This window comes from Lytechinus variegatus, chromosome 16 (genome assembly GCF_018143015.1).
Source record: "Lytechinus variegatus isolate NC3 chromosome 16, Lvar_3.0, whole genome shotgun sequence".
In the NCBI taxonomy this organism is placed as follows: Eukaryota; Metazoa; Echinodermata; class Echinoidea; order Temnopleuroida; family Toxopneustidae; genus Lytechinus; species Lytechinus variegatus.
The window spans coordinates 9654366-9798544 of record NC_054755.1 but is presented as its reverse complement, the minus strand read 5'-3'; the positions used below and the strand labels follow the sequence as shown (position 1 = coordinate 9798544).

General features: G+C 37.0%; 4 protein-coding genes, 2 long non-coding RNA genes and 2 other non-coding genes across 11 annotated transcripts in view; 6 read left to right on the top strand and 2 right to left on the bottom strand.

Moving 5' to 3' along the window:
• Window positions 1-8211: 8211 nt before the first annotated feature.
• TRNAE-CUC lies at window positions 8212-8283 on the bottom strand. Its single transcript has one exon. It is a non-coding gene; the product is annotated as a tRNA-Glu (tRNA).
• An 18099-nt stretch (window positions 8284-26382) lies between these two features.
• LOC121430228 (cullin-3-like) lies at window positions 26383-50869 on the top strand. The gene is made up of 20 exons (XM_041627505.1): window positions 26383-27053; window positions 29369-29566; window positions 31169-31282; window positions 32948-33108; window positions 34155-34269; window positions 34478-34609; window positions 35458-35505; window positions 36650-36698; window positions 37499-37644; window positions 38287-38463; window positions 38903-39073; window positions 39684-39791; window positions 40882-41006; window positions 42391-42484; window positions 43514-43733; window positions 44405-44473; window positions 44849-44921; window positions 46351-46420; window positions 47680-47786; window positions 49462-50869. The coding sequence occupies exons 1-20, from the start codon at window positions 26988-26990 to the stop codon at window positions 49484-49486; spliced, it is 2268 nt and encodes a 755-aa protein (XP_041483439.1). The 5' UTR covers window positions 26383-26987; the 3' UTR covers window positions 49487-50869.
• An 8675-nt stretch (window positions 50870-59544) lies between these two features.
• TRNAE-CUC lies at window positions 59545-59616 on the top strand. Its single transcript has one exon. It is a non-coding gene; the product is annotated as a tRNA-Glu (tRNA).
• Window positions 59617-60829: 1213 nt separating this feature from the next.
• Window positions 60830-77953, top strand: LOC121429675 (actin, clone 302-like). Its single transcript, XM_041626838.1, has 5 exons — window positions 60830-61558; window positions 74784-75010; window positions 75591-75806; window positions 76376-76619; window positions 77443-77953. The coding sequence occupies exons 1-5, from the start codon at window positions 61417-61419 to the stop codon at window positions 77898-77900; spliced, it is 1287 nt and encodes a 428-aa protein (XP_041482772.1). The 5' UTR covers window positions 60830-61416; the 3' UTR covers window positions 77901-77953.
• On the top strand, window positions 61990-64447 carry LOC121429676. The gene is made up of 3 exons (XR_005971954.1): window positions 61990-62266; window positions 63539-63716; window positions 64358-64447. It is a non-coding gene; the product is annotated as an uncharacterized LOC121429676 (long non-coding RNA).
• Window positions 64445-68093, top strand: LOC121429677. Its single transcript, XR_005971955.1, has 3 exons — window positions 64445-64515; window positions 65772-65897; window positions 67439-68093. It is a non-coding gene; the product is annotated as an uncharacterized LOC121429677 (long non-coding RNA).
• Window positions 77954-81163: 3210 nt separating the features above from the next.
• LOC121430322 lies at window positions 81164-91524 on the top strand. The gene is made up of 7 exons (XM_041627600.1): window positions 81164-81662; window positions 86193-86450; window positions 87377-87682; window positions 88145-88291; window positions 88899-89023; window positions 89678-89783; window positions 90905-91524. The coding sequence occupies exons 1-7, from the start codon at window positions 81632-81634 to the stop codon at window positions 91000-91002; spliced, it is 1071 nt and encodes a 356-aa protein (XP_041483534.1). The 5' UTR covers window positions 81164-81631; the 3' UTR covers window positions 91003-91524.
• A 16120-nt stretch (window positions 91525-107644) lies between these two features.
• Window positions 107645-144179, bottom strand: part of LOC121429767 (diacylglycerol kinase delta-like) — a 76830-nt gene continuing 40295 nt past the window's right edge. For 2 of the 4 annotated variants that reach the window (XM_041626974.1, XM_041626976.1), the window contains 23 exons: window positions 143623-143732; window positions 142531-142656; window positions 141872-142134; window positions 141410-141518; window positions 134792-134931; window positions 133707-133922; window positions 133212-133311; window positions 131124-131354; window positions 130621-130783; window positions 129850-129960; window positions 128341-128532; window positions 127301-127450; window positions 124465-124521; window positions 123380-123500; window positions 122848-122958; window positions 122053-122257; window positions 121351-121464; window positions 121012-121146; window positions 119196-119323; window positions 118197-118404; window positions 116344-116590; window positions 115089-115231; window positions 107645-114559 (listed from right to left, as the gene is read on the bottom strand). In XM_041626974.1, the coding sequence (XP_041482908.1) occupies window positions 114437-114559; window positions 115089-115231; window positions 116344-116590; window positions 118197-118404; window positions 119196-119323; window positions 121012-121146; window positions 121351-121464; window positions 122053-122257; window positions 122848-122958; window positions 123380-123500; window positions 124465-124521; window positions 127301-127450; window positions 128341-128532; window positions 129850-129960; window positions 130621-130783; window positions 131124-131354; window positions 133212-133311; window positions 133707-133922; window positions 134792-134931; window positions 141410-141518; window positions 141872-142134; window positions 142531-142656; window positions 143623-143732 (3503 nt within the window). In that variant the 3' untranslated portion in view covers window positions 107645-114436. The remainder of the gene's footprint in view (window positions 114560-115088; window positions 115232-116343; window positions 116591-118196; window positions 118405-119195; window positions 119324-121011; window positions 121147-121350; window positions 121465-122052; window positions 122258-122847; window positions 122959-123379; window positions 123501-124464; window positions 124522-127300; window positions 127451-128340; window positions 128533-129849; window positions 129961-130620; window positions 130784-131123; window positions 131355-133211; window positions 133312-133706; window positions 133923-134791; window positions 134932-141409; window positions 141519-141871; window positions 142135-142530; window positions 142657-143622; window positions 143733-144179) is intronic. The other 2 variants (XM_041626975.1, XM_041626977.1) reach the window with 2 other exon arrangements.

The following is a 144179-nucleotide window of genomic DNA, read 5'->3' as shown; positions in this document are numbered from 1 at the left end:
AATGAAAGTGTCACCTAAAAGTTACTTTTCATGCTTAATGTTATTCACTTAACATTTCAGCTACTTTGCTATGTAAGCTGAATATTGGGGCTAAACGTTGGGCTAAACTCACGAATATTTGATCCCTAAGCAGACTCTCAAAATTGGATAAATGTTTCCCTATTTGGCAAAAAAAATCCATGACTCACAACATGCAACTCCGGAAGGCGTATCTTTCAATGATCTATAGGAAAGATCTGTTTTCATCATTCATTAAAGGCATGAGGAGCTTGCGCTGATCTCTAACACGCAATCCAGCTCACGTCTGACGATTAAACAGACATTTTTAATCTCGCATGGGCGGACTGTCAGGTAGCAGAACGGTTGAAGTTGCGGTGGTTTGAAATTTAAACCATTTCGTGGAATTATCATCGAAGCAATCTATGATGATAAGCGTGTTTTTTGGGTTGGGGTTGGGATATTGGGATTATATTCGTAGTCCACAACCTATAAAGGTGCATTGACGTGTACATGATGTACATGTACACGCCCGATCATAATGAGGGCTACATCGGGTACGGCCAACCCCAACCCTTAACATACCCCCCCCCCCATTCTGCTTATTTCAATTTTCATTTTCAATTGTAAACTGTTATATTCAAAACGTTTTATATTGCATTGTAAAACTCTGTTCGTTGTGCCGTGCGGCAGTAATCTAAACTAAATGGGAGAGTTACGAATTAGTGCAGAGGCTCGAGGTTCGAACCCCGTTGGTGAGTGTTCATGAAATCATGAGAGGACTTGTCAGACAAGGCCTGTGTGATCAAGTCTGCTGTGCAAACCCTTCACTTAAGTTAAGGGTCTGAATGTGCAGCCTATTCATGCCTTGTGTACTGAAGGCCATCTCTAATTGAAACAGCAAGTTTTTTATGTGCTAGTCTTTGCATGGAGACACACTTGCTGATCAAACTTTAAATCAGGGTCTGTGCCTGCAGACTATGTGTTATCCGACAGCTACCTTAGTAACAGTACTTCTCAGCCAATCAAAATCGGGGAAAGTTCTCAGATCTGACAACTTCTCGGAGGAAAGTGTTGATGAAACGCTCCGTTGGTCACGTCTTTCGAGTGGTGAAGTCAAGGTCGGTCCAAGGCTTATATGTTTTTTTTAATAAGAACTCCATTACGCACACATAGCATACACACGCACATACATTGATCTTCAAAGTGGGGACGCCTGTTTGCGGTCTCATACATTTAAAAAATATGAATTTAATCCACTACTATCTGGGCTCATTTTCGGAAATTCGGTGCGCTTCCTACCGCCCTGCACAATAAATACAGCTTGAGTTGAATCAGGCGAGTGGAAAATTTTTACAAATCACGAGTTTGGAATATGAAACGGTTTGAAATGAGATTAATGTTTGATTTACTTGGTTATCTGAACCGGGGACGTTCCCCGGTTGAATGGTAAAATGTCCCGAGAAGTAGGTTATTGCAAACTCACACACACCCGCGCCCACGCGAAAACCCTCACCCCGCACACACTCGCTGCAACATAACCGATCCCCATAATTTAACATGATTAGAATGAAAATATAGTGATTTTTAACATCCTTTTATTTGTTCATTAGTTAGTCTAAAAGTAAAAAAATATATCTTTTGACTTTCGCTTTACCCATTACCAACTCACTTTATCTTCCATACTTTATTATGTTTTTCTTTTTATTTTAATGTAAATCTTTTGGTTTGAATTTCCATTCTTGCAACAAACTGTGACTCGATCAAGCTTGCTTAATGTCAAAGAATGGGCATGGATAAATCTTCAAACACTGAAATATTGTATAGGCCTATTTCACGAAATGAATTACTTAATGAATACTCTTTGTGACAGCATCAGTTATATATAAATCGTTATTATGTGCATTTAAATCTTTATGTGAACATAATCGAAAAACTACAGAATGTCATGGCTTCCTTATTCTACATCCTATATTTAAGAAAACAAAATCGACGTTACTCTTGTGAATTTTCTGTCATTATTTTATGAAAATCAACTAGATGTGGGCGCGAATTCAGTCTTTAAGAAATAGAATTTATATATCTCGACAAGCATTCCACCATCTTCATCTAAATGTAGTCTCGCCAATTTCCCATATCTCGAATCCACTTTCTCAAAATAACTTCATTCTCAAACCCAAAGTGCATAACTTGTAATCCTTTGAAAAACACTTATTTTTAGATATTTACGGAGGTTAAGTCTTATAACCTCCAATGGATTCTTTTTTTTTTCGTATCAATGAAATTCCTTTAAAGCTCACTGATTTCCTTTTTTTCGTAAAAAGATCAATGCGATACCTTTAGACATGCTAGAAGTAAGGTGACGGAAATTAGAAGTAAGAATCTTGATGCGTCTTTAAAGGAGGTGGTATCTTGGAAGAGCCAATCAGAAGCAATCAGAAACGATGTATAACACGGGATATTCTCTATAGGCGTGGGGCGCTTAGTAGAATATTGGCATAGTGTCGATCTTGGTCTTAATTTTGACAAGACTCTAAAGTCTCCATTTTACTTGAAAGTTGAAAGTTGATCTATTCTGTAATAACGGCATGTTGAAATTAACCAAATGTTTTACCCTTCTGCTATATATACCTAACTCTTGGCCATATTTTAGCCTTCAAGTTATCTTTTATTCATTTTGATAAAGTGTACAACTTATCAAAATGTTATAGCAGTCAACACAAATCGTTCGCTTCATTTAAAATTTTGCATTTATAACTTTTATGTTAAGAGGCCAAATAATCATAATTTTCCAGGAATCATATTTTGCTGGATGCAATGCCCGGATTGGATGAAATTAAACCAGGTAAAAATTTTGAATTGCAGCCAAAGACAATTTAGGTTATGACTTCCGACGAGTATCCGTGCTGTAAGAACGATATAATGCGTATGAAGGTCAAATTAAATGCGAAGAAAAATACTAATTTAGTTTTAAGAAAAAAGTACATGTCTAAGATATAGATATACACAGTAAAAAAAAAACACGTTGTTTAAGCCTGTCACTCTAACAACAGGTTGTTTAAACTTTTTTGTAATTGTTTAAGCTTTTTAAACAACTTGTTTAAAAGTTTAAACAGTAGTTGCAAGATTGACAGGCTTAAACAACGTGCTTGAAATTTTGCCCTTCCCTGCAAACAGCGTTTTTACAGTGTAGATACTTATAATCTGATACTAGAAATATATAACAAAAAGGACATAGCCCCCCCCCCCCATCCAGAGACTTGTGTTGAATGGCATTTCACTTTTTAAAAAGAGGGGGCTGACAATTATTTTGCTTTTCTATCAATATCCGGCCGCCCCTTCATCACCATGCTTCTACTTCAAAGGGGATAGTATTCTTTTCTTTGAATCCGACAACCGCCCCCCCCCAAAAAAAAAAAAATATATATATATATATATATAATTCTCTCTAGAGAGAGGGAGAGAGAGAATAATAATAAGAGTATTAATATTTCAAAAAGAGGGAAGGAAATTTCCTAGAGAGATGGGTAGGCTGCAGAAGCATGATGGCAAGTCTAAGGCTCTTGAATCAAAGGGGACAGCACGGACCAAAAATACCCAAATAGTTTTAACATATTAATATGTCATTATCAGGGGCCGCGGAACGGTTTTCAAAGTGGGGGGCTGACCATGCTAAAAATCACAATCATATGGTCATTTTAACGTTTTTGTACACGGTTTTGGAAAAAGAAAGTGGGAGCTGAAGCCCCCCCCCCCCCCCCCCCGTTCCGCGGCCCCTGAATATTCAAGAATCGATGTTTATTTTTCAAGTGTACCCGATGATTCAATACAAATCCTCGCAAAGTAAAAATGTAAGAAACAAACATACGCCTATAGATGTACAATGAACTTAATCATGTTAATGAAGGCCCAATCCCCAGTAGATCACCATCGGACGCCGGTGATGATGAGTGGCCGGATCTCCCCGCGGCAGCTCCAGCTGTGACAAGGTGTCTGGAGAGCCCAGATTAGGCGAAGACTAGACAATGTTGTTCTTAGGGGGGTATAATGGCATCGCTTTCATAAACCAACGAGAGGGATAAGAGACCGTCATAATTCTAGACATAGGCGGCGGAAGCGGGGGTGGGGAGGACGGGGGGTCGTGTCCCCCCTTAATTTGAGGTGGGGGATGATCTTCCCCCCTAAATTTTTTGTTGATAACCTTTTTTTTTTTGCTTGTCAAGAATGTTGGTGGTCCCTCACTGAAATTTTGTTTGATAACCTTTTTTCTTTTTTTTTTGCTTGTCAAAAAATTTGGTGGTCCCCCTAATTGTTTCGGCTTCCGCCGCCAGTGATTCTAGATATAGCTTAAACTTGGAAAAAGTTGAGGCAGATGTGTTTTTACGCTTCATTTTCTCTCATCCCTGCACTGGGCCTACCCACAATACCCCAGTTTATTTTGATGAGGCTGAGTGGAAGAGGGCGTGTGACTGTGTGTATGTGTGTGTGTCCATTGTATCGCTATATTAATCGTTATTTATATGTTTTGTGTTGTCTATATCCATTTATTTTTTTCTTCTTTTCATTGCTTTTCGTTTATGTTCTTTCTGTATTTGTTTTATTCACTCCATTTCGTTTATTTATGTATTTCTTGGGGGTGTATGTGAATGGCCTTAAACAACCTTCTTATATATCTTTTTAACAGCACAGTGATAAATCTCACTAGCGATTTCTCTTCCCAAATATCTTCCATAAGGTCCTAATAAAAAAAATTACTTCAAGATGGGGGATCACATACAGCAGGTTTTTTTCAAAATAGCTTCAATCTTCAAAGGGATCACTTTGAACGAAAACCATTATCATTGTTAAAACAGCAAACTTCCTAACCACATAAATTGCTTTTCGTGCCTCCGATTACAGTACACTCGGTAGTTTTGGGTCATCCCGCGTTCGTTCTGGTTCTAATGATACCTACAGAATCGTTTGGGGGAATCTTCAGAATCTTTAAAAATATACACATGGTAATGACAATGGTTTGATAAGATCTGGGAGTGAAATCTTTAGTTTATTCTAAAATGATTATTTCATGAATGCCCTCTCATCTGAGTCAAGGTTCGGATATACCACACAACAGAGATGATTAATGACTCACCCATGATTCTTAAGCAGGGCGTCATGAACATTAAATTAATCCTGATATACTTAGTACCTGGGGGAAAGTGCGTCGTCGTGTAAACCATAGCCTGGGGGTGAAGATACCTTAATCATAACAGTATGTCTCTTCCATATATTAATCATACACTGGTTTAATTAAGATGCATCACCAAGAAGGCTCATATTCATTATGTGCGGGCGAGCCAGGATCCTATGAACATGGTTTTATTCGGGCGTTTCTGTAAATTGGAGCGCATGCAGATAACGTTCTGAAGTTTTAAGTGCCGACTCTGAAGAACATCGGTCAAATTGACTAGACTAGTAGTCAGCTGGGTGCACCTGACATGTCTAGTCACATTTTCGACATATATTCTAGTCAGAAATAACTCTGTTCTAGTAAAATACGACTAGAAATAGTCAAATAATATGACCAGAATAACAGTTGCATCCAGCTGACCCTATAAAGTATAAACTAGTCATTTTGACTGATTTGTCTTTATGTCATGTTCTTATCCTCATTTCACTGGTCAGACGTGCATTCATAACCACAATTTATTGATGTATGGAAATGTTTATCATTATACCTGAATACAGATGCCAACAGCGGCGAATCCAAGGTTTATAAATGCAGATTCGAGTGAGATACTTGAACTATTCTCTTAATCAAGAGGTTAGCACAGGCCTGTATGAGATTTTTGCACGCTGGCTATGCTCTTTGGCAAAATTAAGTTGACCATTGAAAAAATACTTTCTCTGAGGGGCCTACGGCTTACCAGCTTTGCTTCTCTGTGGACTTCTCTACACTGTTAAAAAACATGATTTTACAGAAAAATAAAAGAAGATTCTGCGGAAAGCAATCACAGAATCATTCTGCAAATTCCTAAAACATGCAGGAATTTTTCTGCAATTTAACAGAACAGGTCTGTTTAAAAATGGGACAAGGGTGTTTTATTAAAGGAAATTTGTAAGGTTCCATACACCAAATACCAATTTCCTGTAAGATTACGCAATCTGGTAAGATTACAGGTGTTCTCGAGACTCTGCTGCAGGAACTTCTTTTATTTTAAGGATAAATTTTCTAACAGTGTATAAGCATAATCCCCCTTTTTTAGATTACAATACTGATATACTTATTCCATGTTAATTGTTTTTGTATTACATGTTTTGTTCTTTATGTTTACTTTGCTCAAGTTACATTCATTTTGTATTCATTTTTTGGAAATGAGAAAACTAAACTGAACTTTAATACCAAGTGAATCAAACTACGTGCCCACGTTGCTAGCCCACGAGCTTCATGCTTATCCCAAGCCGGATCTTCTAAAGTTCACCCCCTATCAAAACGGATATCGGATACTGAACTTTCCGATCTCGGGCCAATTTTCCCCCTCACATTCATATTTTACTCATTTTAAAGATGCGAATATGATTTGCAGAGTTCAACTTCAAGTTGCTATGGATAAAGAAATCCGGCAAAGGTTAATACACGGACGTACGTGACTGGACTTGGTTGTTTTCTCAATTTGAAAAAAAAAAAATATTTTTCGCAGATGTTCAATATAATGTTTTGTTGTTTATCAATTAAAGAAAAATGAGAGAAAGCATTAAAGGGGGACGAACAAATAGAAATGAATTTGAAACCATTTAAACGAGCTAGACACTAGCTTCATAAAGATGTTAGGAAAACAAAACAGATTGTGCTTTTTCCTTTTTATCTTAATAACTCATTTGCACCAAGAAATGCCTATTTGCACCAAGAAATGCCTATTTGCACCCACAAAATATGACATCGTACATCTTATAATGTGCATCAATTCTTGCTATTAAATGGTGCAAATTTGTCTACTACTAAGGAAGGAATACAACTCTGCACCAAAGGTGTTGCACATTGTCTTCTTCGTGTGCTGAGTTAAAGAATGAAACCTTTGGAACAATATAGCTTGTGTGAAAACAGAAAAATCAAGGAAACAGATCAACGAGAGTTTGAGAAAAATTGGGCAAATAATGAGAAAGTTATGAGCATTTGAATATTGTGATCACTAATGCTAGGGAGATCCTCAAATTGGCAATGCGACAAAGATGTGTGATGTCACCTGTGAACAACTCTCCCCATTACTTTAGAATATATTTCATTTAAATTGCCTCTTTTATCACATCTATCAGTCATGTCAGGAGAACATGTATTCTTTCTATAGGAGGGTATGTAATACAGATTTTTAAAGAATACACCGTGGATGAAGAGTTTGTATCAGCATAAGAAAAAGCAAAAAGATACATTTTGAGGGTATTTGAGGTTTGAGGGAGGTTTGAGGTATAGTCTATCAAAGGGAAAGTTGTCCACATGTGACATCACACATCCTTGTCGCATTGCCAATAGGAGGATCTCCATAGCATTAGTGATTGCAATATTCAAATGCTCATAACTATCTCATTATTTGTCCAATTTTTCTCAAACTTTCTTTGTTCTTATTCTTTGATTTTTCTGTTTCGACACAAGCCTACTTATTCCAAAAGTTCCATAACCCCTTTAAGGAGATTGTCTTTCAAATGACAGAATGAGCAAGATATGCACCATTTTCGCTCAGGGCGCAATATTGCACCTACAAAGTTGCAACCCATGCAGAATATGCACCTTTAACTTTTTAATGAATCATTGTCAGACTGTAGTGGTATTTATCTTAGAAATGTCAGCATTTCGGAAGAATTTATTTCCAGAATAATTCCCAACAACTTCGATATAATACATCTCTCATTCCTTTTCATGTCATATGTTTATGACGTCATATACCGATCTTCTCACGTGCTACCATGTCATTGCAATCCAAACCTTCATAAATACCGATTTGATAACATTGCAAAAAAAATGTTATTAACCTGAACTGCTGACAGAGAAACGACGGTTGATGTTTTTGAAAAAGTGTATTTCCCGACAAGATGTTAAAAGAGAAGCTATTCATACTTGTGAGTCTATATCAGACAGCCAGGACTGCTTTTAATCAAGTATGGTTTATAATCAGTGAAGGTGAAAAATTACGAGTGAATCTGAAGAAAACTGCAAAAAAATTAAAGAGGAAAAATGTTGCATTCCCACACCGGGAATCGAACCCGGGCCACGGCGGTGAGAGCGCCGGATCCTAACCACTAGACCATATGGGATTTCACGCTCATGGTCGTTGGTATGACTTATTTGAACAATGAGATGCGCTAGAGGGACAGGGCCTGACAAATTAACTATCTGTGGTTGGAAAAATAGCGAAAAGAGAAACATCGAAGAAAGAAAAAAATAGGAGGGAAAGGAAGAGAAAAATAATAGAAGAGGATCCACATTTGATGATTTAATACAACATACAAATTTAAAAAAAATGTATAAGTCATAGATATTATCCCCCACATAATTTAATTAAGAAAAAAATATGGGTCCTTTTGATTAATATTGACACCTCCCCTGTTTGCAACCCTCCTCCTCTCTCGTCTCTTTCTTTTCAATTTTCTTTTATTCTTCCATTTCTCGCTCTTCCCCTCCCACACGCCCTTGCCTCTCTCTTCTTCTCTTCTTTCTTTCTTTCTTTCTTTATTTCTTTCTTTCTTCTTTCTTTCTTTCTTTCTTTCTCTCTCTCTCTATTTCTCCTACTTTCTCCTTTTATTCCTCTCCAAATTCTTTGTTCGATCGTTTGAATTTAAATCTAAATCTTGGACCCGTTTCAGATCAACTCAAATTGCCCATCATCCCATTGATTGAATCCCTCCTGCTGCCCCCCCCCCCCCCCGTATTCCGTCTGGATTTAATCCCCGCCAAGACAAACTTCACAAACCAGTCTAATCCAAGAGGGTTACGATCCGATGATACAACGCAGTGGATTTAGCAGACGACATCGAGAATTGACAGACAATTCGATACTTCATGGAATAGAGGCGAAAAAAAGAGAAACACATAAACAGACAAAAACCTACATGGCGTATATTGGGGCATCTCTGGTGTGTTGTTTCCATTGGCAGGGTGCATGAGTGCAAAATGTCTGAAATATCACAATACAAAATGCTGCTGTTCATTATGTAGTGCTTCATAAGGAGGATTAAGTATAAACGGTGGGGCGGTGCTATGGGAGAAGGAATATAGGTATCACCCCGAAGAATTTTCAAGTGGTGAAAAAAACGAGTGAGGAAGAAATGAAAGGAATGGAGAAGAAAAAGTCATTATCTAGACATAACCACAGTCGTACACAGGGGGAAGGGGGCTCAGGCCCCCCGACCCCCCCCCTAAATCGTAAAAAAAGGCTTTATTGCAATTCTTCCTAACTTCACTGTAAAATATGTGTCCATTTAAAAAAAAACCTCGAGTCGTGACCAGCTAGATCGGTTCGCTCCCTTGCATACAATATAAGTTTATCATATCTATTTGAATATTACCGTATGGTCAAAACCGGGGGGGGGGGGGCAAAATGCTATGTAATTTCATTTCTAGTACACCTTTAATGCCTATATTACATCGTTGATGATTTTGATAACCGGATCCAATAAACAACTGGGATTCTTAAATGAGATGACCCTAATGAAAACTTTAGCTTTACCAATTTATTCAACCCTGTCACAAATTCTCGTCCTTGACCATTGCGTCATTGACGTCCTGGATTTACTTTAAGAAGCAATTAATAAAAACTATAAAAATACCCCTTTTCGGACAGATTCTATATATTTTCATCATCCCACGCAAGTACAGTCATTCACCTTCTTCATTATTTCTACAGTCACACCAACAATGTTTTTTTTTCATAATTTTTGTTTCTATTGTAGGTTTGTACATGATTGTGTACTAGTCCCCGCCCCCCCCCCCCCCCGCTCCCCGGACATAGGCCTAATTATTTGTCGGAAGAACTGTTTGTGGCTGAAGAGGGCAATCTAGCCCGCAAGTGGAAAATACCGGTGAATAGACCAAGATAAAAATAAATAAACAAAACCGACTCCAAACCGACCCATTGGCCCGAATTCTGCACTCCGGTTTGATAAAGTTATAAAGTTGTCGATTAATAATTATGGATATAGCTATATTTGTGTAAAAAACAGTATAATGATTTAATTCGGCATAATATTTGGAATTCAATCCATACCTTACTGATTGGGAATGATAATCAAAATAGTTTTCTGCATCATGAAAATTTGGAAAAGAACAAAATTAGTATAAGAAAAGTATTATTTTATTATTGTTTTTTGGCTTCTCATAATTTTAGCACTGACTTACAAACCATGGTCTAAGTTAAACCGGACTTAAACCGGACAGAACACGGACCATCATTCATTGAAAATAATGAAACAATACCCCATTTATTTTTAAACTTGAATAATAATTTGCTGAAAGATGTTTTTACCCCCCCCCCCCCCTCCCGTTCCATATATCTTTATCTCCATTATGTTGAACCTTTTCGATTTTTTGTTCAGCAGGACCGTTTTTTCTTCTTTACGTTCAACTTGTAAATGCTCCATTAATAATATGTACATGTATATTTTTATGTAACCCCTGCCAGTAGGCCTACTCGTAATTACATGTAGCATCACTTCTCATAACCGCTTCCTTACACACACTCAACTTATCATTTCTCTTATTTTGGAATCATTATTGTTCATTGAAATTATTACGGTTAATCGAAATTAGTATTGCAAATTAGAATCATTATTATTGTAAACTTGAATTATCACTGGATATTTGAATTATTATGGTTAACATGGTTAAATTGAATTAAGATTATTATTGTAATTGAGATTTTATGTCTTTGTGCAATTTATATGTTTTTATTTGTAAATTCAACGGCAATTCAGCCTTCGTGGCTGCTAAATTGAATAAATACATCTTGAATCTTGTCATTAATTTGTTCGGTCTGGAGTCAGTTACGCCGGTGTGCCTGTGCCGGGCATAAGCCTATATGACATCAATCCCCTCCCCTGCACTTTCTCAGCTTTTATGGAAAGCTGCTTGGTTATCAAAATATCAAGTCGTGTACGTTGCTTGATGATGCTTGCACGAGGTTTATTCCTTATATCAACCCTTGTACAAATAGGAAAATGTGATGACTGAGTGATTAAGCCTGTACCTTTCCTCATCACGTGATCGTGGGACGTTTTACTACATGCGTGGCGTAACAAGGGCGAGAGAGAGAGGCGGAGGATAGAGGACTCGTTTGCTGAAAAAATTGCAATCAAACGTAAATCCAAAATCAAATGCACCTATTTAGGACTTGTATTTGTCAAATTTCAAATATCTTTAAAGAATAGAAGAGACAAATAAATAATTTGACTAACAATTTGAGATTTTTTTTCATTAACAAAATTCAACTCGATTAACATAAATATTGAAGCCAAAGGCAGAGAGATATTTAGTGTGAACAAAAATAATACATAATCTTAGCAGTATAGGGAAAATGGGATATGGGCTAAAGAAAAGTTACCTTTGCTATTAAGAAATTGAGGGAGAGATAATAGAATGGGACAATATGAAACGTATCCATATTTCATGATTTTCGATCATATCTTACTTATTAAAACAAATGCCATAATGAGCCAAACATTTTGAGGATGCCAGAGCGAAAGTTCTACAGAGATGCGAGCGAGCTAAGCAAGCGACCAAAAGTTTTGACATTTAAAAAAAAATCTTAATTTTTCGATATGTTTTGACCCAAGTTTTGACACTTCACTCTTTCATTTATTTTCATCTGCCGATCACTTTATGATCAATGAAAGGGGGTCATTTGGGTCAGCTTAAGTCTACTTTTTACACTGAGTCACTTTTAATGCCCTTGGGTTAAGCTCCTGTCAGAAAGCAGAATTATCCAGGAGATTCCATTTTTAGAATCACCGTAAAAACACTCACTCGTTGTTCTAAAGTTTGAAAAAAATTAGGCTTATTTACAACAAACGGAAAATCGAACCCTCATTGCGACTAATATGCGCATCTATCTATCTAACTAACTATCTTTCTATATCTATCTAACTATCTATCTGTCTGCCTGTCTATTTATCTAATGTCTATCTGTTCCAATATCTATCTATCTATTTGTCTATTCATCTAATGTCTATCTGTTTCAATGTGTCTATATGTATCTATCTGTCTGTCTATCTATCTATCTATCTATCTATCTGTCTGTCTGTCTATCTATCTAATGTCTATATGTTTCAATGTGTCTACTGTATATCTATCTACCTATCTATTTGTCTATTTATCTAATGTCTATCTGTTTCAATATGTCTATCTGTATATCTATCTATCGATCTATTTATCTATCTATTCGTCTGCCTATATAGATATCCATCCGTGTAGCCTTTTCATGTACTATGTCCCTTATTTGTTCTCTCATCTCCACATTAATTCGTCTCTCTCCATGTACATACCGCGTCACAACGATTAAATTAGAACTGTCCCAAATCATTTAGCATTTTGCAAATCATTGATATTTCCTGTATTTAAGCACATTTCCGTCATTTATATAAGCCAAATCTCACACTCACAATTTGTACTTACTAAAGACAACTTTCATACGTGTATAATGGTTGCTCTGCAAGCTGATTTCTTCTTTGTTACATATGATTCGTTTGTATGTGCCTTTGCTTTCAATTTAATTTTTTTTTCGATGCACAATAAATTTTGGCCATCTTTACCATGCAACATTGTTTTGATTTGTAATTATTGTTTGAATATTGAATATTGGTCAAGAGATAAAATTCGGTGTGTTTATTTCATCGTGAAGTATTTCACAACGAAACTAATGAGGCATGAACGGTTTTAGAGTAAATTCCAAGGATTTAAAATGCATCCAGATCGGCTGTGACAGTGACCAGCAGAATTTTGAATTCATTTCAAATCTTAAGAATTAACTTTTAAATCTCAAAAGATTTATTAAACTTTTAGATTTGTATTTAAATCAACAAGGTTTAAATCTACATCTGATATTCGGCTGGTCACTATTCGCAGCCAATCTGGATGTATTTTAAATGCTTGGAATTTAGAGTGTAATATAAAATAAAAGTGTGTGTAGAAAAGGAATTATGTTGAAAAGGGATAGACGATGGTAGGGAATGAAAGGAAGATGCAACGAAATAGGGAGAGTCGAAGGCAAACGGACAAAGTAATAGAAAAAAACTCTGATACAAATTAATTTAATACAACCAGGTTTACTTTGTGAAATAATTAGGTATTGTTTAAATGCCAACAAAGGTTAAAATTCTAATAGTTATTGCTTTAAGTTTAAACATAGTTGTTTACATTTGTGAAAACTTTGTTTTACTATCAAAGATCAGCTATTATGGTATACCTGCAGTGAAAATGATATACGTCTTGTGTACAAGAAATAACCATCTGTCTCATGATGTATCAAACGAAGTGCCATTTCTATATTAAGCAAGATATACACCTTGTTTTACGGACAAGTCCACCCCAACTAAAAGTGGATTTGAATAAATAAATCCAACCAGCACAACACTGAAAATTTCATCAAAATCGGATGTAAAATAAGAAAGTTGTGAAATTTTTAAATTTCGCTTAATTTCACCAAATACGTATATTCACATCCTGGTCACTATGCACATGAGGGAACTGATGACATCACTCACTCACTATTTCTTTTGTATTTTATTATATGAGATATTCTAATTTTCTCCTCATTGTCCTGTGAAACAAGACAATAATTAGGTGAAATAATTAGGTATTGTTTAAATGCCAACAAAGGTTTAAATTCTAATAGTTATTGCTTTAAGTTTAAACATAGTTGTTTACATTTGTGAAAAATTTGTTTTACTATCAAAGATCAGCTATTATGGTATACCTGCAGTGAAAATGATATACGTCTTGTGTAGAAGAAATAACCATCTGTCTCACGATGTATCAAACGAAGTGCCATTTCTATATTAAGCAAGAATACATCTTGTTTTACGGACAAGTCCACCCCAACTAAAAGTGGATTTGAATAAATAAATCCAACCAGCACAACACTGAAAATTTCATCAAAATCGGATGTAAAATAAGAAAGTTGTGAAATTTTTAAATTTCGCTTAATTTCATCAAGTAGTTAAATTCATATCCTGGTCACTATGCACATGAGGGAACTGATGACATCACTCACTCACTATTTCTTTTGTATTTTATTATATGAGATATTCTAATTTTCTCCTCATTGTCCTGTGAAACAAGACAATAATTAGGTGAAATAATTAGGTATTGTTTAAATGCCAACAAAGGTTTAAATTCTAATAGTTATTGCTTTAAGTTTAAACATAGTTGTTTACATTTGTGAAAAATCTGTTTTACTATCAAAGATCAGCTATTATGGTATACCTGCAGTGAAAATGATATACGTCTTGTGTACAAGAAATAACCATCTGTCTCATGATGTATCAAACGAAGTGCCATTTCTATATTAAGCAAGATATACACCTTGTTTAACGGACAAGTCCACCCCAACTAAAAGTGGATTTGAATAAAAGAGTAAATCCAATAAGCACAACACTGAAAATTTCATCAAAATCGGATGTAAAATAAGAAAGTTATGAAATTTTTAAGTTTCGCTTAATTTCACCAAATACGTATATTCACATCCTGGTCACTATGCACATGAGGGAACTGATGACATCACTCACTCACTATTTCTTTTGTATTTTATTATATGAAATATTCTAATTTTCTCCTCATTGTCCTGTGAAACAAAGTTTTATTTCGCCCTGAACATGTGGAATTACCATAGTTTAACATTTTATGTTTCAGTCAAGTTGGTCTTTATCGTCAAATCTGTAAAAATTGAAATATTGTATAACTCAAACAATATAACTATTTTGTGTATTAAATAAGCGAAAATATAAAATGTCATAACTTTCTTATTTTACATTCGATTTTGATGAAATTTTCGGCATTATGCTTGTTAGATTTTTCTCTATTGATTCAAATCAACATTTTGTCTGAGGTGGACTTGACCTTTAAGTTTGTTGCGTATCGTATTCGAGGAAAGGTGGTTATACAATTTAAGGGTAAGATACAGAGAATAAACCGCATTTTGTTTTCGATTTTCGTTCATACTCAAGACATTTATTGGTCAAGAATTAGCCACACTGAGAACTCGCCAATGGCCTCATTAACTCGATATTTGATTATATTGACAGGTGCTATACGAGTCAGATAACATAGTTAAGAGGTTACACTTCGTAATTCCGAAGCTTCGTAATTCCGAAGGTTCTTTATTCCGAAGGTTCGTAATTCCGAAACACGTAAATTGCCTATACCTCGATGTTCGTTAATCCGAAAACGAAAAAGGGTTCGTTAATCCGAACATTTGTGGCGTAATTCCGACGATTCGTTATTCCGAAGGTTCGATAATCCGAAAACGAAATAAGGTTCGTTGTTCCGAAGGTTCGTTAATCCGAAAACGAAATAAGGTTCGTTGTTCCGAAGGTTCGTTAATCCGAAAACGAAAAAAGGTTCGTTATTCCGAAGGTTCGTTGATCCGAAAACGAAATAAGGTTCGTTTTTCCGAAGGTTCGTTAATCCGAAAACGAAATAAGGTTCGTTTTTCCGAAGGTTCGTTAATCCGAAAACGAAATAAGGTTCGTTAATCCGAAAACAAAATAAGGTTCGTTAATCCGAAAACAAAATAAGGTTCGTTAATCCGAAAAATGAAAACCGGGAAAGCAGAGGCAGAGGCAAGGGAGGGGGCGGGGACACTGTTGCCGTTCAATTATCATATGAGGATGGGAAGGCAAGGGCGGCCGAACGAACGAAATGGGCACTTTGGTGATATTTTCACCTTAAGATTATCATCTGCTTGAAGTCATTGTGTGTTTGATAGTGATTAAGAAGAGAAAAACTTTTTTGAAGTGACTTCTTATTATGGCAAAATGTATATTTAGGCTTTATTTTTCGGGAGAGAGTATAATGAGCGAGCGGCTTGGTAAAACAAATTCAAAGGTGAAGTTGTATAACGTTTTTTGTGGTCAATTATTCTTAAAATGGCATTATTGCGAGGTGTTGAAAGCGTGAATCACAAGCTAAACCTTAGGTTATTTCAATAAAAAATGAAAATTAGTTTTTAAAAATCCGAGCAGATTTCTGCTGTCATTAAAAAAGATGTGCATCTAACTAAAATTTTAACACGAGCGCAAAACGCGAGCTTAAACATACTGACCAGAAAAGGAACCTGTTAAAGAAAGCATTTAGTGACCTCTTTAGGATGAATATTTCACCAATCGAATGAGAGTGCGAAGCGCAAGCTGAAATTTTTCAATATTCCAGCCTGAAAACTTAACTTAACTTGTATACTTTAAAAAGAGTATTTTATTTCGAAAAAATTATGAAAAACGGCATATTTATTTTTGAAAAAGGAACTTTCCCATTTTGGAAAATATTAATTCCCCTGTTTTTTATTCCATTTTTGATGCCCCCTGCCTCCCTCCCGGTGGATCCAACTTTCGTCAAATAGAGGGGGGGGGCAATTTTTTTAAGCCATATTTTCCTTGATCGGCAGTTTAAAGTTGATTTTTGTTTGTTTCTTTGAAAGGGTAGTCCTAACAGTCAATAATTAGCTTTATCCTTATAAAATAAATATGTAATAACATGATAAACCCTTTTTAAATAATGCGAGCGCGAGCTATATATTTTTGTTAATATGATGGGCAATATGTTTGTGATCTTCAAAGCGAGATGCCTATGTAACTAAAATTAGACAATAACTGCTAGCAAGAAGCGCGAAGAGAATTTTTAAATATATAAGCTCTGACCTGATCTAAAGGGGACATTTTAAGAACTTTTTGCAGTTAGCCATGAAGACGATGCGTGTTTTAGCCAATGGCGGCGGAACGTATTTTTTTTTTTTTTGGGGGGGAAAGCAAAAAAAAGGGGCCAATAGGGGCAATTTGGTGCAAACGGATATTTTCACCATTAGATTATCATCTGTGTAAAGAGGTTGTGTGTTTTGTAGTAACTAAATTGAGCACAATTTTTTAAGTGATCACTAAAGTTATATATTTACGTTTCATTTCTGCGAGCGTAGAGAGCAAGCGGTTTGGGGGAAAAAAGTCAAATCTGAAGATGTAAAATTCACCTTTTTGGTCAATACTGTTAAAAGGGCATCCTTGTGAGATGTTGCGAGCGAATCACGTGCTCAAACTTTTGGAAATTTCATGTGGGCCTAGAATGATAATATTGATATAGATATCATTTACCCAGGGAAGCCACTTCAGTTCTGAAAACTATTCTCCCAGCTATTATTATTTTTTTTTACAAGAATGCTTAGAATGTCCAGTTTTCAGGTTGGAAAATCGGAAAAATTTGGCTCACGTTTCTCGCTCGCATCAAGTATTGTTTATTGAGGAACTCATTCTATTCCTGGTTACAAAAAAGAAGTATGAAATGTCCAGTTTTCAGGTTGGAATATCACAAATTTTAAGCTTGCGGTTCGCGCTCTCATTATTTAGTTCGTGAGATATATATTACTTTCTGAAGCCTGTTGCATAAAACTTTTTACCTGAGAAAACTCTGGTAAAAACTGAAAACTAAGGTTAGTCTGATTTCCGCCAATGACTTTAGTACAGGGCAAAAACTCCTGTAAAAACAACCTGAGTTTTCTCAGGTAAAAAGTTTCATGCAACGGGCCCCAGGTCAGTATATAAACAAATTACAGCTCGCCCTCGCATTAATTCTTTAGAAAGATACACATCTTTCTCACGATTACAAAAAATGCTCCGAATGCTCACTTCACGTCTTGTTACATGAAATGTCTACTAGTTTCAGCTTGCGATTCGCGCTTTCAACATTTCACAAGGATCATTATTAGTATTATTTTTATTTTTATTACCAGCAGAAGCTGTTATTTAAAATGACATCCCCTCCAAAACAAATCCTATTATCTAGAGGTTGCTCGCACGTTTCCAACACACTTGATCCCCTGCATCTTTAATTAAACCATTTGCTTATAGGCAGCAATTGCTCAGATAAAATCGAAATTAGCCTATGCTTGATCAGGGCGCCATTCTTAATGAAATACATGCTTTGGCCCCAACACACGCATGTATCATCGATCGTTATTACTATCATTGCATAATATCGTGTAATCTTGTAATGACAACATCGTTTTTGTTACCAAAATGAATTATTCTAATTTTCGGAAATACGAACCTTATTTAATTTTCGGATTAACGAACCTTATTTCGTTTTCGGATTACCGAACCTTATTTCGTTTTCGGATTAACGAACCTTATTTCGTTTTCGGATTAACGAACCTTCGGAATTACGAACCTTATTTTGTTTTCGGATTAACAAACCTTCGGAATTACGAACCTTATTTTGTTTTCGGATTAACGAACCTTCGGAATTACGAACCTTATTTTGTTTTCGGATTAACGAACCTTCGGAATTACGAACCTTATTTCGTTTTCGGATTGACGAACCTTCGGAATTACGAACCTTCGGAATTACGAACCTTCGGAAATACGAACCTTCGGAATAACCGAACCTTCGGAATTACGAAGCTTCGGAATTACGAATGTATGCGAGTTAAGACGCCCCCTTTTTATTTTATGATATAAATAGTATCAAATCATTCTCCCTAGGATCTGGCACCTGCTTGACCTTTGTAGTTTTAGTTCATGCCCTATCACAGTAAAAAATAAATATAGCACATTGTTTAAGCCTGTCATTCTAACAAAAACTTGCGTGTACTTTTTGTAATTGTTTAAACTTGTTAAACAACTTGTTTAAAAGTTTGAACAACTTGTTTAAAAGTTTAAACAATAGGTGTTAGGGGAAGAGCTTAAACAACGTGCTAAAAATTTAAAGTTTTTACAGTGAAGGGGGTAGACAAGGGTGGATTCAGGAACTTTAGAAACGGGGGGCATTTCATACAGGAAAACTTTGACAAGGCCCCCCCCCCAAAAAAAAAGGACCTTCAATAACGAAACGAGGTCATTTTGTTCCAGGAAAAATTGAACAAGCAAAAAATGGGAAGTACTCACTTGCGTATATGCATGAGATAATCCCCTAAAATAATATATTTGTGGGTCTCGAGGCGGGGGAGGGGTGTCAGTGGATGTACCCCTACCTGGATCCGCCATTGGGGTGGGGTTCTATCAGGCATGTTAGGAGAGCAGCATGCATCCCAACCGCTGCCGTATATGCATGTATAATGATTGACCTACGACATTCAAGGGCCCTTTGCCATAATCATTGTTGCAAAAAGGGATTCCCGATGTAAAGATTTTGAATCAACGGTAATCGACTTTCTCAGTCAAAATTAGTTGCAAAGTAATTTACAAGAAGATGTAGGAAGATATTCAAAGAGAATTCTAGGATGATAAAACAAGACATTATTCATTTTTTCTGGCGAGAGGGTGTATGTGGAAGAGCCGTGGTGTAGCGGTTCTGACTCTCGCCTTGTAATCAGAGGGTCATGTGTTCGAATCCCATCGTGGCCTAGCGTCCTTTGGCAAGGCGTTAATCCACACTTTGCCACTCTCGACCCAGGTGTTAAATGGGTAACCGGTAGGATGTGAAAGCCTATATATGAAGTATGCCTAGCAATTGAGTCTTGGAACTCTTGTTGGAATGCTCCCCAGGGAGTGGAGAAGGTGCATACATTGTATGCGGGCATGCAAGGATCCGATGACCGGGGTAATAATATGTCTGTAAAGCGCTTAGAGACGTCGTTCCGATGTATTAAGCGCTATATAAATGCGGAATATTATTATTATTATTATTATCTACCTAGAGGGTCATGCAGAATCACTGGACCGGGTGCAACTTTTAGGGGTGCCAAACACATTAAGGGCAAAAGTTGGAAATTCCTTTCTGAAGTAGTTACTGGAGAGGGTACGTTTACAATGTTAACCCCCTTCATTGTTTTGCGTGTGTGTGGGGGTATTTACATTGAAAAGGTAAAAGAATATAACCCCCAAAATCAATATCCAATGACAAGTGCCTATACTCAGAGCTTCCCTTTGATACGCTAACATATTGAAGTTTGGCTATGATATTTTGGGAGTGTGTATAAAAAGGGTGATGCGCATGCAGTACTATAGTTTGGGGTATGAAGGCAAAATGGCCCTATTAATACGGAGTGTATTTTCTCGATTGAATAATAGGGTTTTACAGTGTAGCAAGACATGATCCACTTAATACAAAAAACAAAAAACTTTTTTCTCCTTTCATAGTTTCCCGTTCTTTTTATTATTTTTTAAATAAAATTTGAGGGGGCGTCATACCCATGCCCCCATCTTCCACCGCCCAACATGCAGGGAGTCACTTGGCAAGGGGAACATAACATCACTCGCCGACTGCTCCCAAAACATATTTCCTCCGGCATATCTAGAATCTGTTATGTATGACGGGCTAGCTCTCCACCAAAAACCACATTCTAAATCTAATAATCCTACAGAGTATAACCATATCATATACGCCAGACAAACATTTTGTAGGCTGATTTCGTGTATAATATCCGTCCATTTGGCAAAGGGAGGGGGCATTTCTCACCCCCCCCCCCCAAAAGAAAATATATATATATATATATTTAATAATATTCATAATAATAATATTAATAATGACAATAATAATAATTATCACTCAAAACGTTAAGATAAGTGTGAGTTTTGTTATTTCGCCACAACACATTAATTTTTATTGTCAAAACTGGAAGATGTTTTATCTTTTCAAATCAGTTTTCTTCATCACAATATTTACAAAACTATAAGAATAAAATTGCTCGTTTTCAAATTGAGCGATGAACCTATGAATAAGTAGTATTTCGCTGATTGGTCATTTTTTACTCCTTCGCAAATTAAATTGCCGTATGAATACGTTATCAATTTGTCTTATTACTTGTCATGTATAACTTTGCCCCGCAGTAAAATTAGTATTTCAATTTAAAGAGATGCAGAGGTGTAAATATCACACTTCAGATTGGTCCCTCCCCAAATAAATGACGATTACCCCCCCCCCCCGGCCCCCAAATGGGCGGAAATACCAGGGGGACAGGGGGAAGTGCCCCCTACCAAAAATAGTAGGGGGCACAATATCAAATGTCCCCGTACTATTTTTGGTCTTTTATATGATGGATAAAAATACATCACTTCACAAACGAAATAATACAAGTATTTTGGACTAAATGACCTTGGGTGAAAACCTTTTTTTTTCTTTTTTCGTTTTTTTTTGCTTGTCACATTTTCCAGGCCTGTTCCCCCTACCTTTAGGGACAGATTTCCGCCCATGCCCCCCCCCCATTTACAAATAAGACATGTGGTGGTATCAAAGGAAATTAATTAATAAAAAACTAGAAAGAAGGACCACAGTCCGGGACCACAGTAAAAGACAATATCATATACACCTTGAGATCAATTGTTGATTAAGCATCGTTTCACTATGGAGCTATTGTCAGATTGTGTCACGAATGCAGTAACTTTCGAAGCCAGGAAGATGAAAGTCAATTTAATTGTGAATTGGGGGAACAGAGAAGGGGTATACCGAGGGAGGGGGGGGGGGGTAATAGAAGCGTGAATCATCTCCATAGTGCCAGAATGTCTTTCCAAATAGTTCATCTTACTATCCGCTTCCTGAAAGGGTCGAATCACTTCCTGAAAAAAAGGGGGGATGAATGGCGAAGATGGGGACAAAACCGTGGGGAGGAAGGTAAGTTTGAGGAGGGGGAAGAAAGAGGATTATTTTACTCGACATAGGGTACGTTTGAGGAGGGGTAAGTCAGCAAGAGGAGGTTTCACTCGATATAGAGTACAATTAATTCCAAGGATTTAAATAAATCGTGATAAGGTCAAATCGGGTCACATCGCTGACGAGGGTTGCAGTTAGCAGCCGAAAATTTCGAGGTAACTCTTCGTTATTTTCTGTTTTTTGCGTTGTGAATCAAAGTTCAACAAAATCGTGATAGGCTGTGAATATAGTAACCAGTCGAACTTTGAATTTATTTCAAATCTTAAGGATTATTTCTTATATCTCAAAAGATTTTAATTCAAATCTTTTAGATTTATATTCAAATCAACAAGGTGTAAATCTATGTCTAATATTCGGCTGGTCACTATTCACACCCTATCTGGATTTATGTTAAATCCTTGGAATTTAGAGTGTACGTTGTAGGAGGGGTAATACGAGGGGAGGGTGAAGAAAGTATGACACAGCAAAAACTGTGGTGTACATATAGAGGACCACACCAGTTATTTTACACCGGTGTCAAATTGGTGGTGTTAGTTTTACACCTATATGTGTTATTACAACACCTTTGGTTGTTACATTTACACTCTTTGGTGTCATGTTCAATCTTTAGGGTGTAATTTTAACACCTCAGGGTGTGGTCCTCTATTAACACCAATTGGTGTCAATGTTTTAACACCACAGATTTTACAGTATATTTTCGAAGCGATCAAAAAACATACTGTTTAAAATGTGTACCCTGTGTGATTTAGAAATTCAAGTTTTATGCATTGAATTCACATTAAAATGCATGGGGGAGGGGGATTCTCCAATCGGTTGAATTTTTCTGTATTCCTCCTTTCTATAAAATATAGATAGGGGAGAAAACGAGAGAGGGTAGGCCTAATGATCGCTGAACTACTCACTAATCATTCATGGCCCTACGGGGAAGCGGGTTTTGTGTAATTTTCCATAGGCAGCACCCCTTGGAATTCTGGTAGATGTAGCAAAATTTAGAAAAGTACCGGAAATGACCTACATTTTGTAGTGAATCCCCCCCCTTTTTTTTTGCTTGTCTAGTTTCTCGGGACCAAATTGACCGTAAATTTGCATTGATACCTATTTTTTTTTACTGTTCAAATTTACATCATCACCCCCCCCCCCCGCAAAAAAAAGTATCATTTCTAGAGCCCTGCGATCATTCATTATAATTCCAAATATACAAAAAGAAATAAAAGATTAAGTAAAGCATAAGGAGGGATAAAGGGTGTTAAGAATAATCTATATTGTTCCAATAATAATATTGTAGGCCCTACATGGGATTTACCGATTTGAATTTTACATGTTCTAATGAGATTTTCATTGCCATAACACCGTAATTGGAATTTGATACAGCCCGAATTTTGTTGCCATGGGATATCTGATAGGAGGGTTAATTTTATTACATTTCCGACACTTTAAAATGTTTTAAAAGACAACTTGGTCATTTCCTGGTTTGTTGTTTATTATTTTCATGAAGAGTCAATCTACGTCGAGACAACTTGATAATTTTGTGGATTTCGACCCCCCCCCCCCCCTCCATAAAAAATTCAAAACATGCAGGCCTACAATAAGAACAAACATGTGTAATTGAGAATATATTTAAAACAAAATGGTAGACTAACGAGGAAAAAAAACACCTCGTCATTTTTATCAGGGCACTTTAAAATTTCCTGCGCGAAAAGTATGCGCCACCTTTTTGCATTTTACTAAACTAGAGGTGGCGCTGGTCAAGATTTTAGGTTTTAAGAGTTGATTTCTTTAACTTGGAATTCAAAAAGAGTAAGAATTAGATCTATTGACGAAGAACACGCATCTGATTTATGCATAACAAGTACTTCTTATAATCGCGTCGATTCCTTGGGGATCAAAGATTTCAGTTTCGTGCTTCGCGTTCGTATCAATTTGTTCTCTGTAATACACAATTTGTTCTTTATTTAAAAAAAATTATTAAAACGTGAATACATGTCCCGTTTTCATACTTTTTAGCAAAAGTTTTCAAGCTAGCGCTTCGCGCTAGCATCATTAATTTAGCAAGATATTGCTTTCATTTGATTCATTTATTTATTCACGGTAAAAGCCCTATTCACCTGCTACCCTGTTTTACAAAGGGGCAGTACAAACGAACAAAAACATAAATCTTACATTTTGACAATAAAGACATACATGATGCAAAGATTGATAAATTAGAGTTGTACCAAGAACAACAAATTAAAATAGAATAAACTTGAGTTGTGCACATGTAAATTCAAGACATAGAATTATAACTTTCGATTAAGTTTCAAAATTACTACGTAGTAAAAAAAGAAACCCATAAAACAAGACACTACAACAAAAATTACTTTATAGTGTAGCGTCGGTTATGTCTGTCATTATGAAAAATAATTTGAAAATTTAATTTATTTGAAATGCATATAATTATTTAAAGTAAATAATGTCAAATTAATTATAGGTTACATTGAATATAGACATATCATGCAATGTAATAATCTAGGAAAATAAAAGAGGAACATAGAAAATGAATTTCAAGATATATATATATATTCATGTAGGAGATAAAAATGGCAATTAAATAGCTGTTGAATAAGGAAGTAAGAAAAAAGGAGAATAAATGACTGAGCAATAATTTCATCCTTTTCTTACAAAAAGTAAATAAAAATGTCCCGCTTTCGGTGTAAACCGAAAATAAATAGATAAATAGATAAATAAATGAATAAATAAATAAATAAATAAATCGATCAATCAAGCATCAGTCATCAATCAATCAACTCGGGTGTCGTATTTGTAATAATTGTTTATTTCTTCTTCTTCTTCGTCTTTGATTCGAAATTCCAATTTTGCGATAGATTTTTGACAATTAAAATTCTATATCACATTTTTCCCTTTCTATTTCCTTTTCTCTTTTTTTTCTTCGTCGTGAAAAATTTGTTGAGGGGGGAGGGGGGCAAGATCCCCCCATTTGTTCTCTTATCTACCCCACTCACATGACCCATGAAGCAAGGCACGTAGGTTTATCCTTATTCTTGTTTCAAAGGGGCACTCGTTATAATGGGTCCTTCTCCAATGTTCTCATGCAGGTGAAAGGGGCACATACAAGAAGGAAGTTGCACTTGCTCACACATAAAACGGGTCCTTCAAGGGGCACACAGCACGTTCGCGAGAGGCACCTACTAATGGAGGGGGGGTACGGGGGGGGGGGGTTGACAGCCAACGAGTGCAATGTACAAGAAGGCACTTAAAACGGGTTCTTCTCAGGTGAAACGGGGCACAGAACACGTTCGTGAGCTGCATTCCCGGCGGTAATCAAAGCTAGATTCAAGCTACACATAATTCGGGTCCTTCTCAGGTAAAAGGGACACACAAATCGTTTAAGAGAGGGCATTTTGCTAAATAAAATTGGGACTTGTGTGAGAAAGGGCATGATGGTGTCGGGTCCTCCTCAGTGAAAGGGATACATGCAGTAAACCTTCGTGGGCATTAATTCTTCTTGCGTAAAAAGGGCTCTTTTTCAGGGCTTCAAAAAGTGCATGGGGGCCATGTGCCCCCCCCCCCCCGATTGCCGCCCCCGTGCTTGTCAGCTAAAATGTGTAGACATGTTCCTAATTCTTGAATTTTGGTGTGCAAATTTATGGAAAAGTGAATAGCCGCTGCATCAGAGTGACACTTGCAAATTAGATTTTAAAAATCAATATCCATGCAGAGTTTAACATGATTGCTTGGAAAAAAGTTTCTTGGCGTGACTATATGTAGGTGATATGTTACTGCCTTTTTTTCAAATCTGACTCATGTATAATCAGTTTCGTCTTTTTACATTAAGTCTGAGTGTTTGAAATGATTATCTCTTTTAATTTTTTTATTTTACTCATAATCAATGATTTATGTAAATATATATGTATATAATCACATTCACTGTTTATCATATATAAAGCACAAAAAATCAAAATAATCAACCAAAAATATTGTATCATGTATTAGAATCTAATTAGCTGAACCTAAGTTAAAGTTCTCTATAGAGTTATAATCATCTATAAGTATAGCAATTTACAATTTTCAGTGCTTTTTTATTATAACAATGAAATATATTGAATGTAGGCTACAGAGAAGTACCATTCGAAGTTTTATAGTAAACAATTTACCTAAATAGGTGATAAATTCGCTTATTCATTTGTCGTCATATCGTTAACTGATATACTTTTTATTTGTTAGATTATTTGTTGGTATTCTAATTGGAACTGCCATTTGCCTGAATAATTTATCTCCGTTTTCCCCCCTTTCCATTAATTCTTCAATCTTTTGTTTTGTCATAATTCAGCAAAACATATTTTGCAGAGTAGGCCCAATGGATGGTCATGACCTATGACGTCACAACCGTGGAATACTAGAGGCGAATTGCACTTCACTGTAAATAATATCCATTCGCTTATCGTTGGTTATCTGAATCAAATCCGAATCTGGAGATAGAATATAACACAATCAAAAGAAAGCAATGAAATTTGGCTGAAAATATGAAAATTTATCTGCTATTACCTCTCGAAAAGAAATTTGGGGCAAAGAATTTTGGTGGAAGAAAGTAGTTCTCCAACTGTGTACAAATCGGGTCAAGTGTTGAGGCTTCGTTCATGTGTTGAATGCCATAAATATTATCAGAAAAGTGCGTATTTTTGCACTTTTGACGTACTGTGAGTACCTTTTTGGAGGATATCCTGAGCCTTCGACTACACTTTATCAGTGACCCATCATGAAATTTCGAATAGATGTCCAGAGATTCGATGAAACTTCAGAATAAACTACCCAGCTGAGTCACTGTTCCAAAATAGAATTCGCGAATCCACATAAAACGAAGGTGCAGCAGTAGCGGAGTCCATGTAGAACAAGTCTTCGAGCTCGCCTACATCCGTAAACACAGTGAATGCAATGCAGTGAATCACCCGTGTTATGGTTGCACCAGATTCGACAAACTCAAATTACTACAAATTATTTCATATACTCGGATGCCTCAATTGAATTGGCATGTTCCAATATGACTCCACTGAATAATTTTTTATAGGCTCTGGAAATTCTACAGAAAACAGCCCTCAAAGTCAAACTGCTGTTGCAAGTAGACTTGACTTGATACTTGTGTTTTTTTTCCTGTCATTTTTTTAATTATCCAGAAGTCGCCAACATGAGTAACTCGATGAAAGCACCACCACCGAAGAAAGACTCTCGAATGAGGATTCGTGCCTTTCCAGTATGTTCTGCAATTTAGATATCTAAGTTACACAGATTGTTTATCGTAGAATGTTTATTATTTTTATTAAGTCAAGAACTAATACTTTACCGTACTCCGTAAGTGTTCTTGGGATTGCAAAAACATAATTTGTGATTGAGGGGGGCCGGGGGGGGGGGGGACCAAGACTCAACAACATACAACAATTACAGGGAATTTAGGCCTTTGAACGTTCGGACTTAGCATGGAATGTTTTTATGAAAAAAAAAGGCCTAGGATCTCTCGAGTCAAATTCTAGACGATGATTGACTAAACAGACAAAGCGGTCGTGCCCAGGTGATATTTTGCTAGTTTAGTTTTTATTGTCAAATTCTATATTGTTTGTCCATTTTCTAGAGATGCTATTGTTGTCATCAATCCATTATTCTAACTTTGATATTAATGAAAAAAATAGCAAAGAAATGTCGAACCTAGATCTACGTCATGTGTAAACTACATGAACTCTTCTGACTTGAGTGTAAACCCTGGCCTGAGCAATTTACAGCATTTTGTTTAGTGTCTTTTTACCAAGGTTTTTCTCTCAATATTTTTTTATTGAGGTCTTAGTGCAGACACCAAATTGTGTCTTATTGTCTTATGAGCAAAAGATTCTCTTCATCGATATTAGTAATTAAACTGTACCTTATGATGATATTGCCATAATTTCATAATTATTCCTGATACTCTTTTTTTGGGGGGGACCCAGATATTAAAAAAAAAGATAATAGTTTTTCCGAGACATGAAGATTTACCTTGCGTTTGGACATTAAATTGAAAGTTATGAGAGAATTGATGCATAAACTTCCACAGTTAATTCTGCTACTCTGTGTTGAAGAAAATCCAGATCTATATGAAAAAATAGACAGTTTTTCGGATAGATTTAACTTTTGTTTTGACATCCTTCCCTCCACCTTCGCTTCTCCTACATGTACATGTGTTCATGATGTTATTTGATAGATACATGTAAGTACAGTGTCGCCAATTGTTAAAAAAAACATCAGGGCTCCGTAACACAAAGGTTTCCGATGGATTGCAAATATGAAAGAACCGCACTGATTGGTCCCTGATCAGTATCTTAAAACAAATGCGCATCTAACATTGATATTGATTGGTCAGTTCATTTAGCGATTGATGTGTTTTTACAATGTTAACCTCCCAACCTGACCCAAGACCTATTGCATAACCATTTGTATATGTATGACATTAATGTTGCCATTCAATGAAATCTTTGCATTTGATTGGCTCATAGCAAATTTGTCATTGAAAAAAAAGGCATGATATTCTCCCGTCTAGAATTGAAATTTTCAATTTTTTATTTTTTTTTCAGATTTTTTTTTTTTTTATTTTTTTTCTTACGTGAAATCCTTTGCTCAAGAACATTCTCATGCTTTTTTTTTTGTTACTGAATTTTAAGTCAAGTGATAAAGCTAAGTATCATGCAGACTCGCCTTAAAAAATCACTTTCGATTTCACTATGCAAGAGCTTGTAACCCCGACTTGGACTTCAGCTGGGACTTGGCCACCCTTGGCTACATGTACTTTTCAGATTTGTTTAGAGGGAAATATTCTGAAATGAGTAATGCGATGATGCTTCATGATTTACTCCTAGGATGGCAAAGCTATAAAGTACAACAAAGCTTTAGAGAGTTCTGTTTTCATCAAATGAGAAAATTCTACAGTATCCAATGAATTACATGTACAAGTACACACAAATATAAATCGACACATGTAGATAAAAACAGGATCCAGGTTATGAATATTGAGTTCGTCAAGCCCCCTGCCCCACTTTATTTTCCTTCCAAATGTACCTTTATACCTTTATACCGCATCTACTGGAAAAATACAGTTGTTCCTGCAGTCAAGTTTCCAGGTCTATCTTGTAGTACAGGTAAAACTCAAAATATCAAAATTTCCACTTCACTACATGTAATGTACTACACACTTGTTGCAATGCTTTTTGAAGTGTATTCTACCTGTAGTTTTACTAAGTATATTACATGCACATCTTTAGTTTTTAACTAATATTTTTTTCAAATATTCATGTCGACCAACTAAGGTGTACATATTTGGAAGATATCCTGGGTACATGTACAAATTGTAAATGTAGGCCTACATTGTACAAGTACATGTTGGATTTGGGTAATTGAAATTAAACGTTGATGTCATCGCATGTACACGTAGCCCACATACATGTACAAGTACTCTGTTGGCTGATAGGGATACGTCAAATGGGTGTATAGTAGACGTCGTGTAAAGTACAAATGAATAACGCATTTACTTCTTCCCTTTGTTTTCAGACAAACATGGATGAAAAGTATGTGTCCAGCATCTGGAACCTGCTCAAGAATGCCATCCAGGAAATACAGAGAAAAAACAACAGTGGCCTGAGCTTCGAGGAGCTCTACCGAAATGCGTACACAATGGTGCTCCATAAGCACGGCGAAAGGCTATACACGGGACTGAGGGATGTCGTCACAGAACATTTGGTAGAAAAGGTGAGTATGTACCTCCAGAAAGGACAGGTGTGGGACGGACAAGGCAGGCAGTATCACTAACTTCAGATGACGTCTGTTCAAAAGACTGACATGTCACTTATTACAGGCTCATGTGCTATTGGCCTTGGAGAACCCTCTTGTGTTTTGATAACTTTATTGAAGGCCTGTGTGGCTGCTGTCAATCATGTGGGCCTCTGGAAGGGCAAATTCTTTTAGAAGCTTACATGTTCAGCAGTTACAATATGAAACAGTATCACACACAAACTAATATGAGTCATTAAATGCACATTAGGTGAAAAGCTTTCCAATATGTACTTTACATTTCCTTAAATCGAAATATATTTTGGATAGTTGTTTTATTTATTTTTTTTATCTATTCATGTTTTCTTTATAAAAAGCATGGTAGTCCCATTCAAGCCAGAGGCCTGCTTTACAAGGGAGCCCTGCCATCATATTGAAATTTAAATTACATGTGCATACATGTACATGTAGTTAGTTATTTTTGTCAATATTTTTTTTTTATAATTTTTTTAAATTCTCAATCTTAATTCAAAATGTAATATTTTTTAGTATTTCTACTTGTCTAAGGCTAAGGTCACAACTAAAAAATTTAGCCTGCTCAGCGACCGGGTTTTTAGCTAATATCGCCTGTGCATGACTGGTTTTTGGGGCATCGCTCTGTCGCCGCTCATGATTTAGCGCGGAGTTAAAGTTCTGGCAGTGCCTGCTTACTTTTCACTCACCGCCCGAAATACGCTCGGTGGCCGTCCGGCCCCCAACGTAATCGAGCGGTTGCCGTCGAATGATTTAGGTCGAAAATAGTAGCTGTTGAAACAACAGCTATTGAGCGGTCATCGGCTGGCCACTGGCCGGTCAGAGATGGTCGATGGTCTCGCGGCGAATTTAAGTTTGGACGGGTGATTACCTAAAAATAGGCCGATGGCTGGTGGGGGTCCGCCCAGGATTGGTGGGTTGTCAGATGATCACTGCTCGGACGCCAAACAGATAAGTTTCCCGATTTGACCCAGATTTGCCCTTGGGTAATGGGTAGTTGTCCGGGCACTGCTCGGCCACCGCTTAGTATTTTCACAGCCCACTTGACTTCTACAAACATCGTTCGGTGATGCCTAAATTCCAGTGGCGCCTGAGCAGGCTACGAATCGATCGGTTGCTGCTCTGAGTTGTGACTTAAGCCTAAGCAGAGGAAGTGATGAACTTTGGAAGGGAAAAGGGTTGTATGAACTCCTTGTCGTCTGGGGCCCTTTCCAGAAATCAAAATCCCAAATGCTCACTTCCAATTGGTTGAAAAGCAATAGGTCTTTGATACGACTTGCGTTGGTTTAAAATCTTCAACTCTTTGCAAGTCACCCCTGGTATATCAGGTAGGCCTACCATTTCACAAAGCTCGTCAGGAATGACAAATTCTCATTCTCTTACAGTTACAGAAGTAACTGCCAGAGACGAGTGCTTTCGCTGAAATTGCCAGACCTGACAATGTAGTTACTGCTGACAATTTTCATGAAAAGCCGTAATTGTACTCCTGTCAATTCTGAAGTATAGCCTGGTAAACGCCCCTACATTAATTTTTTTTTCTTATTTTAGGTCCGTGTGGAAGTTTTAAAAGCACTCAACAACAACTTTCTGCAGACATTGAATGGAGCATGGAACGACCATCAGACGGCTATGATCATGATCCGAGACATTCTCATGTATATGGTGTGTATAGATGTATGAATTTTACTAAGTAGGTCTAGGTACAAGAATATAAAAAAATATCCAAAGTATTCTAGGCTTCTGTATTGCAACATGCTTTATGCTACAGTGTACATGCACAGTACACTTCAGCCTTTTTTTTATTTTCTTCATTTAAAAGAATAAAACAAAGAACCCCAATATTCGAGTTGTTGTTTTAGAGTGCCAGAAAGTGGGTTGAATATAAAATTTACTTATTCTAGAGAGAGATCTTATGAATAGGTGAACTTGAGCAAGGGTTTTTGTCTCACCTGCGAAGCAAAGTGAGACTATAGGCGCCGCTTTTCCGACGGCGGCGGCGTCAACATCAAATCTTAACCTGAGGTTAAGTTTTTGAAATGACATCATAACTTAGAAAGTATATGGACCTAGTTAATAAAACTGGGCCATAAGGTTAATCAAGTATTACTGAACATCCTATTAGAGTTTCATGTCACATGACCAAGGTCAAAGGTCATTTAGGGTCAATGAACTTAGACCATGTTGGAGGAATCAACATCGAAATCTTAACCTGAGGTTAAGTTTTTGAAATGTCATCATAACTTAGAAAATATATGGACCTAGTTCATGAAACTTGGACATAAGGTTAATCAAGTATCACTGAACATCCTGCATGAGTTTCACGTCACATGACCAAGGTCAAAGGTCATTTAGGGTCAATGAACTTTGGCCGAATTGGGGATATCTGTTGAATTCCCATCATAACTTTGAAAGTTTATGGATCTGATTCATGAAACTTGGACATAATAGTAATCAAGCATCACTGAAAATTTTGTGCAAATTTCAGGTCTCATGATTAAGGTCAAAGGTGTCAATGAACTTTGGCCGAATCAGGGGTATCAGTTGAATTACCATCATAACTTTGAAAGTTTATTGGTCTAGTTCATTAAACTTGGACATTAGAGTAATCAAGTATCACTGAACATCCTGTGCGCATTTCAGGTCACATGACCAAGGTCAAAGGTGTCAATGAACTTTGGCCGAATTGGGTGTATCTGTTGAATTGCCATCATAACTTTGAAAGTTTATGGATCTGATTCATGAAACTTGTACATAAGAGTAATCAAGTATCACTGAACATCCTGTTCGAGTTTCAGGTCACATGATCAAGGTCAAAGGTCATGTAAGGTCAATGAACTTGACCATGGCCATGTTGGGGTTTTTTGTTGAATAACCATCATATCTCTGTAAGTTTATTGGTCTAGTTCATTAAAAAGGGAAATAAGAGTAACCATGTATCACTGAACATCTTGTGCGAGTTAGAGTAGTATTCAAAGTGAGCACTGCTGCTATATTGAACTGCGTGATGCAGGTGAGACGGCCAGAGGCATTCCACTTGTTATTCTTTAAACCAGGAGGATTAACAAAATACTATAAATTTTGTTTTATTTTATAACCTATCATTGTCAGGCAAGAATTTTTTTTTTTTCAGGGGCTACTTTTTACCAGAAGTTGCCTAAATTTGCTACATTCAATAAGCATTAACACTGAAGTGAGTGGGGATTTTCTGGGGCACTTTGTGATTTACATGGCTCTGTTTAGCATTTTAGGGACGAAATCACCCACAGAACCTATGTTTCAGTGATCATCATCCATTCATGCATTGTCCGTGTTGCTTTCTACCTCCAGGACAGGGTATATGTTCAGCAGAACAATGTTGACAATGTCTACAACCTGGGCTTGAAGATCTTCAGAGACCAAGTAGTAAGGTACGGGAATATTAGGGATCATCTCCGACAGACACTTCTTGATCTGGTCATGAGGGAGAGGAAAGGAGAGGTTATAGACAGGTACGTGCTGACGCCCTGGAATTTGAGTACATTCCTTTAAGATGTTATTTGAAACAAATTAATGGAATGATTGCATTGGCTCCCTATAAAAAATCAGATTATCTGTAAGATTTTGTTGCTTGCTTTTCATAGCTTTCATGGATCAGCACCACAATACAGTCTTTCCTTAATTAATACAGACCAATTAGGTCTTTGGGCTCTTCCACTTCTAGCTACCTTTTTTATTCCAAAATTTTCAAAAACTTGGAGGGAATGATCATTTGCTTGTGCATGCCCCACTTTGTGGAATAGCTTTCCTGAAGACATCATAAAATGTACCTCTGTCAAGACTTTTAAACATCTTCTCAAAACTCTTTAATTTAACTCTTGGCTCTTGGTGCGTCTTGAGCACTCTACGAAGTGGATTAGGCGCTTTATGAATCACATTATTATTTTTTTTTTTTTCCACATCAAGCATGTCACTGTTTGTCACCCATTTTATTTGCTTTTTTTTTTAAATATAGCAAATTCCTGAAACTTGATATTTATTTGATTTAGAAGTAATGCTTATTTAGATATCCATCCTGCAATTTTTGTCTCGCCCACCAGAGGTGAAGGCGAGACTTAGGGATCCAAATGTTGTCCGTAGTCTGTCTGTCCGTCACAAACCTAATGACACAACTCCACAACCGTAAGTCACTTTTCAACCAAACTTGGATGGTAAATGGACTTGGGGGACCTGCATGTTATGCTGCAGTCGGAGGTCTCATGGTAGGGTCAAAGGTCATTTTCAGGTCTAAAGTTTATGTGCAAGGCTCGTATGACAAGTGTTATTCCATCCCAGTCATTTCACAATGAAGTTTCGATATAATTCTGTTGTGTGCCCTCGCAAATCACGATATTTCTGGTTATTTTCATAAGTGGGCAAGACACAAAATCGCTTTTGCCTTGTTGTGTAATTGTGGTTCCTCATTTACACATTTGTGTTTTTAATGCATTACATTGAGAAATATCCAGTATGCTATTTCTAAATTTTTGCTTATATTTTTCCTTCTTCAAATACTCAGGTTAGCAGTGAAGAATGCATGTCAGATGTTGATGGTATTAGGGATTGACTCAAGGTCTGTTTACATGGAAGACTTTGAAAGGCCGTTTCTTGACCAGTCTGCAGACTTCTACAGGGTAAGCTCAAACTGTATTAGAACTTCACATATATTTGATATTTTCCAACAAACAGATCCACTCATTACTTTTCGTTTTGAATGCTGTCCCACTACATTACTCCTCTATTCCTTTGTATCAAGTCTATGGGTTAGGTTCCTTTTCTATTAAGGTTGGACAGACGATGTCAGATTGTAGATTACCAATCACTTCCTTTGTATGTTTACAGATGGAGAGTCAGAACTTCTTAGCCGAGAACAGTGCATCGGTGTACATTAGGAAAGTGGAGGCCCGCATCAACGAGGAAGCAGAGAGGGCGGTGCATTATCTAGACAAATCTACAGAAGACCCTATAGTCAAGGTGAGAAAATGGTTGTATATTTCTTTTTTGCGATAGTTCTTGTTCTCAGCAATTCTTTGAGAGCATTGTGCAGAATAGCTTAAAGTAGCTTTGTCACATTTTAGTTGCCAAGGAAACATTGAAGCAACCCTGCAGAATCCTTCATTCTTGTCAAATTGCTGTTCAGTATAGGGCCACTTAAAGGGGAAGTTCACCCTGACAAAAACTTTATTGTAAAAATAGCAGAAAAAATAATAAAAAATATTGCCGAAGGTTTGAGAAAAATTCATCAAATAATTAAAAAGTTATTAGAATTTCAATTATTTGATTTGTGGCGTCATATGCGAGCAGCATTCCTACATAGCGAATGGTAAAAAATCAATGAAATGTCATTTTCTCAGAAAATTGAAAATGGTGTTTACTGTACCTTTTGTATATCAATAGACAAATCATTTCACACCCGATCATGAAAAGAAAACAAAATTAAGTCATCAGGAACCATGCAAAATTTGAAATTCATGCATTTTATATTACATAACACATGGGGCAGCTGCTCGTTTATGACGTCACAAATCCAAAACTTTGAACTCTAATAACTTTCTTACTCTTTAACGGATTTTCCTCAAACCTTCACCAATATTTTTTACTATTTTTTCTGCTATTTTTGCAACAAAGTTTTCTTCAGGGTGAACTTCCCCTTTAACATTTATCCCACTCAGGTTCCACTTTCAGACTTGTTATAACAAACACGTTTACTATCAGCCGGTCAGATGTGATGATTGCAGTAGCTTTAAGCTGTGTGATACAGCAAATATGTTATAGCAAGTTTTGATATTCACACATATTGATTTTTTCCCCTCTGTTTTCAGGTTCTAGAAGAGGAATTAATTTGCAAACACATGAGGACAATTGTAGAGGTGAGTTTTGATCTACATATATTTCACACATTTTGTAAAATACTGAATGACGGGTGACTTTGCCGAAGTCACTTCTCTTGGGACAACAGAAATGTGTTCGACTTCAACAAAATTTGGCTTAAAAGATGTAAATAATCTAATTGTTTTTTCTGGTCTGAAATAATGCTTTAACCCTATCTAGGCCGGGGTAATTTTGGAGTTCATATGGCCGGGGGGGCCTGGGAGGCCTCCCCCTAAGATCTCGGCCGTCGACCGCGCGATTGCTCCGAAAATTGGCACGCAGGTTGCCTGGGACATAATCTACAAGATTGTATAGTAATTTATTTCATGCGAATCGCTATTAAGTGATTATGCTAATTTATGCGTAATTAGTATGCGAAATCATACTTTTTCCTCTAACTCCCTAAATAAAGCTCCAAATGTACTAATTTTTGGTGTAGAAACTCTTTGTGGTGTTCTTAGCAAGTGTAACTGAAAAAAAATTGCGATATCAAATAATTTTCTTATGTATTTTATTGTTTTTTGACCTTTTGTTTTTCATTGTTTTTTTCAATGAAATTTGTTGGGGACTCTTCTGTGATCATAAAAAGCATAAAATAAATACATTTAGACCAGCAAAACTAAAAATAATCATACATTTATGAATTTTGGTTGAAAACACAATTTGCATTGACTTTGTACACAAAATCACGTTTTTGAGCAATTTTCGGTCTGACATGCACGTACATAATGTTGCGTAATTTCGGAACCACGTACCCGGGTGACGCAAAGTTGGTCTCAAAAGTTGCGCAAGACTTGAAAGTAAATAGTCAGTGAGCGACGCAGTCAAAAAAAATCGCACGGCGAAAATATTGCGCGATTCGTTGAGGGGGGCCTCCGAGCCCCCCGGCCTAGATAGGGTTAAGTAATGAGAATATTTGACAAATGGAAGGTTGACTTCGTATACAGAAACACTGTACTGTATATCCGTATTTGAAAATATATTCATATAATCTACACGCTTACATTTTTGGGGCATTGTCAATCAAATATATCCTGTTGGAATATAAATGAATGTAAGACATTGGGTTCTTGTACATTTCTACAACCCACATCACAAGTATTTATGTTAAATATATGCATTCAAATGTTCTTTTGTTTTCAGATGGAAAACTCAGGTGTAGTTCACATGTTGAAGAACAACAAAAAAGAAGGTAATATACATGATATATGAACTATCCTAGTCATGTGGTAACTAACAGAAATTCATTTTAGCAATAGGTGTAATTAACAGGGGAGCAGTTCATGAAGCAAATAGTCACATTTCACCAATTATTATAAGCTACTCCACATCCTTCTGAATTGTTTTGTGAAACACTCCATATACATGTACATGTATTTGGTTATCTTAAGTATGGTATTGTTGTTTGAGAGCATATTAAAGGCTGCTGAACTTAGTTCCATCACCTAGCTTGATTCTGAAAGACAGTATCAATTACGTTATTGAAAGCTCAATCCCAATAATGACTTCTGGCTGTACTTCCTATGAAAATTCTTGATGATGAAGTGAGATCTGGGAGAACTTTGAATTCTTTTGTCAAAACCAATATCTCACTAATACTTGCTGATAAGCCAAATTTCTGTGTTTTGCAGACAAATATTTTAAATCTTGCATCATTAATCTAAACAATGAGATCTAGGAGAAATTTGAATTCTTTGGTAAGAACTGGGTACCATTGCATGAAAGTTGTCAGCACTGAGTTGTCTTTCTCCGACAGTTACCATAGTAATAGTCAGAGGCCAGTACCTCTCAGCCAATCAAAAGCAAGGATTTCACTAAAATAGACAGCACTGACAATTTAGTCAATGCTGACAACTTTCATGAAACACACCCCTGATCTCTCACTAATATTTGATGATCAGCTGAATTTCTGTGTTTGTACAGTCAATACATATTTTGAATCTTGAATCATTAATCCAAACAAATTTATTAATTCTATACTTGCCTCAACAGATCTAGCATGTATGTACAAATTATTCAAGAGAGTGCTAAACGGTCTAGAGACGATGTGTCGCTGTGTGAGTTCTTACTTGAGGGAACAAGGCAAGGCATTAGTCCAGGAAGAGGAAGGGGGCAAGAACCCTATTCAGTATGTACAGGTGAGTTCCCCAAGGATACTGATGGCACCGTTCAGGTTCAGTAGCCTCTTGCATGAACCTCATGAAATGTGACAACTTGTAAAGATGTTAAAGCAATGGTGTATGTGAGGGTGTTCCTTATATTGAAACTACACAGTGAATAGACATTTGTGTGATGGACAATAGTGTTGGTATCCTTTTGTAGTTGGGATTGACCAATTGAGACTCTTTGTTAGAAATGGACCTTTCCTGTTCCAGTTTTGATAGTGAAGTCGTTAATGTCAAAGTTTTGGTGATTATTTCCTTCAGCAAGTACTTAACCCACATTGAGTTGCTTTTAACCCAGCTGAGGGGAACATGTACCGACTTTGGTCTTGTTGCATAAAAATCTGGGAATAATTGCAAAACTTTGGTTAGCACTATTCTGCCATGGACTCTAACACAGGATAGAACTGATGAAAATATCCTGAATCTTTGGTTATGAATTTATGCAATTTGGCCTGAGAGTGTTCAAAACTACAGCTTGGGCTAAAGCTGGGGTAATCAATATATGATAAATGTGTGTATCTGAACAGGTTATTTTTTGTAAGTAGAGCTGTATGATTGCCTTTGTTATCATTATTAAGTTTAACGTCATTACTTTTGCTGTCTCTGCCTATACAGGATCTCCTTGAGCTCAAAGACAGGTTTGACATGTTCCTCAGGGATTCATTTGGTACGGATCGCAAGTTCAAACAGACCATTTCAGGCGACTTTGAGTACTTCCTCAACCTCAACACCAAATCCCCAGAGTACCTGTCACTATTCATCGACGACAAACTCAAAAAGGGCGTAAAAGGGGTAAGATCCTCTAGCATATTGTTATACATTTCAAAATGACCTGTTTCTCTATTTTTTTTTCTTTGTTATTTGAAAAAGGTGTGAAGTAATTAAGCACCGATGTACATGTACGTTCCCACTGGCTCCTAGCAAGTGAAATTTTCGCAGTTACGAACAGGAGTAATTAACCTGTTAAGGACATCAAGTTTGTAAGCATACAATAGAAACAAAAATCTAATTCAGGATGAGAAATTTGTATATGAATGGTTTCATATCAACTAAAAAACCCTGAACCAATACAAAGTTGGTATGAAATGCTTTGGAAAACTTACAAAGATGCTTTTTAAAATAAGGTGAAGGTTTCTGTGTATGGAAATAGATGGAGAAAACTGATGAATGTATAGCTCAAGCTATAGCTGAGTGTATAGCTGTTGTGATTGTTATAATTGTTCTTTTGCAGCTAAGTGAACAAGAAGTAGAGAACATCCTTGACAAGAGCATGGTGCTCTTCAGGTTTCTACAAGAGAAAGATGTCTTTGAACGCTACTACAAACAGCATCTCGCCAAGAGGTTACTTCTCAACAAGAGTGTATCAGACGACTCGGAAAAGAACATGATTTCAAAGTTAAAGGTACCATGAAAAGTATACTTGGTGTGGCTATTTTTAAAGTACTTACCTAGGCCTGGTTGCATGAAGTTTCCTATTATGGTTAATTTGCCATTCAATGTTAACTACCTTGAAATCCTTTATTTTGATTGGCTATTGAGTTTATCATTGTTACCAAGGTAATTACCATTGGATGACAAAATTACAACAGTAAGTTTTATGCAGTGGGGGCCTGTACTGCAAAGATTTTAATTGATTTCAATTTACCCAAATTCAAATCAATCTCTGTTATGTACATGAGAGAAAGGAATGAAAATCAATCTTGATCTGTCTGATTTGTATTGATTACTACTTTTGTAAGGTGGGGCCTGCACGCGACACTGGCACTGGTCCGACATGACCAGTAAAAAAATTATCAAGCTGATACAAATTATATTTTCTCCTCTTTTGTAAATTTTAAAAATGACTCTGGAATCTTAAAAAATTATTTTCAAAAATTGTGTTGTGTGTGTGTGTGCTGTTTGTTTGTATGGGGTTTTTTTACCTGGGGAGGGAGAGGGTGGGCAATAAAAAAAACATTTGATTTTCTATATTCCCAACTTATATTAATCATGTTATTCCTGCTATTTTACAGACGGAGTGTGGATGTCAATTCACATCAAAACTAGAAGGCATGTTCAAGGACATGACGCTATCCAATACTTTTATGGATGAATTCAAGATTCATGTGCAATCAGCTCAGGTAAGTAGTATTAATATCTGACCAGGACGTTTCATTAGCTGTTTGTTTTTAAGTTAAAGTGGAGTAAAACGTGGTCTGGTGGTTCTCGCTCTTTTCTTCGAAAGAGAGGGTCATGGGTTTTAATCCCTGTCATAATGCAATTACCTTCAAGAAACTGGTCCAAATTGTTCAGCACTCAACTCGGGAGGGGGGTAACGGGTACCTGACAGGATTAATTCCTTTAGAGCTCCATGCACCTTTATACAGCTAGAGCAAAAGTCAGGGTAATATCAGAGCTGCCAAGTAGTACAGATTTTCAGTATTTAGTACTGAAAAATGAGAAGAATACTGATGGTTTCATCCAAAATACTGATTTCTCAAGTTTCAGTTTTATGTGTTGTCCTATGGTATTTCTTTGAAAATACTGATTTCCTCGCCAAAATACTGATTTTCAGCTTTAAAAGTCTGAAATATTCTTTTTCAGGTTGGCAGCTCTGTAATATTGAGTGCGTCATTGAATAGGCAACTAAATAATTTGTGTCCCATAATACGCCATGAGTTGCTATTAAAGTAAGCTGCATAAAAATAGATTATGCACAAGAACGGGTCACAAATCGTGCCTTGAGTCATTCGTAACTCATGAATTTCATGAAATGGCCCAATGCTGCTTCCAATACGTCTCACTGTACATGATGTTCAGTAAACTTCTATGAAATGTTTAGTTGGCATGGTAAACTTTCTTTCAGCTATTTACCCTGGAAGACTGTTTGTCTTGTATTGCTGTATGATTTAGTAGGCATAGTTAGTTTGCCCAGTTCTGGGACAATAAAATAATCCCTACTTTGCAACTTTTTATTCTTAAAACCATTAAGGGAGGTGTTGAAATCTGCAGGTTGAAACTCTGCATTAGACATTCCCCAACAAGAACTTCACAAGGTTTAGTTTAAACGAATCATAGTGAGGACTTGCAAATATTCCTTTATTGACCTCATGGACACATAGGTCTTCCCCCATAAATTTGGATCTTTTAGATCTTTTTGTTACAATTTTTTTCTATGCTTAACGTACATCCTTTCTGATTGTATTGTTTATATCAATTTCCATATTTTAGGTCAATATGTATGGTGTTGACCTCAACGTCAGAGTTTTAACGACGGGCTTCTGGCCGACACAATCAGCAACCCCACAATGCAATGTACCAACGCAAGCAAGAAATGCCTTTGAAGCTTTCAAAAGGTAACTACATTTCTTTCATGAATCCAAATGCATAAAAATCTTTATAAAAAATGATCTCTGCAAATATTGTAAGATACATGTAGTATAGAATTTATGCCCTGGATGTTTATGTTGGTGGTAATAAGTTAATTAGTAAACGTAATTCATAAGGGACATTTTTTGTAAAACTTAAGTCTACATTGGAATTTTTGTCTCGCCCACCAGAGGTAAAGGCAAGACTTAGGGATCCAAATGTCATCGGTTGTCTGTCCGTCACAAACCTAAAGACATATTACTCCACAACCGTAAAGGCCACCGCACACCTTACGACCCGACTGGTCGCCGACTGGCTTGCGACTGAGTGTGGGGAGATGTGACGTCAGAGCTCTTGTCAGCTTGAGAGTCGCAGACCGGTCAGAGACAAGTCGCAAGGAAAATCGGAAGGATTTGACATGTCGAATCCTTATGACTGGATCACAAGCTCAATTCAACTGCTAGCCAATCAAGACAGCAGAGTTGCATGACACATATTATGATAAACAACGCGCATACGCAGTAGTAAGCGCACTTTCTCAGATGCGATGGCAAAAAGCGCATGCGTGAGTCGCAGATTGGATCGCAAGGTGCGCGGTGTCGAGGCTTATGACCACCTTGCGATTCATTTCCCCTCACTCAGTCGCAAGCCAGTCGCCGACCAGTCGGGTCGTAAGTTGTGTGGTGGCCTTAAGTCGCTTTTCAACCAAACTTGGATGGTAGATGGACTTCGGGGACCTGCATGTTATGCTGCAGTCGGAGGTCACATGGTAAGGTCAAAGGTCATTTTCAGGTCAACGTTACAGTTTACATGCAAGATTCTCTTATGACACCTAATTCCGCAACCGTAAGTCGCTTTTCAACCAAACTTGGATGGTAGATGGACTTGGGAGACTTACATGTTATGCTGCAGTCGGAGATCACATGATAAGGTCAAAGGTCATTTTCAGGTCAACGTTAAAGTTTACTTGCAAGGCTCTTATGACAAGTGTTATTCCAATCCCAGTCATTTCACAATGAAGTTTCAATACAATTCTGTTGCGTGCCCTCACAAATCATGATATTTCTGGTTATTTTCATAAGTGGGCGAGACACAAAATCGCTTTTGCCTTGTTGTTTTGAACATAACATTTATAGTAAAATTATCAGAAACTGATATCAGAAACTGAAGTTTTGTTGGGTATAAGGCTTTGATGAGCTGTCAAGTTGTGTTGCCATGGTAAATTCCAGTAATGAAATAGTGTCCTTGCCAGCAATTTAGTATTTTACTTTTGTTTTATTCATGTTCAACCATGTAAGAATGACAATATCATTCATGTGAGGTTCTAAATTAATCTATTATCCAAGTTTCCTGTTATTCATTCTTTCCTAGGTTTTATTTGACAAAGCACACGGGAAGGCAAATATCACTACAACCTCAACTAGGCTCGGCAGATCTACATGCAACGTTTCACGGTGGTAAGAAGGTAAGGTACTTTCATGATTGTGTATGTTTGGAAATGTGTATAGGTGAGAGAGCAGATGTTGCGTGTGTCAGGAGGTGTTGTGGCAAATTGGTGTCAGTTGCCTGACCATTGATATTACAGTCCAAGCTTCAATTCCAAGCATATCTTTTATTTCTCAGACTAAAATACTAATAGCAGATCACCTACTGAGCTCTTTTGTAAGTGTGAAATTGGGATTCAAACAGCTGTTTATTGGATGCCAGGTAAATGGTCATAGTGTATTGATCTTACTGTTAAAACAATTAATTTGGAAGACTGCTCTCGAAATTTGACCCCCTATTTCAGTTTTTTTTTTTTTATCCAAATGGAAACCTATGAGATTACAGAACATTCTTGGTAGTTGTTTAATAGTCTATTACAAGCCATGCACTGTATGATTGATCTCCTTCGAGGGCAATCCCACCGAGGCACAAGTACACTTTCGCAAGGCATCACTTTACCCTTGGCCACTCTCCACCCATGTGTTAAGTTGGTACCTGGTAGGATGTGAACATCAATGCTGTTGGCTTAGCAATTAGAGCTTCTTGACAGCTCATTGCTGGAATACTCCTTAGGGAGTGGAAATTGATTCTGGCTTGCAGGCAAGCCAGAATCAAATGAATGGGGTAATGATAAATAATTTGTAAACTGCTTAGAGATGTACATGTTGTTCTGATTTGATACCTGCATAGATGGAGTCGAGGCTGGCCTTGAGGCCACATTTTGCCTAGCCTCTTGTCGAGGCCCTGTCGGCTGCTTTCCGAGCGAACATGGCGAAGCAAGGGATATAGCGAAGCAGAGCGAATCCCTCGCTTCACTCGGGAAGCAGCCGCCAGGGCCTCGACAAGAGGCTACATTTTGCCTGGCATGGCCTCTCCCTCAGCCCGAGTCATGTGTACAAAGTCTACAGCAGCAGGTTTTCTCAAGCGGCCTCATGACTTAGAACCTCCGTCCTTGACTCCATCCCACTGTATAAAAGCATAGTTTATTTTCTGAAATATCTTTCTTTAGGATGGTGGCAAGAGTGATGAAAGGAAGCACATCATCCAGGTCTCCACCTATCAGATGTGTGTCCTCATGCTCTTCAACGTCAAGGAACAGTGGACGTATGAGGAGATGTGCTCCGAGACGGACATCCCCAGCAAAGACCTCATCAGGGCGCTGCAATCGCTGGCTCTCGGCAAGCCAACGCAACGTATCCTAGTCAAGGAACCCAAAGGCAAAGAAATAGGTGAGGTTTTACTTTGAATTTGCATGAGAAAACAGATCTAACCATGTCTACATAGGGTCACTTGGCAACTTTCACAACCAAACACCACATGCTATCTTTTGCTAACTCCTTTGCCCAAAACAGTGCATGTTAAGCAGACTTTGTTGATCTCCATTGTAGAAATAATGATCTTTTTCTCTCACTTTTTCAGTAATTGCAATGTAGTTTTCATGAATAGTCAAATAGAAATGAAGCTTGGATGATATTTGTCCAGGGCCCATTCCATAAAGGACTTATGACAATGGTATTTACCTTGATAACAGGGGCAGCAGCCAGTCTAATTTTCAAGCTTTCCATGGTAGTCACCATAATGGCAAATTTACCATAATTGTAAATCTTTATGGAACAGGGCATCTTGCGTAGATTACAGTTTGTAAAACTTTGTGTGTATAACTTTTTTCAGAGTGAAGATTTTTTTTGGATAATTTTGGGCAATTTTTTTTTAAATGGCATCTATAATCATTTTATTCCAATACACTTTTGTATGTCAATAGCTATAAAATTGCTGAATCATGTACATTGTTAGAAAAATATATATATTTTACATGTATATTACATATATGCTCACCCATAGTATCATATGAGATATATAGAAAATGTTAATATTATTCATAATTTCTTTCCCATTGCAGAGAATCCACATATTTTTTCAGTCAACGATGCTTTCACGTCAAAACTCTTCAGAGTAAAGATTCAAACTGGTAAGTTGACTTTTTTTTTATCTACCCTGTCATAATCTCCATCAAATTGAGTAGACAATAAATGACAGCCATTTATTCATTATAATATACACATCTTTTTGAAGAAATTGTGGAAGTGTTTTATGTACATGTATACATTAAACAGTTCTAAACTAAGTTAGTATCATGAAATTAAATCTGGGAAATAGGTTGATATTATATTTACAGATTATTTGGATGAAAATTCATTTATTCAGGTTTTGTGAATTAATTGGCATACATTTTTTACAGGAATTATTCTTCATATGCTGCATTGGCAAAATAAGATTCTTGTTTTATACTGTATAAGTGAGACATATTCATTACATTCTTTTGTTATTTGTACTTATCATACAGTTGCAGCAAAGGGAGAGTCAGAACCAGAGAGGAAAGAAACGAGAACGAGAGTCGACGAAGACAGAAAACATGAATATCCTTTGCAAATGTTATTGTGTTTACCTTATGGATAGCTTGATGGGGGGGGGGGGAATTTATTGAAACATCAACTGTTATAAGCTACTGATATTCTTAAAGCCGATTGAATAAAAAACAAATTTTTTAATGACAAGATATAAACACTGACAATCGTTGTAAGCTACTGAAATCCTTGCATCTGACTGACTCAAAACAAATTAATCAGCGATAATCACTCACAAGATACTTCATGAAACACTATCCAGGTCTGGGTCCTGTAACGCAAAGCTTAGCAATGATCGTAGAACATTTTTCTATGATTGATTCCATTGACTACAATGTACAATCAGTCGTAAAAATCAAGCGTACGATTAATCGCTTATCCTTTGTGTTAAGGCACCCTGGTCATGAGTTTTAGTTATTAAAAAAAACTGCCGCAAGGTGTTGCAAAAATGTTTATTTTCATACAGAGGTAGCTCAATACACGCTTTAACCCTATCTAGGCCGGGGTATTTTGGGAGTTCATAAGGCCGGGCGGGGCCTCCCAGGCCCTCCCCCACCCCCCCCCTTGAGATCTCGGCCGTCGACCACGCGATCGTGCCAAAAATTGGGACGCAGGTTGTCTGGGATATAATCTACAAAATATATAGTAATTTATTTCTTGCAAATTGCTATTAAGTAATTATGCTAATTTATGCGAAATAATACATTTTCCTTTAACTCCATAAATAAATCTCCAAATGTTATAATTTTTGTCATAGAAACTCTTTGTGGTGTTCTTAGCAAGTTTACATGAAAAAAATTGTGATATCAGATCAATTTCTTATGTATTATATTGTTTTTGCAATTTCTTATGTATTTCCTTGTTTTTTTTACCCTTTGTTTTTCATTTTTTTTAATGAAATTCGTTGGGGACTTCTCTAAGATCATAAACAGCATAAAATACATGCATTTAGACCAGCGAAACTAAATATAATGATACATTTATGATTTTGGGTTGAAAACACAATTTACATTGATGAAATCACGTTTTTGAGCAATTTTTGGTCTGACATGCACTTACATAACATTGCGTAATTTCGGAACCGTTTTCCCGGGTGACGCAAAATTGGTCTCAAAAGTTGCGCAAGACTTGAAAGTAAAAAGTCAGCGAGCAGCGCGGTCAAGAAAACTTGTGCGGCGAAAATATTGCACAACCCATTGAGGGGGGCCTCCGAGCCCCCCCCCCTGGCCTAGATAGGGTTAAGGTTTAGAAATCAAAATGTTTAGAAATTTTCTCAAGTCTAATAATCAGAAATCTCTGAATGATTGTGATATATTATGCGATTGTAACTGTTATATTATCTTATGATAATTGTAGTGTATTCATAGGAGACCCTAATTTGACTTATCCAGACGAAATCATTCCTTTGTGACAATGTTTTTTCCCTTAACCTTTTTTGTACGATTGAAGCAGCGATTGTCAGGATAATGAAATCAAGAAAGAAGATGCAACACAATGTACTTGTAGCAGAGGTAAGATTGCAATCTTTCTTGCTTTTAGTTGACCTATCACATGTCATAAGATTTTGTGCTACTATCACCCTGGCTCGACTAGACTTCTGCTTCCATTATTAAAGAAATTCCTAGCTGTAGGTCCTGCTATAACACATCGGTGAAGAGTAGTAAAATTTTGCTATGAATAAATTGTGTCCATATATTTTATTAGCATGAGACTACCAAAATATTTTTCACTTGGGGGGAATTGGGATGAGGTATCTATTCTCTCCACCATTATGAAAAATGAGGGATTAAAGTTTGCCAGTCTATGAAGGTATTACACTCTCCCTCTATTGTGCAGAGATGACAATAGAAGTTTAGAACTCAATATCATTTTCAAGGAAGGGTAACCAACTTGCCCCCAGAGCTGGTGTACTAATTAGGTACATCCTGTTCATTGTTATATATGAAAGTATCAATGAAGAGCTTCTTTTGTTTTTAACTCATTGGTGATGAAGTCGGGCAGATATTTAGGGTCTTAAGAAGAAGGTGGATAATTCCTCTTTAATCACCCTATACACTTTATGTTCCTGTTGAATAAACCTTTAACAATAAGTTTGGAAAAGCCAGGATATTGAAGATGCATGATTGTATGGCTTCCTTTTACTATTAAAAATGATAGAAAGTGGCAAGAGCTATATCAATATTTACCTCTGAATTGCTAATTAAAAAAAAAACTCTGTTTATAGTCCATTGTTGACTTGTTGCAAAGTCAATTTGTCACACCTAATCAAGTTATTCTTCCTATTGCAGTCAATTAGTAGTAAGACACATGACTAATTTTCTGGCCCATCAATTTTTCTTTTGATTGATTGCAAATTTCTGCAACATCCCCTGATCACTGTTCTTTTTTGTTTTGCCTTTTATATGTATAAGAGCAGAAAGTATAGTCATAAGATCACCATTATTGTGTACTTGCTATATATAAAATAAGTAAAGTTTTTCATGTTAATACAAAAGATCTGAATTCAAGCACTTTCTGGGAGACTTGAAGATGTGAGATGACTTCTTGAATTTCGCGTCTGTGTAGGCAGAGTGTGTGCCGCCAGTGCTGGCATATGCTTGCTTTTATGAGTGCCACATTTGAGGTAGAAAACATGTACATATGTAGAAACCTCTTAATTCAAGTTTGGATTCTCTATATAAGCATGTTGGCTGAATAGAGAGTATGCACAATGTTCAGTATTTGTATTCCTATCTGATCACCTTTTACATTGTACCTTTGTCTTGAATAGGTAACAGAACAGCTCAAATCTAGGTTTCTCCCCAGTCCTGTGGTCATCAAGAAGAGAATAGAAAGTTTGATAGAAAGAGAATACCTTGCTAGGGCGCCTGAAGATAGGTAAGCCATCCAGCTCATACTTCATTTCAACTGCTACCTGGGTTGTTTCATGAAGGTTTTCGTAAAAATACAATGACTTTACATAATGCTGGTAGCCGGGCTGGACTGGAACTCGGACACCCGGAGTTGGGGGGATTTCCTCTGGGCCAATTCGGTCTGGGTTGAGAGCTAAAACAGTAAAGATCGGAAGCTCCTGCTCCGAGTTCCCAGGCTGATCCAATACCCAGAAATTTGTTTGCCAAACCTTCCGCTCCGGGCCCAAGCCGGGTTTTCCTTCCAGGCCCCATTAACTTTACAAATTACTGGAGACACTTTCTTGTGCTGTATGGTATATCTCTGTGAAGCTGACTTGGCACTTAAGAACATGTCCCAGGTTGTGTTTCACAAAAACTACAAGTCTGGCTATAACTGCATTTAAATTGCTGATTGCATGCTGTATATTAAACACATCACAACATTGGTTAAATCTTAACCCTGGTGGGATAAATGCTACTTCATATTAATCAATGAGTTTACACATTCAATATCATGTGCACATTGGCTCTTAAGATTCTTGAAGTCAGACTTTAGTTTTTGTGAAACACCTTCTTGAAGCAGTAGACTGGGTTGAATATCTCTTTTCAAAAATAATTCAGGCATTTCACACTGATGGTGACAAACTAAGGGGAAAAGGGAAAATGCCTGGTAATATTTTGTAGACAAATGTCAACAGAGGTAAAATTTGTATGAGTCGTGGGATATTTTTTAAGCCCCAAAAATGGATTAATGACAAGTTTGCTCAAAATTTGTTGTCTGGAGATTGCTCACGCAATATATTTTTGATGGGTAATGGGTAATTGCTCCTTAAATATTCCTTGTTAGTACAACATAGAGAACCTTTATGCAATCCTATCTAAAGAAGAATAGTGAAGATTTAGTTATTTGTTCCAACTCTCTTGTTCCAGGTTGCCCATCAGACATTTTTTTTTTTCATATTTTTTCAGCAATATGTCTATTTACGGTGCGTTAAAGGAGAATGAAACCATTGGAACAACATAGCTTTTGTGAAAACAGAAAAATCAAAGAAACAGATCAACAAAAGTTTGAGAAAAATCGGACAAATAATGAGAGAGTTATGAGCATCTGAATATTGCAATCACTAATGCTATGGAGATAGCAAATTGGCAATGCGACAAAGATGTGTGATGTCACTTGTGAACAACTCTCCCCATTACTTTAGTATATATTTCACTTGAATTGCCTCTTTTATCACATCTATCCATAGATCATGTGTTCTTTCTACATGAGGGCATGTAATACATATTTTTAAGAATACATCATGGACAAAGAGTTTGTATCATCATAAGAAAAGCAAAAAGAGACATTTTGAGGGTATTTTATAGTCCACCAAAGGGAAAGTTGTTCATCAGTGACATCACACATCCTTGTCGCATTGCCAATAGGAGGATCTCCATAGCATTAGTGATTGCAATATTCAAATGCTCATAACTTTCTCATTATTTGTCCAATTTTTCTCAAACTTTATTCTTATTCTTTGATTTTTCTGTTTTTACACAAGCCTTTTTGTTCCAAAGGTTTCATTCCCCATTAACTGTCATTGTTCATGTTCTTAGAGATAATGTCAATACTTTAACCCTTTTTTTATTCTCTCTTTTTCTCTCTTCTCCTTTTGCAGGAAAGTCTATACGTATGTAGCATAAGGAACGCAATTCTTCATTTGTACAGTCAGAGAGAAAGAGATACTGTGTCTTCATATAAATCAACAAGTTCTATTTTGGTCAGACTCTGCTATTATGTTTTTACTTCTCTTTGCGCATACTATGCACCATCTCTCATGTTCTTTAATAATTTCTGTTGCATAAATCTACCCCCAAAGATATTTTTACGCCCCCCCCCCCCTTTGAAAAAGGCCCCCGCACTTGAAAGTTGTAAATTATTCATTTGACAACTTGTCCGACAACATTGTAACTGGGTTTGATTCGAGTTTGTCTTTAGTTACCCGTCGTAGCGTTATGCACAGCAAGTTCCTGAATTTCATTCACATAATCTCGGCATGAGTGAGCTACTGTATCGTCTTTTATATACTTTCTTGCCTTGTTTCTCTGCTTTCTAAATTAACCTGCTCAGCTAAAGCAGGCAACTCTTTTTTCCCTTTGCTGATTAAATCTGGTGATTGTACATGTAAAAGGTGCTCCACCATGTTTTGTATACAAGTATTTTGGAAAGGAAGAGAAGTGAAAATTATGAAATTATTTATTGACCACAGATATAATTGACATGCATAGAGCTGGCTTACAAGGTTAAACCTTTTTTATTTTCAGAAAGGGTAGAAATAAAAAAAAAACTTGATAATACCCATTGATCATCCGCTTTAATGTACTCACAGTTACGTCACAAATGTTACTATAATTCAAACACAAGTCTACAACATTGTCGACAAAATAATAAAATCATGAAGTTATAATTCAAATTGTTTTCTTATCTGTTGAATTATGTTCAAGAGGCCTTATACAATGTAGTGTTCGTATATCTTTGGTTTCGTAACACCAACAGCACACCCCTCCTTGTTGGATTTTTTTTGTCTATGTTAATTGTAAAGTTCTATCAAACAGTTTCAGTAGCATATTGGATGCAGCTGGACCCTTTTGCACAGAGTGATAATAATTTTGCCATTGGTGATAACTTCCATAAAATGCAGGATTTTGATAGGCTGTTGAGTACTGTTACCAAATGTAATGTGATTTTATGCACCAGGGCCCAGAAGAAGAATGCTACAAATATTTCTAAAACGTAATGTTGAAATTGAATATCACTTTTGTATGTATTCATGCCAACATTGAAATCCTTTGTGATTTAATTTTATATGTTTCATATAATAAGGTCTACATAAGCCGACCTTCACAAGTCGTTATGAATTTTTAGACCAGAGGAGCATTCCATGGAAAAGGTAGTTGGTAATTTTCACTTTCCATTGTTGTAAGCTTCTGAAATCCTTGCATTAGAGTGGCTGAGGGGAAATCGGTCAGTAAAAGTCACTGACAAAATTTTCATGAAATTCTCCCTGGGGGGTAGGTCGCAGAGGAGTTGCATTTGAAAAAATCTTTAATTGTGACCAAACAAATCAAGCACGAATCCCCAATGCATGCTTCTGATTGGTTACAAGTCAAGTTGTGATTGATATATCACTTAATTTGATTGTACCTATTTGTGCAACAGGCCCCTGATTTTGCAAAAAAACTGCATCAGTTTCCTTGAACAGTAATGTCCAGTGGAGTGTTTCATCAAAATTTTCGTCCGACAAGTTGTCAGCTCTGACAACTTTCCTTGATTATGATTGGCTGAGAGGCACTGTTACCATAGTAACTGTCGGATAAAGCATCTGACAAGTCCTTTCATGAAGTTTCATCAACATTTCTGTCCGACAAGTTGTGAGACCTGACAACTTTCCTTGATTTTGATTGGCTGAGAGCATTGTTACTATGGTAACTGTCGGATAAAAAAGGACTTGTCGGATAAAACGTCCGACATGTCCTTTCATGAAACGCTCCCCTGATTTCACAAAAGTGAATTGATAATTGAATTCCCCTCTTTATATTTATCTTTTGATATTGAATTATTACTTGATACCACTCAAGATGCATTGGTTTGAATCAGTTGCCCATATTCTGAATTTGCATGGATGTTTCACCAAGAATAAAGTCTTACTAAAAGTCAAGTTTCGGTGCTTTAGCTTAACCATGAAACTATATTTTCATGAATTTGCCAGTGCAAGAACTCCTGTTCTGGTTTCAGTGTTATTTAAAATATGTACGCTGAAGTTGATCCGTCTCCAAGATGGACATTTTCTCTTCAATTATGACCCTCTCAAAGCAAGAAAAATGGCTCTTGTAAAAATAATCTTTGGGTTAAATGTTTGACAAGGCGAAATGGAAATAAAGTTTTGCATGTCTTGCCTTCTATATTGTTTGAATGATTAAAATTCCTTTATCTTTCTTTTCTATGATTGTTAGAAGTTATGTTTTCATTGTCAATCTTTCCCCCTGTGCTGCCCCCCCCCCCCAATTATTTCCCTTTGCATGTCTTCAAGCAAAACTTCTTTGTTCCTTTATTTTTGCCTCTGGCTTAGCTTCAAAATATTTCCTGTATCCTTGTAATTGAACTTCTATTTATTATCCTCATTTGTGTTTCATATATGTAGATATTTATACTGTCAAAATCTTAATGTTTGACATGTATAGTAAGAAGAAACAGATTATTTTATGTGATGATTATATCTTAGATATATTTTTTTTTTTTTTTTTTAATTTAGAAACTCTTGGTTTCTTGTTGTAATGTGAAGCCTTAATTTTACTTCAGCTTATGGCTTTGTTACAAAAACAAACCCTTTGTACCAATTTTATGTATTTAAAAGTATGGTTATGTTCCATGGTAATGGTAGCATTGATGCTACATGAATTCCTGCATATGGGACTAGTCATTTACAATGTGTATTTGTGGGGCCTTTACATCCTACTCTTCACAACAATAGATACTAAGTACATGTATCAACATCAATACAATTAAGAGGTTCCTTTCAGAAAGAAATTGGTGTTTCTTTTAGAAATAAATTAGTTTGAATCATATACCAGTGTTTTATAACAGGCTGTTGTAAAGGATTGCTTTTTACTGATTTATTTTAATTTCCTTTCATTTATTACCCTGGGTGCTGGGTAGTCTGCTGGGCTAACTCTTCACTCTAGTTAAGGTTCTGAATGTGCAGCTTACTCATGCCTTGTGTACTGAAGGCTTTCTCACTCAACAGCAAGTTTTGTATGTGCTAGTCTTTGCGTGGAGGCACACTTGTTGAGCAGAGTTCCAATCAGGGTCTGTGCCTGCAGACTAGGTGCTGGGTGCCAAGTCACTCCAGTAAAGGGGCTGTCATGCCTTGATGATTTAGCCAGTATATACCAAGGAACTTATGGCAAGTTGTTATATCATTTGATTCTCTTTCTTGATGTTAAGAATTTGAATTCTCAATATCAAGAATTCATTTTGTGTGTGTAAAAAATAGCAATTCGATGGAGAAAAAAAAATGGGATTAAAAGATGAACAGCTTGTCATACGGCATAAGCTGGCTAGATTTCCAGGGCCCTGTTAAAACAAAGCTTAGCGACGAATAACACATGAAAGAACACTTCTGATTGGTCGGTATTTTTATACCAAATGCACATGTAAAATTGATCTTCATTGGTCAGTTCATTTAGCGATTGATCGCTAATTTTTGTGTTAAGGGGCCCAGGGTTCAGTAACACAAGGGTTAGTGTTCGATCATATGCTTGATTTTCACGATTGATTGTACATTGTATACAATGCAGTCAATCATTAAAAAATGTTCTACAATCATTCCTAAGTTTTGTGTTGCAGGCCACAGGTGTGACATTTCCTGAACTTGTTTGTAATGAATGAATTGATATACTGGGAATCCAATCTTTCTAATGACAAATTCATTGTCGGGTCATATCTTTCAAACGTCAAAGGTTATTTTTGAAATGCATAGAAAAAAATTGAATATTTGGAATGAACTGATGGGAAATAAGGATTGTCCTCTTTTATCTGTAAGCACCTAAAATTGAAAGGGCCCTGTATCACATACTTCATTAATTCATCATGGGACTGGTTTCTACAATTGATTTCACTGATATTGTATGTGGTCAATTTTATGAATAAGCCCTGCTATCGATCACTAAGCTTCATGTGACAGGGCTTGGATGATTTCATTCACACTCGCGCAATTCTTGTATGCCACAGAACCAGTTTGCATATTTTCTGTGAATGACTTCTCTGGTGCGAATTCACAATGAAGCCCTGTTTACATGGGGCACACTAAATTGTTCTAGAGGTTCCTCATAGCATACAATTCATTGTTCATGTGTGAACAAGGCTTTTAAATTTCCTGTTATGTCAGAACATAGGCGCATAATTAATAAATTAATAAGACATAAAAATCTAGCATTTTTCAAGCAAGATTAAGCATCGATATTGATTAGAAAATGAAGTTTAGGTGATTAAATTTACCAGAACTTCTCTTTTATATGCTTCTTGATTTTATATAGATGACATAGATACTGCTTCATTTTTATTATTTTTTTTTGTAATCACATTGCAGCTTATTCACTGGGTGAACATTTGCATCCTTTTTTTTTCATTTTCGTTTTCAATTTTGTTACGAATGTGTCTCAAATTCTGATGTATACACAAACTTTCAGTTCGTCATCGGACTTCAATATATCAAACAGTTTCTTCATTTTTGTGCAAGTCTAGACCAGAACTACATCACCCAAAACTTGGCGATTGATCAATTTATTGATTTTTAAGATCAAATTTCACATAACTTATCACCGTAATCAAATCCTAAAAATCTGTGAAATGATCGATCACCAAGCTTTGATGTGCAGGGCTCAGTTCTCTGGTTGGTACACATGTTTCTTAGTTTGATAATAATAAGATTGAAGCTCTAAGTAAAAGATGACTTTATATTTATTATTGTAGCAAAGACCGCATGCTTCGAAGTGAAGAGGGATCAAATTTTGTAAGAGATGTTAGGTGAAATGTGTTCGCAAGGAGAGTCGGCGGACAGAGCATATTTTTGAAGTGTGTAGAAGATCAGATGTAATCAACTCTTTAATTTGTCAATTAACTCTCTGTAACTGGTTAAGGTACGGTCACAGATGATACATTGCCATACAAATGCAGTGTAATATGTAAATCTGTAATGTAATATTCATATACATTACAAACTGATACAAGTGTGATTATGTATTTGGGTCTCGCTTTTTCTGAGGCTACGTTGGATTTGAGAAAAGAATGGTCCACTAAGCGTACAATTTCTTACAAGTGGACAGCAGATATTTGTACTATCCTTATTATTAACATTAAATGTTTTTAAGATATGTGCGAATGTGAAGAATTTGAGGGGGAAAAAGAATTATACAGAGAATGTACAAGTATAAAACGCATGGTGTTCAATTGAATAAACTGTAAATGTGTTCCACTTTATGAGAAACATGCATGACTTGTACAGTGTTATCTTTTTTTAAACCTTGTGTTGATGTCTTGGGCTTGTATTCTGTATTCTGAAGTCGGTTTGAAGTTCTGGTTTAACTGTGAATACCGGTAGCCATTTTTGGCACTACTCTTTTTATTAGTACATGTTCAATTTATCAGCTCATGATATTCAAATCAATCTTTGTTTGGGAATGTTAACTGAAAGTTTTAAAAAAAAATCCATAATGAAAGCAAGGGGGAAACAAGATAGTAAACATAATAGATTTAGGAAATTTATACCAAATTTGGATTTTGGGGTCTTCCAAATTAAATTTTAGTACAGAGTTAGAACTTTGTTCAAGTTTAAGTGGACTTCAGAATATGAGTCATGATTACCTTCCTAACAACAATTATTCAGTTCCAAGTTGGGGGGGGGGGCTGGTATATCTCAAGCTCTATCAGGCATTCTTAATCACATATCCTAAATCAAATTGTAATGTTTTTTGCCATGTGTTTTCGTTCAACTCTCTCTGCCCGTCTGTCTCCCTCTATTCGCCATTGTGATTTGTTGTTTGTTCATTTTATTGAGAAGATTAGGGCCCAAATTCTTACAAACTCAGTAGGCCTAGGATCCCAATCACCTTTTAGGCTTAACCCTAAAATGGCCTGGGGGTTGAATCAACCCCCTCAACATTTTCTGCGATCATTCCGCCGCGCGAAATTTTTTGACCGCGCCACTCACAGGGTTTATACTTTTAAGTCTTGCGCATCTTTTGAGACCATATTTACGACACCCGGGGACGCGGTTCCGAAATTACGCAACATTTCGTAAGTGCATGTCAGACCAAAAATATATCCAAAACGTGAATTTGTGTACAAAGTCAATGCAAATTGAGTTTTCTCATAAAGATATGATCATTATTACTTTAAACAGCTGAAATCAATTGATTTTAGCATAATTATGCTTCAAAAGGTTTGTGCAACAAATTTGGTGAAAAAACAAAAGGTTGAAAAACAGAAATACATAAGAAATTCATAAAACAATAAAATACATAAGAAATTGATTTCCAAAACGATTTTTTTTTCAATTGCGATTGTTAAGAATGCTACAAAGAATATTTTTATCAAAAGTTAGCATTCTAGGAGCTTTATTTAGTGACTGAAGCCAGTGCGTTGTGTGTAAACGTCTCTCCCATGTTTCATAGATGCAGGCTATGTTACAATGGAAAACACTCCGTCCCTCGGATAGGACGTTAAATGGAGGCCCCGTGTAGAGGAGAGTCACCACCTTTGCACGTTAAGAACCCACTGCACTATTCGTATAAGAGTAGGGGGTAACCCCGGTGTAGTGGTCCACCTGCATTCCCCCCAATCAGTTATATCGGGAGGAGAGACCTGCGGGTCACAGTGATTCAGTTCGCTTTTCGCTAGCTCCCAGGCACAGGTGACGCCAAACAAATAATAATAATAATTAGAGCAAAAAGTATGATTTATGCATAATTTATATGAAATAAAATCTCATTTTGGAAAGTTTTACCATACAGCCTTGTGGATTACATCGCACACTACCAGCGTGCAAATTTTTGCGGCGATCGGCGGCCGAGATGTCGGGAAGGGGGTGTTGAATCACCCCCCACAGAACAGCCCAAAAAGCCCGGCCTAGTTAGGGTTAATAGCTCGTGATCAACTCGAATGGCCTCTCCCATTTTAGTCATTTCTATGAGCGATCACACTTTCAAATGAAGATCGGGTAACTAGAATAGTACGCCAGTGATCAAGTGTGGAGATCTTTGTGCGCTTTGGGCACAATGGCTATTATTTGGGCTACTGTCAAATCGGGCGGATCCAAGTGGGGCTTGGGGCATTTTGGTACAGAAAAAAACTGACAAACCAAACAACCTACAAAATGGAGGTCAATGTGTTCCAGGACAAACCGCAGGTAAAACAAAAGAAAACGAAAAAGGTTTTCACTACAAAATGGTGGTCATTGTGCTCTAGGGGGCTCCATAGACAAATTTAATTGCCAAGCAATATTAAAACTGAAGAAAAAAAAGGAAAAAGGTTTTCACTAAATGAATATGGAGGTCGTGTTCCCGGGAGATCCAGGACAAATTTGACAAGCAAAATAATTGTAACCATGCACGACATTCTGAAAAAATATTTGCTGTGGCTCTCAAAGCTTTAGGGGGGGGGCACGGGTATAGCCATCATAGTGGGCGACCATCAGCTCGATGATAACAGGGATAACAGCCAGTATATAGCAGGATCAGTATTTTTCATCATTTCAGTGCCCAGAAGAGTTTTGAAATTGTATACGCATTGAAATTTGGGGATTTAATCTTTCCTTCAGCCAAGGTAGGGGATTTTTTTTTTGCCTAGCTGCAAATAATCAGGGTATGACTATATATACTTTCCATATTACCGTTCTATGATACTCTACTGGATGCAAATCTTATGATGTAACAGACAAGTTAAGAGAGAGATGGAGAAAAGAATGAAAGAGAGCAACGAACGTTTCTGAGGCAGAGATAAGGGCGTAACTAGTCTGCCATCACAGACTCGACTCGACACTTTAACCGATTTTGCTATGTAAAGTACAGAATAGACTCTTAACTTTTTCTCTCTCCTTCCTGTCTTTCTCTCTCTCTGTCAAATACCTGTAAGACGCATTCACAGTACATATACATTAGACTCTGTATTATGCACTATGCAAAATTGCGAATTGTAAAAACTAACGGTTTGTGTTTATATAGCGATCGCAACGGGTTCGCGTTTAACACATTTCCTATTCTGCCAACACACAAAATGGGCAAAATTCATTGAGCCAGTGTATCAACATTTCAAATCCTTTTTTCATAAAATGTTACGATCATTTTCTATTATATCTAAACTTCTTATTTCTAGTCAATTTACTCACATTTGCATCGCCAAAATGTTGTTTTTAAGGCCGTTTTCGAGAGCACCACCTGTCCGTCGTCACACGATGGAAGTCGCCATTTTGGAAAATATGACTCCAGAACCGGGTTAATCTTGCAAGTTACTTTTACTTGTTAATGCCCTCTAGGGGCATCAAATAACCATGTGTTATGTATCATTAAAATCGGCAGACTTTCTTCTACAAGTTAGTGACAATTTCAGTTCAATGTCGGCAATGTTTTTCGTTACAAAAAGGAGTTTTTTGGACACTTAAGGTAAATCATGTTTCTATTTTCTTACTTCAAAGCCGTATAAACAGAAAATTTCCCAGGGAACAGTCAAATATCAGATATAAATTAATTCTTTGAAGTGTATTTGTATCAGAAAATCTAATTTTGATATATAAGAATGTGTCGCATAGCTGCGCAAGAGGCGAATGCAAGCCCATGTTGTGCCGCCTAGAGTGTGATTTTGGTGCCATGGCTGACCGAAAGGAGTGAGTGGGCGTGGTGGCCATGGGTGTGGTACTTGATGCATGTATGTTATTGTTAAACCCATTGAAATTAGTTGTAGGTGATAAGTTGTGCATTTGATTTCTGCATGAATTATGTGTATTGATGATAAATTAATGATAATTTCAACTTAATATTTCAAGAAAAAAAAACAGGCGGGAATTAAAGCATGTTTAATTCCAGTCTCATTTTTTTTTCATGGTGTACAGGCGCAGACCATGCATTGACTGCTGCCTGGTACTGGTATTAAAATTAATAGATACATGACTATATCTATATTCTGTTGTTTTGTGTCATCATATCAATAAGCTGTCTCATCAATTCACATGATGTACACAATAATGGGTCCCTGTTTTATTATGTTTACTAGGAGGGAGATTATTTTGTAAATGTGATTTTAAATGTAGTAGAAATTCAGATAATGTCAGAGACTTGCTTTTTAACTTTATATATTCCAATATATTTAATGTTAATATATTCTATAATTCTAAGCAGTGGAGTACATTTCTAGCTACTGTTGCAGCTCCAGCTGTCTGATCTCGCATTCTCGGATCTGCAAACAAGTTTGAGACATCATGGTAATTATACAGAATACAGAGTGAACATGGACAGAAAGAAAAAAAATTACTTGCAAAACTTAATTTTCTACTTTTGAATGATATAAATCTTACAGATACCGGGAAGTATAGTGGGACATTCATTTTTATTTTCTGATTAAAGTCTGTTGAGGAATGAGACCCCCAAGAGTTGATTAATTTTTTTAACAACGCAAAGCGTCCCATGCACTTCTCTTGTCTTATTCTAATTTGTTATCTTTCTTCTTGTATACTATATTTTCACAAATAGAAGCTGTTTGAATAAGAAAAATATGAAGGTAACACAGCCATGCTCTACAAGATCACCTCTTGTGTTGCATTTTAGTCAAATTAACTTAGTAACCTACATGAAAAAAAGTATGGAAGTTTCTTAGATCTACAAGTACCTGTAGATCTGCCACCCAATGGGTACTTGTCTTGGGTGGCAGAAAAGTTCCGCGTATAGCGTCCCTTTAAGAGGCCATATCTTCAGTTATGGTGCTCCAATTGTAATTTGGTCTTCACCATTGAATTTGTCTTGAAAAAACCTTTCAAGTGATGTATAATTTGTCTGTATTTAAAAAAAAGAAAAAAATCATGTAATATAGCTAGTTTATAGACTAGCGCGTAATCGAGATGGGGAGAGAGAACGTTAAAAAGACAGTTGGTGGCGCTATTGAAAATAATGGCCTACACTATAATATAATAGTTTGCAACATTGCCATCGCGAAATCCCATATGGTCTAGTGGTTAGGATCCGGCGCTCTCACCGCCGTGGCCCGGGTTCGATTCCCGGTGTGGGAAGGTGTACATTTTTTTAGGAGGGGGGGATAGATTTCAAAGAGTGATTGAAACTTGTTATTATTTTTTTTAAGCCATAGCGTTGGTCTCCGTTTCTCTTACTCTTCTTAGTATAGTATAATCACTGTGGCAACGTTATTTATTCATTTTCAAATTTTAGCATGTTTATAGGCTACAAAAGCCAAAAAGGAGAAAACTGCCAAAATCAACCAATGCTACGAACATAACTCTACTTTCCAGCAGGCTCCTTTTCAATTCATTTACGATGTACTTTGTATTTTCTAATTTGAAATATTATTACGCTTAATTGTATCGGTCAATCGAATTCTTATTTTCTCTCACATAATGGACATCCCTTTCTCATTCTCTCTCGCTACACACCGGCCGTCTCTCTCATCGCAAAGGCTCCTCCCCCTCCTACCTCCCCTCTCCGTCTCACTACCCCTCCCCCTTCAGTCTCTCCCTCTCTCCTCTTCTCTACCTCCTCTCCGCTCTCAGCTCTCCCACTGTCTCTGGGCCGATCTCGCTTGCCCACTCCCTTCCTACTTTAACTCTTATGGACAACAACAAGAAATATATATCTTAGCTGGGTCTGCTGCATAAGAAAATTACCGCCCCCCCCAAAAAAAAAAATAAAAAATAAAATACTTGCAAATTACTAAAAACTCTGGCAAACAAATTTATGCCAATGACACTTAAAACATAAAAAAAAATAAAATGACACTTATTTATCTAACACAATGACAATTATGTTTTGATTTTTTTTGTGTGTGTAATATATTCCTACTGACAAAATTTATCCAGTGAACTTGTAAACCCGGAAATGGAAATTATACTCTTCTAAATTAAAGTCATGGCTGAGATCGATTAATACAAACCTTTCATTATGATGGATAGATTTACACTAACCAAGTACGCAGCAGTATATTGGCCTTATTTGAGACAATAAATATTTCATTTATTTCTTCTACAACTGTATTACCTAGAGTAACTAGTCACATTAATTGTTGGCAATTGCTCAGTTTAGTAATAGCCTGACTATGTTTTCTCGGTAAATGACAGCTATAATATAAACTTCTATTCTCGATCCAAGATCAAAGCAAACAATTCTTAATAATCCTAAAGTCTGTATTGACTTTTCGAAAATGAAATATCCCACTTGCTCATTCAGAGCGACCAAAGGTCTTCAAAAATACAATGAAAATAAAAATGAAAGCATGCAATTGTAATGTCAGCCATATCAAGCATTCTATTGATATCATCAACACATGAACAATGTATGTGCGGATTGTTACATTCGAATTGATTTTTTTGCGTTTCACGAAACCGTGACGAGAAGGAAATTCCGATACCATTCTGTGCTTTTTCTAAACTAAAGTATCTCGCCGTGGATCTGGCAGTATTTGGAATAATGTGTTTCCCCTAGCGTTGATTCCGCTTCAACGATTTAATAGGGGATTTTCGATATGTATTTGACATGATCTATTCGCCAATCACCAACGTAAATCGAAAATGCTGAATATTTGATAAATAGGCCTATCTTTGGACCTGTCGAAGTATTGACGAGTCAGTCAATAAGTATATAGCAACCGATAAGTCAATGAGATAATTTGATGTGGGGAAACTGTCTTTAAAAGTCGTCTGGAAACTTTTTTAAATACACAGATGTCGTAAACCGAATTGATTTTTCTCAGCTGACGAGCACTTTTTGATAGCCAACAATTTCTGGGATTGTTTAAGTGACGTTTAAGTGATTTTCAGGGACTTTGATATTGGGCGTTGAGTCGATAGTCCGCGGCCAGTATGGGGAAATCATCCTCAAAACACGCAGTGGGGAAATCGTCAAAAAAGAAACATGCCAGTGAAAATAAGGTCAGTGCTCAAAAATCACCCGAGGATCATTCACCAACTGCGAATACGTCAGCCGAACCACCACAAGCAGAAAGTAAGTCAAATATTGAGATGTGAGGGCGGGTAGTGTTTTTGAAGCCCCCCCCCAAAAAAAAAAAAAAATAAATAATAATAGTAATAATGATGATGATGATAGAACAATAATAACTACTACTACTACTGTAGTAGTAGTAGTAGTAGTAGCAGTAGTAGCAGTAGCAGCAGTAGCAGCAGCAGCAGCAGCAGTAGTAGTAGTAGTAGTAGTAGTAGTAGTAGTAGTAGTAGTAGTAGTAGTAGTAGTAGTAGTAGTAGTAGTAATAGTAGTAGTAGTAGTAGTAGTAGTAGTAGTAGTAGTAGTAGTAGTAGTAGTAGTAGTAGTAGTAGTAGTAGTAGTAGTAGTACACAGTAAAACCGCTGTACAAAATATCGCTGTATAAGAGGTGCTGTATAATTTTTTGAACATCACATGTTTAAGCTTTGATGATATCGGTATAAAACACGGCGAATTGACCTGTTTAAGGTCCGTAGACAGAAGGCTTGAACAGGGGGTTGTACAAGATACCGGCACATGTAAAGCGCATGCGTACGCGTGCGCAGTGCTATGCTAGTGGTCGGAAGATGGCGTTGAGTATGTTCGACTCGGAGACTGCTGCAGTGCACTGGAAAAATCGTGTTTAATCTCCGTTTTAGAAAATGAAAGATTTGGGGGTGACAAACCTGCTTCAGGAGTGGGACTTCCCACATTTAGTTCCAATCTTTAGAGGTAAATTCAGTGCTTGATTTCGAGTGAATGTTCATGAATAATCTCAAAAGTCAATGCATTGTTACCGTTGTTGCAGTGGTTTTATTGTGTGTGCATGTACGTGTGTAACTCTATATGATGGTCGCCAAGTCAGAAATATATAGGCCTATGATTTTATTGGAAAAACCTCGGCTCGGCCGGCAGTCATTTTGAGATTGAAAAAAAAATGGTGCCCCAGTCTGCGCACCCATTCACTTTTGCACGTGATTTGGAGATTTTGATGAGAAAGGCTGCATTTTGAGGCTGTCATAAGAAATACCCAAATTTCATTATTTTTCCACCTTTTTTGTGAGTCGGATTTTGCAATAAATATCTGTCTATGCATTAGATGTGTAAAGTTTGCATTGCGTATCTTATAGATTCTACTAGAATTGCGCAGATACGCATGTGCGCAGACTATGGTATCTTGAGCGAAGTTCGTGCAGGATCCACTCCACTTAATTACCACTAGGGCCTACACCATGCTCCACTTACACGAACTTCGAGACCATGAACTCGATCTGATATTCTGAGTGACAAAAGGTGGGATTTTATGGGGGTGAAATATGAAATTCATGCAACATCACGATCTTTACACAAATAAGTTTCACTTCTTTCCATGCTTCTATTAGTATTAGTCTCAAAATTGGTGATTTGAATTATAGCCTACATGAACTGTGATGAAGATCCTCACACATAAATAATTCACTGCCGATGATCGCATGCGGATGCGATATGCGCGAGGTACCGGGTCCGGTACAAGCTCGGACCGGGCCGTCCTCAAGCACATAGCCTACGTGTAATGTAGGCCTGGCTAGATCTATTTCTAGTCAACTTTATTCAATTTTGTATGTCTACATATGTGTATGTTAAACCCCATTAAAATCTAGGTCTATACTATAGGTCCAAACCTAGATCTAAATCCTGGCCTATAGCTTGGCCAATAGTCCCTTATTATTGGCCAGCCTAGCGAGGACAGGCCTACATGCAAATAGCAACAGATCTAAATGTTACATTGTAATTGCAGATGTATGTACAGTTTGTGAATGATCAGAAACTAATTTTGAATCTGAGATACAGGAATTACATTTAGGTTGACTTCATGTAAATTCCCCACTGTGCACAGGGGAATTTTTTATTGAGAATTTCTACAATTTATCCACTTATATTCCATCAGTTCTCTATAGAATAGTCAGATAACTTGTGTAATAATTAATGTTACTATTCTTGATCTTTGATTCATGTTTATCACAGTTAAATGTTGCAGAAGATGAGCACGAAGAAGACACCTACTGGATGCAATATTACTCATCACCTGACAACATTGTTGTTAATGTGACGAACCTCGGTACCGAGATATGAGTTGACTAGAGGAAACCCGCGACCAAGCACAGCAGAAATTCTTGACAAATATCTACAGCTTTTGGGAATGGTAAAATAACTTGATTACTTAGTGCAGTGGATTCGCATTATGAAAAAAAAAATTTAATTTAATTGTTCGAAGTTGAACGAAGCATTTTTGGTTATGAATTTCCAAAATTATTCTCTTTCTTGCTTGAGAATATAGTGCAAGATCATAGGATCACTTACTCTGCCTCAGTGTTAAAAATTCAGTTGCATCTTAGTTGTCATAATTCTATGATTAGTGGAAAAGTTGTTCTGAAATCCGATTGGAAAGATTAAGTTATGTCTTCTTCCCATGAATGTCAATCTCTGGGGGGGGGGATATTAATTTCCCCACCTAACTCCCCCCCCCTCATTTTGCAAATACTAAGTATTTTCCTCCAGTGGTTAATTACTCCAATAGTGATCAATATTTAAAAAAATGTGATAAATGGTTAGAAATAGAAAGGTCAATGTCAAAGCTCACTAGACTTTACTTGATTTGTGCAGTGTGTGCATGTGACCTAGGGTTTTTGTTACAAACATTGATAAGTTTTATTTTTTTATTTAATGAGCAGTATTTGGCATGACTTTAATTACAATGTACCGGTAATGTATGAAAACATGGTATTGCTGGTAATTGTATTATGTGTTATACAGCTTATATATAAATACTTATTTCATTTTCAGATTGATCAAGACTTTGATTTAACAATTGATGCAGCTCCTGGTGCCCTTTTCACAATGTGGCCAAAGTTGTCCAGGCAGACTTTGGAATTTTGCGGAGAAGATTAATCCAGGGTATAGAAAGATCCTAGGGGCTGGAGTGGACCAGAAAATGACGCAGAGTAAGTTTTAGTCTTATAGTTATACTCAATTCAAACTTACAGTAGCAGTGCGAAGACTTTTACAAAGCTGCATCAATTAGCATTTAAACTGCAAAAGAGGATATTTCCTCTCCAGGTGTGTAAGAATAACAATGCTTACAATTTAAAGTGAAATCAGTGTTCTTATGTACACCGAATCCTGTCCAACATAATTAGTATAGTTAATGGACCTCATCGAAACAAGCAAGTGATGTTCTACAGTAACATACACCAATTCAGAGTAATGATTTCTGAAGAGGAAGTAACACAGACCCTTTTTTTTTACTATCGTGTTGCACAAGCCATTAAAGAGAGATAATTGACTCTCAACATAATACCAGCTGAACACTGCGCACAGCATTATCAGCATTATTCACCATTATTGTGTAGGGGGGGCACTCAGTATATAATCCAATTTTTGGCTCGAGTGCCCCCCCCCCCCCCCCCCGGATTGTGTAGCAGTAATGCATTGCAGGAATTTCAAATGGGAACACTGACAAAACTTGAATAACTTTGTACTCAAGGCTTTTAATCAAACTTGGAGAGAAGCATGGTTATATGCAAATTTATTTCAATTTTACCAAACATGAGGGTCACCTCATGGGTCAGGCTGATGATGAGCATGGGTCAAAGTTAAGCCTATTAGGGCAAGTTTTGTATTACAGCTCATAACGTTTGATCCATGTACAGTGTATGCCCATTTTTTTTACCAAACTTGGATGGTAGATGTCCCCGGGGGAGGGGGGGGTTGAAGGTCACCTCCAGGTCAAATGTTACAGCAGGGGTTGAAGAACTTTTGGAGCTCATTGTTAGGATTTTGGTTGGTTTGTTTGTTTAAATTTCTATCATCACTCATAAATTGTTACCAATCTAAGAGAGATGATGTTCTTCAGAGATTTGAAGGTCACCTCCAGTTCCAAGGTCACAGGCAGGGGTCAACAAGCCTTTTGAATATAAAATGATTTTGTTGTATATTAATGGGTGATACACATTTTGGCTGAAATCACCATGGTGAATCCCTTTATTACCTTCAATCCTTATAATATCTCAATTATATACTTGTTCCCATTCCACTTGTAAGATTGAATCTCACTTGCAGGCAAACACATTTAGTTTGAAAATGCTGATATCTCCTCACCTTCATCTTTCTTTCCTATTTTCTTTGCTCCCATTCTTATTTTGTTTTCCCTTCCTTCACCGGTCACTTCTTTGCTCAAACCGTATTTTCATTTATACAGGTCAACAATGAAGAAAATTTGGCTTTCAGTACTTCCTGGGATTTTGATCGGCAGAACGAAAGGGGAATGAGGCAAATTAAATGTGCCGTACTTCAAAGTCTTGAATCTTTCATCAATCTCCAATTAGTAAGTATTGATTATCATCTTACTTTTTCAAAGTTTTTATTTATTTATATATTTATTTATTTTTTGGCCAATTTAGGTTAAAGCTCTGATTTTCCTGAACAATATTAGAACGTTACTGTTGGCAATCTTTGAGAGCACTTAGGTTTGACTGTAGCGCATGCTCACTTGACCAAGGCAAGTGAAAATATCAAAGTGCTTAAGTTGCTTACCCAAAAAGGTAAAAAAAAAAAAATTTAATGTGGGCAAGTAAAATTTTGACCCCAACATTGAAATCTGTTCAGGGCAGCTATCTATGTATTAGTATTTGTTCTATCTAATAATCCTGATACTAAATTAAGTATCTCAATTCTGTAGCGCAAATCATAACAACGGAATAAGTTCACACAATGACTTGGTCAATACCTATTCTGCATGTATGTCATGGTTGTTGGATGTCCATGCTAAACTGCACATCTTGCGAAGACTTGAAATCTCCTTAAATGCAGTTCTCTAAACTCAGAAAAATACCTCCTATGGTTTTACCTCAATAATGTAATGAGATCAATGCTGATTCTTGTTATTTATTTTGTGGGGGTAGCAATAGAAGTCCTTCTTAAAGGGATGGTCCGGGCTGAAAATATTTATAGAGTAGAATTCACTGAGCAAACTGCCAAAAATTTCATCAAATTGAATTACAAAGTTAATGAATTTTAAAGTTAAGCAATATTGTGTGAGAATAGTCATCATGAATATTCATTAAGTGGGCTAATGACGTCACATCTCCACTTGTTCTTTTGTATTTTATTGTATGAAAATAGGTTTATTCAATTTTTTTCCTCCAAGAACTAGAAAAATTGGATTGACATTTCATTTAGTGCATTAGATATTGATTGCTGCAACTTATTTCATTATAAAGGAGACATACATTGTATTATTCACACAAGTATGAAATAATGAAAAAATATGGTTTTATGTAATAACATAAGAAAACAGAAAGTGGAGATGTGACATCATCAGCCCACCTAATGAATATTCATGACGACTGTTTTCACAAAATATTGCTAAACTTCAATAACTTTATTATTTGTTATCCGATTTTGATGAAATTTTCGGCATTTTGTTCAGTGAATTCTACTCTATGTGTTAAAGACATTAATATTTTCAGCTTTTGACCATCCCTTTGAAGATATTGGCTAACAATACCACAATTAAAAAATCTGAGCCGCATGATTTCCCATGCTGAAAATCGTAAGTTGACCAGATTCACTTGCCCATTTCATTATACATGATGGCCCAAAAAGAATAGAACAATTTAGATCTTTAATTTCAGTGATATAGCCAAAGTGTCATTGTATTGGATATTTCTTTTTTTTTGGTAGAATGATGTAATTGTCATGTTTTGTGAACCCTTGTCATTATGATTTTCGAAATATCATGTATTTCCCACTCCTGTATTACCAACCCTGCTCTTAGTATGTAAGGTATAATACAGATTATCCAACTAGATGTCTGTGTGATTGGTCTTCTACCCCCTTCGATTCTTTGTTTTGCACTTTATTTAGGAAGGAGCATGAAGAAAAAGAAGATGAACAGGAATTGACAATGGCGCGTTCCATACCTGGGAGTGATTGCACAGTGGCACCCTTGGACCTAATTTCACCCTGACATCAAGTTGGTTTTAAGGAGAACCATGAGAGAAATTAATAAATTAAAGTTTGCCGAATATCAAAGAATAACAGAGTTATGAGGCTTCAAAGTTTTAAATTTGTGACATGACATGCGAGCAGCTCCCAATATGTCAATCATGTAATATAAATTCCATAAATTGCCATTTTTTAATGGTTTTCATGATAATTAAATGGGTTTTTATCAGAAGCTTGTATGAAATAATGTTTCTGATAACATTGAATCCACAGGTAAAATCATTTTCCAATTTCCCTAGAAAAGGCACTTGTATAGAATTGATATCACATAAAATATGGGGAGCTGCTCGCATGTGAAGTCACAAATTTAAAACTTCATAACTCTTATTCTTGGTGGATTTTCACCAACTAACATGCAATGTCAGGATGAACCTTGCCTTTAAACCTTATATTGGCAGCCTTTCATTGACATTTACATACAGTATTTTAGGTTTTGTGAGCAAGTATATGAAAAAGGTGCTAATTAACACCTACTTCCCCTTCTTAACCCTAAACAGGCCGGGGGGGGGGGGGGTTTAAACAACCTTCCCCAACATTATCTGCGATCATTCCTCCGCGGGAGATTTGTTGACCCTGCCACTCTCAGAGTTTACACTAAGTCTCGCGCATCTTTTGAGACCAAATTTACGATGCCCAGGTACGTTGTCCCGAAATTATGCAACTTTTCGTAAGTTCATGTCTGACCAAAAATTGTTCCAAAACGTGGTTTCGTCCACAAAGTCAATGCAAATTGAGTTTTCTCATCTTATTCATAAAGCTATGATTTTTACTTTAAACAGCAGAAGTCAATTGATTTTAGCATAATTATATGCTTCAAACAGGCTGTGCTATAATATAAATCTGGTGAAAAAAAGGTTGAAAAACAAAGAAATTCCTAAAACAATGAAATACATAAGAAATTGATTTCCAAACTGAAGTTTTTTTCAATTGCGATTGTTAAGAATGCTACAAAGAATATTTTTAACAAAAATTAGCATTCTGGGAGCTTTATGGTATGAAGTGAATTAGAGCAAAAAAATATGATTTACCCATAAATTAATTCATATAAAATAATATCATTATTTGGAAAATTTTACCATACAGCCTTGTAGATTACATCGCACACTACCAGCGTGCAAATTGCTCGCGTGATCGGCAGGGGGGGGGGCACTTCCATTCACGAGTGGATACCATGCGCGACCATGGGGTCTCGAAAAGCACCCTAAACACGTAATTTCCATATTCGGAACATGCACCCCTTAACAAGTATTGGCGTGTGAAACCCTACCCTTAACAACTATTGGAAACAAAACGATACTCTTGGCAAATATTCCCTGAAATGAACCCCTAAACAAGTACAGGAATGTTTTATTGTTACGGGTCCTTCGGTTGTCTGCTTTACCTTAGTTGGTTTGGTACGACCCCATCTTCTACTCTACGTGCAAATCAGACTCTAAACACGAAGTGTTAGGGCAAAAAGGACATCCTTTATGAAACATTTTTATTTTGTTTTATCGTCCCCGCAAATTTGACCCTAAACACGTGATTTTCCTAGCGAAATAGATACCCTTTTTTCATTATATTTGTGTTTTTTACACCATTATCACGTTACGTACGCAACGTGCCATGTCGTTAAAAAGACATCCTTTTTACCTGTTTTTAAGGTCGCGCATGGTATCCACTCGTCAATGTAAGTGGCTCCCGGGGCACCCCCCCCCCCCCACAGAGCAGCCAAAAAGCCTGGTCTAGTTGGGGTTAAGAGGAGTGCATGGGTGTCGATCACGGGGGGGATGGGGGGGATATATCCCCCCCAATATTTCAAGTGGGGGGGATGGCCTGTATTATCATCCCCCCCAATAATTTAGGGTAGAAAAATTATAATAATGATGATGAAAAATGAAAAGTTTGATCATGATGATTATAGTATGCCATCAATCAGTTTGTTTCCCTCGCAATTTGTGTATATTGTTATTGAATAAAAACATTCTTTTTCAGGACTATTAAACAGATGGGTGGAGGTTCAAGATGAAAAAGAATGAAATGTTTATATATCTGATATTTTTTAACACATGACATAAAAGGACCCCAACGAAAATCAACTTTTGTTGATAGGGTGTTCCATCCCAACAGTGGTGAATAAATTAATTTAAATAAATCATTAACTCAAAAGGGTGGAAAAATAAGCGGGAGTAAAAGGGTGGCAAGATAAATAAAGGAATGACGGTAAGCCCGATGGCGCACGAGAAGCCACACATGTTGTAATTTGTGCTAGTTTTAATTGGTCCGAATCTGCATTTTATCATCATGCATTAAGAAGAATAAAGATATTGCCAGTCAGGTTAGATTTAAGAGAGAAGTTGTATACACATAGGCGTCGATCCTGGGTGGGGGGGGGGCAGGGGTGATCGCCCCACCAATGAAAATATTGGGGGGCAAACATATCGTTTTGCCCCCCCCCCATAATTCCGCATGTGCAACTAAAAAATAAAATAGGATTGTAATGCTACACTGAAATCAGCAAGCGAGATTGAGATACCAACTCGATTTTGATTTAAAATCATGCTCAAAATGTCTGCTTTTAAGATTGGAATATAAAAATTTTCAGCTCGCGCTTCGCGCTCGCATCATTTACCAAAAACCCATACTTTTCATGATTATATAGGTGAATATAATGTCCCGTTTTCAATTCTTAACCTCAAAAGAACTTTGATTTTGCAATAATCTTTTGTTGGATATATATCTTCCATTAAAGTGTCCTTTTTTCCAGATCAAAATATCAAAATTTTCAGCTCGCGCTCGCATCTATTGTTCTTCTAGATACCCATCTTAATCATTGGTACCAAAAATGCTTAAAATATCAAGCTTTCAGGTCAGAATATAAAGGCATTTCAGCTCGCTCTCTAGTGAGATACATGCATCGACCCTCCTCATGAGTTACTACAAACAAACCTAAACAGGTACATTTTTCCTGTTTTCATGACGTACTAAAAAAATTTTGCTCGCGCTTCGCGCTCGCATTGTTGGTGAAGGTGAGGTATGTGTCTCTTTCTCATATATATATATATATTGTGATCGAGCGCCTTTGGAACGTTGATTCATAATTTTGGCCCTCCCCCCATCTGAAAAATGGATCGACGCCCCTGTGTATACATCATGCTCAATAAACAGATCACTATGTACATGATCCAGTCAATTTTTGCCATTTTTTTCTTGGTATGAGTTTAGAATAGGCTTACTTGTAACACAAATTGAATTTTCAAAAAAAATTATACAAGTATAGTACACTACAACAAGGAAGGAATTTCCAAGAACACCATGCATATCAACCACTCCCAAATGTCCTAACTTGTGATTTTAGTGGGGGTAATGTTGAAATATCCCCATCCACAAGAACATTTGTGTCAATCATCCCCCCCACCAAGAATACCGATCGACACCCATGGAGGAGTGCTCGTTTCTTATTCTATTGATCACATGTAAATATTTTTAGGTCAAATGGCATTTTTTATGACAGTTGGCTAATTTAAAGAGTTGTTTGAATAATTTCACCTTTTGGTGAAGAAGAACAGTTCTTGTTATCTTTGTTGTAAGAACTTTAAGTCCAGTACACATCATCTTTCCAGATTTCATGCAAATACAAGAAAGAATCTTCTAAGGCATGTCTGAAACATTTAGATGACAATCTTTATTCCAACTTGTTGTGCCAGGATAAATTTGACTCATTTTGATACTTTCTCAATGCTAATTATAATGTTCCATCGTTGAATTTATTTAAAGGTCAAGTCCACCTCAGAAAAATGTTGATTGGAATCAATAAAGAAAAATCAGACAAGCACAATGCTGAAAATTTCATCAAAATCAGATGTAAAATAGGAAAATTATGACACTTCAAAGTTTCGCTTATTTTCAACAAAATAGTTATATGAACGAGCCAGTAAAATCCAAATGAGAGAGTCGATGATGTCACTCACTTTTTCTTTTGTTTTTATTGTTTGAATTATACAATATGTCAATTTTTACGAATTTGGCAATTAGGACCTCCTTGCCTGAAGCACAAAATGTTAAAATAATGGAATTCCACGTGTTTGGGGAGGAATGAAACTTCATTTCACATGACAATGATGAGAAAATGAAATATTTCATATAATAAAATACAAAAGAAATAGTGAGTGAGTGATGTCATCAACTCTCATTTGGATGCAACTAGCTCGTTCATATAACTATTTTGTTGAAACTTTAAAATGCCATAACTTTTATTTAACATCAGATTTTGTTGAAATTTTCAGTGTTATGCTTTTTGAATTTTTCTCTTTTTATTCAAATCAAGTTTTTGTTGGGGTGGACTTGTCCTTTAAATATTCAGCAACTGAACATTTGCTCAATGCATTAAAACCGAAGGATCTTTTGTACCATAATTGGATACCACCCTCTAATTTTTCATCCATTGCACACTTATTTCACTTTGGCCTGCAGTAATGCTGAGCTTGGGTCTGTAATAGGACATATATTTCATATTTGCTTTGCTCACATAGTATTCAGTGGCTACACCCATAGACTGGGCTATTTCGACGCCTAAGAAGACGGGGAGGGGGGGGGCTAATTCAGCCCCCCCCCCCTACGATCTCCGCCGTGGATGGCGCGATCGAGACGAAAATTGGCACACGTGTTACCCATGGCATTATCACAAAACTATAACATCAAATTCTGCAAAAAATTGCATGTCTCATTAATTATGCTAATTTATGCGTAAAATCATAGATTGCTCTAATTAATAAAATAATGCCCCTGAATTGCTAATTTTTGTTTCACATACTCTAGATAGGCATCTGATCAAATTTATTTTTAAAAAATTTCAACATCACATTTATTTTCTTATGTGTTCTATTGTTTTCTAAATTTCTTTTGTTTTTCTTTGTTTATCTACTTTTTTTCAATGGAAATTGTCGGAGACTTTTGACCATAAAAAAGATAAAATTAATAGGTTTTAAGCAGTAAAAGGAAAAATATTGATACATTTATGAATTTTGGCTAAAAACACTATTTGCATTGGATTTGTACACAAATTCACGTTTTTGATTAATTTTGGGTCTGCATGCACTTACAAAATGTTGCGTAATTTCGGAACGGCGTACCCGGGGTCACAATTTTGGTCTCAAGAGTTGCGCCAGACTTGAAAGTAAAAAGTTAGTGAGCGACATGGTCAAAAAATTTTGAGGGGAGCTGAATCAGTCCCCCCCTCGACATTTTTTTCGTAATAAAGCTGCCGTGTAAAGTTTTTTGACCGCGTCGCTCACCGACTCTTTACATTCAAGTCTCGCGCAACTTTTGAGACCAAATTTCCGACCCCCGGATACGCGGTTCCGAAATAACGCATTTCGTAAGTGCTTGCAGACCCAAAATTTAACAAAAATGTGAATTTGTGTACAAATCCAATGCAAATAGAGTTTTTAGGCAAATGTATCATTATTTTTCCTTTTACTGATTGAAATTTGTTAATTCCATCTTATTTATGGTCCAAATAAGTCCCCGACAATTTCCATTGAAAAACAATAAAAAATTGAGAAATACATAAGAAATTTAGAAAACAATAAAATACATAAAAAAAATTAAATGTGATTTTGATTTTTTTTTGTACATTTGATCAGATTCATATAGTGTCTGTGTACCCCAAATTTGCATTTTAGGGGCATTATTTAGTTAGTTAAAGCAAAATTTTGATTCTACGCATAAATTAGCATAATTAATTAGCAATGAGCTTGTTCGCAGAAAATGATCTTGTAGTTTTGTAGATTATGCGATGGGTAACACTCGTACCAAGTTTTGTTGCAATCGAGATCATAAGAGGGGCTGTATCAGACTATCAGCCCCCCCCCCCCCAGTCTTAGGCATCGAAATAGGTTGAAATAGATGTAATATTTATGAGTCTTGTTATTTGCAATGTTTCATGAAATTGTAATGACATTTTTGTCTAAAGTTATCATGCCAATATTCAATGTAATTTTCATTAATTTATGTATCAAATAGCTATTTGAAATATGAAAAAATGTGAATTCTTCACTGTTGCAAGTTAGTTATCAGAGTACTTCTTAGATATAATGCCTGGATTGAGATTTTCTGCATACTTAAGATCACTACAAGGATCCCCATCTTTTTAGGATAATGTTAATCTTTCGCATTTGTGAAAGCACACAGGTGTCTGATTTTCTTGTAAAAAAAGCGGGGGGGGGGGGAATAAAATAAATTACTGTTACTGAAACAAGTAATAACAAAATTTCTGCTTTTTAAAAATATATATTGATAACAAGAGGGCAGCAAATACGTCAATGATAAGTTATGGACATTTCTTCATATTTTGTACACATTTCAAAATTTTCTACCTTTCCCTGTGCAGGATTGAATCTACTCGTCCGTGTTCCGATATAGTATGTCAGAGTCTTCCACAGTGTTACATAGTGTTTTTATGTGATACCTTGTAAAAAAAAGTTTTGGGAGTATTGCCTCCTATGTATGTAATGTAAAACATGCATACTTTGCAGGTGTGAAATGCAAGAATAAATATCTTGAATGAAACTGAAAGCATAAAAGTTTCTCCTTTGCCTTCTTCTTTGCCTCCTTCTTTTATACAACCATTTTTGAACAGTTTTTTTTATACAACCATAGTTTATACAGTTGCACAAAATTTAATCAGTATTGCATAAAAATCTTTTTACAACCCGCTGTATAAAACCAAGTTTTAAACATAATTTGTATAAAAAATTTATACAACCTGCTGTTTAAATTTTGAACAACCGAGGGTTGTATAATTTTCAAACAACAGTTGTAAGGTTCATATAGTAAACAGCGGTTGTATAAAATTTTATACAGGTTGTATAATTTTGTTTTTTCTGTGTAGTAGAAGTAGTAGTAGGTAGTAGTAGTCGTAGTCGTAGTCGTAGTAGTAGTAGTCGTAGTAGTCGTCGTAGTAGTCGTAGTAGTAGTCGTAGTAGCAGTAATAGTAGTAGTCGTAGTAGTCGTAGTAGTAGTAGTAGTAGTAGTAGTAGTAGTAGTACAACAACAACAATGATAACAATACTACTACAACTATACACACGCATACATAATAACGCCACTACTAGTATAGTGGTAGTAGTTTTGATAACACGCAAATACATTTTAGAAGAGAAGAAAAGAAAGGGGAGGGCACTGTCAGTTCCTTATTATCATGATTAGTATTTCGATCCTCCAGCACCACAAACCAACCACGGAGCCTCACAGGCTGAAGGTGTCCTTGACGAGACAAGGGCCGCCGGCACCGACGTCCACCGCGGCAATGTAGAACCACAGAAGACCCTCGAAGACCTCGAACCAGCCGTGGTCATTGACATCGGATCGTACTCGTGCAAATACGGGTTGGCGGGAGAATCGTATCCAGCTGGCGATGTCCGAACCATCGTCGGGAGGCACCAACAAAATGTAAGAAAATTGTTTATGGGGTAGGGTTAGGGTGATGCGAGGGCCTACAGGGCCAGGGGTGCTCATCCCTAATGAAGAAAAAGAGGAAGAAAGGGAAAGGAAGTAATAAAAAAATAATTAAAAAGAGATATATACGTCTTGAATCTACTACCATAACTACCCTGGTTATTCAATTAAAACAAAATAAGCCCCCCCCCCCATATTACATGGTGTCACCCTGTGTAGCCTATATAACTTGTGAAAATGGTTAGTTGTGGCTGTTTTTCTCAAAGATGTATTATTGTGGCCGTTCGGAATGTACCCTTCAGGGTGTCATCGCGGATGAAAGGGGTGAGTGCCCCTATTATTTATCATTTTCAAGAAGAGGGAGGAGGGAGGAAAATGGGAGAAAGAATTGAAAGAATGACAAAGAGAGAAGTCTATATCTCATTTGATTCATTTTGTTAAAAACAAACAATCGAAATAACCGGGTCACCCCCCCCCCCCGCCGCCACCACCACCACCACCATCACCGCCATTATTGTCGCCATCGTATGCTCGTCGTCGTCTTTAATCAATCCATTCCCTTCGTTTGCCACAGGAGGATTCGTACGTTGGCATTGACGCCCTCAACAAACGAAGTGTCTTAGACATCAGCTACCCCGTCGAACGCGGGCTCGTAAAGAACTGGGATGATCTGGAAACCGTTTGGGAGTTCATCTTCGAACGCAAACTCCGAGTCGACCCTAACACCAGACCCGTCGTGCTGACCGAGCCGGCTAAGAACCCGAAGGCAAATCGAGAAAAAATGATTGAGGTAAGAAGGTTGTCTGTATTCATGTGATGTAACTAACAAAGATCAAAGCAGGTTTGAGGATTTCAACCAGTTAATGACACTCTTTACTCTGACTATAGTCAAAGGGTTGTCAGGTTAATAGACAACCCCTCCCCATCCTCGTGTCCATCCAAAAATAAATAAATGAATATTTTATTTCATCACAGAGTCATTAAGTTATTTATTATTTTATTTTGATTTGGCTACTATGATATAAAATGATCTAAAATCGTTTTAACTAATAGTAGGTCCTATTTAGCAGGAAACGAATTAGTAGGGCCTAAAATTTATAATTTGTACATTAAAGAACTGAGTAGTATACAAACAATGTAATTCTTTTAATTAGTTTCAGGCTCGGTCACTTAAAAAACTACTCTGTACCCAAATTATTGAGCTCACTTTATTTGACTTTTGTCAATATTCTTAATAATTGTTCTTATAGGGGTGTATGATTATGATTATCGTCAGGGAAAAACAAGTGTGGAAACAATAATCTATCAAAAAAATCAACTACTTTGTGACAATTATTTTCAATGTGTCACTAATCACAGATTATGTTTGAGAAGTTCGACGTTCCCGCCTTCTATCTCGGCCAACAATCAATGAGCGCCCTCTTCGTTTCGGGAATCATGACCGGCGTCGTGATCGACGTCGGTGACGGCGTCACGGACATCGTACCCATCAATAACGGCGTAGTCATCGACGGATCCGTTCGTCGCCTAGAGCTCGCCGGCCGTGACATCACTGAGTACATGATGAAGAGTCCAGCTGTACGCGGGGAGAAAATCACTTACGGTAGCTATTAAATTTCTAAGGAGTTTAATTTGTTATTTCTAAAAACAGCCTTTATGTTTTTTTTTTCAACTCATTACCGGAACTCATTATCAAATAGTGATCATAGACAAGATAAAATAGGCATGTTTCATAAAAGTTGCCAGCACTAAGTCAGTAATCATACGATTTTGGTAAAGTTTTGTATTGGTTTTGATTGGCTAAGAAACAGAGGATAGTATGCTTGTTATTTTTAAAATGTTAAACAGGGCCCAAGGATGTGGGGTAGAGCTAAAACTGCTGGGGAAAACTGACCATGCACAAAAATACAACAGGTTATACGTATTTGTACATGTTTAGTGAAAAAGTGGGGGCTGAATGCCCCCACCCCGGTTCCGCAGCGTCTGTTAAGTAAAAGAATGACAATTTGCTATGCCGACAAGCTATACTGATGCCATATTTTTCTTTACCAATCATTAATGGAAAAGGACACTAAATAAAATAGGCAAAAAAAAACACATTTCGAAGAGAAGCCAATTGAAGAGTAAACAATTTCATACTGTTACAGAAAAAAATCATATTGTTAAACTGCCATGATTGTTGTATTAGGGATTGTATACAAATCATATTGCCGTTGATTACCCTTGACAAAGAGTGTAGCTCTGACGCGGGCCATCGTCACATCTGGACCGGATATCTTGTGCTTTCTTCGCCCCCTTCCCTTTCCACTATGATAGTTTCTTATACCGATATCATAATATCTCATTTCGAATGAAAATTCTAATAGATGCAACTCCTTTTTTTTAATGTCCATAATATTGCCGTTTCCTAATCTCGTCGTTTTTAGAGATCGCCGAGACGATGAAGACAAGTACGTGCGAGGTCGTCGCCGACTTCGACGAGGTAACGCGACTCCAACGTGAGGGCCAGGACGTCCACCACCTCTACGCCACGGAGGCTCTCTTCCAACCCTCTATATTCGGTCGCAACCACCCGGGCATCCACGCCGCCACCATCGACAGCATCATGGCCTCCGGGGAGGGAACCCGCGATAATGTCGGCGCCAATGTCGTCCTCGTCGGCGGCTCCACCCTCTTCCGCGGGTTCCACGACCGGCTGGAGCGGGAGCTGATGGAGCTGGCTCCACCTACGATGCCACTAAAGCTCCTGGACCGCCAGGATAGGGAGACCATCGTCTGGTCGGGAGCGTCCCTCTTCGCGTCCCATCCCGTCTTCAAACAACATGCTATTAGCAGCCAAGAATACCTCGAGGTCGGCCCAGAGATCGTTAACCGTCAACGTTGATTAAGATGACAATAGTTAGGCCAGCTCTAGTCTTGTAGAGGGAGATTTGCAGGTGAAACGACATTTGCTCCTGCGACAATTGCTCCAGCCTTAATATCTTAGAAGGCTTAGGGTTAGAGTTATAGGATTGTAATAGTCTATTACAATAGAGTTTTTGGTTCAGAATAATGTAAAGATAAGGATTAGGGTTTATTCAGTTTTGAGGTTAGGTTTTGTGTTTCGCTTAATGTGCACCTTTTCTATCGGAGCATTGTCGCCGGAGCGAATGTCATGGAACCGTTTCGAAACCCCTTTCGGATATTAATGAATTTCATGATAAGTTGAAGGTCAAGTCTATATAGTTACCGTAGGGAAACCGACCCCGACTTGTTAGCCCGCGAGCGATCACAACGATTCGGAGATCCGTATCCCAACCGGGAATATAATAGTATCATTTAAGTAGAATATTAAAAACAATAGAGCAGACTAAGTTGTAGGTAGATGTGCATTAAAACTGAATGTTTATTAGAAATATGATGCAATTGAAAATATTTTTTATACTTAAAATTCGTAGATTAATTTGGCAATTATTGTTGTATACAGTGATGTCAACTTTAGAGCTTGTTGAACATGTTGAATACGAGTGAAATTGTCAATGAAGTAATGCCATTTGACGGAATACGCGTAAAAACAAAATTAAAAAATACTATACTTAAAAAATGCTTATGGCATTCTAGATCGTTACAACGTATATTGTTTATAACCTATTACAAGTGTAAACTACAATTCAATTTCTACAAGTGGATGAAAGTTGGTGTGATATGGTCTAATAATCATAAGGATATTGAAAACGTTCATTACACACCTGGAAACCTCTCTATCCAAGTTTTGTATTGATTATGCGTGAAGTCGGATTAAGGGGGTTTAGCTAAAAAGATTTGTTATCTACTCAAGAGATGCAATTTTTATCTTTTCACGTTCACCTGAAATCATTTTCTTTTGTTCAATACTTGAACATAACCTATTCATTCAGCCCCCTCTGATAGGTGAGAGATGAGAATGGTTTTGAAAATACCAATAACTAACTTCCTTTATTTATCGCTTAATATAATTTTAAGGTTTTATTGAAGATATCCCGTGTTATTGAAAGTATCAACTATCAAGGCAATTTTCCTAAACATTAAGTTTAGTTTGAAAATTTATTATGAGCCCGCAAGTTGTTGGCCAAAAATGAAAACAGGAATTTAAAAAAGAGTGAATTACGACGCAATTAGATACGTTGAATTTTATTCAACGTATCGGAACTTATAGATTGAAAGGTTTTTTGATGAATGCTGAAAGAAGGCTATCTCTGCGTTTGATAAACCATACCGCATTGTGTTTAAGCCAGTTTTATGAAACAACTTCTCGCTTACGATCATCATATAGTATATGGTAATTTTCACATGGTTATTTTAAGCGCCTTTAGCATTTTTGTGGGACACGCTGCTCTTTCAATGGTCCATTTATGGCGGAGTTTATACAGAATTCTCACATTTGTGGGGAGAATTTCTTGAACCATAGTTTAATAATAACAATAGGGGTATTTATTTTATAAAGTGCACAATTACTAGTATACAGTGCTCTATATGCGCTTTATGACCATTATAAGCTACTGAAATTCTTTTATCGGATCGTCCTAGAATAAAATAAGTAATTGAAAATCACGAACAAGATTCTTCTCCTTGATGTGAAAGTTCTATCTCGATATATATATATTTGCTCGTCTCTTTGTTTATATGTTTATCAATCATTGCCATTGCAGCTTGAATTTGAATGACTGAAATATTTTTGTTTTATTTTCAATTAATAAAAAACAATTAGATTTTGTATTCAGTGAAGAGTGAAATATGTACGTGATATTGAAATGTTCTTGTGCACGAAGTATGCGCATTTGAACTCATTATTTTATTCTTGATCTGAATCTATTTTATCTATAATATGAGAAGATAATTATTTAAATCTCAATGTTAGCAAAGAACCTTGAAATTAAGTGTCTGTTTTTTTTAGTGGCTCTTCGAGATATTCAATAAAATTCATATCACTTTTAATTTCATCCTAAATGGCATAATAAAGGTAGATCATTTTTTTAATTTCGTTAACCAGGATTTGATTCAGTTTGTGAGCCCCCCCCCCCCCGGTCCCCTCATCTGTGTCACCTTCTTTTTTCTTTCCGCTCGTAGTTTTTCCTTTCGGTTTTGAATCTTATTTTATTCTTTATATAGGCCTATATATATATAGTTAAAACAGAAATAAATACTCCGTAATGGAAATATTTTTTCACAAATTTTCGCCCATGTTTTAACTATTCATTGGACGAACTCCGAGCAGAACATTCCCACTTTGTTAATTTATATATATATATATATATATATATACATTATATATATATTTATGTATATATAAATATATGGAAACTATAAGGGATGGGCCTCGCATAAAGGAGGCAGTTGCCCTATTTACTATTGATTTGATCTTTTATTTGATTTATTTATTTTCACATTCCAATAACAAAAGTATATACAAGACAGTGTAATCATTTTTCTTAGCATAACATTACAATAAGCAAATGGCATAATTCGTAACATATGCATATATACAATCTAATAATCTAATTGAAATATATTTATACCTCATAAATTTCTTTTTTTTATTAAAACAAATAGCAGAAAAAAAATGTGGGAGACCAGAGCTTGAAATTGATAAAGGCCTCAAAAGGAAAGGGGAAGTAAATTCAGACAAAAGTGCAATAATCCATATACACGTGCCTGAAGTTTTGAGCTTTTTTAAGGCACCGATTAAAGTTAGGTTTAAGCAGATATCTAGGCCCTTTTGGCGTCATGAAATAATCTTAAAACAAATTGTCCTCATTGATTCCCTTGATGTCGATTCAGCCAGCCCTAAAAATCGAACATATCGCGGCAAACCCGAGCATTATTCCATCATGCTAGTATATAAAAATGGCAGGGCGGTATTGTTGTCACTCGGGAAACTCCCGTCTTCCCGTTCGTGACGAATCGATATCAAGACCTACTGCTAAGAATATAAACCAAACACAACAATAGGATGATCGAAATGTGACAGTCCCCCATTCATAAAATGATTTCATGATTTTGTTTGGTAGATAGCGCTCCACATGCGTGGAATAACATAATTATCGCACGTCAAAACGGGCAGACATACACACCTCCGTGCACGCTTAACCCACAGTCGACATGCACACACACACTCCCTTCTCTAAAGAGAGGACATTACCACTGCTTGCGCTGAATATACACTCCCGCGGGGAGTTCGGTGCATAAATGTTATTCCATCGCTTTTTTTTCGGTTGTCGTGTACGAGGGTTTTTCAATCGTCAGCCGCGCGCAGCACCATTTGTTGTATGGAAATTATAATGGTTGTATCGGGGTTATATCCCATAGACTAATGCATGTTCGTAAACCGCTTTGGTGAAAAATTGGCAGTGGAATACATAAATATGCCGTGTCGTTGAAAGTTGTGATCGTGTATCTGCTAATCATCTTGCATTTTATTCGCATTTCGATCTTCCGTGCATCACCATATTTTGTCAGCCTCATCAACTTAAGGCGATAGTCATTGTTATCACACCGCTCATCTGTCAACCCATCCATCATCTTCGTTGTCATATAAATCTTATTCATCGACTCCGTTTCATGCGTTGATGTCACGGAGCTCAACTGTAAACGGGTGGTATGGGCAACGGGCAGTCTGAATTGAAGACGAGTGAGTATTATCTGTTTCTTTCAGTGCGTATGTAACTGTACGGGATATAGTTTTCGAGTGCATACTCTGACCATGGAGCTATGACTACGAGACATACCGTGGATGGATGCATTATTCCCATCCCAGGGAGTATGTGGAAGCGAATTCGAGATCTAGAGGCTTGTGTTAGTAGGTCCATGCTTACTGTAATCATTAGTAGGTCCATGCTGTAATAAACCTCTTATTGAACACCAGACTCGTTACGTCACTTGGATGCATCCAGATTAATGAGTGCATCTGTACTGCATCATGTTCTCTCTCGTCATCTCCTATTATATTTGCCTATATATACACTTTGTCCATCCCCCAGGCCCTCTCTCTTCATCTACCTCCGCCCTCCGGCTTCTCTCTCATCTCTTTTTTTCTTTCCCTTCCTCTATACCCCAGTCCGCTCACTCCCTATCTTTTTATCCAGCTTATAGCTCCCCTTCTCCCGTTTCTCCCCCCTCTCACTCTTAATCTACCCCCCTTTTTCTCCGACCCGCTCCCTATATAGCTCTCTCTTTCTGCATGGTCCCTTCTTTCCATCCCTGCCATCTCTCCTCTGGGAAACTTTCTGTTGTAGCCCCCTCCACAAAGAGCGATTATCTCTCTCTCTCTCTTTATCTCCCCTTGATATTTATCCACCATTTTCCTTCCATAGATCTATTCTTGCTGCTATTCTGTTGTAATACCACCAATACAACAATAATAACAACGATGTGCATAAATTATATCCCTATGTTAGTTGCAATTACAATCATCGGAAATGATAATCCCATATTGTCGAAGGATTTCCTTTGTAGAATCCTTGGATGAAACAAACCATTACTTCATCATGGATATATTTAGAATTTATATCACGTTCATGGCCGATAGGCAAGCATACGTTGGCCGCCATCACCACGCAATGCGATACCATTTGATCACTAAAATACTGCGGTGTTGATCTAACACCAGCCCGGAGTCCACACCGGAGAAGTGTTTTAACAACACCAATTTCGTTTTGGTCTAACACCAGATAGGTGTTTATACAATACCAATTAGTATTCAAACAGCATCGATTTGATTACAAACACATTTCGTACTGCTTCTCTGGGCAATATAAAGCCAGGGGCCACCATCACGCAATGCGATACATTGATGTGGGTATACTTATAAAAGAGAAAGAAAATAATTTATGGAGAGACTTTATTTTAAAGAGTTAGTATCCATATTATAAGGTACTTAATCGACTTTGAATGGAAAATTGTTTTCAATACTTACCAGGTGGTACCTGTATCATGAAGTTGGTTGTATTGTAGCGCAGTCACATTTCCCTTATACGGCGGCGTACGGCGACTCGAAAACAGCCATTTTTATTAACATACCAGCTGCATTATAGATTTTTGAATAAAAATGAATAAAAGGCTCTTTTCGACTCGCCGTATGGGAAATGTGACTGCAGCAGGGGAAATGTGACAGTAGCAAAGAGTGACGCACGACTTAACACAAGAACTGGTGAACTGTTCTCCTGCTAAATGACCTAGGGGCAGGGGTCACGAGCACCTCCCCCGATCGGCTGGCAAAACATCATCAAATGGCAGAGGGAGAAAGAGAAACTGAGTGAAAAGTGAAACATAAAATATTATATGCCATGCAGATAGACTCATATTCGGCAAATAATAATGTAGAATATTATGTAGTAATACGTATTTAGGTATAATTTCTATCACAACCATGCATAATATTGTGTCCTCATTTTTAGGCATGTATAAATTTTAGCTCGCGCTTCTCGATGTACTCTGTTATTGTAAAATATGTTTAAAACATGCGGGCATTTACAGATCATTGTTATCAACAATTCCTTCTCGATTATCAATTTGTAAGATAATCCTGTTTGCGTGTACCCACAACCAAACTTTGTTCCACTTTTCATGATTTGTAAGTGAGATACGAAGGCTATATTCTTTATTGGAATACGCAAGGTCAGTATATTAGTCAGGGGCGTAGATAGCGGGGGGATGGGGGGGGATGCATCCCCCCAGAATTTTAGGTGGGGGGGATGGTGTGTACAATCATCCCCCCCCCCCAGGTTTCTGTGGGGGAAGAAGCAAAACTATACAGTAATAAAGCAATGAATGCTAGTTAAAATCAATCAATAATAATAGCAGTAATAATCATAACGTACAGCAATGACAAACATGATCAAAATTGGACTTTTATTCAGAGTCAATCATCTTATATGCATTTACAACTTGCAAGTTTTAAGTAATAACAACTGTCTTGCGTCGTCATATACATTTAAGGATCGTTATTCAGAGTTTCACCAAGTACATTTCCTTATAATAATTATGTATTTGCAAAGGAGATAAGTTCAAAATATTTCATTACAGATTTAAGAAAGTGTCGCTTAATCACCCCCTTTCAGAGCAATTGCTTTCATAACACATTAACACTGTTCAAACGAATTAATAAGAAATTACCTATACACATACACTGACCCTTTTCCCTGCTGGCCATGTCCTCAACTCCTACTTTGCAAAGAAAAGGTGAATATTTTCAGTCTCTAAGGAGCGAATTAGTAAATGAATGATTTTGGAATGAAAGTGCAAATTTTGCATGGCCTCAAGTGATATCCGAGGTTTTTTTCACTCAATTTCAGTGATTTCTGTACGTGATTTCTGTACGTGCGCAGTCTTCTAGGTTTGAAGGTTATAAACTGTTACATTTCCTTACCTATGTTTTTATCATAATCATCATAACAAGGTACATAATAAGAAATGAATCGAAATTATAACAAGTTACTATCTATACAGTTTACTTCCGACAACCCGGTGAGGTTTATTTCATTTCCATACTTAATTCAATCAAGCCTTTGTAATCATGGTAATTTTAAACAGAGTGTGTTTATCATTTTAGTGTCCGCATATCTGCACGTGGATAAGAAATATAATGTTGAGCTTTTTTTATTTTACCCCTATTACTATAATTGTAATTGATATTTTTTTAGTTATTTGGCTGTTTATTTGCTTATTCCTTTAGTTGTTGATTCATTCGTTTGATCATTAACAATATCGCTACTTTTAAAAGAGTATACTACTATACTAGTAAAATAAGGAATACTAGTTATTCTAGATCATGTTTAGCAGGACTGTCATGACCAAGATGATAACTAGACATCCGACAAATGACATTTCTCTTATGATCATCTTTACTCATTGTCATTAATCAAACAAAAGATTACTGCCATGAAAAATGTGCAAGGAAGTTTGTTTATTACTGGATGCCCTGTTTATTGCTGAAAGCAAAGTGATTAAAAGACACACGAGATAATCCATGAGGCAGATCGTGTTATTTTGTTATCTTTAACTCGTCTGCTTTGGCCCATGATATTTTGTTTTTATCGAGTACGTTATCTCCTTCATTCTTTATATTTATATATTAATTATATATATATATATATATAAATATATATATATATATATATGTATATATAAATATAAATATATATAATATATATATAATATATATAATATAAATACATATATATATATATATATATATATATATATATATATATATATATATATATATAATATATATTATATATATATATATATATATATATATATATATATATTATATATAAATATATATATATATATATATATATATATATATATATATGTATATAAATATATATACATATATATATATATATATATATATATATATATATATATATAAAGTATGACCCAGCTAGGGATCATGCATCCCCCCAGGTCTAAGGACCTGTCTACGCCATTGATATTAGTTATAAAGTGATATCTTCATGGTATAGAAGTAATGCATGCAATGTCCTGTCTTAGGTTGATATATGAAAAAAATATCGCGCTTTGCACTTGCGCTTGCATATATGGTTTAGTGATACAAACGCCCTCTTCATTTATCCCTACAGGCAGACCTTCAGTGTAATCCGTGTCAAAATATATAACAAATCAGCTCGCGCTTGGTGCTTACATTATTTATGTATCTATCAGGTCAGTTTAAAAAAATAAAAGTCGCGCTTCGCGCTCTCATTAATTGTGGTGTTGATACTAACAAGCAGTCTTTAAGCGTCCCTCGTTTGGGTCAGCATTTTTCAGCTCTGGCTTCACGCTTGTATTGCTTATTTGTTTATATAAGCATAATGTATCCTGTTCATGAGTACAAAAAGTCCTTTAAAGGTCCCGGCCGTTATCAGGTCAGTTTATGAGAAAATTTCAGCTAGCGCTTCGCACTCTTATGAAATACTCAGCAAAAAAGTACGAAACTTCAATCTTCATGGGAATCAGTGACGGACCGTGACCTGGAGGAGACAAAGCATTGGAGGGGCACTGCATTGTTCACAAACAATACAGTGCCCCTCCAATCAATTGCATTGTCTTGATAGTTATTAGCAGAGAAAATGCATGCATGGACTACCATTTTACGATAATTACATCAACGACGAGGATGTTTCATATTTCAAATATATTCTTTACCTTGCAGCAATCTCCGAGGTTCAACTATGGCGAGTTAGCGAGAAGGTGATGCCTGGTTTGCAAGACAAACTGGGCGAGATCCTAGGCCTCAAGGTCCAAGAAGTGAGCGATATCCGCAACTCTTCAGAACTCTCGTCCTCCCGGGAGGCCACACTGAAGATCCTCATCCAATGGCAAGATAAGCAGAAGAACAGGAACACGGCGGAAACCCTGACCAAGGTTCTGAAGACGCTTGACATCTGGGAGAAGGGCCTCATTGATCCAGGTAAGACAAGTAGAAGAACTTTAACTCTTCAAGCACCTTAAGCAAGGTTCTTGAGATCCTAGACAGCTGAACAACTAGCACCCTGCATGAAAAGGGGTCGAAGAACATAGATGTCTGGGAGAAGAACCACCCACTCTTGGCGTGGATACGTGACCCTACGCGAGGTTCTGAAGACACTTAGCATCTGCGAGAAGGGTCCCATTGATCCAGGTAAAACAGACTTATATCAGAAACACGGCTAACAATCTGAATGGTGGTCTTAAGTCCAAAGATCTCTAGGAGAAGGACCTCATAAATCAGGGTAAGATAAACAGAAGAATTGGAAGACTGTGAAACAAGATTGCATCTTTTGAAACATAGGAGAATGGCCTCGTCAAAACAGGTAACACACAGTAGGCATGTCCTGGTCGTCAACGTTCATCTGGAGAAAATCACCCCCTCCCCCGTGGACCGCTTCATTAAAAATGTCATCAATGACACAACATGTCATTCTCTGACAGTCGTCATGGTTACAGACAGAGATAAGCACTTTTCAGCCAATAAAAACCAAGGATCTTTGATAAAATTTTCCCTGAATTGACTGTGCTACATTGGTGAATTAGTTAATCGCGATGTTGTTTTATAATTATTATTATTATTATTATTAGAAACATAGTAGTATTACAGATAGGCCATAATATTGTTCAATCTTTAAAGACAAACCTGTAAGCAAAAGCTGGAATTATTAATACCTTCATGGTTCAGTATATACGGTTCATCTTTGGAATAAATATAATTGGCTAAAGTCTTTCTTACAATGTATTCAGTGATATTTAGTTATTATTTCACTATTCCTTTTCTGCAGATTCACCACGTTTATGATTCCTCAATCTTTCAAATTCAAAGTTCATGACACTTATCAACATTCATCCTTATTTCTTTTAAAGCCGATAATGATCATCTGAAGTACGTCGTGAGTTCAAAGAAGGACGTTCCAGGCCTCTCTGAAATGCAGGTCCAATGCTTGGCAAACCGCATCCCGACCGAGAAATACGTGCCACTCGGTCTCAACCTCGGTTTGCCTTACCGCGATGTTGCGGCTATGTGGACCGCAGCAGAAGGGCATGTTCGGAACGCGGCGTTTGAAATGTTAACCACCTGGGTAAGAGGAGTGGAACCGACCGTCAAACAGGCGGATACCTTGGTCAAAGTCCTGGTGGCAACGCAACAGATGAAGCTTGCCGATGAAGTCCGTAAGTAGATTCCACAACTCAACGATGTTTCTTTCACGACATTCGTATTCCCTTCCATTGCTTGTTTTGTTAAGTTTTGATAATTTTTTTCTTAGTTCATCACCCTCGTTCCGATCTTCGATTATTCTCCCTTCGCTGGATTCGTGTTAAATATCACTCTTTTCTGAACAATGGATTCTTAAGGACCACTTAAAACTGATACACCATACAGAGTATTTTGATAAAATAATTGCGTTGAACAACTTTGCTTTCAATAAAGTTCGCGGGCATACATGGTTATCTTGTCTTTCAGGTCTTCGACAGGTTTTTAGGATGGAAAGAGCAACATTATTTTGATATAAAAATGTGTGAGTGAAATGTGAAATATTTTAACAGTAGCTGGTTGAATTCATTTTATTTTTGTCAGTCATGCGTCAAAAGACTCAGAAAACAAACGAATGTTTCCCCTTGTTTTTCGTACAGGGAAAGGAATTGGATTAAAGGTTGATCTTTACGAGATGAAGAAAGTGTATCTCAAAGCCGAAAAATTGAAGAAATATCTTGGACTGGACGAGGCGGGCAATCTCTGTTTCCTCGAAGAGAGTGAGGACAAGACGGAACAGGATAGATGTGAGTTTGTAAAGCAGCGTGATAGTAATAGTGAAAGTGATTCTTGTGATGATGATGATGGGGATGGTACATGTATTGATTATTTGATTTTGATGATGGTGATGTTGGTGTTGGTGGTGGTGATGATGATAATGGATGTCATGGCAATAACAATAATGATGGTGGTGATGATGGTGGTGGTAGTGATGATGATGATGATGATGATGATTGTGATGAAGGTGATGATGATGATGATGCTATTGGCAATGGTAATGATGGGGATCATAGTAACGATGGTGATAATGATGATAGAGGTGATAGTTAAATGATGATGGTGATAATGGTGGTGATGACGATGATGATAGTGGTGGTGATGATGACGGTGGTGATGATGACGATGATGGAGGTGATGATGACGATGGTGGTGGTAATGATAGTGATTGGGGTGATTATGATGGTGAAGATGATGTTGGTAGTGGTGATAATATATGATGATGTCTGCTGGCTACGGTGGTGTTGATACTACTTAATACAATTTTCCCCAAAATAACATCACTTATTCATTAGCTTCACAATTGCGGTCAACACGATCAAATTACCTTTCTTTTGTTTTTCCTTTCGCAAACAGATCTTATAAACCTATACACCTTTAACACTAGTAAGACGGATAAGAGTAGCCATGGGTCTCCTGTTATAGTTTCTTTCTCGTCTAAATGCATGGCGGTCGATAAGAATGGCAAGATATACTTCCAGGTATTTTGTAGTGTAAAGTTTCACATAAATTATTTAGAGAAACATATGGAAACAATTATGATGATAATGATGCATTTTTAAATAGAACATTATTGAATAAATTAGAATTGAAAACTCCACGAAAAGGACACTGGCATGAGCTGGTTTAGGTGTATCAAATTTAGTTGCCGGTTGCCGTTAGTAGTTTATATTCCTATTTTCATCATTTCATTTTGATAAATGTTTTTTTTAATGCTTAAATAACCAAACAGGGAAATCATCTCAGATTGGCTGCTTTCCCAACATTATTTTCCATTAATCACTAATCTTATATTTTGAGGACCTGGCTTATGAATGGTACTATCATTATTGAACTTGAAAATCTTATTATTTTACCTACCTACCGACCCACCCACCTACTTATTTATTTATTTTTGATGAATTTTAGTAGGGGGGTAAGTATCCGTGACCTGAGGCAGATTTTCTTTTACAAATGAAGCAAGTACTCAAATAACAACACACTTATGAAGTTTTTGTTGTTATTATTATTATTATTTAATGACACAAATGATTTGTTTTAACTGGGAATAAACTAATTAAATCATAAAAGCTACAGAGATTATTTGCTTCTGAAAGGATTGTTATTTTTCTTCATTTGTATGAAATTCTTTTCAGCCTGTTGAAAGTAATGCAAAACAGATTAGCCAAGCCGACGAACGATTCTTCTACTACCAGACTGAAGATGACGTGCTCTCCACACTCAGAAGTTGTGTCTTCACAAGTGAGTTATGAATTTTTATACATTTCGCTTAGCACCACCATATCCTGGGGAACGTTTCAATAACACATGTTGTCAAGCAAGTTATCTGGTCTGGCAACTTCCCTTGGTTTTGATTGGCTGAGAAGAACTGTTACCATGGTAACTATGGGATAAAACAGGACTTGTAGGCTAAAACATCAGTGCATCGTGTGAACAAATTGAAAACTCATACCGCATAGGAGTCAAAGTGTCAGTTATGTTCACACTTATATATTTGAGCATTTTAATGGTGTAAATCACATCTTCACATACAGTACTAGTGCACCATGTGGACACACTGTCAACGCGTAGGTTGTATTGGTGTCGACAGTGTAAAAGTGAATTGTGTTCACACGAGCATTTGAACAATGTGATTCATGTCTCACTTTGTCCACACTGCCATGTGAACACACTGTGTTCATCCAACAGGGAATCGTCTCTGGAAATGTCAAGGTTTTGCACTGACGAAGGCCCAAGGACATGCCAAAAATGAAATTTAAAGTAATTCCTCTTATATATTCAATTTAGAGAAATTAGATGCAGCCTGTTGCATAAAACTTTTTACCTGAGAAAACTCTTACTAGTAAAAACTGAAAACTAAGGTAGTCTAATTTCTGCCATTGACTTTAACAAAGGCAAAAACTCAACCTGAGTTTTCTCAGGTAAAAAATTTATGCAATGGGCCCATGGTGTTTCTTATTTTTATTTCAATTGCTGTTAAAAGTATCAGTTTCCAACACTATCGAAGTGACCTCAAGTAATTTGTGACCATATACACTGTAAAAACTGTGGTGTTAAAACTGACACCAATTGGTGTTAATAGAGGACCACACCCTGAGGTGTTAAAATTACACCCTAGAGATTGAACATAACACCAAAGAGTGTAAATGTAACAACCAAAGGTATTGTAATAACACCTATAGGTGTATAAGTAACGCCACAAATTTAACACCGGTGTAAAAGAACTGGTGTGGTCCCCTATGTACACTGGTTAACACCACAGTTTCTGCTGTGTAAAATCATGAAATTTCCAGCCACAGATGACCTAACAGTATCTATATTTTCTCCCTAAGTACGTGAATTCTTCTCCTTTATCGCTCTAGAATACCTCTGCGTGGACTCTTCAAATCAACCTGTCATGGGGGGCGAAGGTGGGAGTGTCGTTAAGTTCGAGGAGATTTCTTCATTTAAAAGACGCTGACAGCTGGAACAACTCAAAATGGATGCATTTATGGATGCATGGTCGGTGTAGCAGATAAACGTTCAGATTTTCTGTGTTTTACTCTCAGTATATGACGTCATGACGTAAGAGTTACTCTCATCGCTTGCAATAATGGCCATGCAAGTTTTATAGTGCGATTAAAAAACACGGTCAAATTCGTATGAAAGTTGCACTGCACCATGTGCACAAGGTTTAACACTGGATTTTGATTTTGGCGCAACTTTATTGGCGATGACTAATGTTAAGAGATGGTTATGTTAGATGGACAAAGTCTGTGTTTGACGTTAGACAAAGTGTTAGTGTCATCTCCACAAGTTTGGTTTCTGTATGACGCGTCATCAATGGGAGCGTTATATGGTGTGTCACCCCAGTGAATTATCACTGGATATTATGAATTTGCTATCAGTCAATTGGCTGCCAGAGTTCTACACTGTAAAAACTGTGGTGTTAAAACTGACACCATTGGTGTTAATAGAGGACCACAACCTAAGGTGTTAAAATAACACCTTAGAGATTGAACATAATACCAAAGAGTGTAAATGTAACAACCATAGGTGTCGTAATAACACCTATAGGTGTAAAACTAACACCACCAATTTAACACCGGTGTAAAATAACTGGTGTGGTCCTCTATGTACACCGGTTAACACCACAGTTTTTGCTGTGTAGTAGCTTAAAAAATTGTCCGAAAGAATCACTGAGATGTTCTTTTCTGAACCTTCAGTTAAGAACTTTGTGAGAGGTTTAAGGAATATTACATCAGGGGAACGTCTTACAAATAGTTGAACTATGGAAAGCCAGCAAAGTCAACGTATTAAATGCACGATTGTTCAAAAGATTTTCTAGATATGAATGTACACTGTAAAAACTGTGGTGTTAAAACTGACACCAATTGGTGACAGTGTTAATAGAGGACCACACCCTGAGGTGTTAAAATAACACCCCAGAGATTTAACATAACACCATAGAGTGTAAATGTAACAACCATAGGTGTTGTAATAACACCTATAGGTGTAAAACTAACACCACCTTTTTAACACCGGTGTAAAATAACTGGTGTGGTCCTCTATGTACACCGGTTAACACCACAGTTTTTGCTGTGTATATCCATGAAGTCAATGATTTCTTGACAGTTTGGTGCATTCTCCTTTGTTTACAAAGGACATCTTGCAAATTTCCTGTCGAAAAAATTATGGCACTGATGGATTTCCATAGAGTTACGATTTATTGGATCAATCGTAACACTTTGTAAGACGGGACCCAGAAATATATGAGCCTGCAGTCTGTGTCAAAAAATGCAGACCAGCATTTTCACAACAGCTAGAGGCTTGTTCACAAGACAATATTTTGTGTATCAACTGCAAGCACAAATTAAAGAGGCTGCAAATTTAGAACAATAAAGTATGAATATGTATCCATACTTGTAATATATGTAAATTAAGATATTTATAGTCCATATATCATTGTAATATCATGATGAATATGTCCATGTACAATCATTTACTGCTATCATAAGAATTTATAATGTATATTGATGTTTAGGTGATTATAGCTGATAATTTTAAAATAATATTTCTAATACTGAAATTTTACCATTCAAATCACATTATACCAAGTACCACTGTTTTTAATAGTTCTAAAACACGATGCACACACAATAGTTTTTTTTTATAAAAACTATGTTTTACCATTCATCTTTCATATTTCTATTCTATTCTTTGCGGGATATTTTTCGATTGTGCTTTCACCAAGAGGCTTTTGTTAAACGAAATTTTTGTTTAGTTATTTCCCCTTTTCTAAAGTCTCATTCATAAATTGAATCTAGAAAAGAACGATACCCCAGGAAGTGATAGGAGAGTAAAAAAAATTGTTAGAATTCTAAAATATTCCATACTTTGGTCATACAAGACTCTGGAGCCCGTATTCTGAAGTCGGGTTTAACTTAAACTCGGGTTTAAACTTGTGGTTTAAGTATGGATAGCCAATTGTTACATAAATCACTAACAGTAGAGATATCATATTTCAGCTCATTTGGCTCTCAAATCATTCATAATTGTCTGGGAAGTTTGAATAGATGATTGCTTTCACCATCGATGAATCAGGAAAGAGCACGGTAAACATAAGAAACATACAACTTCATGAAAATTTTGACACTTTTGGCTCCCCATAATTTTAGCACAGAGTTAGACCATGGTCTAAGTTAAACCTGACTTCAGGGGAGTGTTTCATCAACATTTTTGTCCGACAAGTTGTCAGACCTGAAAACTTTCCTTGATTTTGATTGGCTGAGAAGCATTGTTACTATGGTAACTGTCGGATAAAACAGGACTTGTCGGATAAAACGTCCGACAAGTCCTTTCATGAGACGCTCCCCAGAATATGGGCCTGAAGGTATAAACTTACTTCAATTTATCAACAGTGGTATATTCTATGTACATGTCAAATTGAGAATCCTGTATATCCTCATGAAAATGATTATGATTACATAATCAAAATGAAAATATTCATATAAAACTTAACTGTGTTCTGCAGGCGCGGATCCAGGATTTCGAAGGGAGGGGGGCCCAAATTCGACCTGATTTTGGCGCCCCTGTGTACTTTTCGGAAAAATGGCGGCCCCCATAGGCGGCGGAAGCGGGGGGGGGGACGTGTCCCCTCCTAAATTTTAGACGGGGGACGGTCCCCCCTAAATTTGTTTATGATAAACTTTTTTTTTTTTTTTTTTTTTGGCTGGGCAATTTGTTTTCCTGGTTCCCCCCTAAATTCACGTGGAATCCCCCTGAAACGTGTGTTGTCCCCCCCCCCTAGGTTGATGGCCTTTTTTTTTTTGCTTGTCAAAAATTTTTGGTTTAGCAACTCCTAAAATTTAGGTTGATAACCTTTTTGGGGGGCGCTTGTCCAATTTTGTACCTGTGTCCATCCCAAAAATTCAAGTGCACACCCCCTACATTTTTTGGCTTCCGCCGCCAATTTTCGTTTTCGTTTGTTTCTTTGAAGGGGGTAGTCCTATAAGTCACCTCTTAGCTTTATTCTCTAAATCAACATAAATGTATAATATCATAATCCTTATTTTATAATGACCGCGCGAAGCGCGAGCAATTTTTTTTTTGAAATTGTATGTATTTTTTCCTAAAATTTGAACATTCTGAAAAAAGATGTGCCTGCAATACTGCGAACGCAAAGCGCGAGTATAATTTTTTGATAAACGTTTTGAACTGATTGGAAAGGTAGGCCTACCAGTCCTGTTAAAGACTGCATACAGTTAGCCATGAAGACGTTAAAGATTTCAACAATCAAATAATGCGAGCGCGAAGCGCGAGCTGAAATTTTTTGACATTTCTACATAAAGAATGGAAAACTTTAATCAGTTTTTGTAATCATGAACAGGATAGCTATACAGTATAACTAAACAATTGATGCGAGCGCAAAGTGCGAGCGGAAAAATTCTAGATTTAGACCTAGAACGGGACACTCTATTCATGTTTCCTAAATCATGAATAAGATGAGTAATGCAAGCGCGAACAGAAAATGTTTGTATACGTTTTGAACTGATCGAAAAGTACCTTTTAAGGATTGCTTGCATTTAGACATGAATACATTACATATTACATATTTCATTAATCAAATAATGCGAGCGCGAAGCGCGAGCTGAAAATTTTTGACATTTCTACATAAAGAATGGAAAACTTTAATCAGTTTTTGTAATCATGAACAGGATAGCTATACAGTATAACTAAACAATTGATGCGAGCGCGAAGTGCGAGCGGAAAAATTGTAGTTTTAGACCTAGAACGGGACACTCTATTCATGTTTCCTAAATCATGAAAAAGATGAGTAATGCGAGTGCAAAGCGCGAGCAGAAAATGTTTGTATACGTTTTGAACTGATCGAAAAGTGCCTTTTAAGGACTGCTTGCATTTAGACATGAAGACATTACATATTTCATTAATCAAATAATGCGAGCGCGAAGCGCGAGCTGAAAATTTTTGACATTTCTACATAAAGAATGGAAAAATTAATAATCAGTTTTTGTAATCATTAACAGGATAGCTATATAGTATAACTTAACAATTGATGCGAGCGCGAAGTGCGAGCGGAAAAATTCTAGATTTAGACCTAGAACGGGACACTCTATTCACGTTTCCTAAATCATGAAAAAGATGAGTAAGAGGGGATCTTCCTACATTAATAATGCGAGCGCAAAGCGCAAGCAGAAAAATGCTTGTACACGTTTTGAACTGATCGAAAAGTGCCTTTTAAGGACTGCTTGCATTTTGCCATGAAGACATTACATATTTCACAATCAAATTATGCGAGCGCGAAGTGTGAGCGTAAAAAAAATTCGAGATTTCGACCTTGAACGGGAAACTCTATTCGTGTTTTGTAAATCATGAAAGGGATGAGAAAGGGGATCTTCCTAATACGAGCACAAAGGGCGAGCAGAATTTTTCGATATTGTGATCTGAAACTGGATAACTGAATGAAAATGCGCGCGCGTGTTTCAGATTTACACCTAGAATCTAGGCATTCTAAACAATCTTTTATCATGAAAATAAAAGCGAGCGCGAAGCGCGAGCTTAAAATATTTGATATTCAGATCTGATATTTCAAACACTTTGTAGGAAACTTGTAAGGTGGATATAAATCGCACTTGATAAAGAGCTGATATGTTTCATTATTACTTTAATTTTGAGACATAGGACCTTGACATCCTTAGGACACGTTATCATATGAATATGATGACTATATATCTTCCTATTCATCTTGCTAAGCGCGAGATAAAACAAAAGTGACAATTTAATTATTAAATTGATATCTTAGTATTAATGCATAATGAGGGCGCGGAATCTGATGATATTATGGCCTGAACACTGAACATTTCAAGCACCTTTTTATTCATGAATAGGATGCATCATTAATTAGTTGATATATTTTTAACCATTAATGCGAGCGCAAATCGCGAGCAGAAATTTTTGATAAACTGTCATGAAAAGGGGATTTTAAGTAGTTTGTTATACAATCAATATTGAGACATACATAACCTGCCAATCAAAAATGCAAGCATAGCAGCGCTAGCTGATGCGTTTTGACAATCAGACCTGAAAAGGGATATAATATAATGAAAATAATAGGTACCTGATAAATCAAATTCGCGAACGCGCAGCGCAATTGGAAAATGTTAATATTCAGACCATAAAACTAACATTTTTACAGAGCACGTTTTAAAAATCAATATGTAAATCACAAAAATTAATGAAAGTTCGATTTCCAAGGAGAAATATGTTTTGTATACTGACTTCCAAACTTGATATTCAAGCTCCGTGTTGAACAAGATATTTTGATCACTTAACAGGCAATGCGAGCGCGAAGCGCGAGCGAAAATTTTATATAGTGACATAAAATATTTTTTCCAAGTCTTCCTCTCATCTTATTTTATTCATTCGTCTTCCTCCTTTTTTTTTTTCTTTTCCTTCCTTTTTCTTTCTCCCCCCTTTTTTGCTCTACCAATAGGGGGTCCGGGCCCCTCGGGTCCCCACCTGGATCCGCCTATGCATGAAGAAGATGCAATTGAATAATGGTTTTATAATGATGTGTTCATGAATAAATGTAATATCACTTTAACAAATAATCGATGCGAGCGGGAAACTCGAGCGATTTCTATTTTAACCATTTGATGCTTTCAATTCGTTTAACTTCTCATCAGAGTAGGCCCTGCTAGAATTATGTAAGCGGGATCCAGGCGCGGATCCAGGATTTCTTAGGGGGCCCTAATTTCAAGTCAAGTAATAATCGTTCCGAAATATTGACTCCCATTGCCGAATGGGTAATGTCTAGTTCAGTTACTTCTCACAGAAACCTCTCTTGCATTGTAGGCATTCTTCGTTCTTGTGGGTACTCCCATTATTTTTTTCTTTTCTACTTTTTGCTTCAGGGGTTGAAAAATCTTACGGGGATGACGCCCCTGTATCGCCGCGTATGAAAACTGGTTGTGCAATAACTAAATTGTATATTCTGCATGAAAGAAAATTAATATTTTATTTTGGGTAAGATATTCTTGAAAAAGATATAAATTTACATGTCTTTTATTATAAAGGTGAGGTAGATTCAGTAGTCAGCACTCAGCATTTACTAATTGGGAGTGCACTGCCTACTTTGATCTGTAAGTGTTTGGATATATTATATAATCTTTTGTTATTTGCTTGAATTCCATTCAAAACAGTGAGTTGTCTTGTCAATCCTAATCAGCAAACATTGGCTCTTCCGCTCTTGCAACAATCATATAAAGTATCAAAAGGTTATGCATCTTATAATCTTGCTCAAATTTTATATACTCCAAATAGATTTTCAAAAGAAACAAAATGCGTGTAAACGGTGTACACTGTGAAAAAAAGAGTAAATTTACGTTGGTCATTTTTTTGTTGGGTAATATATACGTTGGTTATTGTTTTGTTGGGCATTATGTGCCCAATACTTAGGCAAATTTTTACTCTGCCGCTGCCAAAATACAGATGTCCAATTGTTGGGCTAGTAATTGCCCTGCTGAGTGGTAAATGTTGCGAAACTTTACGATCACGAGTTGCGCTTGCAGCATGCTACACACGGTCGATAAGATATGGAGGAGCTTCTAGATGACTGGGGGCTGGGGAGCCTCGCTGAATCTTTCATAGATGAGTTGCTTAAACGTTTTTTTAATTTTTTTATTTTGGACTTTACGTTAAGCATAATTTGTAAGGAATTTGTCAGAATAGGCCTACATACATGACATATATCTGACGCTGTTTTGTTTTTGCTTCACTCACTTGAGATATGCACTTGCACTTGTATGCAGCGTTATTGTGCATGCAAAGCACTTTCGGATAAGGTCTCCGGATCGACACGGACCAGGTACACGAAGTGAGTGTAGGCCTTGCCCAGATGTTGGGTTAATAACTTTATTAAAAAGTTGGGCAAATTAATGTCCCCCAAAATGTAGTTCAAAATATTACCCAACAGTTGGGCACATTAATGCCCCAACAACGTTGGGTAAAATATTGCCCAGTAGTTGGTAGGGTTGACTATCGGCCCAACGTTGGGCAAAATATTGGGTAAAATATTGCCCATTTTTTTCACAGTGTATATAAAAGAATATAAGATACTAAAGATAAATTACTGTAAAAATATACTTTATTGTCAGTGTCTTTATAAATATGAAAACAATGCTCTTAAGTTCGCATCATTTTGGACGATAAGTTATTATCTCTCTCTTTCATACAATACTAGTGAAACATGAATTCCAAGGTCCCATGTATCTTGTATACATCAACTATTTCAAGATGTAACAATAAATGTAAATGATAGCAATGCAGTTTAGGCCTGAGTAAATCCACGTAATATTTTCAGTGGAATTCGTTTAAAAAAATAAAACGTGATTTCCCACTGTAGGTTAGAAAAGAAAAGGTGTCGTATCATCAACTGTATATACGCATTACTATATGAAACAAAAAATATAGGAACGATATAAACCATAGAGTTATTTCAGTTATTTGAGTATTTGACGATTCGTCAAAAAATAAAAAACGCATCCGAAACTTTCACCATTACAATGAAAGTATCATTTATATTATTGCACACTAAAAAATAAAGGTTCAAAATTGAACTCCGAAAGGTTCTTGCAAAATCAGCACCCAATGGGTTCAAAAATTGAACCCCTGATTTGGGGATTAAAATTTGAACCCTGCGGTTGGGGTTCATTTTTGCACCCTGCGGGTTCAAAACTGCACCCCTAAATTTCAAATTGAACCCCTATGGGTGCAATTTTGAACCCGCAGGGTGCAAAAATGAACCGCAACCGCAGGGTTCAATTTTTGAACCCAAAATCAGGGGTTCAATTTTTTAACCCTTGGGTGCTGGTTTTGCATCAACCCTTCGGGGTTCAATTCTGAACATTTATTTCTTAGTGCTTGCAAGTAAACTTCAAAATTTCTGTAAATAATATCTATCAATATGTCCATCAGTGTTGTAGTCAAGGCTCAAACCTCCAAGGCCAAGGCTTTAATACCCAAGACCAAGGCATCAATCCCCAAGGCCATGCCTAAAAACCTCAGGGCCAAGGCATTTCAAACTTTCAATATATGGAACAATGAGCCAACAACAAGGCAGCAGTTCGAATATCAGTTCGGCGCCCCTACATGTAGGTCGATCATCAATTTGCCCCCCCCCCCTTCGAACATCATTTTGGCATCCCTTCGAACTCAATTTGCCTTCCCTAGTTCGAATATCATCCCCCCTAGCTCGAGTATCAATTTTGCGCCCCCCTAGTTCGATCATTAATTTGCCCCCCCCCTTCGAATATCATTTCGCCCCCCTAGCTCGAGTATTAATTTTGCGCCCCCCTAGTTAGAACATCAATTCGGCGCCCCCTAGTTTGAGTATCAATTTGGCGCCCCCTACCTCGAACATCGATTCGGCCCCCTCCCTAGTTCAAGTATCAATTTGGCGCCCCCACTTCGAACATCATTTCGGCGCCCTCCTAGTTCGAATATCAATTCGGCGCCCCTACATGTAGGTCCAACATCAATTTGGCGCCCCTACATGTAGGTCGGTCATCAATTCGCCCCCCCCCCCGTTCGAACATAACTTCGGCCCCTAGTTCGAACATCATTTTGGCATCCCTTCGAATTCAATTTGCCTTCCCTAGTTCGAATATCATCCCCCTAGCTCGAGTATCAATTTTGCGCCCCCCTAGTTTGAACATTAATTCGGCGCCCCCCTAGTTTGAGTATCATAGGCGCCCCCCTAGCTCGAACATCGATTCGGCCCCCCTCCCCAGATCGAGTATCAACTTGGCGCCCCCACTTCGAACATCATTTTGGCGCCCTCCTAGTTCGAATATCAGTTCGGCGCCCCTACATGTAGGTCGATCATTAATTTGGCCCCCCCCCCCTTCGAATATAATTTCGCCCCCCTAGCTCGAGTATTAATTTTGCGCCCCCTAGTTAGAACATCAATTCGGCGCCCCCTAGTTTGAGTATCAATTTGGCGCCCCCTACCTCGAACATCGATTCGGCCCCCTCCCTAGTTCAAGTATCAATTTGGCGCCCCCACTTCGAACATCATTTCGGCCCCCTCCTAGTTCGAATATCAGTTCGGCGCCCCTACATGTAGGTCGATCATCAATTTGCCCCCCCCCCCGTTCGAACATCAATTCGGCCCCAGTTCGAACATCATTTTGGCATTCCTTCGAACTCAATTTGCCTTCCCTAGTTCGAATATCATTTCGCCCCCTAGTTTGAGTATCAATTTGGCGCCCCCTACCTCGAACATCGATTCGGCCCCCCTCCCTAGTTCGAGTATCAATTTGGCGCCCCCACTTCGAACATCATTTCGGCGCCCTCCTAGTTCGAATATCAATTCGGCGCCCCTACATGTAGGTCCAACATCAATTTGGCGCCCCTAGTTGAATATTAATTTGGCGCCCCTACATGTAGGTCGATCATCAATTCGGCCCCCCCCCCGTTCGAACATCAATTCGGCCCCAGTTCGAACATGATTTTGGCATCCTTTCGAACATCATTTCGGCGCCCTCCTAGTTCGAATATCGATTCGGCGCCCCTACATGTAGGTCCAACATCAATTTGGCGCCCCTAGTTCGAATACCATTTCGCCCCCCCCCCCCTAGCTCGAGTATCACTTTGACCCCCCCAGTTCCAACATCAATTTGGCGCCCCTAGTTCGAATACCATTTCGCCCCCCCCCCTAGCTCGAGTATCACTTTGACCCCCCCAGTTCCAACATCAATTTGGCGCCCCTACGTCGAACATTAATTCGCCCCCCCCCCCGTTCAAACATCAATTCTGCCCCCAGTTCGAACATCATTTCAGCGCCCTTTTGGTTCGAACATCATTTTCTTTCCTCCTCTTCCTCTTTTTTTCTTCTCGTCCTTTCCCTCTTCGTCTCCCCTTTTCTTCTCTTCTTTCCCCCTTTCTCTCTTTCTTTTTTCTTCTCTCCTTTCTTCCCTCTTCCTCTTTCTCCTTTTCCCCTTTTCCTCTCTCTTTTCACCCTCTTCCTCTTTTTTTCTCCCCCTCCCTCCCTTTTCTTCTCTTCCTTCCCCCTCTTCCTCTTTTTTCCTTTCCTTTCCCCTCTTCTTTTCTCCTTTTTTCTTCTTTTCTTTCCCCTCTTCTTTTTCTTCTTTTCTTTCCCCTCTCTTTTTTTTCTTTCCTCCCTCTTCCCCTCTCTCCTTTTCTTTCCCTCTTCCTCTTTTCCCCTCTCTCCCCTCCCTTTTCTTCTCTTCCTTTCCCCTCTCTTTTTTTTCTCCTTTTCCTTTCCCTCTCTTTTTCCTTCTCTTTCTTCCCCCTTTCCTCTCTCTTTTCCTTCCCTTCCTTCCCCCTCTTCCCTTTTTCTTCTTTTCTTTCCCCCTTTCTTTTCTCTTTCCCCCCTCTTCTTCCTTCCCCCTCTTCCTCTCTCCCCCCCCTCTTCTTTTCCCCTCTCTCTCTCTCTTTTTCTTTTTTTCTTTCCCCCTTTTCCTCTCTTTTTTTTCTTCCTTTCTTCTTTTTCTTCTTTTTTCCCCTCTTCCCCTCTTTTTCTCTTTCTTTCCCTCTCTCTTTTTTTTTCGCCGAAGGGGGGGGGCCAAGGCCCCCTCGGCCCCCCCCATGGATCCGCGCCTGGTGTCCTGTGGCGATTTTACTATCATTCTCGGTAAGTTAGTTTATATGAATTCATTCATTGTGTCGTGAGAGAACAGGTAGATTTATATGGTGTGATAATGGACAATTATTTTTCTATTTCTTCTCCCTCTTGACAAGGGGGCTTATTTTACCTTCTTATAGATTCTTATTTTAAAATCATAAAAAAAACATTTTTGAATAAATAATAATAATAACAGTTATTTATATGCACTATACACAAAAAGTATCACAGCGCTTACAATTGTTAGAAATAAATATAAATATCAATGTTAAGTAACAAAAAAGTGTAGAATTATATACATTAAATTATTTATTTACCGGTATATACTTATTAGTTAGTGTCTGACTACATTACACACATGTATATAGATTTTTTTTTAAATATTGTTTTCTGTCTTACTATTTCAAAAGCATTGGTGCATCTCATTTTTATACATTTTATATTTTTTTATGCATGATTCTGACCTTTGTTTACCTTATATTTCATTAATCTTGCATATAAATCTTAAGTCAGTAACTAAACCATCAAATCAACAACATTGCAATGTTTTGATAATTTACACATTTATGAAAATAGCTTCTTCCTTCATTATTGCTTGGTTTTCCTTTTGAAAATAAAAGTGAATATATGCCAGGTCCGAAATATCCTTGTACAACTTTGAATCCATGACTTTCTAAAAGTTGCATCATTGATAGGCTGATGAAACTTAACAATACAAAATATATTGTCAGGGTCATGTAATTAACATTGGAGTTGTATAAAAAGCCGAATTGACCTTGTATAAGCCTAGATGCCGAGATATACATCTCGTCAAAGTCAAATCATAGTAGCTGTAGTATTCTGAAGGCACAGAATCAGAATCTGCATAATGCATAATGCAGAGTCTGAAATAATGAGACTAGTTCACCATGTACTGTGGCTGCCTCTACCAAATTATTTTCGACAATGACAGAGAGTTTGCAGTCTAGTATTTACTCTAGACATGGTATAATTGGTCAAAGTGTCAAATTTGAGTCTGTACACGTAGACTATAGATGTAGCACTTGGGCGAGTACTGTAGAAGGCTAAATCAACAAACCTCAAGAGTCAAGTTTGAGTAGGAATGGCGTAGGCTTGGATTAGACTCCATTGTACTGGATATCTGAGTCACTTTGACTAAGTATGGGTTCATTATCACTTAATTCCGTAATAATTCAGAAGCCATTAGTCAAATTTGACCCGTCAGAAAGTAGAGTACTGAACATGTGAATTAGTATAACAGTTATGTAATAATGTTATTGTCAAATATATTGGTGAAAACGTATACGATTCATATTCAATAAATGTTAATAATATTTTGATACAATACACATAGTACAAATCTTGTATGCCTATCATTTATATCTTTTATATATTTTGCTGTGTTTGGAATAAAGTGATATGGTTTGTGTGAATGGATGGACCATATGCATTGACGTCATTACGCCGCCATCTTAGATGCATAACCCTATCTAGGCCGGGGTATTTTGAGAGTTCATAATGGCCGGGGGGGGGGACTCCCAGGCCCCTCCTTGAGATCTAGGCCGTCGATCGCACAATTGCGCTGAAAATTGGCACGCAGGTTGACTGGGATATAATCTACAAAAAAGTATAGTACTTTATTTCATGCAAATTGCTATTAATTGGTTATGCTAATTTATGCGTAATTTAGTATGCGAAATCTGAACTTTTTCCCCTAACTCCCTAAATAAAGCTCCAAAGGTTCAAATTTTTGGTATAGAAACTTTTTGTGGTTTTCTTAGCAAGCGTTCATGAAAAATAATTGTGATATCAGATCAATATCTTGCAATTTCTTATGTATATCTTTGTTTTTTCAATGAAATTTGTTGCGGCCTCTTCTGAGATCATAAATACATTTGTAGCATAAAATGAATACATTTAGACCAGCAAAACTAAAACAAGTGGAATGCCTCTGGCCGTCTCACCTGCATCACGCGGTTCAATATAGCAGCAGTGCTCACTTTGAATACTACTCTAACTCGCACAAGATGTTCAGTGATACATGGTTACTCTTATTTCCCTTTTTTATGAACTAGACCAATAAACTTACAGATATATGATGGTTATTCAACAAAAAACCCCAACATGGCCAAAGTTCATTGACCTTACATGACCTTTGACCTTGATCATGTGACCTGAAACTCGAACAGGATGTTCAGTGATACTTGATTACTCTTATGTACAAGTTTCATGAATCAGATCCATAAACTTTCAAAGTTATGATGGTAATTCAACAGATACACCCAATGCGGCCAAAGTTCATTGACCTTTGACCTTGGTCATGTGACCTGAAACGCGCACAGGATGTTCAGTGATACTTGATTACTCTAATGTCCAAGTTTAATGAACTAGACCAATAAACTTTCAAAGTTATGATGGTAATTCAACAGATACCCCGATTCGGCCAAAGTTCATTGACCCTAAATGACCTTTGACCTTAATCATGAGACCTGAAACTTGCACAAAATTTTCAGTGATGCTTGATTACTATTATGTCCAAGTTTCATGAATCAGATCCATAAACTTTCAGTTATGATGGGAATTCAACAGATATCCCCAATTCGGCCAAAGTTCATTGACCCTAAATGACCTTTGACCTTGGTCATGTGACGTGAAACTCATGCAGGATGTTCAGTGATACTTGATTAAACTTATGTCCAAGTTTCATGAACTAGGTCCATATATTTTCTAAGTTATGACGTCATTTCAAAAACTTAACCTCAGGTTAAGATTTGATGTTGACGCCGCCGCCATCGGAAAAGCGGCGCCTATAGTCTCACTTTGCTTCGCAGGTGAGACAAAAAACTGATACATTTATGATTTTTGTTTGAAAACTCAATTTACATTGACTTTGTACACCAAATCACATTTTTGAGCAATTTTTGGTCGACATGCACTTATATGACGTTGCGTAATTCTGGAACCACGTACCCCGGCGATGCAAAATTGGTCTCAAAAGTTGCGCAAGACTTGAAAGTAAAAAGTTGGCGAGCGGCGCGGTCAATAAATTTCGTGCAGTGAAAATATTGCGCGAATCATTGAGGCTCCGAGGCCCCCCCCCCAGCCTAGATAGGGTTAAGCCATTGCCCTGCATAAGTATTGGTGATCTGCAGCTGACACATCTGTGATAACTCTGTTTACATGTATCTCTATATCCTCTGAGGGAGGGTGCTATGAGAATATGATGTCACATGCATAAGGTCTATACTAGATATTCAAGAAATTTCAATTGAATGTATTGACAATATTGAAAAAAAATCTTTAAATGGCGTTTTTTTCAGCAAGGGGTGAAAATTATGATAATCATCCTGATCATCATCTTAAATCATCTTCGTCATGATCTTACATCACCATCATCATCACCACCATCATCAACATCATCATTATCATCACCATCGCCACCACCACCAACACCATTATCATCACCATCATCAGTACCATCTTGACTCCTACACAGTAAAAACGCTGTTTAAAATTTTTATACAATGCTGTTTACTATGTGAACCTTACAGTAATTGTTTAAACAGTTTAAACAAGTGTTTAATTCTTAAACAACAAATTTCAATTTTCAATTTAAATGTCAAACAGCTACTGTAAGGTTCATATAGTAAACAGCATTGTATGAAATCTTAAACAGCATTTTAACTATGTAATGCCATCAACATTATCATTACCATTGCACTCATTGAAATCTTCAGAACAAAAACAAAACACTAACGATGACTTATTCTTTCTTCATTTCTTTCATTTGCTTCTAGTCTTTATTCTTATCTAATTTTCATTTGACAACAAATCTTGTGTAAAAAAAGAAAATCAACATTTTCTTCAATAGCATGTTAAAAAAATCTTATTTTTTGTACAAATGCTATGTCAGTTTTCAACCCTCAAAACAGACATCAGCAAAACATATTCTTAAATCGCACATACATCATCAGTCTTGGATCTGATATTACTACAAACTATTTCAAGTTAGCAAATCGCTCATTACATATCATCAAAGACAGATCAAATACGGACTACCACACGTGTACAACAGTGTAGAAACAAAAGAAAGGCAAGAAGGCTATTTTAAAAAGAGACAAAATTGCACTTTTATCATTTTCTTTGACAATCTTAAGATCAAACTCTCCGTATAGAGGAGATAAACAGGCCACGAGGGCAAGTATAAAAAGGTGCAAAAACTGGCAAATGTCTCAAATACATATATAGCGTACAAAAATTTACTACACACAGGTGTACAAAAATTACTAGATGAGTAAATAAAAGGTAGGCATGTTACAAAGTATTGTTTTGTTTGTATTGTATCTACAAATGGATGATAAGATGTGCAAAAATTATTCCTGACATCTTTATCGATTATAAAGTGTGTATGCAAATATAACAAAGTTTCGAACAAGAAATCTATTGCTTGTACATACGATTGCTAGATGACACAGGCATTTTAATGATTGGCAAAACACTTTTATGCACATTTGTCCTTAATTACCCCCTCCCCCTTGTAAAAAAGCATCGCTTACCATTAAGAACAATATGACTCGCCTAAACAGAATAGATAAAGAAGAGAGATGGATATGCAACGGAAAGATTATTTGATTACATCTTCAACTTAGGAACGATTACCAAAGCAAAGTCGAGCATCATTCACACTGTTTTGAAATTCTACCGAATAAAAAGTAAGAAAGGGGACATTTTGATCCCTGTCAAACCACCAATATTTCATTACCTCTGTATAAAACTGAAATAAATAATTTTTTAATAATGGATTGTGTGTTCTGTTTTTAAAAGTTTGATTCATCTATAACATATACTTGTATGTCGTACTGCTTAAATTCATTTGACAGTAAAACCAACTGTATAAGACTGTTCCAGTCCAATTAAATATTAGATTTAATATCTTAGATTAGTACTTCATTGTAATATTTAGATATCAAACATCTTACAAGAACTTGATAAATCACATGAACATTAGGTGAGGTAACCTTAAGAAAACACAATGCAATTCATTCATGAATTGTCAAAACACAATTATTCATATGGGGAAGAGATGGAATTATTTCTTTATTCATGTACAACATAAAAAAATCATTATAAATAAATAACTTCATGAAAATTATGCCGTAAATTCAATTGCAAGGGGGATTTATTCCAAGTACAAGGAGCAAAGACCATCATACTTTCATTATTAGTCACAAGGAAAGCACATTAGTACAACTACAATATTATATATATATATATATATATATGTATATCTAATCTTGTCAATTTTATTTTTCACCTCTAATATAACTATAAATTTATAGGAGAAAAGGGCAAATAAATCAATAATCTGCAAATAAAAACAACCTTTAAAGATATAAACACAAATGTTGCATATTTGCTACAAGTGGCCGATTGAACAGACTGAACAAAGATAAAATGTTAAAGATCATGAATAAAATTATGATAATAATTTCTATCATTAAGGAGTAAAAAATAATGAATGTGAAACCTTGATAATTTTGATATTCAAACTTGCAGAGATTATAAGCATTATGAGCCACATTTCCCATGATTCAATAAGCACAAATGTACACGCAGAAGGCTTATTTTTAGAAGAAGTTTTATGTACCATGTGCTTCAGAGTTTTGGCTATTTTATTTTATTGTGCAAATTTCAATGATTAGAACATATTTCTTTATCCTAGAGTATTCACAGCTTTTTTATCACAAGTATAAAATATTGAAGAAAAGTGATAAATATGAGACCTGATAACAAAAAAAGGGACGTGTGTGTGGGAGGAAGAGCTATTAAAAGAAAAAAAATAGGAAAAGCTGAGAATGATTATTTTTTTCACAGTGAGTAACATGGGAAAATCTCACTAAAATCAAATAGAAGAGATTACAAAAAAGAAGTTGTATGACCATTTTTTTTTAGAATGGAATGGAATATATGGAAATGTTTCAATACCAGTAAAGGGTTTCTGACAGGAGCAAATTGGCAACATTTTTTTTAAGGATAGCAGTTAAGGGGAAGCTGGATTGATGATAAAGTTGTTCAGGTTATCTGTAATTGACCACAGTTCTCTGGTACACAGTCATGCTTTTCCTCTCTTACATCCCATTTTTTTAATGCTCATTCACAAATATTTATTTTGGAAAAACTAAATTATCTTAAAAATTTGACCTCAACATCCTCTTTATCTTCTCTGCTTCATTCACCCGTTATCTGCCTTTCATTTCCTCTCCTTTCATTATTTCTCTTTTCTTCTTTACTTGCTAATCTGTACCATTTCACTTTTCCTTTTACTAAATTAAACTCTTTATCTCTCCTTTTCACCTGAAACAATCAACAACCTTTTTTTACAAGAATACAAACATCTCTAACTTTCAGTCATGACTAACAGAATTACTATGAATTTAAGTGCCCACCTCAAATTTTCAAGAAATTTTACACAACTCTTTCTTCTGGGTATATTTCACCATCACTGAATATCTTCATTTTTATACTGCAGGAAATGTAAATTTATTCAGTTATAAGATTCCAGTTACAGACAAAATAAATAGCATCAGAAAATTTTGTGATTCTGGGTTAAGTATAGTGCATCATTCTCTTTACTTCTCCAACAATAATTCTCTCTAATCCATGTGCTAAAACTATTCTGCAATCTAAAATTGTGCTTATATCTCCTGTGTAGATTTCATTATTTCATGTACAAGCAAATATTAAGCTACTCTTCTCCTCAAACTCACAAGAAATTACCTTTCATTTAATCTCTACCATTGCCTCAAGTCTTATTAATCAACAAATTCTCTCTGTTCTTCCTCATTACCCTTGCTAACCATCACTATTACTCTCATTGTTTAAGTTCTCTTTCATGTACTATAACCCATCTATATATTTCTCCTCTCAATTCTCTTCCATTTTCATCTCACTATCATTCCATCATCTCCTCTTATCAACTATTCATATCTATTTTTCTACACCATTTCATTATTTTTACACTCTACAGTATTCCATGTTTTGTACTATTATTGTTCTATATCTCTCATTTCTTTTTTTTTTCATTTTAACCTCACTATCTATCCAATCAGTTCTCACATCTTCTCTCTCCTCTACTGATGTAGAGGATAACCCTTATCCCTTCCATGTTTAAAATTCTCTGCATTTCTCTATTTCTCTTTACCGTAATACATTCCTTCCATCTATCTAAAACCATCCACTAATCTGCTCTTCTCTTCTCCAATTTACCATCATTCCTTCTTTCCATTCTTCATCCATCTATCCTTCAAATCTAATCATCATACCTCCTAACTTCATCTTATTTGCTTCCCACCCCTACTTCTTTGCCACCTCCACTTTCTCAGCTTTTTTCTCTCCTCCTCATCCTCCTCTTCTCAATTCTACATTCACAATTTCTATTTTCCAACTTGTATACATCTCATCCTTTATATACAATCATTCTATATTGTAAAAACATTTTTTTTACACCTCCCATCTTAACGATATTTTGACATAAAAATTCAGATTATTCCATCAAACATAATCGTTGATTCTGTCTCTATCCTTACCTCTTGTTTAATTATCTTTCTCCTTCAAACTTCCTTTCATCCCCAACTATTCCCCATTTCTATGTGTCTCTTTCTCATTCTTTCTGCATTTCTCATTCTCTCTGCATCTCTCTCATGACCCCCCCCCCTCTGCTTATCTCTGTGTTTGTATTTCTCTCTCTATAATTTCCATTTTGAATCTAAATAGAATTTTCACTCACACCTCTCACCCTTAACTTATTTCATCCAGATTAATTCTAATTCTATCTTAAAACAATGCATATTTCCAGATCTTGCTTCATCTATTCTTGATTTTTATTTCTCGATTTTTTTTTCATCCCCTTTCCTTTTAATTCTATCACTCTATCAAATGACCACCACCACTTTTCATTCATCAAGATAAATTTACCACCTCTAGATCTTTAAAAATAATAATTGTAATACTCGACTTACTTCTGTAGTGCATACCATTATCATAAAAAGACCCCTCTTTGCACTTATATATCTACTTATCTTACTTTAGCTCTCCAGGTTTCATCTCAATATCACTATTATCCTCCTTTACATTTCATCATTTTTATCAATCTCTTTCCTCTTCCATGCATCCTTTTCTTACCTTCTGCCATGGGTAAATATACAGTAAAACCTGTTTTAGTGACCACCTGTATAGAATGACCACATGTCTATAAATACCACAATAATGTTAACCCTTGAATAGTATTTCCCATTGACACATGTATCAGAGGAACCTGCCAATAAAGACCACATGGGGGTATTTTTGACAAAGAATTAAGTATGACTTTAATAAAAGCCCAACTTAGAGCTGAAGTGCACATAATATGTACCATGCATTCTTATTAATTTATATGCAGCATCGCATCCTCTTGGCTAGATTTGATCAGTGCAGTGATACCTTTTTTACGGCATGCAACTGGACATTTAACTGTCACAGTTAAATGTCCAGTCACGCTGAACACCCCCATGATCATAAAGACCACTTTCCTTGACTCAATCAAATGGTCTGTATATAAAGGTGTCTACATATTACAGAAACCTGTGCATAATGACCACTTTTCTTGTCTCCCTCGGGTAGTCTTTATAAATAGGTGTCTATATATTACTAAAACCTGCCCAGAAAGACCATCTGCTCATAGAGACTGCCTTTCTTGTCTCCTTAGGCTGGTCTTTATATACAGGTTTCTACGCATTACAGAAACCTGTCAAGAAAGTCCACTTCTGCATCAAGACCATCTTTCTTGTCTCCCTTAGTGGTCTTAACAATCTATACAAGTTTGGTATTCAAGAAACCTGCTCATAAAGACCACATTTTTGTCCCTTTTAGGTTTTAGAGTATTAAATGGAATCTGTGCATAGATACCACATTTCTCATCTCCCTTGTGTGGTCTTACAGGTTTGACTGATTTATTGCTAGAACTACATGTTGTGCCTACCTACATGTATAGAACAGAAAATAGGAAGCACAGTAATTGGAAATGAAGCTCCCTGTATGAGGCCCGGCATTGTATAGTCACATTGGTGCATAAACACCCCAAGCACAAATAATAGGTAAACAGGACAACCTCCCAAAAGTCGTAATTTTGACTACCAATAAACATTCAAAGCAATTCTTTGAGCCAATTATGCAAAACAAATGTAGTTTACCTCTTTTGAGTCAAATTTATCCTTACCGTATGTCACACAGATATTGGTGGTCATATAATATTCTACTTTTTTAAAATGAAAGTAGAATGACCTGCGCAATCCACATTCTTGTACGATGTGATAACGATGTGCGGAGGGTGATCGTTCACCGAAACAATGAAACAAAAATGTGCTGTGATCAATGTTTTAGAGAAGTATTGGTGCTTGACAGTTGCACATATTAAGGCTTGATATGACTATCCTTACAATGGAATGTTTACACCTAGACTAGCAAACGTTTCTTTTTCAACCAGAGTACATTTCTGATTGTATTGCTATGAAAAAAAACAGATATGGAGCAAAAAAGAAGATTTGGAAAACACACATGGCAGCATTGCATACTCTATGCAGAGAAAAAAATGATGAATTCCTCTTCGAAAATGTAAAAGCATGATGTAATCGGAAAGATGTAGATGTAAATGTGACAAATAGATAAAGGGAAAATGAGAGAAATGGACATAAAAATTAATATAAAATTGTCAGAAAATGATACAATGAGTTTTTTTTAATTTGAAACACAAACTGGATGACAGACTGAAAATATTCAAACCTAATAGAAACACCAAAATCAATGAAAAGATTTAAAACACATCCATCAAAATGTTTTACTAGTGATTATCTTGAGAAACATAAGGAATTCATTTCATGTAATTTTTTTTGTTCAAAAATTGAAGAGAAACGAATAAAAAAATACATAAAGATTTAAAAAAAATGGTTAAAAGTAATTTTTAAACTGCAAAATCTAATGAGGGAAGGAAAAAATGATGTTGATTAAAACTATTACTGAAGAATATTTTCAAAAAAGATAGTTAAGGAGTTAAAACTGGAATAAATAAATAGATACCAAATAATCTACATTTCTTTGTGCAGAGTACAATAATCTCTCATTTTCAAATCCATAAATACTGTACATACAAAAACAAGAGGAAATTAGGGCTCTTGGAAACATTTTTTTTTTTTTTTGAAATATTATTTTGACATTTTTCGATATACAAATTGGCATAAAATCACGCTAAGAAAGTAATACTTGCAAATCGGGGACCAGCCCCGAATTTCTCATCACATAACTACGGTATTAAAAAAGCTTAAAAAACCAAAAACAAATACTCGCACATTTTTAGAACCCAGAACTGTCTGGATCACCTCTCTGATATTCACATTATCTCCACATTAAAATAAAGATACAAGTCGTGTATCCTTCTTCCAATATTTTTTCATATATTGTTGGACCTTCTGCCCGGCTTTGTCTGCATTTCATCGAGTTAATTTTCTTGCATTGTTTATTTACTGCACTTCGAAAAATTAATCACCTTTTTTATGGTGCATTCCACTGAGTTATGCTAGCAAACGCGATTCTTCCTGCTCCTAAAAAACATACACTGCTTTTTACATCGATAAAATGCACATAACCAACAACTTTTTCTGGTGCATCCTTTAGCCCTGTCCTCTCCATTTTCATAGAATTTGTAACATATTGCAATTATTCTGTGTAAAAAAATGCTTATATGGCAATCTGTCTTTAACATGGTGTACAGCTTTCTGATAATTTTTCTTCACAACGGCTTTGTGCGATGAGACCTGTACAAAGATCAAAATCTTTCAAGCAATCCACATTCTTTACAAATCGAACATTTTTTAGCACTATTTTCTTTCCTTCTCACAATAAACATCATATCATTAACATTTTCATCATGATTTTCTGTACACTATCGACACCCCAAACTTGTGCAATGATGCCAGTGCAAGCCTTTTACTTCATACTAATACAAAAAATTATGTTTACAAATTCGCAATAATTTTTTTCATATTCTTCATTCATCTTTACAAAGCACTCACCTTAGTATTTCCAATTTCATATCATCTCCATGATTTCTTTACATTTAAAAAAAATCTGCTAAACTTTGTGCAATGAGACCTGAACAAGCCTATACCTCATATTAAAAGATTTAATTGATATCCCTCATGTTCGTCATATTCATGACTCTCTCTCTCAAAAATTAAAATCATTTAACCTTTAAGTTCCTTTCTGCATTTAATAATTCCTGTTCAAAATTCTGTTTAATTCCTGAAGAAGGTCATATGTAGCACTTAAGCCCTTCTTGCAGGATACAGACATGCATCTTGCCTCTGGAGTGCAAGAACGGCATTACATTGATTTTGTTACAAGTTTTTACTTGAAAAAATGCTTGATTTCCGTTATCATGACTTGCACCGTGATTGAAATCAAAGTGCGATTCATAGAGTAATCATGTTGTTCATTTCAGAACCCAGTATCATAAAGCTTTGCAATTAATTGTGAGACTGATTTCTACAATTGATTGCATTGATTATTGTGTATGATCAATCATAAAAATCAGCCCTATAATCGATTACTAAGCTTTATGTCACACGGCTCTGAGCTTATATGGGCTCCGCATCATTAAGCAGAACAATTGATCATTGAACAAATTCTGATGATTGATTGCACATAGATCTCCATGTACAGTCAAAAAAGAGAATCGATTGTAAATCACTCGCTACTCTTTGAGTAACAGGACCGAGAACTGCAGGTCTGATATGACTTATATTGTCTGAAAAAATCTTAATTATATCATCGCATTATTTGGAAGAATCTCCAATCTGGTCAACAGACGAAACGTGCTTGGATAAATCTGTGAGACTGATGACGACTTACGTGCATCAGTCAACGCTATGTCAGGTGTACCTCGGGTACTTTTGTCTACATGACACTGATAAAAATCTGAATGCAACGTGGCATTGGTATAAAAACTCAATGCATCTTATAAACACCCCCATTTATTGTGATTGTTTGTTGCATAGTTGCATGAATATGATGTATTTTGATACATGATGATTTTACAAATGATATTACAAATGAACCATTGCATTTCAATGATACCTGTATCATTAACACATGTGTGAATACGCTGAGTATCGACATACAAATGCATAATGATAAAATCTGAACTTTTGAAGTCATTTAGTGATATTAAGAAAAAATACCTCTCCCAATTTCAAGTTTCATGTCTATTATCATGAAAACCTTTTCCAACAAGCAAAAATTCTCAAGCTTCATTCCTTATCGATTTTCCCACATTACACCAATATTTTTCCACATGCATTTTCATGAATGAGTTGTTTTCTTCAACATTTTCTGATCTTTGTTCCTAGCCATCAAATTTACAAATCAGCCATACTGGCTTGATTATTTTTCCATCTCAAACGTTTTTGTTTGGCTTTCTGTTGTATTGCTAAAAACTGGATACATTTTCTTTTCTTCCCAGAAGATATTTTCTGTCTTTTCTGCACCATTTTTTTTATCAATCCCAAGGAAACAAACATTTATAACCTCAATTGCAGTTAAAAATCACCTTTCATTTACAATGAATAAATTACCTCATTTTACATGACACATATACACCCCTTCAGTGGGAAATGGAGCATTCCAATCATCCATGATGTTCCATTGTTGATATAACCAATCAGAGAGCCCCACTGCCTGAAGGTCCCGCCTCCAGCACTGTAGGCTCCACCTCTCTTTTGTCTAGGTCTTTGATGGCTTGTTGGATTCGCTTGATGTGGCCCACTTTGGTTACTCCAATATCCTGTGGGAATTTTAAAATATTGGAATTTTTATAATTAGAATGACTAAAAAAAAGGTGGGTGGTTAGGAGGGAATGAGAAGATATGGGAGAAGAAGAAAAGATGAAGAGGAGAAAGGAGAAGAATGAAAAAAAAGAAGAAAGAAAACAAAGATGACGAAAAAAGAGAAAGATTGAGAAATAAAAAGAAGAGAACGAATAAGATTGAGGATACAACAAAGATGATGAAAAGAAGAGAAGGATGAGGAGAGGAGGGGATAAGACCAAGAGGAAGAGGACAAAAAAGGAGAAGGCAAAGAAGAAGTAGGCGAAGAAGAAGAAGTAGGCGAAGAAGAAGGTGAAGAAGAAGGTGAAGAAGAAGTAGGCGAAAAAGAAGGCAAAGAAGAAAAAGAAGGAATAAAAAGAAGAAAAGAAAGAAAAGTTAGGAAGAAAACAGGAATAAAAAGAAAAAGAAAACGAGGAAGAAGAAAAAGAAAACAGTAAGAAAAATGAAAAGAAAAGAGGCTGAAATTTAAAGAATATGATATGCTACCTTGAGGTCTCTTCTCTCCAGACTTAGAAGCTCCGACCCTCTGATATCATTCCTGATAAACTGATCCTTGTATTCACCTAGCAACAAGCCCTCAAGCCACGCCCCTACCTCCTCCACGGTCCATTGCTTGACAACGCTCAAACCTAAAAAATTATCAAATTAAAGATGGGGAAAAGAAACAAATCAGAAACCATACAAGAATGGTTACCTGACATTGCGGGAGTGATTCATGAAGAACCTTCTCAGTGTTTTCTCACCAAAAGATGTTACAAGCCACTAAAATCCTCGCATCTTATTATCTAAGAAAACACTTACCCTGACACACGCACTACCCAATCTACTTTGAACCAATTTTCAATGAAATTGTAATATCAAGGCACAAATTATTATCCTCACCCTGGCTGCCATCACAACACACAACATATCCATTTTCCTGCAAAGGTAATCATTTCCTACACATGGGTCGAGTGCAACCCAATATGGATAAATTTCTTGCAGAGAGCATGTATAACTCTTAAAATCACCACAGAATTGTTCAGTCAGAACCCCTGGACACATCCCCTTTATCCCCCCCCCCTGGAGTGTTGTGGCTCAGTGGATTAGTCTCTGGACTTTGTAACAAAAGGCCATGATTTCAATCCCAGCTATGGCATAATTCCCTTCAGCAAACAATGATTCACATTGTGCTGCACTCAACCCAGGTGAGGTAAATGGGTACCCAATAGGATTAATTCCTTGAGTGCAATGGGCACTGCTGGTGTAGTGGGAACTTGAGCTAAGGCAAGGGTAATTCAGACCTGCCAACCTCTGGGAATGAAAGTGTATTCTGTGATAACTCTATTTTTCCCCAAAAAACGTGTATTTCATAATAAAATGCATGGCGCACTCACTCATCGTGGTGCTAAAGCTGCATGCAAGCTAAAATGCGCAATGCTCTTGCAGATGAAAAAAAAGCATTTATAGATGTGTATATCTCACCCTGGTTTTAACAAAATGATTGAAAAAAAAAACAAGTTGCCTGAAATTACATTGATCTAATAACCATATTTGTGTAAGTTTTATGAAATAGAGACATATAGAGATGATTTTTCTCAATAAATTACGATTTTGTAAAAAAAAAAAAATCATTTTTTTTTCAACAAAAACATATTTTTTTGGTTGCAAAAACGTACTGGTTGGCAGGTCTGAATAATAGTTGCGCTTTGTATCCTCTGGCAAAAAAAAGAGCTGTATAAAATCCAGTTATTATTCTCACCTCCAGTCGCAGAGCTGGACGACTTGAAGTCCTTCTTCGTCGGCTTCTTGAACCTCGACACCATGGGTATCTTGAATTTCCCCTTGGTGTGTTTCCTATACACATCCACCGGTATATGGGCGTGGTGATGATGCCCCTCCTCCTCCACATAGCAAATGGCTCCCTCTATAGTTGAAACCTTGCGAAGCTCGTTGTCGACAGCATTGATGTCGTGGTTGAGCGCGTCAAGGATGTTCTCCGGTAAACGCTGACAGGAAGAAAACATACAAGAGGACTCCTATATTTTTTTTCATTAATTTAGACCTCGGATGTTCTCCGGTAAATGCTGACAAAAAGAAAACATAGAGTAAATGTGAAATTTGACCATCGAAACTGCTAATCATTTAATTTCACTAGTGTGAAATGAATCACATGTATGTTACAGATATAGCGAGTGCTTGGCAATGAAAACAAAAGGACACTGGCATCTAACTATGAAATCCATTGAAATTGATATTAATCATCACATGCACTTTGGTTGGTAGGTTGGTCTTTTTAGGTATGATATAAAAGACCTCCTACATGTACATTTGCATGTATTTCTATATGGATATCAAAGGTTATTTAGGTACAAGTGTAATGATTACAATATTTTCACAAATTTTATCAACTTTATCTATTAAGAAAAAAATTGAATAAATATCATGACAAGTGGAATGCCTCTGGCTGTCTCACCTGCACCACGCGGTTCAATATAGCAGCAGTGCTGACTTTGAATACTACTCTAACTCGCACAAGATGTTCAGTGATACATGGTTACTCTTATGTCCACTTTTTATGAACTAGACCAATAAACTTACAGAGATATGGTTATTCAACAAAAAAACCCAACATGGCCAAAGTTCATTGACCTTACATGACCTGTGACCTTGATCATGTGACCTGAAACTCGCACAGGATGTTCAGTGATACTTGATTACTCTTATGTACAAGTTTCATGAATCAGATCCATAAACTTTCAAAGTTATGATGGTAATTCAACAGATACACCCAGTTCGGCCAAAGTTCATTGACCTTTGACCTTGGTCATGTGACCTGAAATGCGCACAGGATGTTCAGAGATACTTGATTACTATAATATCCAAGTTTAATGAACTAGACCGATAAACTTTCAAAGTTATGATGGTAATTCAACAGATACCCCAATTCGGCCAAAGTTCATTGACCCTAAATGACCTTTGACCTTAATCATGAGACCTGAAACTTGCACAAAATGTTCAGTGATGCTTGATTACTATTATGTCCAAGTTTCATGAATCAGATCCATAAACTTTCAAAGTTATGATGGGAATTCAACAGATATCCGCAATTCGACCAAAGTTCATTGACCCTAAATGACCTTTGACCTTGGTCATGTGACGTGAAACTCGTGCAGGATGTTCAGTGATACTTGATTAACCTTATGTCCAAGTTTCATGAACTAGGTCCATATATTTTCTAAGTTATGATGACATTTCAAAAACTTAACCTCAGGTTAAGATTTCGATGTTGATCCCTCCAACATGGTCTAAGTTCATTGACCCTAAATGACCTTTGACCTTTGACCTTGGTCATGTGACATGAAACTCTAATAGGATGTTCAGTAATACTTGATTAACCTTATGGCCAAGTTTTATTAACTAGGTCCATATACTTTATAAGTTATGACGTCATTTCAAAAACTTAACCTCAGGTTAAGATTTGATGTTGACGCCGCCGCCGTCGGAAAAGCGGCGCCTATAGTCTCACTCTGCTTCGCAGGTGAGACAAAAACTATGGTCAGTCAGTTTTTTAAAGGTCAAATTAAAAAAAAATATCAGCCTTCTCCAACTTACCAATGCATATGCCTTTCTGGCCATAAAGAGGCTGCTCTCACTAAAAAGATTCCTCGCACTGACCACAACTTCGTTAAGGACCTTTCTGCTCATTCCCTCAGTTGATCGTTCAGTGCTAAAGAGGCGTTCCTGACACGCAGCCGTCGCCATGGCCTTGTGCAGGAGCTCGGACTGTATGGGACTGCTGTGCTGAGCAGCAATCTTGATTCTGAAGACAAATTATATAATTCAATATTGCAGTATTTACATGTATGTTGTCTTTGTAAAATAATACTTCTGGGCAATTCCATAAAACAATCAACCTTTTTGTACGTCCCACCCCCATTTTTCTCAAGTTTTACTTCACTTCATAAACTGACCAAGTCTGGGTCCCTTTGAGAACATTACAGACTGTCAAAAGAACAAGAAATCAGAGACAGAAAATTTCATGACGGTCCTCCATATAGGGGGTCAGACATACATATTTTATGGAATTGCCCCTCTATACCCAATAAAGGACTAATTAATTTTCAAACATGTTATACACAGATACTAGATTTGAAAAAGATGGTCGCCCTCCCTTTGATCAAACAAATTTCACGACAAACATAATTTTAGAGAACCAATCAAGTGGAGCACGTATTTGACGCTTGGATACATTCAATTATTTCATGAATGAAACCAACAACGCTCTGTACTGTATCACAGTAAGTTCCAATAATGATGATTTTACATGTTCAAGACCTTCATTTATATTACTGGAGATTGATAAAGTTTCATACGATAATAACATGAAACAATGCAAAAAGAAAATAGTAAATATATACATAAAAGTGAGTATGCTTTTAACAAAAATGAAATAACTTACAAACCATATTTATTACAGAATGGAATTTGTCTATGTTGGAAAACACCAGCTTAGAAAAAGTTCATTTTTTTTATTTTATTACACTTTGGCTTTAGTAATTCACATATCAATCACTTTGGCTTTAGTAAATCCCAGTGAGAAATTCCACTTACGTGTCAATGAGCTGGGATGTTGTGCCACAGAAATGCCTCACAATTTCAATCTCCTCGTCAATGAGGGGTTGCAGGGGGCGCTCTATCTTTCTCCTCTCTGTCCATGACTTGAGGGTACTCTCAAATTGCTGTTACACAATGAAATAAGTTCCAATAAGATAGTTAAAATTTTGCTAAAATAAATATATCGTAAATCTTCCATCCTCTGGTGATTTACCTTGGGAGCTATTATCAAATTTTAATGAGGAGCTCTTGTTATTAGAACAAAAATTTAGAATACAGTTGGTACTCTTTCTATTATTGCCTCTACTCCCATCCATCTCTATCTCTCTTTTTCCTTTCTCTGTCCACAATTGCCCCTAATACCTAACAATGTCACTCTCCCCATTAAATCCTGCCCATCTTTCTCTCCCCTCTCTCCACCAATCCTTGCCCTCAATATCTACCAATTCTCCTCTCACCATCAAATCATACCCCTTTTCCCCCCTCCCCATTTCTCTCCATCCAACCTTGCCCCCAGTCTGCTGTGCAAACCCTTTACTCAGGTCAAAGGTCTGAATGTGCAGCCTACTCATGTCTTGTGTACTGAAACAGCAAGTTTTCTATGTGCAAGACTTTGCGTGGAGACACAATTGCTGATCAAAGTTTCAATCAGAGACTGTGCCTGCTGACTACCTTGCCCCCGACATCTATCAACCCCCTCCCCCCCTCTCCATCCAACCTTGCCCCCAACATCTATCAACCCCCTCTCCATCTAGCCTTGCCCCCAACATCTATCAACCCCCTCCCCCTCCATCCAACCTTGCCCCCAACATCAATCAACCCCCTCTCCATCCAACCTTGCCCCGAACATCTATCAACCCCCTCTCTCCATCAAATCCTGCCATCTCCCCCCCCCCTTCTCAATCAATCCTTGCCCTCAAATCTATCACCCCTCTTCATCAAATCCTGCCATCTACCGCCCCCCCCCTCCATCAATCCTTGCCCTAAAATCTATCACCCCCTCCCCATCAAATCCTGCCATCTCCCCCCCCTCCATCAATCCTTGCCCTAAAATCTATCAACCCTTCCCCATCAAATCCTGCCATCTCCCCCTCCATCAGTCCTTGCCCTAAAGTCTATCACCCCCTCCCCATCAAATCCTGCCATCTCCCCCCCCCCTCTCCATCAATCCTTGCCCCAACATCTATCAACCCCCTCTCCCCATCAAATCCTGCCATCTCCCCCCCCCTCCATCAATCCTTGCCCTAAAATCTATCAACCCTTCCCCCATCAAATCCTGCCATCCCCCCCTCCACCAATCCTTGCCCTAAAATCTATCACGCCCTCCCCATCAAATCCTGCCATCCCCCCTCCATCAATCCTTGCCTCAAATCCATCACCCCTTCCCCATCACATCCTGCCATCCCCCTCCATCAATCCTTGCCCTAAATCTATCACCCCCTCCCCATCAAATCCTGCCATCTCCCCCCCCCCCCTCTCCATCAATCCTTGCCCTAAAATCTATCACCCCCTCCCCATCAAATCCTGCCATCTCCCCCTCCATCAATCCTTGCCCTAAAATCTATCACCCCCTCCCCATCAAATCCTGCCATCTCCCCCCCCCCTCCATCAATCCTTGCCCTAAAATCTATCACCCCCTGCCCATTAAATCCTGCCATCCCCCCTCCATCAATCCTTGCCCTAAAATCTATCACCCCCTCCCCATCAAATCCTGTCATCTCCCCCCCCCCCATCAATCCTTGCCCTCAAATCTAGCACCCCCTCCCCATCAGACCTACCCGCTTCTCTCTCTCTCTCTCCCTCTCAAGCATACCTTATCTCTGACCAGCATCTGAGCTCTGTTCTTGTGTAGGATCTTGACAAGCCCCGGCGGTTGTACCCACGCTTCTCCATCCACCTGCACTGGGACACCCTCTTCTCCCAGGATGGTGATCTTCACAACGCGACACTGTAATACCAAGAACAAGCATACAGATCGATGTTTGTACCATAGGAAATGAAAATGAAAATCATTAGAGCAGTACATGCAGTTCTGAAGACACCTCTCAGAAAAAAAGTCTGTTGCAAATCAATTGCAAATCTACTTGGGGTTCCCAAATCAATGTTAATTGATGTAATCGATACATGAAGACATGTACTTAGAGGTACTGACCTGGGCTATCCTATGATGTTGGAGTGTAATGAGTTTTGAGACTGCCATCTGCATTCCACCAAAGACTGCTACGACTTCAAGGATTTTATCATCAAACGATGGAGCTGTGAAGGTCTGCAAGTGAGATTTAGGAAGGGATGGATGGTTGAGTTTAAAATAAGCTTTCACTCATTAGGATGTGACATTATTGTTTTACTGTGATGTTTGCCTTCATCGCCAAAGGCAGCAGTAGGGCACATCAAGAATCCTCTACTTCATCCTCGTCATCACCAGCACTGTTGTAATCATCACCATAATCACTGCTATCATCACTAAATGTATCATCATCATTTTAATCACTATCCCAATCACCATCACCACCACCACCACCACCACCATCACCACCACCATCAACCCACGATCTCCACCACCTCCACCATCCCCATCACCACCATCACCACCACCACCACCTTCACCATCATCATCACCTCCACCACCACAACCACCATCATCACCTCCACCACCACCACCATCATCATCATCACCACCACCACCTTCACCATCATCATCACCTCCACCACCACCACCATCATCATCACCACCACCACCACCACCTTCACCATCACCACCACCACCACCTTCACCACCATCATCACCTCCAACAACACCACCATCATAACCACCATCCCCATCACCACCACAACCTCACCACCCCCTCCTTACCTCATCTTCCTTTGTCGTCCCCCAGAAGTTAGCCCCACCCATATAACTAGGGATATTGAGAACTACAATCCCCTGAAGACTGGGGAGGGGTATCCTTTGACCGTCGCACTCCAGCTGCACTTTCTGCTCCAGGTTACGGTACGTCCGATGAACGAGCTCCTTGGTCCCCAACATTCCATACCACATCATGTTTTTGGTGCGACTTCTGGAGGGGATCGAACAACCCCACATCGTTATTCTTTGTTGAACTCGTACAACTACGAAAACTTTCTTTCCTATTTACAAACTGTTTGGATGTAGCAATATTTATGAAGACACTGTGTACATGTGTGCACTTACTTCATTTATGCAATCAATTTGTTATCATATTCCCTAGTTTTCATATTTTTTCTTAAGGTGGTTTCTTAAAAAAAATCCATGATCACTTCTTTTGATATGCCAATGTTGGATGCTTATCATGAATTGTAATATCTTGCTTTTAATGATTTGAGCAAAGGGACAATTATTGTTGTATTCTTCTAGTTTGTTATCCTCCTTCCTGCCTGTCAACTATTCACAATCAGAATAATACTGCTGCATTAATTATCATTTACATAATTAAATACCACTTCATTTGGTAGGTTTGCATTTTCATTCTATTGTTAAAAGCTACAGTTAAAGAAAAACAGGGCTATAAATTGGTAAAAGGTCTAGCCTTGTTTGGTTCATGTCAGTTATTTAAAAGAAAATACACTCTGTACTGCTATCAACAATGAATCTGAAATTTAATTACACATCTATAACTTGGAAACATACCTGCATTTTTCTGGGTGTTCCTCTCTTTTATTATGGAAATCTAAGGTGATTTTGGCATCCAATCCTATCCCAAAATAGTTGTTCATGACGCAGGATTCTGAAAAGCCCTCTCTACAATATTCAAAGGAAAAAGGGGAGAGAAATGAATCATCAGGACATCAACACTTCTTTCATCACACTACAACAAGTATCCTGGCTAAACAACGAAAGACACAATCAAGTTCATTTCATTTTATCTTTTTATTTTATCAGTAATTACCCCATATGAAATGGTAGAATGTAGTATATAACTATACCAATATAAGATAAAAAGATATTAATATAATAAAAAATAAATTTCTGTAAAATCAGCAAAAAAAAGAAAGATTTAAAATAAATGAGTATTATTCAGCTCCCCCCCCCCCCATGTAAAAATAACACCCTTGAATTTTGACTATTGGTTTCAAAATATAAGAACATTTATTGTTTATATAAACACTAAAAACAGTTGAAAATTAGACAATTTTGAATATTTCCCTGCCCCCATACTCACACTTTATCAGTGTCCTGGTCCATTAGCGGCGACGCAGCGGCACATAGGGCGTCGGCATTGGCTAATAGCACTTTACTGATGATACCGGCCCCGCCCATTCCTCCGGCTAGCGTGCCTATACCTAGATGGACAAAGATATCATTCTAATGGTGAGTGAAATGGAACGTATGTAGGGTTCATTCCCTTTCCTCTATTTCAGTATATTTTGGTATTTTTAGGTCAGTATCATTATATTCACACAAGTTATATCAAATTACAATGCATCCTCCAATATATCACATACATAACGGTTCTCTTTTCTCAGCTTTGCAATGAATGGCTAATGATAAAAAAAAATAGGAATAAATATATAGCATAAATAACAATAAAACTTGTCTTGGCTTTTCCAGCAGTGGCACAGATACATAAAAGCAATAAAAATATGAACGATGAAAATATTAGGATTCCCCACACTTCTTGTCAGCATTGCCGTCCTTTGGCGATAAGGTTATATAAAAGAATGAATATTATACGACACCTAGATAGATCCTTGTGATTTGATTGGTTGTTTGATATCGTTCATTTAGCCCATTTTGCAATGAGGTCATCAACCGTGCAATTTTGGATCCATTCATCGTGCAATTTTGGATCCATACGATTTTGTACATTGCACGCGCGCACCAAGACTGCAGCCTAAATGCAGCTGCAGGCACCAGCAGTGCGCATTTTGTAATGACGTAACAATCAACAGACCGAACTCGCACTGCATGAGCATGTTTTGCATCAAAATTCATACATTTCATATGAAAAATAAAAAATCAATGTTAGGTGTCATATAAACCAAATAATGAATGTTTTTTCATTTGTGCAATGGAAAGAATATTTCATTCGGATGAAAGATGAAATAATGATCCATTTCATCTTTCACCTCATAACGTATTCTGTCCATTGCACTCATAAACATTCATTTTTTGTATATTTACTCTTTCCAGCTTTGCCACAAATGTACAGGTATGACAATAATATCAATAATAAAAGACACCAATAAAGTAGCAATTTTGAAATAAATAAATGAAGGGGGAGAACAAAAGCACGATGCTACTTACTCTTGCTTAACATGGGGTTCGTGCGCCCTAAACTGGGTCCTAATAAAGTATCTAAACCTGTAAGACACATAATGTAAAATGTACAATTAAACCAGGGACGGATCCAGGATTTTACAAGAGGAAGAGATGGGCTCATAAAATGGACCCGTTTTCAGAATTTTAAGACAAACAAGATCCCCACTTCTAAAAGGGGAGGGGCACTAATAAAAGTTGGGCAGTGTGGGGGGGGGGGCAAAGGGGTGATGGACAAATGCCTATGAAAAACTGTCCCCCTTTCATTTTTAATGGAAGATGTTTATTCATCAATACCAATTTAGAACTGAAAGTATTATTACATGTAATTTTTAAGACTTTAATGAAGGACCAGACTTTGACTTTTCAGATGTCTTAAAAAAAACAACCTATTTTCGTTATTATCATTATAGTTTAAGTCAATTTTTCTTTTACCGGGCACAGCTTTTGAATAAAAACATTAAAAATAGATTTGGGCTGCAAGAAAGCAAGCTTTACATGCATGTTCAAAGCTTGTTTTGAGAGTTCCTGTCAAGAAATTTTGGTGTTTAACTTTTTTTAAAAGCAAATCAAGTATTCATCTTCAAAAAGGTAATGGTTTATTCTCAAGGTTTTTCTTTCCAAAAAAAATTTGAAAAGAGGAGCTTTATATTGATATATCATTGAAAAAAGGAATACATTGTTGTAAAGGTATGATAATCATGCAAACATACCTACTAATACTACAACGACAAAGACTACTACTATTACTACTACCACTACTGCTACTACTATCACTATTAATACAGTTGCTATCATTTCTGCTACTAAAACTACTACTACTACTTCTACTTTTAAAACTACTAATACTACTAACAATAATTGCTACATATACTACTTCTACTACTACCAAAGCTACCACTGCTATTACATTACTACTACTACTACTACTACTACTACTACTACTACTACTACTACTACTACTACTACTACTACTACTACTACTACTACTACTACTACTACTACTACTACTACTACTACTACTACTACTACTACTACTACTACTACTACTACTACTACTACTACTACTACTACTACTACTACTACTACTACTACTACTACTACTACTACTACTACTACTACTACTACTACTACTACTACTACTACTACTACTACTACTACTACTACTACTTCCACTACTACTACTTCCACTACTACTACTACTACTACTACTACTACTACTACTACTACTACTACTACTACTACTACTACTACTACTGCTACTGCTGCTGCTACGACTATTACTACGACTAATTCTACTATTATCATACTGTTTATTGTACTATTTTTACTACTACTCTTCATATAACACTACTAGTATTATCATTCTACCAATACCACTTCAATACTCTTACCCCCCCCTAATGAGAAGTGTATGTACATGTAGTACTTCTTTGAAGCATCATATTATGATTACATGCACTACTACTGTCAACACTATTGCACTTTTTACTAAAAGCTTGAGTACTATTATTATAAAAAAATTATACTAAAAGAAAACATTATACAAAATATAGAAAATATTCTTTACACAAAAATCATCATCAACTATGATACTGCATCATCTATGATATACAATAAATTACAAGGCATGCAAATGTTAATTCAAAACCTACAAGTGGTATGTGTATATGGGGTGTCTAGAAACAATACAATTAACATACAGTCAAATGGGTAAACATTCCATCACAGATCGATATGCAACATCCAAACTGCACATCTGAACAAAGTGCATGAAATAACATGCCAAGTTCTGCAAAAAACTGTTACAATGAAGTCACGATAAGAAAGACAAAACACAACACTAATAAACATGATGCATGTTTCTGAAACAAAGTCAACTATCCATGCTTATTTGAAAAACAGAACTAGAGCATTTCTGCATCTGCATGCAGCAAGCATCAAAACACGGGAGAACAAATGATTAAGGTCTCAAGTCGATCAACAAAAGCAATTAAAATCGTGAAAAACAACAGAAGATAACCACAGGCAACATGCTAAGCATGTACACGTGGAAGAATGAGACACACGCAGTGGTCTTCTTAAGCCCGAGATTAGTGCTCTGGTGATGATCTTGCCTTGTTTCGTTTTTCATTCTTTTCTGATTACTGGTCATGGCTTGGGTTGGAGTTTGGATTTTGGATGAGGCAATGGTGGTTGATAAGTTAAGCGTTGGTTCTAGGACTGGCCTTCCAAGAAGAGGAAAAAGAAGCACAATAGCTACTATCATATGAGGACCCCTCGGTAGACCAGCAGCACCATGATTGATGCTGCTGAGTAGGGCCATCATCCCGTTTTTCATTTATCAATTCACATGTGTCATTTTATATGTATTGTTATTTGTTTTTTAACGGAAGTAAATTCAATTAAATTCAGTCATATCACGTACTTGTATAGTATATCATCACCCAGTTTAATGTATAATATTAAAATAACATATTCCACTCCCTGTGGAGCATTCCACATTTTAGCCCAGATCAATCTATAACAAGATTTGTGTACTATTCATTGAACACCCGGGTGGGGAGTAGTAAAAGCAGATTAATGCCATGTCATAGGATATTAGTGCTCCGGTGGAATTTGAATTCTTGACCCTGGGGATTCAAGGTTCTTTAACAGAGTTTGTATCGTACTGTACAATCCATGCATCATGCAAACATTACGACAATCAGACAAGGCAAGGCAAACGACTGACATAGCACCAAGAGACAAACAAAGGGACAGATTAGACAGCTCTCGAGGGGGCAGGGAAGGGTACAAGGGGGGGGAGGACACAACAACTTGCCTGGCAAAATGGAAATGTTTTCCATGCTGCCAAACTTCTGCGAGACACCCACGGGCCCGAAACCAAAGCCGTGATGAGAGGAGAGCGTGCTGCCGTGGCTGATGCGACGCATTCTGAACGGAGACCGAGGTGATTTCAGCCCAATGCGCTCTGCAGGAAGTTGGGGGTAATGACGTGAATGCCATACGTGAGTTTTGTTTTTCACAGTGGAGAGACAAAGAGAGAATGCGGAGGAAATTAAAGACAGGGGGGAAGGAAGAGATAGACAGGTGAAGGAGGGATTAGAAGATGGGGAGAGAAAGAGAAGATATGAAAGAGATGGTAAGAAAGACAGATAGGTGGAAAGCAAGAAAATATGAAAGAGTGTCCATTTGGTGAATAACATAAATGTCATATTTTTGTTAGCCATAAATCGTTATTTCTTGTAAAAAAAAGGGAGCAAAGGCATATAGAGATCCAGATTTCATTTTTGCATTCATGCAACAGTACTGCAATTCTTGTTTTCTAATAATAAGAACTGCATTTAAGCTTTTCCCTACTGTTGGCAGTGAATAAACCAGGTCGATTACTGTCCATACAATCCCAAGTTGAACAAAGATTCCCATCAATTGATTTCATAGAGTAAGGATTACAAGGAGTACATAAACCAGATAGATCTACATCTTAGATGATATGGTGATTTTAAAGAATTTCTTGAATTATTCCTTATTGTAAGTACAGGTGCTAGAGGCTTGGTCCCACTGCCCTCACGGATGCAGAGAGGATGTAAAACAGAAAAATATCTGGCCATCTGTAGGAAAATGTTATGTATCCATTGTGTACTCTTTGCATACATGTTTCATGCGCTCTATATCTATTGAGCATCCGTCCACTGTGATTTCATTGTTCGCCCATTTTGTCCATTGTCTGGAGCGGGGGAAAACGGATAGAGCCACCCTGAAATTTTGCTTGTTATGAGTACGTTGTGTGTCCTTCGGCCAGTGGGACCAGGCCTTTAGCTTTAAACCAAAGTAGAAGAATGGTTCTCAGGTGATGCTTACCTTTCTTCTTCTCAATCTTTGCTTTGGTGGATGAGAGATAGATGGAGAAAGGTGATGACCTGGAACCTTGCGGGTCATCTTTGGTCGATTCCGATGATTCAGGCACTTTGGTAGACTGGTTATTGTCGTCCTCTTGGTCGGACATCTCCAGGTCGCTGGATGGTGTTACTATGGTAACCTTAGGCTTGGGTGCTGTAAAAAGATGCATAATACGGCCTTTGAGACGTTGATGTTCCTTTAGGAGGCGTGACAGCTCGTTTGGTAGGACAGTGGTCTCGCAATCTGGTGACCAAAGTTGGATTCCCAAATGGTCAGTTAGTGACCTTTTGTAAGGCATTTGTCCTCAATATAAAGTCCCAAGGAGAGGACCTTAAGCCCTCTGGTTGGTTGCATACAAGCACTGATGGTTTCTTGGCAATCAGGTAAAAAACAAAAATCACCCCTTCCATCACCTGCTTGTAATATTAGTATATCTGTAAAGCACTAATGGTGCATTTATGCTTGATTTGTGAAGGCAGAACAAGCGTTTTGAAAAGCTGGTTTCCATAAAGCGCTGTTAATGCTTCCACTTTTTGAGGCATATGCTTCATTGAACCAGATGGATTGGTCAAATAGAGGCCCACATTTTTTTCAAAATGAGTCTTTGTTGTCATAATGGGATTTTAATTCAAACCGGAAACACACCTATAATGACGTACTTGAAATGGATTTGGTATCAATGTTGAAAGATTATCCAGTACTTCCAGTGTTTGGTCTATGCAGAAATGGGAGGGTTAGAAGGAAAAGACGCCGAGGGAAAGGAAGAGATGCTGAGGGGGATTCCTCCAGAGGGCGGCGGCTAAATGTCGCTCACACTTTTGTGAAGTGGTCCTAAGCGCTTTACCCTGTGTAGTAGCTGTGGTAGCACTGGTTATGGCCGCAGCAGCTGTAGCTGCAATGGCTAAGCGCCTTACCCTAAGTTGTATCTGTGGTAGCACTGGTTATGGCCATAGCGGCTGTACTGCAATGGCTAAGCGCCTAACCCTGTGCAGTAGCTGTGGTAGTACTGGTTATGGCCACAGCGGCTGTACTGCAATGGCTAAGCGCCTAACCCTGTGCAGTAGCTGTGGTAGTACTGGTTATGGCCGCAGCGGCTGTAGCTGCAATGGCTAAGCATCTTACCCTGTGTAGTAGCTGTGGTAGCACTGGTTATGGCCGCGGCGGCTGTAGTTGCAATGGCGAAACACCTTATCATGTTTAGTAGCTGTGGTTGCACTGGTTATGGCCGCAGCGGCTGTAGCTGCAATGGCTAAGCATCTTACCCTGTGTAGTAGCTGTGGTAGCACTGGTTATGGCCGCGGCGGCTGTAGTTGCAATGGCTAAACACCTTATCATGTTTAGTAGCTGTGGTTGCACTGGTTATGGCCGCAGCGGCTGTAGCTGCAATGGCTAAGAGCCTTACCATGTCGTAGCTGTGGTAGCACTGGTTATGGCCGCAGCAGCTGTAGCTGCAATGGCTAAGCACCTTACCCTGTGTTGTAGCTGTGGTAGCACTGGATATGGCCGCAGCAGCTGTAGCTGCAATGGCTTTGATGGTCTTGGCCTCTTGCTCTTCTGTTTGTGCATTTTGTTCATCAACCGCTGTAAAGAGGGAAAAAAATTATTGTTTATGTCTCAGTGCAAGAACTCATAAATCAAGCTTTGTTAGAGTTTGGCAAAAGCAAATCATAAATATCTTGTGATTTCACTTAACAAGAAAATCACTTGCATATATCATCATCACTTCTTCCGTTCCATCAAGAAGTGTAAATCAACTTCTAACCATTCATTTTATTTCAGCAGCACTGTTTACTTTGATAAATTTCATACAAAAAATAAACTTTTAGCAAATAATACATGTATATAAGGTAACTGCAAAATATAAAGCTCCCAATCAAATGATTGGCTGAGAGCCAATCACATGACAAGCATCGTTTCTAGCGTTACTTCAAGTGTGTATATTATCTAAGCAAGCGTGCTTTTTGTTAATCAAGCATGTATTCATTCAGTCTCTTCGTACAATTATCACATGCGCTTATTTGACCCATTGCACTCGGAGCAGCATCTTATTTGCATACTTTTGGTAAATTTCAATTACACTTCAATTTCACGAATCCTTCTTTAGATAATATACAAACAAACTAAATTATACATTCTTTGATATCTTGTCGTAAAAGTATTTCAACTTTTGGTTTTGGTGGATTAAAAACCAATATCTGTCTGATGTTTTAAAGGAAGTTGAGTTCTTTTCAGATACCATACCCTTTTCTGTTTGTTCAATAATCTGACGTACAGCCTTCTTTAGACTATTGGCCCTTGACATAAGAGCATCTCGAGGCTTGAAGACTCTGGACGATGTTGACGGACCGGTCATCTGTTCAAGGGTATCCCCGTCTCCGGCCCCGTCCTTGCTCTCACAGACATCCTTCAATTCAATTCAGAATAGTTTAGCTAAGTTCAGATTAGTTTTGTACAGTTCAATTCAGTTTGATTAATTTCAGTTCAGCTGAGTTCAGTTCAAATCAAACTAAACTATCAAATTCTCTTCAACTCAGCTCAATTTCATTAACTTTCACTCTAATTCAAACTCAACTAAATTCATTTCACTAGTCACAAGCTGAGCTCAACAAAAATACAACAAAATTAATTCAATATTTTTTTAAATATCCATGAGATATCCCAAGTTTTCAGTATACTCTGCAGCCAAATGGAAAATATATTCACATTTTTCTGAAAGACACAACCTTTTAAAAGATCATAATCACCTTCTCTTGCGATTCCTCCAGGTGCTTCTCCGAGCCGTGGAATGAAGGGGAGCGGGGAAGGACTGGAGGGGTGCCGACGCCCCCTCCGGAGCTGGTAGTGGTGGTGGTTACAGCGGCGGCAGCGGCAGCCGTGATGATGGGGAGGATGGATCCGGGGGGTAAGGGCGTGGCCTGGGCCTCCACCTTCAGGGTTTGCAGCAGAAGGTTCAACTTCTCATTTAAGAGATTGCACTTCAAAGATGAAGAAAAATACAAGACCAGGTTCGTAATCACATATCAAAGAGACAGAGAGGGAGAGGAGGAGAGAGAGAGAGACAGAGGAGAGAGGAAGCAGAAAAACGGGAAATATATTGGTGAAAATTTGGTGAGAATACATCAAAGATGAAAAGATTATGGACATTTAGAATTTAAAAAAAATGATGGCACATGTAAGCAGTCCCCCCCCCCTCCATTGGTCATATGATATGAATTCAATGAAATGCAATTATCTGAGACAATTGAAAAATTATTATATTTGTGCATTCCTCATATCATGAGACACATCATTTCATACCCACTTTCATGAGAAAAATAAATCATTTTTATACATCATGAACCATTGAAACAGGAATTTAATTATACAGAGCTGCTCCTAGCAAACATGTATGATATCACTAATTCAATCCATAGAAATGTACATGTATCACTCTCCTTAATCTTCTTTTACAGATTTTTGTCAAACCATCACCAATATTTTCTTCTTACTGTTTTAATAAAAAACATTTATCTTCAGGGTGAACTTTTCCTTTAACAAAATTAATGCCATAATGAATCTTATTGCGCTTAGCATTAATGCTCCGTAAAGCCGTAATTAACCAAACGTGGATCTTAGAAAGAGGCCGGATGGATTTACTAGGATTTAGGAGATTTGTTAATGGTAATTGGATTTGCATTATGGGTATTAATTGATAATGATAATGTACATTGGCTTATGTGCTTTTAACATACTGTAAAGGGTATTGGTAACAATTTGAATAAATGTATAACTGAAAGAAACATATTGTTTTTGGTGAAAGTAAGGAACTGGATAATTGATTAAAACTTTGGAGAGTAATACAGTGTTCCCAGCTTTTAAAGAAAACAAAATTTCCTTATTTTTCCCTGATGAAGTTTAAAAATTCCCTGATAATTATTCAAACCCATTCCCACTTTCACATATTTTCTAAGTTGTTATATTGAATTACTTGTATTTTCAGTATAAAAACAATAATGTTTTAATAAGTACCAACATTACCAGTCATTCAATGGATGTTCTTTTGATATACAACAAAATATAAAAGTCTGACTGACTACCGTGCTTTTGACCTTTGGGCTGATCAAAATTTATTTCCTCATTTGAGGCATTTTCCCCTGATTTGAGGTATTTTTTATCAAATCAAGAGAACATCTTGTATAGTTGACAAAAGTGAAGTTTTTTTGGGGTGGTAGTTGGGTATAGGACAATGAAATATAACTATGAAAACTAATAAACTGATTTACCAAAACTTAATGCAGGAGTCCATTTCATGAAAAAAAAAAAGTCAATGATTGTCATTGACTATTGTTATAAGCTGCCAAAATCCTTGCATCTGATTGGCTCAGAGCAAAATTGTGAGTGAAAATCAATAACTATTCGTTTTATGAAACCCTCTCCAGGGTATCATAACAAAAAGCTTTTAATTATCGACTGATTGTAGGGCTTATTTTTACAATCAATCATAAATAGTAATCAATGCTAGAAATCAGCCGCATGATCAATCAATATGCTTTACATGTATGTTGTAGGGTTCAGGGCACCGTCTTACAAAGTGTTATGATTTAACCAATCAATCGTGACTCTATTGAAATCCATCTTTGTCATAATTCATTCTACAGGAAATTTGAACAATGTCCTTTGTAAACAAAAAGAAGCACCATGAATTTTCAAGAAAAACAATGAATATACATCATAGTTTGAAAAAACATGCATAAGAGATGTTGACGTTACTGGCCGTCCATAGTTGTGATTGATTGGATCAATCGCAACTCTTTGTAAGACGGGGGCCTAGGTTTCATGAAAGTCTTACTCACCTTCTCTTTCATGATCTGCGCATCTTTGGAATGGGAGCCTCCTTCCTCGTAGGCGTGTCCTATCTTCTCTACAAAATCTTTCACTGTCTCACACAGCACCCTGAATAAAAAAAGACAACATGAACACTTAAATAGCACTTCATACTATGACTATAAGCGCTTCATAGAATGTTTGTAGGAGTTCTCTGTTATTACTATTTAAGTTTTACTGTCATTTGGCTGTCATCTGCTACTGAAACTACAGAGTTGATTTACTTAAAACCTCCGCTATAGCACATGTATACATAAATATCAAACACTCCATCTCAAACTCGCTCACGGAAAAGCAAGCATAAGTATGTGTTTTGGTGCGTGCTTATGCCCCACTTACTTTTGATGCCCTTTCATGCTTTTGTAGTTAAGTCACATTTTCGTAACAAATACTAATTTCTTGTAACAGTAATTGGCAGCAAAGTCATTGCACATCAAGAGATTGATTTTCAGATCAAAACTTACTTGGCTGACGAGATGACTTCCGTGTTTTCGTCTGAGTGGAGGATTTTGGCGAGATGCGTTGCGACCGAGTCCTCGTAGCTGGAGATCATCTCCTTCTCCCGATGGCTCTCCGCATCCAGACCAACCTCGCCCATCTTGTTGTCTCCTTCCACCGGTTCCCCAGGAGTCACCTCTTCTGCATGAGCCATGGGGATCTCCTGCGTCCATATACTCCATCTAGGGAGGGCAATAGTACAAATATATTCATGATTGTACGTGAGATGGTAGAAATATTTCCCTGCCAGATGTGCTGGGAGATTTCTACTTCAATGAGAAAGAGGAATAATACAAATATCTCATGATTACATGTAGGATGGTAAAAAAGTTTTCTCTTTGGTGTGCCAAAATCTTTTGCATCCATATTCTCAAAAAGGCAGGGAAATAGTCCGTATATTTCGTGATTTTATGCGAGATGGCAAAAATATTTCCCTGCTAGGAGAACCTTTTGCATCTTACATCTCCCAATATTTATAACACTATTAGAGTCCCCTTCCCCATGGTTGCCATCATGATTAAGGTGAATATGATTTTTTGACTGTGTTTGTTATGCTTTATTTTACAATTATTGGGCACCTTGAGCATGCCTTGGAATATATATACGCATATCGAAAATATAGTTATCACTACTATTATCATCATCCTTTTACATGTACTCTAATGAGGGAGGGAAATAGTACAAATATTTCATGATTATATGTGTGATGGTGAATGTTGTTCCCCGCTTGGTGTGGCAAGAAAACCCTTTGCATCCTCTAACACCAGCTAGGCAGGGAAATGGTACAGTTATTCAATGATTGAAGGAGAGAAGACAAAGAGTACCAAAGTACACTTTAGTACTCTTTATCACCTAGACATTAATCATATAGCAATCATAAGCCGATGCAGCAGCATCATCATCATCATATCATATCATCATCATCATCATCATCATCATCATCATCATCATCATCACCATCATCATCACCATCATCATCATCACCATCATCACCATCATTTTCATCTTCACAAATCGGCACACCTGGCACTTGAAACCTTGATAGCCTTACCTGTCCAGCATTTTTGTGCTAGCTATCTCCAATTTCTCCAGTATGACCTGTAGATTAGTGTCATCATCGCAGGCTGTTCCCCAGCCTAACACCCTGGCAAGGTCGTTGCCGGTACCCAAGGGCAGGACACCTATTCGACACTGCAAAGATAAAGAATGAGATATAATGGTGTGTACCTGGTCTACAAGCAGTTGGTCTACTTCTAAGGTAGTCCGATACCACATGGGCTAAAACCCATTTGGTCTAACTGCCATTTGGTCTACACAATACCTGGGTCCTACAAAGAGTTGATATTGATCCCATCAACCTCAACTATGTGGAAATCAATCAATGTCACAATTTTTCCAACAGAAAATTTTTGTACAATGTTGTTTGGTAATCAAAGAGGTGCATACCGAATTGTTACGACGGCAATGAATGTATGAGTATACACCATATCTAGAAACATTTTGAACAAACATGCATTTCAAATGTTGATGCTGTTGGTTTTCCATAGTTGTGGTTCATCGGATCACTCACAATTCTTGCCCTCTGGTCTAATACCCACTTATTCTAATTATCAGTTAATCTAATGGCAAGATGGTCGAATTTCCTCAATGATTATCTTGAATATTGCACTAGGTGAAATCAAAATTTGATTCATAAACAATTAATCTTATCATAGAGACTATGTTGGAGCAAGTGGATATTAGACACAAATTGGCGTTTTCGTGGCGATCGCATTGGTAGGAAGCCCACACATGAGGGCGCTATGCACGAAACACTGTTGTACTCGATTCAGGCAGCAAGTTAATTCAAATAAATAGAATACAGGAAGAAACATATAATTATTGATGTAAATACATGTACCATAACGGATCTGACCCAATACCTTGCAGGTGTTATAATACAATAATATAATGTTTGAGTTACCCATAAGTTAACAAATGACTGAGTATGGTAATTCACATGAAATTGTTTAATTATAACTGCATCTAAAGAATTTGACTGATTCAGTTGTTATCAAAAGTTCATCCAGTTAACACACATTTTTTTTATAGTTTTGTATATCAATTTTCCACCATGTCAAATACAATACGATTTTCATTTTCAGTTTTATTTTAGGGTTTAGGTTAACGGTTAAGTCAGAAATACACTGCTGCCCCTGAGATAATAAAGAAACATACCAAATAGGATAATATATGGAAATAGAAAGAAGTAATTCCAATGAAAATCCCTAATAGAAATATAAGGAAAATTATAAGATTTGTATTTCTCAAATGCATTGTGTTTCTTGATTGTAAGAGATGCAGGAAAATCAATCTAGCTTAGAATAGAATAGCCTTGATTTATTTGGGATGGTTGCAAAGTTAGGATCAGGGAGGGGTATTATTTTCTGACGAGAGTGCACTTTGGATGCCCCATCACAAGAGACAGGTGCCGTGCTAGAACTCTAATTTTAGACATCCCAGCTGCTAAGATCGAAGAGAGGTAAAATTGGTTGATGAATTTCACAGATACCAGAGGTCGACAGGGAAGTTTGCTCGGCAGTGATACGCAGATAACTGAGAGATTCTGGCATTCCTGAATGACCGAATTAATGACAAGTCAGGCAGATGTCTTGTCCTATATAGTGCAGAGCTGATATGCACATGCCAAGTGGTCCAGAGGTTTGCTTAACCTTGTATATGGTTCAGAGGATTAGGGTTCAAATCCTATCCCATATGTTACCCCAAAAAGGAAGACTAATTTCTGAGTGGGAATTTTTTTTTGAAGTTTGGTAATTGAATTCAGTAAGTGATAGGATAAGAATATTGTAATTTGGTTTTAAGGTAATGATTCAAGCTATCCTTCGAATGAAGTTCGGAGCAGTGCAGGGGGAGAGGAGTGACTGATTGTGTCTTATAGCAATATCAAATTACTCTCTATTATGAAATACAGTTGACTAATTAAAACTAAAATGTCAGTTCCTATATCAAAATTGTGTGGGGGTTGACATGAAGGAAAAATAACGGCCGAACTAATGACCATAATAATACCTAAATGTGACCAACCACCCCATAACCACCAATAAGTTGCCAGGGAAGGTTCTCTGTTAATAGCCAATTTGAAAATAGTAAACTTGTCTTCAAAAAGCCAAAATTCAAAACTTAGCTTTTCTGAAGGAGTACTTCTTCATCTTTATACTGTAAAAATTTTGAGTTGTAAAGTTGAATAGACAACAAGTTACAAGAGTTTCTTTGACACAGGTTTTTGCGGACTGCTTGGAAGTTTCATTTAAACTACACAGTGTGCACATCTCATGCCTGAGTGAACAAAAACTTCAAATGTTTTTTTTTCTCCTTGTATTCTGTAGCTCTCACTTTTTTCTCTGCATTGAATCAAGTATTTGAGTGAGTTATTGGTGATCAAGTTTGACAAATTATATATCATTTTAAAACTTAGGATGTGCTTTTTCAAACTCAAAATTAATATGGGGCAACTTATTGTTGGTTTTGGGGTGGCTTGTCACAAATATAAAGATTATTTCTATGAAGTTTGGTAACTGAATTCAGGGCCAGGAAGAGAGTAATTTGGTGTAATTTGGTTTAAGTTACTGATTCAAGCTAAGTTGTGAATGAAGTTGGGGGTATTGAACAGGGGAAGGAGGTGGTGTAGAGAGGAGTGAGGGTTTCTCATATAGCAATATACAGTTATAACATAAGACACAGTTGACTACTTAACAAGGATGTAGTCGAGACCGGCATTGACACCAAGTTTGCCGGCCTTGGCCTTCGCCTCAGGCTGAGTCATGTGTACACAGTCTATGTGAGAAGTTTTTCTCCAGCGGCCTCATGACTCAAAAGTACCGGCCTCAACTACATGTACATCCCTGCTATTTAAAAACCAAAAAGCTAAATTCCTATGTAAAAATGAATGGGGGATACATAAAGGAAATAAAGACTGCATGTCAACAAAGAAAAACAAAATGGTTATATCAGTAATGCACGAACTGGTAACATGTCAACACTTAACACCCTAATTTGCTGTCATTTGAAGCTTTTAACATATCAGTTACATTTAGAACATCAGGAGAGAAGTCACATGTGAATGATTGTACAGATATGTTCCTTCTTAAGCCAAGCATATCACGCATGAGACCGGTTAACTCTAACAGACCAATCTAATTTACCGATTCCTGATTTTGTTTTTGCTTTCCGCCCACTTCGTTATGAATGTCCATGATGAAAAACAGAAGTCAATTCGGTCTTTCTAATTCCATTACGGTTCAAATGAAGGACCTTCACAGCTGGTCATGTAATCAAATTGGCGGAACACCCGGGGCTTTTACCGATCCCTACTTAATTAACTTACGGCCCACATGGATCATCAGGCGCGGTGGGGATGTAGGGCGACTTGATTGAATAAATCATTGGCGAACGGCATTTGTAAAGAAAGTTTGAGAGAGTGGTATTTGAGACATAATGTCTGGCACAAGAAGGAAAAACAAGTTTGATGAAAAGAATTAATACATATTTTGTAAACAGGAAGGCCATTTTCTATTATCCTACATGCATACTTCTTTAATCTAATGTCATTCACATTACAAAATGTTTTTGAAGGTACAAGTTTCTCCCAAATTTAATCAAAGTCATTTGAACAAGTATAAATAATCATAGTTTATATCATAAGTTTGAATCAAACAGACATTTTTTTTAACAAGGATTTGATATCTTTATTGATTTATCTTAAGTTTGATACATTCAAGGTTATTCAAAAGCAGTGGGGATAATAAACATTGATTGCTTGATTAACTGATTCACTAACATTCAACAACATTTTATCCCCCAAAAGTTCTTTCATAATGCATGATTAACAACCTATAGTGAGGTAATTTGTCTCATCACTATAGAAATAAGTTTTGCTGAATTTTACATGAATGAGATGTTGATTATACTGCACCTAAGGAAAAGGTGTATGCTATAAAACCAGGGTGCTACATAAGCACTTGCCCAATTGCCTGGGGCAAGTAAAAGGTAGAGTCGGGCAAGTGTTTATAAGTAAAGACCATAACTACTTGCCCAAATTGGGCAGGCAAAATTCTCACAGTAGAATGACCAAAATTAGGGTCGATATATGATATTGACCCTAATTTTGGTCATGGCAGGCAAGATAAAATCACTTTGGAAAAAGAAATGTAATAACAATGTAGATCAGTTCATGTCAAAAGAGAGAAGGTCAATGGTTTTTAAAATCGCAAAACTTTCTTTTCAAGAGGTAAGACCTTTTTTTCAAGGACTTTTTCGGGAAAGTGAAATAGATTTTTGGGCAAGTATATTCCAAGTACATTTAAAAAGTTTTAGATTTGGGCAAGCATATTCCAAGTATATTTAAAAAGTTACTTGCCCGACCGGGCAAGTGCTTCTAAAAAGTTATGTAGTACCCTGAAAACAGGGGTTTCACATAAGTACAATGTATCTGACCAATAGTAGCTTTATTCCCTAATGCTATCTAATAAAGATGTGAACTGAGTATACAGAAACAGATAAATAACAGTAGTTGTAGTAGGATTAATTGTCACTTAATTATCCTGGCTCTAGATCTGGGGCTTGTTTCATTAAACTTGTTATAATAACAAATTTGCAATAACAGTTAAAAGCTACTGAAATCCTTCTATCTGATAGGCTGATGGTTAATTTGTCATAGATGTTGTGCATTTGTTACTGTAACAAGTCTTTATGAAACGTAGCCCTGGTAAAGTTATTTGCAAACAGACACTTGGGCAGGGTGCTACATAAGCACTTGCCCGATTGCCCAGGGTAAGTATAGTTATAGTCGGGCAAGTGTTTTGAAGTAAAGACTAAAACTACTTGCCCAATTAGAATGACCAAAATATGATATACCGACCCTAACTTTGGTCATGGCGGGCAAGATAAAATCACTTTGTACGAGGTACATCAGTTCATATCAAAAGAGAGAAAAGAAAGGTCAATGGTTTCTAAAACCACAATATTTTCTTTTGAAGAAGTAAAACTTTTTTTAAAGGATTTTTTCAGGCAAGTGAAATAGATTTCTGGCAAGTATATTCCAACTATTTAAAAATTTACTTGCCCAACAGGGCAAGTTCATCTAAATATTTATGTAGCACCCTGCTTGGGTGGTCATTTTATTGGATTCGTTAAATTCTAATTTTGAAATCGTTACCACAACTGGCATTTGTCTTTAGATATTCTATTGCAACAGTCTTAACATGCCTGAATTCAACCTGGAAAGATCATTTGTACTAAGGACAGTATTTCTGAAAAAGTTCTTTTGAAACTGCAAAACTGAAGTAAAGTTATTGAGGAATGGCAGCCATCAGGGAATTTGCATAGGAAAAAATGTAATATGTCTGTTTGTATGAATATCTGATAGTAGTGTCAAGGTTTATGAATAAAATCAAACAGAAGAAACTATCGCATATCCTTGATGGGAAAAACATTAGATCTCTAAATTTAATTCTCATTCACGCATGCATGTCATTTGCTCTGATTTATATAATTCGATTTGAGGAATGCAATTAACCTCAAACTTGACCTTCAAAACTGTATCCTCTTCATCCATATCAAAATAAGAGATGAAATAAGTCAAATCCCAGCAATGACGAAGCCCACACGTGCGATAGCTTATCACCCCTCATCTTTCCACCATAATGAACTTTTGTACTTTGAAAAGCAAACAACACTCCTACCCTTGCCAATTGGATGACCTAAAACCAAGCCTACCCTGTCACCTGCAATTACAGTACTTAACAAGCAGATAACAAGTGAGGTATGGTTTCCAGCATCGCCTCACCTGGGAAACATATGAAGCACATCGCTGAGTACAAGGTTTTGATTAGAAAGGACGAGTCGAACATAGACAGGAGTAATCAAATTACCTTCTACATGAATTATATCAATTCCTTCCCACCTATCACACTCCTGATACGGCATATTGCATCCCTGATACCGCATATCCCACTGCTGACACCATAAATCCCACTCCTGACACCTATTCCAAATGTCCACAAACCAAAGGTGGCTTGCACTTTTATTTCAACATAATGACAAACTAGATGGCATCCATCGCTTCTTCCCACCGCCAAATTTAAAGTCAAGACTATATCACTTATGGCAGTGTGACTGTTGATTGTTTCTAAGAAATAGAAGAATGACAATTTCTTCTGGTCTTCTTCCCTCCAAAATGTACAATAGGTGTTAACAGCTTGAGTGTGTTAACCAAAGAGGAAGAAAGGGTAGGTTTTAGGGGGTGAGGTACTCGTCGAGGGTGTGCGAAAGCGGGTTCCTCACGCCCACATAAAGGGTACTTCCAGGCCACCGTCTTACAAAGAATTGTGATTGATCCAATCAACCACAACTATGGAAAGCCAGTAATGTCATAATCTAAAAAGCATATTTGTTTAACATATTTTTAAGATATGATATCCATTCATAAATTAATAGTTTTCTTGAAAATTCAATGTGCTAATCTTTGTTTACAAAGGACATTGTGCAAATTTCATGAAGAAAAAATCATGACATTGATGGATTTCCATATACTTGAGGTTGATCAGATAAACTGTAGCTCTTTGTATGACAGGGCCCAGGCCTCAGACTCTCCAAAGTAATTTCTACCTACCTGTTTGTGGAGTTCCATTTTGTCAATCTCTGAAAGCACCCATCCGATGCTCCCATCACCACCACACACCAAGATACGGAATGTGTCAAAGTTTTGGAATAATCGCAGCCTAAACGAACAAAACAGAGATAGGAAAAATAATTGCAAATTTGTAATATTTTGAGATTCCTAGTTCTCAATGATTTTCAACTGTTAATTATTGTTGATATCAAATTTCATTCTAGCATATATTTATAAAATAAAAGAAACAAATTTAAAAATGAATCTACATATATATATGATTCTATATATTTGTATGACATCATTCATGAGATCATAGATTTGAGCTAGTTCATGACCAGGCCTCATATCAAATCTAGGATTTTGAGTTAATTTCAAGGAGTAAAAAATTTATTAATCAAAATATTTGAAACTAAAAATTCAGGATTACAAGTTGAAATTTCAAAGTGTGATACCACTCACCCTATATGTGGGCCATCGTTCATAAGATCAAAGACCTGAGCTGGGTTGAGGAGCTGCTTGAAACGACGAAGGAACTTGACGCCCTGGTTGTCCCCGCTCTTCGAGTTGACGAAGACTAGGAGGGGGCTGCCACACCCGTTTTTGGAGGCCTGCCAGTACCCGTCGGAGGACATGGAGTTGAGCGCCGTGGGTGGGATGATGGAAAGGCGACAGTGGCCCAGGGGACACTTGGCAGGGTAGTGGGCCTTGCAGCCGGAATGGACCTGTAGGTGGGTGTGGTTGGGGGTGCGGATTTGAGGGGTTGGGAGGCGATGAAGAGAAGTGGGAGATGGTGATATTACAAAGAACATAGAATATTGTAAGTTGTAAAGAAAAATCTTACCATTACTGAAGATTTGCGGCTCTTTATATGAATTTCCCACTTCAATTCCAGTTTTTAACTTGACTTTAATATAAATAATTTCACATTTTCTAGTATTACATTTATAGAAATCGAGACTAACATACGAATTGAAGAGAATGGAACAATGAATGACATAATCTTTAAGACTTTGGGGGCATTCAATACTTGATAACCCAAGTTCAGATTGTCACCATTTCTCTGGTGACAGTATTGGACACTTCCAAGTAACTAACATCAAAGAGACGGGTTCACTCACCACTTCCCTGCACCAGAGGCAACGCCAGTCCTGCAGACGGAGGACACTCCCGCATGTCTTGTCACAGACGGCACACTTGGCACTGACTGGTAGGTTACCTTCTAACCACTGGTGGGGCATGGCAATCTGTGCAGGAAATAAAAAGAGTGAGATTGGTCTGTTATGGTCGAACACTTTATTCAAGGCCCGAGGAAACAGGCTTAGGCAGTCACAGAGTAACAGGACTATAGCTGTTTATCATGATAGGTACTTCTAAGGGGTGTCGCAGGAAAATATTCACTATCAACTGTAAATTGCGTAACAATTTCACAATTGCAAGATCAATTTTAGCTATAGCAAAGCAGATTACACTCCTTGTTACAGGAAGCAGATAAGCAATGATTCACAAATTTGCGATTAATTGTAAAACATATGATAGGGTTAGGGACCCCACATAAATTTGCAATTGATTACAAAGTTTCTTGCAATAATGTACAATCAATCTAAAGATCAGTTGCTAAATTTTGTGATACCGAACTGTGATCATTGTAAAACTTCCAAACTTTCTCTTTGAAGAGAGAAAAGATTTTTATCAAAAACCTTGAAACATTATGTCCCATATATGTTAGGATTAATTACTTATAAGCATAGAAAAATAATTAAAAAGACATGAGATACACAAAATCCAATTTCTTTCCCCTGAAATTCAGAAAGGTCAACCAATAATAACCAGGGTCCCTGTAACATAAAGCTTAGCGACTGATAACTGGACTGATTTCTATGATTGATTGCATTGAGTATTGTGTATGATCAATCATCAAATCAGTCCCACGATCAATTGCTAAGCTTTATGTGACAGGGCCTAGGGAGTGTTAAATAAAGCTGTTTGTAAATTAAGAGTGACTTTAAGGACGACTGGTGAACCTTTCTTACGTGCTAAGTAATCACCAATGAACATTCAATGGTGAAATATCATTTACCCCAAGAAAGGATCCCCGGTCGTCCTTAAAGTCACTCTTAACTTATGAACGGCTTTATGAAACGGCCCCCGGGGGTGAAAGGAGGTAGATATTGATGAAAGTACATGTACTAAAACAGAATCAAATCACTCACCACCCCATCTTCCTCCTCGATGATGTCTTTGCCTATCGATGACAGCGTCGTCCATTTGCAGTTGTTCATCGCTCGTACTGCGCATCGTTTATGAGCCTTGACTTTGCATACTGCAGGTGAGAAGGGGGAGGAAAAGAGAGTTAAGAACGGGATGAAGATGATAAGATGGATGGAGCGGTTCCACGACACTTGCTCCGGCGATAATTGCTCTGCTCAAAATTACGCGCACAGATCGAATGAATAACTTCAACCTTGGGTTTAAAACTTTACCCGACCCCAAACCTAACACTAAACCTAATAAAAAAACCTATGTAACTCAGGGAAGAGAGGAGAAAGGATATCACAAGGCTTGAGCTAAAAGGAAATAACAGAGAAAAAGAGAAAGCAAATATAAAATGAAGAGAGAAAAATGAAATGAATGAGAAAAAAAGATAGGTGGAAGAGAACGTGAGATAAGACTCAGAGAGAGCAAATATCATGCTTCAGCTTTTTTGTCAAATCTTACCAGAAGCCTTATGAAATATGTATCAATAACGAATAACATGTTTTTTCAAGAA

Coding starts and splice junctions, on each gene's coding strand:
- LOC121430228 (XM_041627505.1), top strand. CDS start 26,988: ATGAGTAACTCGATGAAAGCACCACCACCGAAGAAAGACTCTCGAATG. Junction 27,054..29,368: donor TGAGGATTCGTGCCTTTCCA/GTATGTTCTGCA, acceptor CTTTGTTTTCAG/ACAAACATGGATGAAAAGTA. Junction 34,270..34,477: donor AGTCTGCAGACTTCTACAGG/GTAAGCTCAAAC, acceptor GTATGTTTACAG/ATGGAGAGTCAGAACTTCTT.
- LOC121430322 (XM_041627600.1), top strand. CDS start 81,632: ATGGGCAACGGGCAGTCTGAATTGAAGACGA. Junction 89,024..89,677: donor ATGGCAAGATATACTTCCAG/GTATTTTGTAGT, acceptor AATTCTTTTCAG/CCTGTTGAAAGTAATGCAAA. Junction 89,784..90,904: donor CAGAAGTTGTGTCTTCACAA/GTGAGTTATGAA, acceptor TTATCGCTCTAG/AATACCTCTGCGTGGACTCT.
- LOC121429675 (XM_041626838.1), top strand. CDS start 61,417: ATGGGGAAATCATCCTCAAAACACGCAGTGGGGAAATCGTCAAAAAAG. Junction 61,559..74,783: donor CGAACCACCACAAGCAGAAA/GTAAGTCAAATA, acceptor TCGATCCTCCAG/CACCACAAACCAACCACGGA. Junction 75,011..75,590: donor TCGGGAGGCACCAACAAAAT/GTAAGAAAATTG, acceptor CGTTTGCCACAG/GAGGATTCGTACGTTGGCAT.